We start from the raw sequence: 144,179 nt of genomic DNA on the forward strand, positions 1-144,179 counted from the left end.
AAAGAGGCAAAATGAGGAAAGGTTGCATCATTTGGGGCTTTTTAGTTTAGAGAAAAGGCAAGTAAGAGGTGATAAGATAGAAGTGTATAAAATTATGCATGGCATGGAGAGAGTGCATAAAGATATTTTTTTCTCCCCCTCTCATAACACCAGAACTTGTGGACATCCAATGAAATTGAATGCTGGAAGATTCAGGACAGATAAAAGAATGTACTTCTTCACACAGCACACAGTTAAGCTATGAAACTTGCTCCCAAAGGAGGCCGTGATAGCCACCAACTTGGATGGCTTTAAAAGAGGATTAGACAAAGACACAGAGAATAAAGGTATGAAAGGCTACTAGCCACAATGGCTGTGCTCTGCCTCCATAGTTGGAGGCAGTATGCTTCTGAATATCAATTGCTGGAAACCGCAGTGGGAGAGAGTGCTTTTGTACTCAGGTCCTGCTGGCAGGCTTCCCATGGGCATCTGGATGGCCACTGTGAGAACAGGATGCTGGACTACATGGGCCACTGGCCTGATCCAGTGGGCTCTTCTTATGTTCTTATAATAGATTTATTTTCACAAATATATGCATTTCTATATACACTTTCACCAAATATAGGCAGTTGTCTAGACATTTTTTGAGAACTCCATAGCAAAATTTGAAGGATAGCTGGGCTTATTGTTTCAGGAGATGCGAATTAGGTAGGTTTACATTGTAGTGGTTAAGGGGTTGGACTACTACCTGGGATACCAGGGTTCAAATCCCCACACAGCCATGAAGCTCACTGGGTGACCTTGGGCCAGTCACTGCCTCTCAGCCTCAGAGGAAGGCAATGGTAAACCCCCTCTGAATACCGCTTACCATGAAAACCCTATTCATTGGGTCGCCATAAGTCGGGATTGACTTGAACGCAGTACATTTACATTTCTAATACAAACCAAACCAAATTTTGCCTCCATCCCTACCGATTACAGCTATAATGAGTTAGGGAATAAGAATTGTTGGACAAAGAGCTGTCATTTTGATCTTTTCAGGTGAGTGAGTGAGTGAGTCAGACAGACAGACAGACAGACAGAATGCTTCTATATATAGTCTAGGAGCATTGTTTTCCTGAGAAATGATAAATGTGTACCAGAATTTCTGCCAACTAAGGGGGGGGAGAAGTTTCTTCAGTTATTTAAGGGTGTGTGTGTGTGTCATAATCATGTGGAAGAAACAGAGCTTGGAAAAGTTACTTTTTTGACCTAAACTCCCATCAGCCCAATCCAGTGGCCATGCTGGCTGGGGCTGATGGGAGTTGTAGTTGAAAAAAGGAACTTTTCCAAGCTCTGGGAAGAAATGCCAGAACTTCCACTCCTGCCTACTAGCCATAAAGGTTATGTTCTCCCTCTACTGTCAGAGGCAATATGCCTCTGAGTACCAGTTGCTGGGAATCACAAGTGGAAAGAGTGCAGTTGCACTTAGAACCTGATTGGCGTCTTCTCATACGCATCTGGTTAGCTGTTGTGAAAACAGGATGCTGGTCTGATCCAGCAGGGCTCTGCTTCGTATGATTATTTCCTCCACTAAAAAATTAAAGACCATGCTCACGTTTTGGTTAAATTTTCTCTTTTTTTTTTTTACTTACAAAGTAAGAATGCTTGCCAGCATTTGACAGGACTCATTACTTTGTAAGGCCCACTGGGATAGCTTGTATATAAATTATTCTAGGCAAACCCATGCTCGGATCAAGCATCTTTCTGCTGCAGATTGTTCCAAATGATACAATGAATAAGCCAATGTGTTTAGGATTATTTAATGAGGTCTCTATTATGTAATATGTTTGTAATGCATTGATAAATACCAAGCTAGGCTTGGTTGTTCTTCCTGCCCAAACATTTACTGGGAGCAGTTCTTATGAAGCATACTTAACATTTTCTCACTGAGATGTAGAGTAAAAAAACACAATGATAAACGGTATATGTGGTGATTCAGCGTGTAAACCAGGAGAGGCAGAAAGAAGAATGGAATCTACTGGTAAATCTCTGATTCACAGTAAATCATGAAGGATCTCCGATTCCCAATTTTTTAACCATAGCAACAACTTTCCCCCCCACACACACACACTGACAAATTAGCTGCAGAAAGAAGAAAGCCTAAGGGGAAGCTGTGAACTCAGTTCTGGTACACAAAACAAATTCCTGGGCTGAATTGCACCCCACACTTGCACAGTTCCTTAATTCTATGATAGTCTCTCTTTCTGTGTTAGTCCCTCTTTCTAGACAGTTATGTTGCACTTGGCTCCAGCTGGTGGACGTCAGAGTTCTAAGAAGAAACAAAGCAGATCCCACTCACTTGAAATCTGCCCACTTATGGTTTAAACAATGCCCCCGAGCCATTGTTGCCCATGGAAGAGCCACCACTTGCTTATTCCTGCCGCTGCTACTAATGGGAGAGCTCATTGCTACATCACTATATCCTAGGTGAAGCATCCTGTGTGGTACAGGTCATTCTTGGCAAGAATGATTTCTTTATGTAAACTGATAATAAATAATCTCAGCCACAAATGAATAGAGATGTTCTTCAGGATTTTATTTATTTTGTTGCTGAAAGTGTGGTCCATTTCCTGTTTGCATTTATCTGCATTTGTCTCTTGCAAAATCAAAATCTGTTCCAGAGGGTTGACAGACACTACAGAGCAGATGTATTTTTTTAATGGGGACTGGGAGACAAGAAGAAGGGGAAGCCCCTTCGGGTAAGAGGAACTCTGCTTGCACAGTGTTGAATACAATCCTGTGGTATCAGTGGAGAATCTCCTGATACAGGAACATTCTGAAACATTTTGATGACAAGCAGTAATTGCAAAATAAAATAAATAAATAAAATTAGTGCCAGTGGGAGACTTTGAGTTGTATCCAACTAAATTCTACACCAAGTAGATCCACTGCAATGATTGAACCTAAGTCACACCCATTAACTTTGATAGGTCTTCCCTGAGTAGGACTAGCACTGGATGTAACCCACTATTTTTTATGGGGACCATGATTCCTTTTCACCTCAATGCTCAAGAATTATGCTGTATCAAGGCATTAAGGGAAAAGAAAATGGCAGCCACCAGAAGTGGCCATTGTCTACTCCTGCTGATGACATCAACAGCTAATTTTACTCACAGATATGTTCTACCCAGAATGCCATGAATTGGTATGCAGGAGAATCCTGAACAGACTTTCATTCACGCCTATTCATTCCTGTCTACATTTGTTGCAGAATGATTAAAAATTGAATCCAATGGTCCCATTTGGTTTCATGCTGTGCCAAAGTCCCTCATTCAATCTCTTTAACACTTTCTTCTGTCACAGAAAAGGGCTTTTGTTTTTCTCCCTCATTTGCAAGGGGCTTCAGGATTTCTTTAGGATTTCAGTGAGTGTGCACATGAGCTTATCTTATTGTTTCAGGGTGACTGAGGGTGGTGTGTGTATTTTTCATTCCAGAGCTCTGCATTCTGCAGCTGTCTGAAGTTCCTGATTAGAAAAGCCTCAGGGCAGGAGTTATCTCATGATGTCTTCCCCTAAGCTAGGAATGGGGAACCTCAGGACTGCAGGCCAAATGTGGTCCTCTAAGCCTCTCTGTTTTGCCTTTGGGACGTTCCACAGTCAACCCCCTCTCCCCAGGCCACTGCTTTGCATCCCCTTTGCCTGTTTTTCCCCAGCTGAAATATTTCCTTGAACTCTGATAATGTTTCTTGGGAGATAGAGGGGAATGTGTGTGTATGTAGAAACTAACCTAGTGTACAAAGATAAAATATTTGTTGTACACTTTTGTCTCTATCCCTATACACTGCTGGCATGTGGCCCTGGAAGGTTGCCCAGAATGGATTGTGGCCCTTGGACCAAAAATGTTTCCTTGCCCCTGCCCTTGGCTACAATCAAAGCATGTGAAGCTGGAAACGATAGCTACAAAGCACTTGCAATTAGTATACTCACTGAATTTGTTTTTAAGTCAACTCCTTACTTTCACCTTTAAAAAAAAAAAAGTTTTCCCACACTGATTTCTTTAAAAGCAACAAGACCTCACTTTCTAAAAATTACCTGCTGTCAGGAGCATGGTAGACAGCTTCCCCAACTTATAGCAAATCCCAGCCAAGAACATCTTGAGGTTTTCATGAAGTGCAGGCACCCGAGAAAGTTGCAGAATGCAGACCACTGAAGGGATTATTTGTAGAATGAAAGGGAGGACACACAAACACCATTGGCCACCTTGAAAATTAGGTAACCACAACAAATTCCCTCCCCCCCACCACCACCACTACCTGTGAGAATTTCACAAAAAAAAAAATTCTTCCATTTGCTAATTTTTTTAATGCAATTTATTTTCTCATTAATTGACGGTCAAAAACACGGGGAAGAAATATAAAGCAGAGCACTAGCCTAGGCTATTTATGGTCAGTCTATGATGGGGGCCTGGGTGACAAGCAGAGCCCTTTTGGGTCCTTAAATTAGCATATTTGGCTGAAGGCTTGGAGGAGGAGCACTGCCAAGCTTTTTTGCTCCCTTGGAGCCTAACTAAACCCTACTACAAAAAAAATAAACACAGAGGTGGGAGAAAAACTCTGGGCAGCAGGATAAGGAGGATGTCAAGGCTAACTAGTGAAAGGGCTGGAGCAGTCTTGAGTTGTCTTTACAGCTGAACTTCTTAATTCCTGCTGAAAACTGCATATTGACAGTTTCCAAATTCTCTTATAAGTTTAGTTACACGAGGGACTTTTGTTTCCAAAACAGGGGAGGCATCTGTAGAATTAAATGGACCAAAGCTTCCTTGCCATGGCTAATGGAGGACTGATACAAGACATTGCATTGAAATAGCCTCCACCTATGCTCCTCCCACCCTGGTTGCACCTGCCCACCTGTGCTCACTCTCAGCCAACAAAGTGGTGATAGCATTGTGAAGCTCTGTGAGAAAGTCACTTGGAGATTACTGTTTCATCTCCCTGTAAATTTACCTTAGTCAGATTTACCTTAAAACTTACTTAAAAGTATGTGGCAATGTGGCAGGCACTCTCCAGGCAATCTTGACCACAGTGCCTTCCTCTGAGGAAAGAGGCACAGAGTGCTTGTGCTGCTTGCCACTAGTTTGTCATCATCAAGTGGGCAGAAGAGTGGGAGAAAGGTGCATTCGGAGGTAGAGATGAATAAAAGCTCATTGGGATGGAGGAGCAGTCAGCCAGACATGGTTCAATATGGATCATGACAGGACTGGTCCCAAATATGGGTGTAAATAGTGTTCCATGTGCAAAACGTTGGTGAAGTTCCAAATCTTGATGAGTGCTAGCAGGTGCTGATGGCTAAGTACCTACAACTTGTTGACTTCCCAGTGCTGCAGGCATGGAACCCTCTGTCAGGGCTGTAGATAAGGTAAAGGGGCATGTGTTAGATGACTTCATTGTGAGCCTTTCCACACTTACCATTTATAGTGGTATAGTTGTGTGTTTTTCCTGATTTTTTGGCATGCTGCCAAATGACATCGTCATTATTCAGCCAGCATTCTGGAATAATGTACTCAACTCAACCGCTTTTTCTTCCACAACAAAAAAAAGCTGGACTGGTGTGAAGGATCCAGAATGGATCCTCATTCCTCAATATTTTCATTTGTGTGGCATGTGTACAACCATTGTCCCGGTTTCTGTGGATGTGGTTTTGGAGATGTCTGTTGTGTGCCACTTCCCTCTGACCAGTTCAAACAGTCACTTTGTAAGCTCATATATGAAAGGGAGTTCAGGGTTGAGCCTTGGTGGCCAAGGGGTTTCATAATGCCTCTTGTCTAACTTCTTTGAGTCTTCTATATTCCCACAATTCTGGAATACTAGGCATTATATATACATATATTAAAAACTGTGAAAGAACTGTCCCCATGTGCATATTCATAACTGCAACATTTATTGGCTGGAGGAACACAAGGATATATAAGGAGGGTAACTACAGCCACAGAACTTTTCTCAGTTCAGGCACAACCTGCCATTAGTGTGGAAAGGAAAACCCCACACTTGCTCTCTAACAACAGTGACATGTGGCCAAAGGTGCAAACAATCAGCTACAAACTCACTCTTAAACATGTTGGATCAAATGGCAACTATACCACTATAAATGGTAAGTGCAAAGAGGCCTTAGGATTAGGCAGAGAGGAAGGCATCTGCTGCCCTGGGATCCTACTGGGAGTAAGGGTGATATACATTTAATAAATAAATAATTTTGCAGTTTTCTAGCACTCTTGTATCTCTTTACCTAACTGGCAAGAGTCACTCCTGAAGCTTAAGGATAATCTTGTCCTTGTTCCCTAAGCTTCAACTCACTTGCCCAGACAAAATGGAGTTCCTTAGAGTCGAGGTACTAGAGTAATATTTAAGATGGCAGCAAGACTGAGTTCCTTGGTAGCACATGAATCTGCTACCATCATGTGTAGTTTGGGCCTAAACTGACATGCTTTGCAGGTTGAGAATGATGATGATGCTACACTACGCTTGCAGGTCTGTGTGGTGCTCAGTGAAGGCCTAAATAGTGATCGTTTAATTATAAGATAAGCCACAGGCTGGGAAGTTCAGGAAAATCAAGCAGTGTAGGAAATAGCAAAAGTGCTCACCAACATATTCTCCAGCAATACAATTGCTGAAATATCCTTAAAAAGGTGGTCTAAATGACTGTATACTGTGGTGGATGGTTAGCCTTGTCCAAATTACTGTGGTATAAAATGGAATGAAATAGGGTTCTAACTCTGTTAATTAACCAGCCTATCCACAGGTGATTGCTATATATTCAATGAGAAACTTCTGCTCATGCAGAGAGTGCATACACCTCAAAATGGCAAGGCTGCATATTACAGCTAATTGTGCAGTTTACAGAAGTCTCCAAGTCCTTTGATTTCTAAACAAGGAAATTAGAACAAAAAAGGGAAGTGGGGAAAGCAAGAATGCTGCATACATAAGGAGACATTGTTTACATAGCACTTTCCTTGAGTTTGTTCATGTTAAAAAAAGAACAAAGATGTTTCTGAGGGGGGTGTCACCAACTAGGAAGGATTTCAGCCAGGATGCCGTAAGTGCCTCACTCCAGGTTTGTAACACTAGGCAGTTTCAATTAGTAATAGCATTTACAAAATGAGTAACACAGATACTTTGCCATGAAACCTGACTCCAAAGCAATGAAACATACTTGACCTGCTCGATGATGGGTGGACAAATATTCAAGGAAGTAGAACTTTCTTGACCATTTGTCATAATGGAATCATTTTGAGATCTAGGGATCTCTTTACCATTTTGCCTCCTTGTCTGTAATTTGCTCTCTATTGTTTTTTTTAATTTGACTATTTTTTTCATTATAAGGGTTGCCATCTTTTTCACCAGCCACTGTAGCTGGAACTTTAACAGTGGTCTGATCAGCACCCATGTTTGGCAGATGATACTAGCCCTGCTGAGTTATTTGGAATCCATGTATGTCCATTCAAAATGGAACAACAGGAGCAGGAGTCAACTTAGAGTATTTTATTTGATTTTTAAATGTTGGTTTTTTCAAAACAAAACAAAACAAAAACTCTTGGCTGAATGGCTTGGCTTGATGGGGGGCGTGATTCCCCTCTCCCCAGATGTCTGAGAACAAACTGGTAGGCTTCTGTATGTGTATACCACACTAAAGTCAGTCAGAAATTACTTAACACTTGTTTTGCAGAACAGTAGCTGCATTAGGGTGCAATATAAAAGGTGCGCTGGCTGAAGGGAGTTAGGACCTGGTGGATTTATGCCAGTGTAAATCCCTCATCCCGGATCAGCCAGGGCTCAGCCAAGACTGGAATAAATTAAGCCTGCATAGGTCCCCCAAATGGGGCATTCTGGGGGTGTGATGGGGATGCAACTGAGGGGAGAGGGACTTGTGCCATTTCCTACATTCACTCAGCTCGGTCATGTGACCTCCATTCCCAGCACAAATTAAGCCGGGAAAAAGGGTGGTCTAAATAAAACACACACAATACCTCTGGTTTTTGTTGCTTTTATTTTCTTTCCACTGGGCTCTGCCGGCTAAGCCAGCATTCTCTCCTCCCAAGGGCTCCTGAATGGAGTTGGGATTTGGCATACTTTAAGGCGGCATAACTTCAGCCAGCTTGAGTTACACTGACTTCCTCAATGAAGGATCACTCTGCCTATCTGTTGTTGTTTTTAAAATCCTCTATATCCTCTATATACTTTTTTGTGAGTAACCACACCAAAGGCAGTGGACAATTCTGAGCAGACCTGCATAGAATTGGGAATTCTGATCCGAGGTAGCCATGGTGAAAACTAAAGCAGAGGGGTTTTTACTCCAGATTAGATAAACTTGAACAATTTTAGTCTCTGGCTCTGCCCATCATTGGCTCTGCCTCCACATACTGCCAGCATGCAGCCCCTGACAGATTAACCCCTGAAGGAATGTGGCTTTTGACAGAGAAAAAAGGTTGCTCACTCCTGCTGGAGAGAAGGGTTTCAGGGGAAAATAAGCTGGGAGGGGCAGGTTAAGCACCCCTTTCTCCTCTGTTCTGTTCTTTCATACTTCAGAGCATCCCCCAACTTGTGTTACACACGGCTACTGTGTAATATGCAGTTTGCACAAGAGATGCAAAAATTCAGCAGATGGGGTAACCCTCCCCCTGTACCAAAGCAGATCATCCTTTTTACAGTATGAAATCCAGCCACATCTACAAAATGCATTTTAAACATTTCTCCCTGTGGTCCATGTGAATGGATAATCCTAATGGAATCCCAGCAGTGCTTTTACAACTTTATTTCCTAAGTTAATCAGGCTAAAAGACAGTTTTCCAAACAACTGAGTTTCCCCACAGGGGGACATCTTTACTTTTTATTTAAAAGAAGAAGAAGAAGCTGCCATGATTGTTCACCATCCTTATGAATCTTGACCATTGGCAATATATAGTCTTTCAGGTGGGGAAAGGGCAGAGGTTTTCTTTTTCTTTTTCTTTTAGTGGATGCTTTCTTTCTTTTTTTAAAAAAAAGTATATTTCATAAACAAAAGAGCCACACAAGCCCCCTCCCCTCTTTTTTGATCTTTAATCCCGCTTTCCCTGCTAGAATAGTAATACCCCCCCATCTTTCTAATAAATAGCTAGGAAGGGATTCAGTGCCATGTCCCTTTGATCAACACAAGGCTGTCAGCTCCTGTTGCTTTCCCCTCCTTCCTGCTCTTGTTCCTGGCTAAGAGTGGAAGTAATACCCCCTGAAAGAAATACCCTAGGTGTCCTGCGAACCATCAATCACTTTTTCTCCCCCCCACCCCACGGTGGCCCACCCTCCCTGCTGGTTCACTACCACTGTCTCCCTCCCCCTCACACCTCCTTTTCCTCATCTCTTCTCTCCAACCCTGATCCCATCTGATAGCACATAAATTCAACATGCAAGCCAGCTTGACCTACTGAGACCTAGAGTAGTCTGAAGGCTCTACCACTATGGGCGGACAGGGGAACCCGCTGCTCCAGCATTAAACACAGAAACACTCACTGTGACCCTCTGATCTGGTTTTAAGAATGACAGGGGCAATCTTTACACAGTCAAGGGAGATCATGTCTGATAAAAATTAGGCTTTAATGACATTGTGCAAGATTTTTTTAACATCATCAGTGCAGCAAAAGATTGAAATTGTTGTGCTTAGGGGTGCTGGAAATGTAATAATAATAATAATAATAATAATAATAATAATAATAATAATAATAATAATAATAATAATAATAATAATAATAATAATAATAATAATAATAATAATTTCCAGCATGCCTAATCACAACAATTTCAATCTTTTGCTGCACTGATCCTTTAAGATTTCAGCTTTTATGGTGGTCTTCCAAAGGCTGGGTTTAAGAGACAACAGTCTTGCAAATGCTGCGGCTTCTAGACATGTCGCTCAGCACATTTTAAAGCTGGCTTTTTGTTTACTGCTGAGATTATAAGCAATCTGTGTCCCCTCTTATCATAGTGTCAGGACACTGACGTACAGTTGGTGCATGCTATGGAAAGGATATAATTCACAAAGGCAAGCAATTACCCTGGTTACAGAACACGAGAATTGCCTTTAATACATGCCAAAGAAAGCAAGCCACAAAAGAGGGGGCTTGCTTGTGTATTTATGTCTGAGGCGGTAGGAGCTAAGGAAAAGTGCTATAAAAGATCATTACTATTTGACAATGCTATCCACAAAATCTTGTTCAAATATCTTCTACTCTGGGAAGGCAGAGACAGTGCTTGCATTACATCTTCTGCGTTGGTGTGGTGGGGTGTGTGTGTTTAAAAAATCTGCAGTGACTGAATACAGCTTATTGTGCTGGCTGCAAAATGTCAAACTGCAGCGGAAAGAAATACAGCATTGCAGTGGCGGTGCGCTGAGGCCCCCGGTAGGAAAGCACAAGCTATTAAGTGGAAAATTCCTGCAGAGGACGTGTTTCCATTTCTAATATGAAGAAAGAGGGTGTTGTTTGAGGCTTGCATGCCGGTGGAAAATACAGAAAACAGGAGAAGATGAGAAAAATGACCTCACTGAACTCAAGGAACTTAAGCAAAGATGCCGTTTTGGCCAACCCACTGCAGTGCTTGCACCAAAACAATAAGCTGAGCTCCATGCTATATAATGGGTTGCCAGCTCCGCTATTTAACATGCCCTGTAGAAGAATGAGGGAGAAAAGGAGAGGGGGACAGTTGTGATGGAAGGGGAGGGGAAACCCAAGAGTCTAATAACAGTGAAGGCGAGGCCCAGGGAAAAGGCCTGCCGCAAACACCCTTGCATGGGGTTCAGGTTTAATTGCAGTCTAAATACCAGGAGAATGGTGGCACTAGCTCTTTTCTTATAACAACTATTTCAGGAGAGCGTAAATTTTCCATTTCAAAGGCTCCTGGGTGCCTGCAAGAGAAGAACCAGGTTTTGTGAGCAAAGTGTGTGTGTGTGTGTGTGTGAGTGAGTGAGTGAGTGTGAGTGCGCATGCGCGCACAGGGGATGGGGAGAAGCCATGTGTAAAAGTTGACAGGGGGTCTTCTAAAGGTAGTTTAAATGGCATTGTCTGAAACTAGTTAAGGGGGGCAAGCAGCGCATGTTGAAAAAGCAACCCTTTTCTCCCTTTGAGAGGCCTCCTATAGCGTTGACTCTGAATGCCCGATTTGCCATTTGATGTCAGCTAAACTAATCAAAGGCTATGGGGTTTTGTTGCTGTTGTCACCGTCCTTCCACATAGACTCAACCCTGGTAAAAAAAAGCGAAAGGAAAAGCATACGCCTCCTATAGAATTTGTGGACTGGTTTCATTCACTTCACTGATGGCTGTCAGGGTATATTTCCATTGAACTGAATATAGCAGGGGGGTGATGTTATGAATTGTAGGGATGTAAAAGGCATCGGCATTCGTGGCTTATAATTGCTTTATTTAAAAATGGCGAGGGAAAATGTTATTAATTGTGAAAATAATGACCCCAGTTTCGTATGAGAACTGCCAAGGAAGCATTTCCTTAGTTACTGAGATGGAAGGATATGATGGTTTTAATGTAAGTGCAGGACTTTTTAAGCAGTTAAAATAAATCATGTATCTTTGTGATCATAGAGGGTTTCAGCAGTTTTCAAATGTTGTTCTGAATATGCCGTACTGTCTAGCATCAAGGCTTAGGCTGCATCAAACTTGTCAGTATTAACATGTTCTGACAACTATATAAATACTGCATCATATGTGGGGAAGAAATATACATGCATTCAGAAATTATTCTGACCTGATAGATGAGCCCCCACCCCATCAAAAATTATACACTAGAGATGGTGAACCTGTGGGTCTTCCAATGTTGTTGCACTACAATTCCCATCAGCCCCAGCCAGCATGGCAAATGGTCAGGGTCAGGGATGATGGGAGTTGTAATCCCACAACATCTAAAGGTAGTCACAGCTTCCTCATCCCTGTCATAACCCATGTCTGTAAAGAATGATGATAGAATAGGGTACTATATGGCGAGAAGAGTCACCACCCTTCTCAAAGGCTCCACTGTCAGAGGCAGTATGGTTCTGAATGCCAGTTGTTGGGCATCACAAGTGGAGAAAGCACTGTTGAACTCAGGTCCTGCTTTCAGGCTTCCTAGGCATCTGGTTGACCACTGTGAAAATAAGATGCTAGACTAGATGGGTCATTAGCTTGATCCAGCAGGCTCTTCTTAAGGCTCACTGAATCCTTCAACAAAAGGGAACTACAAGGAGTATAGCATGGATCTCCAGGTAAATAGTTCCTGTTGCCTGGCTTGTACCACTTCAGACTGCAGGTGGAGGACTGCATGACTGAACACACCCCTATATTAGAAGAGAAATAAAAATATCCGAATATGGAAAACTAGAAGTTAACCTATTTCTCAGAGCTCGGAAGTAACTAGTTACAAGTAACGAATTACTTGTAATTCATTACTATTTTGAGTAACGAGTGGCTAATTCCTTTACATTTTGATTGTAATAGAACTAGAAGTAATTTTACTACTTTTGTGGAGTAATTGTAACGTTTCCAGAATTACTTTTGGGCATTACTCGGGGGGGGGAGCAGGGGAAGTCTTCTGCTCCTCTGATTTGTGGATGAAAATCATGTGTCTCAAACTGTGTTTCTGTACAGCGTCGCTCTTCCCTCATGGTCTGTGGGTGGGTAGGAGGCAACGAGGGAGGAGGCGGAGAGTGAGATGCGGTGGAGTGGAGAAAACAATTATTTAAAAAAACAGATAGTGGTGGTGAAGAATGGAGTGGAGGGGGAAAGGATCCGGAGGTCAATAACATGGATGAAGAAGGAGAAGGAGGCAGCAGCAGAATGGAGATAAAGAACTGTGGAGGTGAAAGATGACAACATGTTTTGGCACACAAAGTGGCCTCCACCACCCTCTCTGGCTACTGTGCTGCATTTGTAGTATTTTAACTTTTTTGCATCTCAGGGGAAAATGTTTGCTTGAGTGAGTGTCCCTTAGTTGGTGGCAGGGCAGGGTCCGGGATGTGGTTAAGTGAGAGAGATTATGCTGCTGGCTGGGCGGGGGGGGTTGCAATTGATTTGACATACAAAGATCTGAGTAGTGGCCTCAGCCTCCCTCCCCACCTCCCTTACCAGCGGAGAGACCACCATTGCTATCTTATGAATAAAAATAATTATTCTACTACCTCTGTATGTGTTTGTTCATTTTTAATGTTGTTTTAGGCTACTTAGATGTGCAGCAGCCAAGGCCAGCACCTTGTAGGTAGTTTTTTTAAAAGTAACTGAAATGTAATTGTAGTGATTACTTTGGAGAAAAAGTAAAGTAATCAGTTACTTTCAAAACAATTGTAATTGTAATGGTAATTACTACTTTTTGGGCCATGTAATAACTGTAATTTATTACTTTTTAAAAGTAATCTTCCAAGCTCTGCTATTTCTTAACATGCCAGGTTTCTATATGGAAAAATGTTTGTTTGTGTCAATCATACAAACCTCCACCTAGTGGATAAAATGCTGGATTAGGACCAGAGAGACCTGAGTTCAAATCCCCACTCAGCTATTATCATGCCCCCCCCGGAGAGTTCTTGGTGGAGTGATCAGGAGGAAGAGAAGGAGTAGGACTGGGATCTTGGGAAGGGATCCAGTGGGCTGCAGTGAGAGAGGTGTGAAAAGGCTTCAACAGCTTAGACAGTGACACAGTGCAGGAACAAGCCAAGGAGGCCATGGCTTAGGGCCTCACATAATGAGAGGCTTCTAAATATGGTGGAGATAACTAAGACATTTTATTATAATTGAAATTGCTTTGGCTTACATAACCTTTCATATAAAATCCACCACCAAGATTCTGAACCCTGACATCCCCATCCCAATCCACACCCAATCCCATCAACTTCCCTTTCAGGGCTGCTAGACTACTTGCATCATCCACATGTTGCCCAGCCTCACCACAGGCCTCAAGAGGAGACAATGGGAGCCAGCCTACCAACATATTCTAAAGTCTCGTTCCACACCAGGGTTCATTTCTGCTCATCCCCTCCTCACCACTTTTCCACCAGTTTTTTCTCTTTATTTTTGTTTGTTTGTTTGTTTATGGTATGGGACCTCTGAATCTTGTCACGGCTTAGGGCCTCAGCATGTCTTCATCTGGCTCTACAGTGACAGCTTCACCCCCCTAGCTCCTGTTACAACTGTAGAAACTCTGCCTGACAATGAGCCAGCCCCTGTTCAGCCTCTCAGCCCTGCCTTGTAACTTGAGCCATCCACTTGTGCCTCTTCCAAAGGAGGAGGCAGTAGTTAAGTGGCAAATTTTAAGTCCCTTCATGATAGTCACAGCCATGCCCCTTCTACGATTATACAACCTTCTAAGACAATAGAATAATCTGGCCAGGTTTCAATACTGATTTCTGCTTCTCCATCCTTGTTAATCTCTTCTCCCACAGGAGCCAATCAGCATGAAAGGGGAGAGTGTTAGCTACTGAAAAGAGTATTTTCAGTGGCTGACTCACCTCCTTTCACTCTGATTGCCTCCAATCAGTAGGAAAGGACAAGGACACATGGTAGAAGACTCTTTTCAGTGGCCAACACACTCCTTTTTCATGCTGATTAGCTCATACAATGCTGGAGACATAGGGACCCTGTTGGGACCTCCCAAGTAAATAAGGGGTCTAAGACCCTCTGAGACCCTGGACACTACACCCCTGGGAGGAGGAATCAGAGGCTCGGCCAGAGACAGCATCAGAGGAGGATCTAGCTGAAGTGTCTCCATCCCCATCGCCACAGATGCACCAGCAGATGCGCAGGCATGAACAGATAGCACCTGCTTTTCAGCTGTTTGTAGGAGTGCTTGCTTGCTAACCCAACCCAGTTCAGTAAAATCTTCCCCACACAAATAGAAAGCCTGCTCCAAGCCTACATGAAGGGTCTCAAAGGGTATGTCCAACTGCTGTGACAACATCTTAGTTTGAGTAGGCATCCTAATTATGCTGTGTAGAGATGCTGTGTAGAGACCTGTGTAACCTGTAGGTTGATCTATAAAATGCTCTAAGCTGAGATTCCACATTAACATAATGCAGAAAAACATACCAGTGAGTCCGAGTCTGAATCCAATGGCATTGGGCAAGATAGCCAAGATGTTCATTGGGTGATCTGGGGCTATTCATTACTTCTCAGCATAACCTATCTCACAGGGTGGTTGTGAAATGAAAACAAGGGGGGCAGACAGAAACATGTATGCCGCCCTGAGTTCTCTGGGTGAAGGGTGGGATAAAAATACAATTAAAAATAAATAATACAGTTCCAGAACTGTTTGCCTAAATTTTGTCCTGTCAGTCTTTCAGTTAAATATTTGTTCTTACAACCTGATTCTGATAATGTTCTCACAAAAGTAAGTTTCATTGATTGATATTATTGCAACTTTTATTCATTTATTAAAATAACTTGTTAGCGGCCTTTCTAAATTCTTGAGGTGGTATGCAAAAACAAATATTCAACACCCCCGCACCCCTGCAAAAATGAACAAAATACCCACGCACAATAACCTTGGCTTGCACATTTTTGTCCATCTCCGAAGGATATCCATCCTTTTTGTTTGTTTCCTAATGGAACTGGTCAAGAGGGAAGTGGCAAGTCCTATGAGGAAAGGTTGAAGGAGCTAGACCTGGAAAAGAAGTGATAAAATATGATGATGAAGAGGTGATGTGATACAGGGCATTGTCAAATCTTTGAAGGGCAGGCAGTTTGGATGGACCAAATTAATTTTCTGTTGCTCCAGAAGGCAGGACCCAAACAAATGAGTTCAAAGGAGAAGAAAAAAGGCTTTAGACATAACAGAACTTCCTGATGGTGCACACTGACAGTGGAACAGACTGCTTTGGAAGGTGATGCACTCTCTTCCATTAGTGGTTTTTAAACAGAGGTTGGATGGCCGCCTAGTTGGATCTTGCATCAGCAGGAGGGTTGGAATAGATAACATTTTGAGGTCCCTTCCCACTCTGTGTATCTATGTCTCCTACTGCTAAAATTCTTGTCCATGTTCTGATCATCTTTTTCATATATATCTTGTTTAGGATGCCTAAAAGGTCATTTCAGCCTTTATATGGCTGCGTAACTAATCAACCAACTACTATGCTCTGAAGGAGAGGGCCTCCTCCAGATACCATCTCACGAGGACTCTTCCGTATGATACAGGAATTGGGCCTTTAGCATGGTGGCACCTACTCTCTGGAACAACTTTATCACACAGGCATAATCTCTGTTGCCTTTTTGTATCTACTGAAGACCTTTCCTTTTTCACCAAGCCTTTTAAATGGAAATCATTATCCCAGTCTGTATCTGTATCAGGTTTGAAATTGTTTTCACATGTGAACGTGCTTGTGATTGTTATAATGAAGCTTTTATGTATATGAAATTGTGTCATTGTTTTTATTGTGAAATTGCTTCAAGATATTTTATGGGAAGCGATTCATAAATGGAATTCAATAAATAGAGTCTACACAAAGATTAGTTTAACCTTCAGGTTTGGGGGGGTGTTTGCGGGCACTGAACTTCTGGCTCATCAGTGATCGTATATGCTTGGGAAAATGTGAGGAATGACACTAGATGTCCATATGCATGTCATTATTTCTTTCCTGAAAACATTTGTTGGAAGACCTAATGGAACATCTGCATATCTTAGTATAATATAGATTCTATGGCAATTTTCTCATCTGTCTATGGAATATATTTTTTAGATTGACAAATTAAAAGTTAAGATTTTGGGGGAGGGGTGTGAGCCTTTAAAAAGGAGAAAGATGGAATTATCCATGAAGAAAGTTTATGAAAAACTGTCCATAGTGATAATTAAAAAGAAAGAATCTGCACTTCCTTTTTCTTAGTGCTCTGCTGGCAATTGAAAACATTTGTTTTTGAACAAGCTTTGGGTTCTGTTGCTGCTTAATATATTGATTGTGAATGCTGCTCTTCCTGTTCTTGTTCTTTTTCTTTTGCAGCTGTTTTTGGTTTGATAACATGTTTTAATGGTTGGATTACTGTTGTTTTTCTCTTTGCTTTTATATTTGTATGTTGCTTTGAGCAACTCCGAGGGGAAAAACTGGTTTTTCTTCTTCAAATAAATAAATAATAAATCAATTCATGTGGGCATAAGGGATCCAATCCAAACCATACTAACTTATTTTGACAATCGTCATGAGTGGCCCTTCTCTTGCTTTGGGTGGATCCTTGACAATGTCAACAAACATAGAGGGAGTAACAAACCTTCAGAAAAGGTTATATCCATTCTGTTCTTCAAAACAAAATGCATCTAATTTGCTTTCTTTCCTTGTTTCTTTTAGACAGCAAAGAAAAACTACAGTACAACAAAGTGTAAACAAAATTATATCATGAATTGGTACTGGTGACTTGAGCTGCATCAAGTATTCTCCAGCTTTGATTTTCAGGCAGGAATAAGCAATTTTGGTGGGGTAGCAATCTACCCTTTCTCTCTCTCTCTCTCACACACACACACACGAGTTATATTCTGTGTATATTCATCTTTCACAAACAAACAAACCTTAGCCTGCAAACTCCCAGATCTAACTAGATGTGATGGCTTTGCAACCCATGTGCTGGAACACTGATAATACCAAATGAGAATAAAAGGGCTGCAGGTTGTGATTAAAAGTGAAGGGCAGGCAAGAAAGGCATGCTAAACCTTTCTCATTTATGCCCCCCACCCAACTTAGGAACACAGGAAGCTGCTTTATACTGAGTCAGACCAGTATACTACATTGTTTGGTACACTGGTCTGCAATAGCTTTCTGGGTTTTAACAGGGGTCTTTCCCAGCTCTACCTGGAGATGCCAGGGATTGAACCTGGAACCTTCTGCATGCAAAGCAGGCAGTCTTCTATTGTGTCACAGGCCTTTCCAACAAACATCCTTAGGTGCTTTTGTCACAGCAGGGCTTATTTCTGTACTTAGAGATCAACTGGGAGAAAAGCAGATGAAGGATGTGTAGAACTGTGGGGAAAATGTAGGGGAGAATGACCACAGTTTAGTGGTAGAGCATATGTGTTGCCTGCAGAAGGCCCCAAGTTCAATCCCTGGCATCTCCAGGTAGGGCTGTGGTTTCAAACAGAGATCTTTCCCACCTTACCTGGAAATGCTAGGGATTGAATCTGGGACTTTTTGCATGCAAAGCATGTGCTCTACTTACCCCTGAGTGCTCACACACAGGTCCATGTCCACAATCTCCACACTTTGAGAAAAGAGTGTAAAGATCATGAGAATTGGACTTACACATATATTTCTTTTAAAAAAATTATAAGACACATTTCGGTGCCATACAAAATAACAGCATTTTTTTAAAAAAACAGAGAAATAATAAAGATAAAAGTTTATATGTTGTCTAAATGCAAGTTCAATTTCACGCATTACATAATTTGTGCAGTGTATGTAAGCCTTATACTTAGGAGATCACTGTCAGAAACCTTTCAGCTCTTGTGAACTAGGACGTATATTCACAATTTTACCTATTGGTAAAAACCCCATGCATTTGGAGAACGTACCTACAGCCAACAGATATTTCTATCAACTTCTAAAAAGCAGGGAAATTGGGCAGCTATAGTGAATGCAGTAGGGGAGCAGAAGACCTGACTTCTCTGAGATATTGTACTGCCTTGCAAATTTGTAAAAATGCAAACACAATTAGGGTTGTCATGTGTTATCAAATTCTTCCAAGCTACACAGGAAGTGGATTGGGCTGTGAAAGACCATCCCAAATTCTGTTTGCATTTTTACAGATTTCATTCTCAAAACTGCAAGGGTTTTTTACCTATTAGTGAATTTCTCTGCTTTTTAATCTGAGAGGTAAGTAATGAGATACTGTGCAAGTTTGCTGAGAATGGATTGATTTTTGCATACTTATTGAGTTCAATGGGATCTACTTCCGTGCAATCATAGAATAGATGAAACTGAACATGGGGGAGGATGAGAGAGGGCAGAGGAGAAGAGGGGGGATGGGAGCAGGTGGGAAGGGGGGAGAAGGAGAGCAGGATTGATCATTTGCATGCTTATTTAGTTAAATTGAATTTACTTCCATGCAGTCATGCTTAGGATAGATGAAACTGACCACAGGGGAAGGAGGGAGGACTGGAGTGAGCAGGGGAGGAGGAAGATGGAAGAGGGAGCGGGAAGGAGAAAGGGAGAATGAGGGGAGAGGGGGAGGAGGGGAGAGGAAGGCAGGGGAAGGGAGGATAGAGAGGGACAGGTAGGAGGAAGGAGGGGGAGAGAGGAGAAAGGCAGGTTTGATCATTTGCATGCTTAGTGAGTTCAATGGAATTTACTTCCATGCAATCATGCTGAGCATGGGGAAGGAGAAGGGGGAGGAAGGGCTTGAGATGGGAGGAGGAAGGGGAGAGGGGAGAAGAGAGGGGGAGAAGAGAGGGGGAGGAGGAAGAGGGAGGAGGGAGGAGGGGAGAGGAGAGGGAGAGGAGGAAGGGAGAGGAGATGGGAGGGGAAGGGGGAAGAGAAAGGAGGGGAGGGAAAGGAGGAAGGGGATAGGAGGGAGGAGGAGGGGAGGGCAGGTTCAATCATTTGCATGCTTATTGAGTTCAATGGGATTTACTCCCCTGCAATCATGCTTGGGATAGGCGAAACTGACCTAGGGGAGGGGGAGGGGAGAGAAATAAGGGAGGCGGAGAAGAGATTTGATGAGTGGGCACTGGGCAGAGGGAAAACCCCTTTCCTTCTCAAAAGAAAAATTATTGGGGGGGGGGGTTCCACCACCTTTTCATTCTACAGCATGTAGAATAATCTTCCACCCAAATTTAAACCAAAACTGTCCCTGGCCACATCCATACCAGACCTATATGCCACTTTCAACAGTCATGGCTTCCCCGAAAGGATCCTGGGAAGTGCAATTTGTGAAGGGTGTTGAGAGTTGCTAGGAGACACCCTATTCTGCTCACAGAGCTATAATCCCCAGGAGAGGGGCTGACTGTTAAACCACTCTGGCCACCAGAGCTCTGTCAGGGGAATAGGAGACTGCTAACAATTCTCAGCCCCCTTCACAAACTACATTTCCCAGGATTCTTTTGGGGAAGCCACAACTTTTTAAAGTGGAATAAAGGTCTGGCATGGGTTTGGCCCCCTGTTCAGCCAAACCAAACAGCTGTTAGTCTGGCTTTTCGAACACTGACAGTTGGTTCTTACTGAGCATGCCTGCATAGACTCCAATGTTAAATTTCTTAAATTAATTAAAAATTGGCCAGGAATTTTTTTTTACTTTTAAACTGCTCAGAGTATGGGGCAAGGTCAATAATAGGATTACAGGTACTCTGTGAATATGGCTGATTTTTTTTTATTAATTTCAACAAATTATGAGACCGCCGACAGAAAAAGTCAAACAGGGGTCTGGATTTTTTTCCTCTTGTTTTACATTCTGAATTCTTGATTCTCTCTGAGCATTTTGTGTATTGCCATGAAAACTAAACACTCAAGCGTTTCTGAGTTCAGGACTATAAGTTTTGTAAGATTTTGTTTTGAAATGAGTTTATAGGAAGCAGCAGAATGACATGGGGGTATTTTCAATTTAACATTGTGGAATGTGAAAAATCCATGCTGGCTATAGTACACAGCCACTCTCGTGGCTGTATAATCTGACTGGAATGCATAGACCATCCATAGTCTAGTACACTGTTCTTCAACCTGGGGTCCCCACATGTTGTTGGACTACAACTCCCATCATCCTTGGTCATTGGCTAAGCTGGTTGGGGCTGATGGGAGTTGTAGTCCAACAACATGTGAGGACCCAAGGTTGAAGAACAGTGAAACTAGTACACACCGTCATCCCTGATCTAGGAAAATATTTGCCATGCAAGAGCAGTTTCCCCTTGCCAAACACGGAGGATGATGGGTAGAGCCTGCCTAAACCTGATCACCAAAGTATCTTTTTAAAAAAAGATTGTGGGGAAATTGCTTCACTGTTCATGAAACTGTGTTTAGCAGCCCCATATAAGGAGCCAGTTTCAGGCTTGTCTGAGAATTTGCCTGGCAACAATATCCAAAGGTCCTTTCCTTTTAAGTTTGATGTGCTTTCCCTTTAAATGCATACAATCTGTGGTGTCAGAGAATCCCTTCCGACAGAAAGGCAACATTTTAGAACACGAATATTATGCTACATTAAATAAACTGGACCAGAACATTGAGAATGTTACCTAGCACCACTGAGAGGCATCTAGTCTGATCAAACCCAACATGAGCCCCACCAAACAGCATCTAATTGCAAAGCGTTAAAGCACACCCAGGCAGGCACTCAAGCTGCCTTCTTATGGGTTTGGGGGGAAAGAACACATTTCAACATTCCATCTATTGGTTCCCTTGGCAACATACATAACAACAACCCAATAAAACTCTGGGTTCCTGTTTGTTTAACCCTCCAAGACATTGTCTGAATTGAATGCTTCCCTATGGAAATATTTCAGGCAGGCAGATATATGCTAAGAGTTTGGGAGGTGCTAGCCACTCTTTTCTTCTTTTAGCTTTGCCTTTAAGGGATTTCCAAATTGCATAGCATTGTAGCAGATTAATACAGACATTTGATATTAATTTCACTCTGAAGTTATGTCAAAGGCAAATCTTAACTTGCAATCTTCTAGCTTCCTTGGTATGTGCAAATCCAGACAGTGATGTTCTTTCCATTTTCTTTCTGGGGCTCTGGAGCATTCAACTTGGAGCATGGGAAATGCTGAGAGAAAAGGCATTTTCTGTGTTGACCAGCACATTGACTGTAGCCAAGAAGGCCTCACAGTCTGCACTGAACATAAACTAAAATCTGACAGCCATGTGGATTAGGGCTGTGCAACTTGCTTCCCTCCAGACGTTTGTGCAATGGGGCTGGTACTGACTGGATGCCATTACTCCTAGTCCCAGATAGATCTATCCATTTAAAAGATTGAATTTTACATAGAGTGAGCTGTCTACTTTGGGCAGCCAATATGGGGTATGATATTGGAAAAAGCAGCAAATGGTTAGTTATTTAGAATGGTATTCAACTAAGTCCTGCTCAGAGTAAACCCATTAAAATTAATGGACCTGTTAGTCATGACGCTTAATTTAAATGGATCTACTTTGAGTAGGACTAGAGTTGAATACCACCCTTAATTTATGATTGTCGCTGTTTTATCATTGGGGTGGGAAACACTTGTAGGATTTTCTGTCTCGGGTGCCAAAACACCAGCTTTGGCTGCTATGCAGTGTGACTTGGATCGTAGGGAGCTGCTTTATGCCAAGTCAGGCCATTGATCTGTCTAACTCAGTATTGTCTGCACTGACTGGGAGTGGCTCATAGGTAGTGTTGCACTGAACATTTCTCCTGCTTTTTTTTAACCAACCATCAAGAATTACATTCCAAAGGGAGAAAAAATCCAGTGAAATTCTCATGAGTTGGGTGATAGTTTTATGATGTGAGGGGTGTTTGTGTGTCCTTTCATTCTACCATTCGTCTCATCAGTCGTCTGCACTCTGCAGCCTTTCCAGGTGCCTATGCTTCAAAGTCGGTGTACTCTACAAATCAGGTCAGGCCAGCATGAATGTTTCTTAGGCCCCAACTGACATGCTTGATACTAGAAATGAGTGGGAGAACATCTTAGAAGACATTTTTCTAAGAAACTTTCTGAGATTTTTCTTTTCCTAACTTTGCTAAAAAAAGAAGGGCACTTCACAAGATTTTAACCAAATATTCTCCACCATTTTTTCCTATTCCTCCCACCTTACCCCATAACCATGCTCCAAACTGATGCTAAATCCAGGGTGTGACAAATGCAGAATAGTGCCCAGACTACCAAGAGGGCTCCTGCTGTTGCCACTTGCGGTAGCAGCAAAACCAAAATGAAACAAAAAGCTGCTATTACTAGTGGTAAGGGTGAGCCCTGGCCCCAAGAAATGGTTGAAGAATTTCTGCCCCCCCCGAGAAATTTGTCCATTCCTCCCCCTCCCAAATTTCTCTGCCCACAAATAGGGTGGAGAATTTTAAGAGAACATTTGCATACAGCTTGATTTGATACCAACATTATGCTATAAAACTCTGCTATATTACTGCTATATATTCTGCTTAAACCATTTCTCTGTGATCCCCCCCCCTTCCCGGTCTCTGAAGAATGTCCTATTTGTGGGCTTCTCATAGGCATTTGAGTGGCCACTGTGAGACCAGGATGCTGGACTAGATGGGCCTTTGATCTGATCTAGCAAGGTTCTTGTTATATTCTTGCATTCTAATCTTACACATGCTACAGTCATCACTTTAGCCTTTCTGATTATGGGAAGAAAATACCCATTTGGTGTAGGAATTCACTGAAACACTGGATGAACAAGGCACCACTGAATATAGTCTGTAAGAGGAGGAGACAAATAGCAATCACTTCTAATAACATACATAATTTACATTTATCTAGATGTTAGAAAAATTGCTGTACCTGTTTTTAAATGCTGCTATGTTAATAAGGTACAAATATATAAAATCACATTGCCAGACTCAGGCTATTATACACCACTGTAACTTTGTAAGGAACGTGCAAAACGTTTTTAAACCATTTTTTCTCCCCTGTGTTCCTCCTCCCCCCCCCCCAGGTCTCTGAAGAATGTCCTATTTGTGGGATTTTCCTTTTGCTAATTTCTGTAAAGGCACATTTCATCTTCTTTCCTCAGAAGTTCATGTTTTCCTCCATCCTGTAGTTTCAAGCAGAACTAAACAAGACCACTTCTCTGCCTTCAAACGCTTAAATGCATCTCTCTCTCTGAAGCAAGAATGTTTTTTTTTTAACCAGCAGGTCTCCCTGCTTACCTCAGCAAGATCCTCTTCTCTGCAGCTGCAGCAGTAATAGCAGGAGCATCTTTGCATGCATAGAAGTACAGACACTGAGCATGCTCTAGAATTTAAATATTTGGTGATTATGCAGCATCCCTGCCAGCGTGTGGTTGCTAGGGAATCCTTGTTCCTTAGCCACTCCCTATTCTAAGTTTTAGTTCACATCTCTATACCTGAGCTCACTAGTGTAGCAGAAAGGGAGGGAATGCCCTTCCTGGCATGACAGGTCATCTCTCCCCCTCCCACACACACACATGCACACTTCCAGCAAAAACCCCAAGGGATTCTAGATTTCATAATCCACAGCAGTGTTGGGACAACACAGCATTAATTGATCTGTAGTTATGAGTAGACACCAGAATAATCCAACAAGAATCAGATATATAGCGTAATGAGGATCTAGCGATGGGCAACGAGTTTGATTCAGTTCAAATTTCAAGCCAAATCTATCAAATTCAAACTTTCTGAAAACATCCTTCAAAATTCACACTTATTTGAATTTTGCAATGCAGTTTGCCAATCAAACCATGTTTACAAATCAAACCATGTTTACAAAAATGCCAATATCAGGGAAAGTGTGCATAAAATTAATGTACGAGTGAAAATAGCATGCAAAAATGCATTATATGATGATAAATTTGTTGCAAAAATGTGTACATTAGTCAAAACTGCCTAGAAAACTGTGTTTATTAGTAAAAATTCAACCTAAAGTACTGGAACATTTTCAGGAGGATTTTTTTAAAAAATAGCAAATTGCTGCAGAAATGTGAAAAACTGAAGTTAAGATTGTAAAAATAAGAAACTGAGAGAACTGAAACTGACAGATATTTCCATCCCTGTTAGGGACCCGATTTTATTATATTAATTACATACAAGATCTGCTACAGCTAATCTATCTAGGAAGTTGTACTAAATTCTAAAGCTTCTAAGGACTTGAACTTGCTAATAAACAGAGCAAAGTTAACCAGGCTCGGGGGGGCAGGTGAGGAGGAGTCCAAGCCACTACCCCTTCAGTAGCTACACCTGTTGAGGTATTGGAGAAGCCTTCCTGAATCACTCCCCTCCCAGGCCCCAAAGCACCATGACCCCAAAGGAAATCTGTACCCTGCTTCCCACTACCCCATAATATCCCACAGCCCTGAGTAGTGTTGCCAGATCAGAAGCATCCCAAAGCCTGAGATTTTAGGGGCATGCCCAAGTGATGTCACGGGGTGGGCCTGATGTCACAGGGCGGGTCTGAGTGATGTCACGGGATGGGCCCAAGTGATGTCATTAAGCATGATACATTAAGCATCAATCACACTTGCTTGGAGCATACAATTAAAAAAAATATCTGACTGGAAATTAAGACATCTTAGCTAAAAAATGGAGCCTGGGTAGGGAACATTTAATCTAGCCTACTTGCTTTCGGCAAGAAGGGTTTAAGTGCCTTCAGGCAAGGCCAGTCACCAGAAGGTCACTGTAGGAAGAAAGGAGCCTAATGTTGTGGAGATGTTAGATGGGAGCATTCGGGAGTAAAGATGGATGCCCCTGAAGGCTGCAATTCTAAACACACATACTAAGGGACTAAGCCCCCATAGAACTCAACAGGACTTACTTCTGGGTAGATATATAATTTGGATTGTGCTGTTGGTAAAGCTTGACTAGGGATCCTCTGCAAAGACATCCATATCCAAGCAGGGTTGGCAACACCCTGCCTGAAATGCCCTGCCCTTATCTTTTAATGTGGCTGCTCCAAACTTCTTTACAGATTTGACCCTTCACTTCAGAAAGAGGTCTGAGAAATGAGTAAGAGTAAGAAGATTCTCTACCCTTTCTGTCTGCATAGATGCCCTCATCCTTCCCCTGCACCCAGCAGAAGCCCTGGGACAGGCAGGATGCAGTGGCATCTCATAGAGGACACCCTCCCCTTTCATGGGGTGTATGATTTGTCCTGTCCCAGAGCAGATTTTGGGGTGGGCACCCCCAATTACTTATTTTTCCTGTATGTCTTTTTCGGCTTTGATTTTGTATAGATGCCCTCTTCTGTGCCCTGTGCCCAGCAGAAGCTCTGGGCCAGGCAGGACACAGTGGCATCTTGTAGAGGACACCCTCCACTTTCATGGGTGTATGATTTGTCCTGTCCCAGAGCAGATTTTGGGGTGGGCACCCCCAGTTACTTATTTTTTTCTACATGTTTTTGTCCATTTTGATTTTGCATAGATGCCTCCTCCATGCCCTGCGCCCAGCAGAAGCTCTGGGCCAGGTGGGATGCAGTGGCATCTCATAGAGGACACCCTCCCCTTTCCTGGGGTATATGATTTGTCCTGTCCCAGAGCAGAGTTTGGGGTGGGCACCCCCAGTTACTTATTTTTTATGATTTTATGACATCATTATGTATTTATGATAATATCAGAAGCTTGATGATTTTGATTGCATAAATGTATAGTTATTTGTGACGGGGAGAGTCCCCCGATCACAGTGATATATCATACAGGGTACCCCAACATATATTTTGGGGTTCAGAGACATGTTAAGTTTGATTTGAAGTTGCTGTAGTTGTCAACTCTTCTTTTTTAGTGTTTTGAACTTTCCAGCAAATAAGGAACTGGGAACTAGGAACCAACTTCAGGGTCATATCAGTTAAATACATTAAAAAGTCACGGGGGGGCTGACGTTTGGTTGTATATCTTGGGAACCAGGTCACCTAGAAACTTAATGTTTTTTTTAATTGAAGCTGAGAGTCCGGAGATTAAGGGGTGCTAGCTGGAAAGCTGGAGGGCCCCCCAAAAAACCAGAGACTCTGGCCAAAATCCGGAGATCTGGTAACTCTAGCCCTGAGTAACATGTCTGGGGATTTCCCAATCACCTTCTTTCCCAATCAAATTTTTATCTCTCCCTATCTTTTCTTGCAAAGCCTTGCCTATAGCGAACAAACAAATGTCCAATGTTAAGCACTAATTGATAACAACTCAGCCTGGTTAACAGTGCAGAGTAGATGGGAAAAACTGTAATCTCAGGCCAATCTGTTTTTTAATAGGCCAAACATTCCTATTAGGCCCAGAAGCCGCTTGTAGATGCATACTACATGTGACATGATTTTCAGGAAGTGATGTTATCTGAAGAAGCAGCCCTAGCTCTTAAAAATGATGCGCATTAGGAACATAGGAAGCTGCCTTATACCGTCAGACCATTGGTCCATCAAGCTTGATATTGTCTACACTGACTGGCCGTGGCTCTGTCCCTCTCTGACAGGGATCTTTCCCAGCCCTACCTGGAGATGCCAGGGATTCAAACTGACAACTTCTTCATGCATGGCAGTTGCTCTGCAATTGAGCTATGACCCTTCCCCCTATATTCCCCATTAGTCTATATATCATTTGATAGGATCTGCTGGGTACTCTGAACCGCATAGAACCCTTTAGGAGCATGTAGAGAAAGCTCTATCTTTCCATGCAGATTTATGAATGAATAAATAAAGCACTCCTCTGGAATCTGAACACTGTGGTTAGCAAACTATCAGCTTCTTCTCGTCATGCTCCCTGCAGTGCTGCTGTGTGTGCAGATGAATGGAAAGTGTCTGCGACTAACCTAGATTCAAAGCTTCCAGATCACTGCACACATTATGCCTTTCCCAACACATGATGATAATGTGGGGTATAGGAGAGGACTCCACAGAGGAATCTTAAAGGGCCATTGAGAAGAAATGTTCAGCCCTGTCTATGTTACACTTATTACACATTAGCTTGTAGAAGGGGGGGATCTTGCATCTTCTGCACATCTGTTTGAGACTACAATTTAGCTTTGAGTACCACCAGATACTTTGCACATTCATATAAAGCAACATTTTCAGGGAAATCATTTTATAAACACCTAATGGGATAAATCAGATTCAAGGGGGGAGAGGGTTACAAGTATATTAACAGTCCAGGGAGGAACAGCTCTTCAATGGACCATCTCTACCCTCATGGCAACCTTTACAGACAGACCCATGTTATCATTCACTTCCATCAATATCTCCCAAAGGCACCTATACTTGGGTTTTTATGACAAACAAATATTACTATAACTTTAATCTATAATTAAGGGGCTAATCAATTAAAAGTCATTTAACAGTCACATTTAAGTCATTCACAAGTGCTGCACAATTACTCCGAAGTAAGTGTGTTCCATCAGGATTACTCCTACAAAAGCTTGTATAGAACTGCAGCCATGCAGCACAATCCCATGCATGTTTACTCAGAAGGAGGCATAGATAAAACCGTCCCATTTCTGCATTCATTTGCATTTTTTTCTTTTAAAAAGTCTGCACAAAAATTCACATGCATTTTTGTGCCCATTTTCCCTCATATTTGCATTTTTGCATGCAGGTTTGCCTAGTATACCCATTTTTGCAAGCAATTTCCCCCCATATTATCAGGGAAGGAAACAAAAACACTAAAAGCATTTTAAAACATTTTAAGAACAAAAGACTTCAAAACATATTAAAACCAAACCTTAAAAAAAAAAACCTTCTAAAACATCTAAAAAATAATTCCAACATAGATGCAGACTGGGATAAGGTCTCTACTTAAAAGGCTTGTTGAAAGAGTAAGGTCTTCAATGGGTGGCAAAAAGACAACAGAGATGGTGCCTGTCTAACATTTAAGGGAGGGAATTCCAAAGTGTCGGTACCACAACACTAAAGGTCCACTTCCTATGTTCTGATAAGATGGTGTGCGGCCTGAATCTAAATGCAGGTGGCTAATGATCTAAGTTATTTAACAAGCTGGCAGACCCTAATTATTAATAAAGTAGAAGGGAGCTAGGAAGGAGCAGACTCAAGTTTTGATTACTAATTAAAATAACTGAGTAAAGATCTTTTATGAAATCCTACCTTTTTACAAATAAATCCCAGATTGACTTGCTCAGTAAGAAATGGTATAGCAGATTAAAAGTGGACATATCATTCCTTTATCATTCTCCTCCTCACTGGTGAAGTGAGTGCATGGCAAGGCCTAACATTCTATAAGAGTGGAGCACAAGTCCTGCCCCATTTTTCAATGTCAGGAAATATGCACAGCATGGACAACTAGGAGTCCACATTGTGTCAGTAGCACCACATGTGGAGGGACAGAGCCACAAAGCCACCCTCCTGACACAGGCATAGTTGCTGCATACCTGGATGAGGCTGGAGCAGAGCAGTGATAAGGTCAAGGCCATGTGATTTCATCCAATAGAAATGCCATTGTCAAGCTGGCAATGCAACCCACAATCCCCTCTATCCCTGTGGCCCCAACCTCACTGCCACCCAGCCTCACTCAGGTAACTCACCACCACCATATGCACCATTATTGCATTGCATACACGGTGCACATTCATAGAAGAGATTATCCAGTTTGTATGCAAGGGATTCTATTTGCCCAGTCGAGCATCATATCTACTGAAACCCACCAAGAATTTTTTCATTGTAAATTGTTGAAATAGACTATTTATATGGGTAATTTCAACCCATTCCAGTGCTGCAGTAATTCAGAATTCCTCGATGGGAAAAAGTAATGTTTTTTCTTGGTGGAGACATGCTTCCCAACCTTACTAAAGTCAACACTAGGGCACCGCTATTGAGAAAAGCTATGATCAGCCCTAAGCCATAGCCCTGTTATCAACTACTCACCTATTCAATTTTGTCACTGTGTGAAAGACTCTGTAAGAACATGAATAATGCTGTTTGGCACAGATGTGAAATTCACAGTGAACAGAATGTGATGGTGACCCACAAAGTGCTTCCATGTCCATTCATCTACAGATTTCAGAATCTGTCATCTGATGTAAAAAAAACCTGACAGCAGCAATACTATTAAAAAAAAGAACCTGAGTAGGTAAAAAAAAGAGAGCCAGTGTAGTGGTTAGAGTGTTGAACTACAACCTGGGAGACCAGGGTTCAAATCCCCCAATGGCCATGAAGCTCACTGGGTGACCTTGGGCCAGTCACTGCCTCTCAGCCTCAGAGGGAGGCAATGGTAAACCACCTCTGAATACCGTTTACCATGAAAACCCTATTCATAAGGTCACCATAAGTCAGAATCGACTTGAAGGCAGTCCATTTCCATTTTTCAGGTGAAAAAAATCAGTTGGACTATTTGTTCTTTTTTTTCTCTCCCCCTCCCGCTTATCTGAGCTTTGGAGAACTAGCTAATGGAGGAGTTTTCTTCTTCCTAACATTGCAATTGATGTCAGTGTAAGGCAACCTTTGCCACCACACCAAAGAAGACTCGGGACACAGATATGGTATAATGTTATATTTATTAAAATATAACAAATATTAAGCCAAAATCCAATTCAATCAAATTAATCCAATTTAACTCCTTCGGGCAGGTGAGGTGCAGACTAACTAGTAGGGAATACTCCCTCAATCTTAAAATAGGTCAATCACCTTGGACTGTAACTCCCCACCAAGGATGTGGGAAAGTCATCCCTCCTTGCTATTGGAGTCAGGTATGTGGTTCCAACTTCTGCATCCTGGCCCCACAGTACAGGCGTTCACCATGATGCGCAAGCCGGTCCCACTAGGACACTCCCCAGATCCGCACCAGACATTAAGCACTGATGGTTCCCTAGGGACTGCCCTTTACCAAAATGCCTCTGCCTCCTTACTATTCCCCCAAATACCTCACCTGCCCAAATTCCATGCCACAAGAGGGGATCAGCTGAAGCTTGGTCCCCTCAACCCAAAGAAAACAAAGCCCCCAAATCCAACCTAAGATTCTCCAGTAAGAAATCACACCCACACTCCGAGAGATGAACGCCATCACCTCAAAACAAATGTGGGGAAAGAAACTGGATCCTGTCGTGGGGAATGAAAGCCCCACCCAGAGACAAAACCAGATACCTAATCTTTCTATTAACCCAACTTTTAGACCTATCAATCCTGTTGGGGTGAATCACACCCCTCCACACTCTTCTCACCAGCATATCTGACCATACTAGAATGAGATCTGGATAAGAATGCATGAGCCAGGTGAAATCATGAGTGACCTTGAGCAGCAAATCCATACCTGGCCACTGCACCAAGTCATTCTCCCCCAAATGAACTAACAAGACGTGGGGCCGGTTAGCCGAAGACATGATTTGGCATACCAAAGGCATCAATGCATCCCACAGCATGCCCCTCTGAGCCTCCCAGCTAACTGTTGCACGAGCAGAAAGCTGCAGCTGCGTTCCAGCAAGAGAAGAGAAGGCCCTCCGGTGGGCCCAAAACAGAATAGAATGGCCACACAGGACAATCCTGTCAGGAACTGGAAGGCTCCGCGCACCTAAGGAAAACAGAAAAAGAGGCTTTAGAATTAATACCTGACATATGACTTGAAAGCTGAAGATCACCACCTGCCAAGCGCCTGGATACCATCAACACTCATGCCCATGAGGGCTGCGGCCGTGGCCACCCCAATACGAATGAATGTAACCCATAGACTCCAGGATCACGACCACTGGCCAACAAGGCCCGCCGAACAATGACACAAAACTGAAACTGAGTCAGGGCGGAACCATCCACATGTATGTAGAGATAACGCTGGCCCGTTGGCCTGATAGACTGAAATTGACGCATAGCAGAAACCGGGCATAATTCAGTTGCAGGGCAGCTGCATAGAGATACAATACTGCCACAGCCCTTTGATCAGTCTTAGAGACTCTTAGGGAGAACCTCACTATATCAGCACCTAACGTGCAATCGTGAGAGCATAAGGCTCGATAGGACACATCACACTTTGAGGAGACTAATACTTCACTAGGGCAAAAGGCACCATAAAACATCGTCAGACCTACTGTGGTGAAAGGTGCGGCTCATACTGAGATGAGCATATAGAACGAAACAAAGGTAGGATCTGGAAGAGGACATTGGGCGTGATTGGCCTCCTCCAGTCAGTGGGCCTGTGAGCGGAATGCAACCAACCCTGAAGGACCTTTCTGACCCTAAAAACTACAGAATGATCCTGCCCTCCTCTTGCCTTGGAAATAAAGCCCAGTGCAGAGAGGTGTCCAGCGACAGTTGTGGCAGAAATATTTGCCCTTTTAAACATAACATAAACAGCAGCAAATGAGGAAAGGAAGGTAACGCTGGCTCGTATGGCCTGAATACAATCTGAACGCATGCCCACGAGCGGCCGCTCAAATTTGAAAGGAATGCAACTCATACTCTCCTGCATCTCGCCACAGACCTGTAAGAGCCCCCCAAGCGTGAGACCAGCATTGCAATTGGGTTAGGGCAGACACATTTAGACATATGAACAGGTAAAGCTGGCTTGTATGACCAGAATGCATCCAGAACGCATGCCCACAAGGGCAGCAGTAGCAACAGCTCCTGTATGAAGAAAATGTAACCTTTACACTCAGAGATCTCACCCACAGGCCCTCGGAACATACCAAAAATTAAAATCGAATCACTTCGTATCCATCAATGCATAAGAAAAAACAGCGCTGGCTCCCTGGCCTGACAGAAGGAAAGCTCCTTTAGAGCAAAACCAGGCACCAAGTGGGCAATGGGTAGACCCTCAGCTTCACCACCCAGCTACTACTCCCCTGGTCTGTATTGACCATATGCACTGAAAACATCACAGAAATGTAAGCACAGGGCTCAACATGACGTGACTTGCCTTGAAAGCTAATACATTACCAGGCAAAAGGCTCCCTAAACTGTTAAGGCCCCTGCCTGGAATAACTTTCCCTCACCAGGAGGGAAGCACGAAGTGCTAATCGAAGGCAGGAGCATCATGAGTACCTCAGGGGTGAATAGTCACATAGGACTAGGCGGCCTTAGGGTGGAATGTGACTAACCCCCTTCGATTTTCATAGTGGGTTCCTGAATGCACTTGGTCTGGGAATTAAAGGCCAGAGCATAAAGGCAGCCAGATATATTTTCTAAAGTAACACCCTGACCACTTTAGGAGAGCAGGAACTGCAAAGGTGTAAAACTGATATTGGCCACGCCCGAGGGAGGGCATGTGGAAAAGGCATCAGCAATGTCGTTCTGCACACCCGGAAGATGCCGAGCGATGAACATAGTATTGAAATGTACATTGCAGAGCAAACACACACACAAGGCGCATCACTCCAGAGTTGGAGTTCTAGGGATTTACCACAACCATAGCCGGATGCGCTCAGATATATGCTTAATATGTGTATTATATAAATTGCATATGCGATTAATGTATGATTAATACTCCCAATTTTACATAAAACTCATTCTATTATTTTATTTTATTTTAAACTGTTGAGAAATTTGTGCAACCTTTAGATACCCGTATATACAAATATATATAAATACATCAATATAAAAGAAAATAGGCCACAAAAAGCCAAAAGGAGGGGGGATTGGAAGGGTTAAAGCAGTGGGGAGGATTATCTGAAAGCAATTGATAATAAAAATAATTAAATATTTATGATATATTTATTTATCTATATATGTATTTATTTATTTATCTGCATATGTATATATTAATATATTAATCAATTAATAATTATAACAAAAAATCTTAAACTTAAGGCCAAAAAGATAAATTCACCCATTGAATCGCCTTACTGAACCCTCTACAATGAACTGTGCACTAACCAAAAGAAAGAGAGGGAGCAAAACACACAGCAAAACCCGAGGAAACGATTGCGGAGAGGCACAGAGCAAGTGGCAGGATTAAAACGCCTGTTTGCAGTTGTAAAAGGGGTGTGGTATCCACCCGCTTAACAGCTAACAGGCAGGGAGAGAAAGGGAAGGAAACCACCCCCAAAAGTATATATAACTCGCCGGAGCCGGCAGGGAGCAAAAACAAGCGAAGGAAAATTCAAAGCAAGCGGTGAATTTTAAACACCTGCCTGCTATTACCCTGTGAAACTATTCATCCGCAGCACAGCTGATGCGTGTGGACGGGGAGAAAGAAAGAACCACCCCCCAAACACACACATACTCCTTAACACGCCGGGGGTGGCGTCTGTGAGGGAGCAGATGAAGGGAATGTTAGCATGTGTACGAATTGCGTGTCAGGCTCTTTACAGGTGAACAGCAAGAGGAGTAAGAGATCCAAGCACAAACAGATAACTTGAATAAGAGTCCTTTACTATGGACATTAGGGACAGCAAAAACACAGAGCTCACAAGACTTTTCTCTTCACAGCTACAAAACATTCGTACAAGAACTTCTCTCCCCACAGAGCCTCTTTCGGTTTCTCTCCAGCCTTTTGTAGATAAGGATGGCCTCGCTGGGCACAGCTGCCTGCCAACGTCCTTGGTGCTCACCCTGGCTGGATTAACCCCATAATTACAGTTTTGCTCATCTACTCATGTGAGGCACACACACACATATCCAACAGCCCCCACCTGTGTCTCACATGCACATTATCAATACATTCATTAGTGCAGCTCTACAGTCCTTTGCCACATCACAACATTACATTCTTCAGTACAGCTTTACAGTCTGGTTTACATTGGTCATTGGTTCCTTTGGGTTTTATTCACAGAATTTGGGTTTTACACAAGTCAAATACAACGTTTCTGCATCCATTTCATATTCATTGTATGCACCCGGGCCGCTGACTATTCCTACTGTAAATCTGTCTGGCGGCTTCCCTATGTTAGCTCTCTCGGAGCGCCTCAAGGGAACTGGAGCTTCGGCTCCACCTGTACTACTATCATCTGTACTTGTACCTGGCATAGCTTGTTCAGGTGATGTCAGATCATCAGCTTTTCTTTTTCTTGTTCTACATTTGCCCCATATTAATTCATTTAGAGCATCTTTCAATGGTATTTGAGTTTCTTCTGCTTTCACCTCTTGTGTGGGTGCATTGTTTGACCCATTTAGAACAACTGTCTGGTTTTGGTCCCAAGGCTTGTCTGAGATCTTTATGCTCCTACTCAGCACGACTTGCTGTGTCTTAGGAACCCAAACCCTGTAAAAAGCATGTTGAAATCCCAGCAAAAAACCCTCTTGTGCTCTGGGAGCCAGTTTTCCGTGCCTTTTTCCCTTTGGAATATGTACCCAGCACCTAGCCCCGAACCGCTCAATGTGCTGCAACCTTGGCTTTCTTCCCGTGAGTTTCTCATAGAGTGACATCCCAATGGCACTGTGTAACACCCTATTGTGTGTGTATGTTGCATACAAGATGCACTCTCTCCAAAATGAGCCTGCTAGGCTGGAATCTCCCAACATGGCTCCCATCGCTTCCTGAAGAGATCTATTTTTCCTCTCAGCAATTCCGTTAGAAAACGGGGAAAAGGGAGCAGTGAAGTTTTGTTCTATTCCTTTGTTTTCCAGGAATTCATGCAAAGCTTTGCCCATGAATTCCCCCCCCTGATCTGAGCGTATGCGTTTCACTGTAACCCCATGTTGTGTTTCAATTCTCCTGATAAACAGGCGTAGCTTCTGTTCTGCCTCATCTTTTCTTTTCAGTAAGTAAACATGACAGTATCTTGTAAAGTCATCAACCACGACCATAAAGTATTTAGCACCCCCTCGTGAACTTTGTATCGGCCCTGACAGATCGACATGGATCAGTTGATAGGGAGCGGTTGTGGTGCATTCTGCCTCTTTATTTATGGGTGCAACTGTAGCCTTATCTTTACAACATGCATCACAATCCATCAGTTGCCCACACTCTGTCAGTTTCATGTTTTCGCTATGTGTAGGGGTTTTCTTAATGGTCTCATAGTTGGCATGCCCCAACCTCCTGTGCCAATCATGCACACAGTTGTTATGTGTCTGTTTCTCAGCATGCAACACAGCACACCCTGCAGGATTGCTCTGTATGATGAAATGTGAATCTGTTAGGCACCCTTGCATGCAGACCTCACCCCCCTTTTGTATAATACATTTCTCTTTGTCAAAGATTACAGTATATCCAATATCAACTAACTTCTTTACAGACAGAATACTGCTAGCTAACTGCGGCACATACAAAACGTCTGTCAGAATTCCCAGCTTACTTATTTTCACCGTGCCTCACGCCAGAACGTCCCTCCTGGATCCGTCAGCCAACAAAACAGAGTCTTTTACTGCTCTCGACATGTGAAACAGGCTTAGGTCCTTTAAAAGACAATGAGAAGCACCACTGTCACACACCCAGTGAGTACTGATGGTTTGAGGCTTCTCTGCGCTGACAAAGTTCACACTCGACTGCTTCCAGCCTCCATCTCTGCTTTTCCGCTTGGCTGCACAGTTCCTTTGTATATGCCCCCGTGCTCCACAAAAATAGCAGGATTTCAGCCCCTGCTGCTCCTTGAAGTTGGATTGCTTGCTTTTGACAGCTTCCTTCGGCTCGGTTCTTTTCATCTCCTGTCTTCTTTGCCATTCTTGATTCAGTTTTTCCTCCACAAAGTCCAGGTTCAGGCCTCCATCTGGCATAGCTTCCATTGACATCACGAGGTTATTCCAGGTTTCGTCAAGCAAAGACAAAACTATATACACCTTTTGTAGATTGCTATGCTCAATTCCTCTGTCCTCCAATTCTGCAAACAAACGTCTGTACTCTGTTAGATGCTCGAGCATGGTGCTTTCCTCCGTGAGACGCATCTGGTACAGCCTTCTTGCCAAACAAAGTTTGCTCCCCGCTGTCTGTTGCACATGTACAGTTTGCAACACATCCCACATCCGTTTCGCTGTGGGTTCGTCTCTCACATAGAGCAATTGAGAGTCAGAGAGTGCCAAAGTAATAAAAGCCTGTGCCTTCTCATCCTTACGCATCCAGGCCGCTTGAGGAACTGCCGGTGGGGTGGTGTCGATAACTTAAAACAAGTCTTCTTTAATTAGGAACGCTCTCATCCTTAGCTTCCAGCTGCCATAGTTGGTCTCCGTAAGCCGTTCCATTGGCATGCCCGTAGACATATTCACTGCCATTTCCGCTCACCTCTCCGAGGCACAATCAAGCTGCTGCCTGGATCAGAACTGTCTTCACTACGCTGTAAAGTGCACCAGATCTGGGCCCATAACCTGTTAGCGTGTGTAGGAATTGCGTGTCAGGCTCTTTACAGGTGAACAGCAAGAGGAGTAAGAGATCCAAGCACAAACAGATAACTTGAATAAGAGTCCTTTACTATGGACATTAGGGACAGCAAAAACACAGAGCTCACAAGACTTTTCTCTTCACAGCTATAAAACATTCGTACAAGAACTTCTCCCCCCACAGAGCCTCTTTCGGTTTCTCTCCAGCCTTTTGTAGATAAGGATGGCCTCGCTGGGCACAGCTGCCTGCCAACGTCCTTGGTGCTCACCCTGGCTGGATTAACCCCATAATTACAGTTTTGCTCATCTACTCATGTGAGGCACACACACACATATCCAACAGGGAACACGCTGCGAGGAAGGCAGGAAAACGGCCACAAACAGGCACCATCTCTGTAACAGCCAAGCTGCGTTTCTACACTGCAACACTGCAAACAAAAATGTACTTATTGGGAGACATTTGCACTAAAATGCTGAAGATTTTTTTTAAAAAAATACCCACATTGCTCCAGATATGAATTTAAGATTAGAAAAAGCTGAGATAACCGAAACAGACACATTATTCCATCCCTAAACTGGGCCTATATAAGATTGATTCCTGCCTTTCATGGGCATGAGTTGGGGCAGGCAACAAGTGCAGGAAGGAAAGCCAAAGGGGAGGAGAAAGGGACAATTATCTGGATTGGGCCCTAGTAATCCTCTACATCTTCTGGAGTGTCATACTCCTTTTGCAGTAATGCCTTCCCTTGGTGGCATTTCTGAGGAAATTTCTGGCCATTAGTCATAGTGGTATAACTGACCTTCCCTGTTTGGGGTCTCCATACCTCTTCAATAGTTAGAGATTTTGTGGGAATGTGATAAGGTAGTCTCACAAGCTAATAAGGTCTGAGTCTGGTCAAAACATGATTGGGAAATTGCTTGGGGACTCTGTGTGCCATATTGGATCCCAGGCTTCTTTTGAGAGCTGTGATAGCGCAGGCAGTCTCTGCTGCAGTTCTAATGGGATATATTTGCACTTACGAGAGTACTGGGCAATGGGTTTTCTGTTGTTCTGGTAAGGGCTGGGGTATATGAAAAAACATGCTTCAGTGCTCACTGCTTCTTCCACTTTCAAAGGGATTAGTGACAGGTGTCAGCATTTGCCTGAGATGATGGATAGCTGAACATGCACAGGACTGGGTAGTACCACTGGGCTGCTGCTAAAGTCAGCAAAGATACCCTTCATCCAGCAATGCTTTGCCTTACCAAGCAAAGAGAGCAAGTTACCACTCTCTATCTGTTGCTCAAACTTCAGTTTTGTTGTACCAGGAGGACAATGCATCTAGGTATTCTTGAGGAATTCTGTTATGAATATTTTAGATTGTTCTAGGTAAACTGCTTAGAGGTTTTTGTAGACTAAGAAGCGTATACATTTTGTTAAATAAGATAAATGTCCTGACATCCAATGGAAGCCTGTGAATTACTCAGCAAAGGCACATATGTCCACATGTGGTGGATCTGCCCAAACTCAGCAGCACTTTGGGAAAAAGTCTTTGAGAAAGTGCAGCAGACCCAAAGTATGTCTTGGTTGCCATATTTGAACGAGGTAATAAAAACTTGCATTTCAAAGAACTAATTGTATTTATGATAGTAACAGCATGGTTAGTTTTTTTTGGGGGGGGGGGACTGGAATTCTACCATGGAACCAATTCCAGGGAAAGGAAAACGGAACACTTTGCCTTTGGTTGCATATTTATTTCTAAATTGTGATTTAACCAATTGATTGAAATTTTGATTAAAAATACTTGTTCTGAGAAGATTTTTAAAATTCTCAGATTAAAGCTGAAGGAGTACAGAGTGGAAAATGTACAGAACTGACACAGACTGAAAATAGACACATTAGCCCATCTTTAAATAAGAACATGAGAAGAGCCTGCTGGATCACTCCAGTGGCCCATCTAGCCCAGCATCCTATACTCACAGTGACCCAACAGCTGCTGATGGGAAGCCTGCTAGCTGGACCTGACTGCAAAAGCACTCTCCCCTTCCGTGGTTTCCAGCAACTGGTATTCAGAAGAATACCACCTCTGACTATGGAGGCAGAGCACAGCCATCATGGCTAGTAGACACTGACAGCCTTATCCTCCACAAATTTGTCTAATCTTCTTTTCAAGCCATCCAAGTTGGTGGCTATCATTGCCTCTTGTGGGAGCAAGTTCCATAATTTAACTTTGTGCTCTGTGAAGAAGTACTTTCTTTTGTCTGTCCTGAATCTTCCAGCATTCAGCTTCATTGGATGTCCAGGAGTTCTAGTGTTACAAGAGAGGGAGAAAAACCTCTCTATCCACAATCTCCATGCCATGCATAATTTTATACACATCTACCATGTCACCACTTACTCACATTTTCTCTAAACTAAAAAGGCCCAAATGCTGCATCCTTTCCTCATAGGGGAATCACTCCATCCCTTTGATCATTTTGGTTGCCCTTTTCTGAACCTTTTCTAGCTCTACGATATCCTTTTTGAACTGACTCTTCATGCAAGTCTCGCTGTGATAGTGTGATCGCTTTCTTAGTTCTGTCCCCCCCATGAGTCTTTAGTTGATGTCTCTCTCTCTCTCTAGAATATATCCATGTTCCTTTAACAAGGTTGTGGCTTGTTTAATCACAGTAATGCATCCAATGAATGGCCTTGTTGTACTGAAATAATTTCAGTTTAGGATATGTGCATTAGTGTCAGAAGAAAGCAAAATGTGAAGAAATTTCCAGGGAATCTTTTTCATAGAGAGCAGTGGTGCCAACAGGATTTTCTGGGTCTAATGTACACTGTATGTGGATTGGGTCTCTGACCCACTCACAAAAGAGGGTACAGATTTGCACAATATTTGCATATACTTTGCATCATATGAAAATTTGTGTCCTCTTTTGCCAGAGGAGCAAAGGACCCAAAAATAAATCAGTGGCCACTTGTGTAATACAATCTTTGACAGAAAGAGTGTGATCAAGGGAATTTATTTCCATAATTGTATTTTCATACTAGCAAAGGGTAGCCTGTTAAGTTTCTCCCTTGCACACCACTGTTAAAGGCACAAGAACCCTGCTTTCCTCCAAAGTCAGTCCTAAACCAAAGCCTCATCTGAATTCCTATACTTGGGAGTAAGCCCCATTAAACAAAAAGAGACCTATTTGTGAGTGGACATGTATACCATTGTAACATAACTATACAGTGAATTCTTAATGAGTGCCTGGTCTTTAGATCATACACAACAGAAAACATTCCTAAGCCTCTGCCAAGTTTTTGCATTTGAGAGGGGGGAGATTCTTTAACATCCACCTGTACTCATTGTGTACTACTATTTGCAGAAAATAACAACTAGGGAGTACTTACGATTGCCAGGTTCAGAAGATGGAGGCCTCCAAGAGGTCTTCTGTATCTTTAAAAGTTGTGCCGGGGGGGGGGGGAGGGAGAATTCCACCTTGTGGTTTTTCCCATTACAGGGTTGCAAAAACACCTGCACTTAGCTGACTTTCTCTTCTTCTAAAGATACAGGATCAATCTCAGGCCCTGAATCTGGCAACCCTAGGAGTACTTGATCTCAGACAAACTCACAACAGAAAAAGTGAATCCTGTTTGAAAGGCAAACAATGGAGAAAAGAAAGTGCTAACTATGAAGATTCCAAGGATTAGAAAATGAGACAGAAGCAGGAAAAGTGCACTAAAGGGGAAGGAAAAACAAAAGCCCTTCAGGACCTCAGGGATTCCTATCACCTGGTGTCCAAACAAGTCACTCATCAGTCATAACTCTGACCCATGCATTGGCTAAAAATACTGAAAACCGGTAGCAGCCAAGTTGGCTCATCTCACAGAAATTGCTTAGAAGGTACCTGCATATTTTGTTTCATAACTTTCTTTCTAGAAGGGCTAGAGGCTTTCTTTTCTTTTTTTTTCTTTGTTAAAAAGGTTCTCAGAGTCTGGAGCCCCTGCTGGCTGTAGACCTGATAATCAGTACCCCCTGTGTAGTAGGACAGCTCCCCCTGGAAGATGTCATTATTTCAAAGAGATAGTGTGATGTATGCAATTATTCCCTTATGTGCCTGTCCTTCCCTTGAGTGTCTCATGTGCTTGAACTTTCCCATGGGAAAGTCAAGGGAGCACAGAATAGCCAGATGCTTTGAACAAGCTAATCAAGGATGGCCAGCCACATGCAGCCAGGTATAACCAATAAGCTGACTGAAGATGGTCAGCGGCATCTGTGAGAACACCACTAAGACACATCTGTGGTTGATAGATCGTTAGATGATGTCAGCAGGAGGCAGCAGATTTTATTGAGACTAATGGTGGGCAAATAGTATAAAAAGCCCCAGGGGAAGAGCAGTCATTTGAACCTCTCTGTGGGGAAGGTTTGTGATATGTGCCATGACTGACTGACTGGCCGGTTGGCCAGCCCTTGAAGCATGTCTTTTACTGAAATGGGGTGCAACTGAAGGGATATAAGTTGTTGTGCATCTGCCTGTTCTTTTCCATTTTGTCTTTACTGTTAACATCTTGCCTTTCCCTCTAAATAAAATCTGGGCAAGGAATCAGCCTAGTGTCCCTCATTGCTTCATTTGAATCCTGAAGAACCTCTGCTTCTGGCAGAACACCATGTACTCACCTCTCAGCAGCTTTAATAGGGAGTCCTACATCATTCTCCATCTGTAATTTTTCCATAGATATACAATGATATAGATTTCCTCTATTATAGAAGAAATAAAAGGCATAGAGCATGATGTTCAGGACCACCCATTTCTTTGTTTAGTGCTTTGAGCCATTGTGTTAATTTTATACCAGCACAGTGCCAGATCCTCCTGTCGTATTTCAGGAATGCATTTCTCCTTGTTAGTTTTTCAGATGCCTTGTTAATTTGATAGCAATCTGATTATTTATGTTTTTTTAAAAAAGGCACCCTCTAACCAAGGGCCTCTGGGCACATGAAGATAACTAAAACACATTTTAATGAGTAATTAAACTGTAGTAATAGTAAATAAGAAAGTGAAGAGTGCAATCCTTAACTGGATTTGTCACATTCCTGGCCAGGAGCTTTTGAGATTGCAAAACCAGTTGCAAAAAACCCCAGATAGAAAGGGGGCAGTGCTTAGCTTAGTGTCCAATTCCCAGGCTTGACTCTACACTGGTGTGGGGTCATGGCTGTTTGCATCAGCACAATTTTGTGAACTACATTTTAGAACTAGAGTTGCTTCTGAAATTCTTTATCCAAATTTCTCCCTGTATGTTGCAGCTCTAAATTAACCAGCCATTTTTCCAATATTCAACCAGGGCATTCAATTTTTTTTTAAAAAAAAATCCAAACTTTTTGGACACCACTTTGCGTGTACAGTTTGATAGTTGTAGCTTTTCAGTGCATTTGTTACTCTTCTCCCCTGCCCCACAATAATCATGCATACATGCACACCCAAGCACATACATGCATGACTAGGGGGAGGGGAAGCAAGCTTGATGGGTTTTTATACAATCAGTTTTATGTCAAGCTTCTTTCGCCCCATGATATTTTACCAATGCTCAGGAGCACATGTGCAGATCAGAAAAACAATGCACAAATAGAATCATCATGCTACAATTTGCATTTTTGCAGTGTTTAATCAATGCATCCAAAGGAGAGAAAAAAACATGCAAATGAATGAATGAACTGAAAATTGCAGCAAATTGGGCAAGCTTTCATTCCAGAATTCATTTCAGAAATCCCAGGGGCACATTTCATGTGGTTTGCCCTGGAGCGCCCTAGCCTGACTAGGCCCTTGGGCACCAGCCTGCCCTGGGTCCGCAGTGCCCAACCATCCCACCTACCTCTCCCATCATTGTGAACATTGTGTGCACTGCACGTGCATGCCTACTGTCAACTAAGATGGTGGCAGGGGCGCCAGCCCCTTAGGGAAGCTCCTGCCACCATATTAGTTGATGGCATGCATGCATGTGTAGTGCACATGACATTCACAGTGACAGAAGAGGGGCTGCCTGGGAGCTCCCTCTCCTCGATCCACATCAAGATTGGGAGTCGCTGCTGCTGCATATTGCAGAATGGGAGAACTACCTTCCCACCCTAAGGAGGGGCCCTTGGCCAGGGCCCAACCTGGCCACCCTCTGGTCCCAGCCCTATATCTGGTTCACAAGCTGCAGCTGGTGCTAAATGAAGCAGCAGCAAGACTGCTCACAGGAGCAGGCTACTGGCAACATGTTTCTCCACTGCTGAAGAAACTGCACTGGTTACTAGTCTGCTACTGGGCCAGGTTAAAGGTTCTTGTGTTAATTCATAAAGCCTTAAATAACTTGGGCCCAAGGTACCTTAAGGATCGCCTGGTTTCTTACACTCCGCCTTGATCCCAGAGGTCTTTTGATGAAGAACTGTTGGTGGTCCCACATGTTCCTTAGGCTCAGCTGGCCTTAACAGAGGCCGAGCCTTTAGTGTGGATGACCCTGCCCCGAGGAACTCCCTGCCAATGGAGGCTCGGCAGGAGTAATAACTGCTTGTTTTTAGGCATCTTTTTAAAATATTATTCAGATGGGCCTTTCAAATCTGAGATTCTTTGCCAACTGTCTCTTATTGATGTGGTTGATTTTTTATTGTGATGTTTTTAGTCTGTGTACTGCTTTGTGATATTTTATACGAAAGTGTGGTATATAAATATTTTAAATAAATAGATAAATTAATATATAAACAGATAGAATAAACTTCCAGCGGTTACAGGAAGGTCTTTCAATGGTTCTATAAAATAGAGTTGAGATTTTGTCAGGGCCACTTGGAACATGGATTAATTCCCTCCACATATATTATACATTCCCACTTAGGAAGCTTCCTATGCTCAGCATATGGTGGTACTTCATGTAGTGGGTGTAACATTAGAAAAGTGTAATCAGTGCTTATGTTTAGAAATTCTGCTCCATCACTAGTCCCTAGGAGTGTGAGGATCTGCTGTTTGGAGTCCTCCACAAGGGAGTGCCATATTTATACTGGACCTTATGACTCCGGCAAATTTCCAAGGAAAGGAATTTCCATGTGGGGAAGCTTCTATGATCTACAGGCTCCATATGTTTGAATGTGGAGAATAAATGGAATGCTGACAGAACATCATTCACTGATCTCATCTTATAACCAGATTTTTAGAAGCACTCAGAAAGCATCACACACTTTTGATTTCTTATTTAATACATTTTACTTTATTATTTTAAATTGTATAGTTCCTTTTCATGCATACATTGGAAATAACCTGTCTGGGCAAAAATATCTCTGGATCTAGATCCTGAGATCTTATGATTCACACTGGATGTTAACTATGCAGTCTGAAAATAAATTCCACTCAAGACAACACCTTATCTGCCTGCAGAACAACTTGCTGTTCTTTAAAAAGAAGCGAACTGTTGTTATTAAGAACAGAATAAAATGCATTTCTCATTTGCTTTTGCTTTCCTTTTTGCATCAGTCTTTACTTTATAGCTTTTGCCTTTAGGTGGAACTGAGTCTGTTGCAAGCAGCTCATTAATTTCCTGGGTATCGCCCTGTAGCTGGTGTCTTTCTGATATTGGCTCCATCAGGTTGTATCACTGTCCTAGTTCTCTAGATGTCAAAAAACATCTTCATTCAAGTTTAGTTACCAGTATAATGTTGAGCAGCTCTTCATAGTTCCAAGATTAATCTTCCACAGTGTGGTTTGCTTATCAGAATATGATTGTATTTTCTGATTATAATGAGTAAATTCTGTATCACTAAGATGCTAGGACTACATTGCAGGAGGTTAGGTTCTTGACTCCATTTGTGGGGGACTATGAAGGGGTTCCATCCTAGCATCCACTCCCAGAAGAGCCTACTGTCGCTGTAAAGCTTCAGGGACTGTTGGAGAGAATATAATACAGGTTGGCTATGGCGGTGCCCTTTCGAGAGACAAAGTGCATGCCTGCACTGTTGCATAAGAACCGTCAAGAATTAATATTTATTTAATGTATTCAAAATATTTCTATACAGCTTTTTAGGACAATCGCCTCACAAAGCAATGTACAGTCCATAAAACTTATCAAAAACAGTCAATATAAAAATAATAGGAAGAAAATGCATACACTGCTGTGTTTCATATTATACATGCTGCTACAATAGCAATGCATTAAGAACATAGCTGCCTTATACTGAGTCAGACTATTGGTCCATCTAGCTCACGAATGTCTACACTGACTTGCAGCAGCTCTCCAGGGTATCAGGCAGAGGGCATTCCCAGCCAGGAACTGAAGCAGTGGCCTTCTGATTGCAAGGCAGATGCTCTACTACTAAGCTATGGCCCTTCCCCATATGGATTAATGGCTCCCATTTCAATTTTTTTTATGGCTTGCCATTTCACCATATACAGGGCTGATCCAAGACATTTTGCTGCTGCGGTCAAGGACTAGATGGTGCCTCTCATTCTTTGTACAGACACTGATCAGATCAGATGCCGGCAGTTGAATCATTTCAGTGCTGGTGATGGGACATCATCCTCTTCAGGGCAATAGTCCAGCTTAAGGGGCACAAGGCAGACATGACTCACAAAGCTCTGTCTTACAACACCCCACCACCATACCTCACCCCACAGCATCCACCAACAGACACACTCTCCACACTCCTGCTAATGAATTGGCAGGCCCTTCAGCTACAAGCTATTAGTCAAGGAATAATATTTCTTTTTTTAACATATGATAGGTCCACCCACCCACTCCTGATTTTGCTGTGAGGTTTCAAATATGTACAACACATATGCTGAGTATCTGAGAGAACCCCTTCTCTCATATCAACCTGCCCATTCATTAAGATAAATGGAGAAAGCTTTCCTGGTGGTCCCTGCATTATTTATTTATTTATTTAAATTTATATCCCACCCTTCCTCCCAGAAGAAGCCCATACATAAGGTATGTCGTGCAGGGGCTCATGGAAGAGCCTTTTCAGTGATGGCTCTGCATCTGTGGAATGCCTCCCTACCAAGGCTATCTTGCCCCAACTTTATATTCTTTTAGACACTTCTGTTATTTTGTGGTAAGGCCTTCAGAGGCTGATGTGTTAAGTCATTTTTAATGATGCTGCCAATTATGTAATTTATAAGCATTGTTTTAATGTTTTGCTTATTAACAATTTATTATGTTTTACATTGTCTTATTTCTGTATACCATCCCGTGAACATGTTTGCTGAGGGCAGGTATAGCAACCTCTTAAATGAAAAAATAAAAGAGCAATTGAGCTTCATGTGAGGGGTTTATTGACTTGTTCTACTTGCTGATCCCCATGCCCTGGTATGGCCAACTTCTTCCATCTGTCCTGTGGGTCACCACTTTACATTTCCCACAATGCCCTGGAGCAATGCTACGTCAGGTTCTCCAGGGTAATGTGGGAATTCTAATGTGATAACTCATATCTGTTAGCCGAGGGGCACTCAAACCTGGTACCAGCCATGTACAAACTGTTTTTTGAAACTGCACTCAGTTTCTGTCTTACATTTTCAAATTCTACTGATGTAACAGCCATCACATGTCAAGAGCACAGACCTTTAAAACATTTCAAAACTATTCCGGAGATTGCTGTTAGAAGCTACATTCAATCACAATCCTTAATCCCTCAGACAAGGAAACAGTTCTACAGTAAATGTGCTCACATGCAAAACAACACACCCTTGTCTGCCCACATTCCTCCTGACTGAATTCTTCAAAAACTTGTTAACGACTGGAACTTGATCTTCACATAATACAGGAAATGTGCAATTGCTATAACTCTGACCTTCCTAAAATGCATGCTGTGAATAGGTCTCATGAAACTGGGCAACTTTTACAAGCACCAGCTGTGTAATTTTTTTCTCCCTCAAGTGATTTTTATATTGCAAAAAAATATTTATATACAATTCCAGACATTCTTATATGTTTGCATTATTATATATGCAACTATGTTCACAGCACTATGCATGCGATGGTTACATGGCTGTGCAAGGCCCTCTGCAAGCCCCAATAGTCACAGAATCATAGAATATTAGAGTTGGAAGGGGCCTGTAACGCCATCAGTCCAACCCCCTGCACAATGCAGGAATCCAAATTAAACCATACCCAACAAGTGGCTGTCCAGATGCTTTCTGAATGTCTCCAGTGTAGGAGAGCCCACCACCTCCCTAGGTGATTTGTTCCATTGCCGTACTGCTCTAACAGTTAGGAAGTTTTTCCTCATGTTCAGCTGAAATCTGGCTATACCTTGAGCCCATTATTCTGTGTCCTGCATTCTGGGATGACTGAGAAGAGATCCTGGCCCTCCTGTGTGTGGCAACCTTTTGGGTACTTGAAGAATGCTATCATATCTCCCCTCAGTCTTCTCTTCTCTGGGCTAAACATGTCAGTCTCTCCTCACAGGGCTTGTTTCTAGTCCCCTGATCATTCTTGTTGCTCTCCTATAGGGATGGAATTCGCTGCATGGTGCTGATCTGCATGCATTTCGATTGTCCGTTGTTTCTTTACCGGTCTGTCCTTTCCCCCCGTTTTCTCTGGTGCTTGCCGATTCGATCTGCTGCACGCGTTTTTGGGTGATTCGATCCGCAGGTATTTTTTTCTTTCAGGCTGAAAAAATTACATAATTGTTTTCATAGACACTTATGTAAATGACAGCATTCCACGTATTTTTTTGGCAGCGGAGAAAAACATTGCATAATTTTTAGGTAGTTGCCATGCATGAATGATCAGATCACAGTGTTCCACACGGTTTTTTGGCAGTGGGAAAAACATTGCGTAATATTTAGGTTGCTGACATGAATGGATGATCACAGTGTTGCATGTGGTTTTTTGGTTTTTTTCAATCACATAGTGACACACATACACACACACACTTAGCACAGAGAGAGAGAGAGAGAGAGACCTTGGTTAGCTCAGGACAGCAGCAATAAAAGAGGGGCGGGGAGAGGTGGGTAGCATGGGTCAGTCTCAACATCATAATGTTTCCCACATAAGAGATTCAAAATGCTCTGAGATATCTTGTTTAAAAAAACATGACATTGCAGGATGATTTGACAATTAACATTGAAGACATATGTAGCCATTTGTTTTGCATTATATTGTGATAATGATTTTTTTTCATAATATATAATGGACAAATGGAAATCCTATGGTTGACACAACATCTTAATTATGAAAAAAATACGTAAAATAGGGGGAGGATTTCGGGGGGGAATTCTTGCCGATTGCAGTAGCAGCTGCACAATCTGTGCCGATTACAGCCACGGCCCGTCGCAAGAGATTGGTGTCACTCCAAAGGGATAGCGAACTAGTGAATTCAGTTGGAATCCAGTACCAGGTTTGATTTTGTCAGATATTCTCCCCCATCCCTACCTTCCTCTGAACCTGTTCCACTTGTCTGCATCCTTCTTAAAGTGTTGTGTCCAGAACTGTATGCAGTACTCAAGATGAGGCCTAACCAGTGCTGAAGAGAGGGGAACTAGTACTTCACAAGATTTGGAAGCTATACTTCTGTTAATGCAGCCTAAAATAGCATTTGCCTTATTTACAGCTACATCACCCTGTTTATTCATATTCAGCTTGTGATCAACAACAATTCCAAGATCCTTCTGGCATTTAGTATTCCTGAGCCAAGAATCCCCCATCTTATAACTGTGCATTTAGTTTCTTTTTCTTAGGTGTAGAACTTTGCACTTATCCCTGTTAAATTTCATTCTCTTGTTTTCAGCCCAGTGCTCCAGCCTATCAAGATCCCTTTGAATTTTGTTTCTGTCTTCCAATGTATTAGCTATCCCTCTCAATTTTGTATCATCTGCAAATTTGATAAGCATTCCCAGTCATTAATAAAAATGTTGAAGAGCACTGGGCCCAGGACCAAGTCCTGCAGTACCCACTCGTTACCTCCCCCCAGTTTGAGAAGGAACTATTGCTAAGCACTCTTTGTGTATGGTTCTGTAGCCAACTGTGGATCCACCTGAAAGTTGTTCCATTCAGCCCACAGTTAGCTAGCTGGCTAATTAGAATATCATGGGGCACTTTGTCAAAAGCTTTGCTGAAGTCAGGATATATTACATCCGCAACATTCCCACAGTCTACCAGGGAGGTTACCTGATCAAAAAAGGAGATAAGATTAGTCTGGCAGGATGTGTTCTTGATAAATCCATGTTGCCTTCTAGTAATCACTGCTTTGTTTTCAAGGTGCTTACAGACTAACTGCTTTGTTCCAGAATTTTCCCAGGACACCTCTGCTTTTCTCACTCACTTCTATGTAAGGATAGAAGAGAAATTTGACCCAGTTTGCATTTAAAGGCGAATCTACCTAATTCACACTTTCTGAAACAATATGCGAACCAAAACACACCCATTGTTTGAATTTCACACATCTATGAATTTTGCAGTACAATTCTCCAGCCAAATAATGTGCACAAAAATGCATATACTGGGGTAAAGTGTGGATAAACATGCATATGTTAGTGAAAATAACATACAAGATGCATTATATTAGGGGAAATTGCTTTGCAGAAATATGTAAGGTAAAATTGCATACAAACATGCTTATGGTTGTATTCATTCATATTATTGAATTTTCAGGAGGACTTTTTTTTTAAGCAATGATGTGGAAAACTGGACACCTTCATTCAAGATGAAAAAATAAATAAACTGAGAGAAACCAAAATTAACAAATTCATCCATCCCTACTGGTGTGAAGCGGGCTTCACTTACCCTCCCATCAGGAGGACATCAGAGCTGATTCAAATGACTCTGAAAGTACACTAAGACATGTGCCAAATTTGCCTGACCTGAATGTAGATATGCTGTGACAGGAGGGTTTGTTTTGTTTTAACTGTGCCCACTCTTACTGTTATCTCGATTTAGAGCAGAGGTGTTTGGCTCCTTGGATAGGCCTCACAGGCCAAATTTGACAGGTAGACACTGCCTGCCCACTTGTCAAAATCCCTTGCAGGGTTCCTCAGCATCCTCTGTTGCTATGCGAAAAAGAAGCTCTTCTTTCTGGTGTTCTTGCACAGCAGCAACAGTCTTCCTTCTCTCCCTTCCCCCATTGCCTAAAGGGAGACAAGGAATGGATTTTTTAAGTCTTCCTCCTTCCCCCATTAAATTCCCAACATCTGTGACTTGAAGGAGGAGGGGGGACTTGGAAAAGACTTTACGAGTCTCCCCCCCCTTTCCACTTTAAATTCCTGACATGGGAAAACTGAAGGAGAAGGGGAGGAGACTCACAAAGGCTTTTCCAAGTCTCCCCCTCCCCCATCGGGAAATTTAAGGCAAACCCTTATGAGGTTCTCAAGCACCGTTGCTGCCATGTGAGGAAGGACCTCTTCTTTCTGGTGATTTGCACAGCATTTGCAGGCATTTAGGAACCTCACTTTGAGCAAATGGCAGCACAGGAGCTGTCTTAAAGCCCTTGGAAAGGCCTATTTGAAGTAGTTCATGTGCACGCATGAGCTGCTTCAAAGGGTGGTTTTGCACAGGGCTTTAATCACCGCTGAGCTGATGAGCAGGGATTGAATCCTGCTGCCTTGATTGCACACTCTTGTTCCCTGCTGGGAGAAGGATCTTGCAGCCAGTGCAGGATAAATCCCTGTCCTCCTGCCCATCAGCTGACATCACTAGTGACATCAGCTAGTAGGTGGGTAGGTGTGGTTTGGGTAAAATGGCCTCATGGGCCAAATGGGAGCCCTTGGGAGGCCATGACTAGCCCAGAGGCCAGAGGTTCTCCACCTCTGATCTAGACAGCGAAGGTTACAGCTGTTTGTAGTGCAAAATTTGCTGTGAATGTCAGGGCTCCTTCTAACATAAAGGATGTGAGTAATTTCAAGAGAAGCAAGAAGTTTTGATAAGACTATCTGAAAAGGGTTTCACATACTCCTAGTTTACATACTCTCAGTTCCTGTACTTTCCTGTGCTTGTGCTTTTCCTACTTGTTTATTACTACATTTTTATGCTTTTCATACAATTTGCTATCATGGTTATATGCTCTTACATCCAGACAAAACTTTTTCAAGTCTTACCCTATATACTTATTACTAAAAGGCTACTCTCTCTAGCCAACTTCTCTTTCTAGATTTGATTACCAGGGGGAAGAAATGCAAAGACAGATAAACCAGAGTATATTTATGTATGAATATGGCTTTCTTAGCTAAAGAGAGGGCCCTTTCATGCAAAAAATTAAGATTGCTGACTTATGGATCAGCGTTTACGTAATTTTCCAGAAACACATTATTTGCTCAGTGTACTTCAAAGCATCATTGTTTTATTTTATGGTGGACTGACATTCAGTATGTCTATAAAATGTATGATTATTGGCACATCTTACAAATGTTAGTTTTTATCACTGAGTTTTAAGTATTTCCCTATATTTACCTCCATCTTCAGAGAAAGTATACCTTTGCACTACAGAGGAGTTCTGTACCTTTTGGACCCAAAGGAACATTTGGAAATCTGGGAGGAATAAAATGCTAGACTAGATGGACCCTTTATCTGATCCACCAAGCTGCTTCTGATATTCATAGGTATTTCTGTTAACTAGATAATCATTTTATAAAAGCAAACTATTTTGATCTTCCCCAAAGTTTCAGCCAACCTGGTGCCCTCCAGGTGACTGTGTTGGCTGGGGCTGGTGGAAGTTGCAGTTGAAAACTTCTGCAGAGCACCAGTTTGGGAAAGGCTCATCTATTTCATTGCAAGTATTAAAAAAAAATCTAATAGCTATTAGCATGGCTTCTGGAACATTGTCAAATTCCATATATATGTTCTGAACCCACATTACAGGCAAGTGCAATATCATTTAAAAATATATTTTTCCGGAACAGGAGAAGAAAATATATATTTTCCAGTCTCAGAACTTGTTTGCCAAGTTTCAGGCCAGAGCAAATTTTTATGGCTGAGTTACAAACCTCTGAAAATAGGGGTTTATAATGGAAACACTGACACAACGTTAACTATAGTGGCACAAACAAGCAGCTATAATATACACTAGAAATAGAAAATAAGATTAGAGATGTCATTTTGGACATGGGGCCTTCTTTGAGCTGTGGGAAAAATAGCTTGTGTTCTATTTTTTCCACAGCCTGAAAAAGGCCCCCTGGAAGAGGTATCACCTCTAATTTCATTTTCCATTTCTACCATGTATTTAATTAACCCCTTTTTATTATTTAGGTTTAAACTTACTTTTAGGGGCAACCTCATGGTTTCCCCTATTTGAGATCTTTGAGGATGGAGGGTTCATATCCAAAATAATGTGTTTCCTCATTGGTAAAGCAGCCAGCCAGCCAGCATAGTTAATGAATGTCAAGAATGATGGAAGTTGTAGTCCAACAATGGCCACATTCACACCAGACATTTATTCCACTATTATTCCACTTTTAACAGTCATGGCTTCCCCCAAAGAATCCTGGGAAGTATCATTTGTGAAGGATATTGAGAGTTGTTAGAAGACCCCTCATAGCGCTACAATTTTCAGAGTGGTTTAACACTCAGTCCTTCTTCCCAGAGAATTCTGGGAATTGTAGCTCTATGAGATTGCATAAAATGTGTAAATTAGGATCAATTCACATTAAAATGCTGGTAAATTTTCATGAGGACTTTAAAAAAAATTCACACATCCATGTGGAAATGTAGAAAATGAAACTTAAGACTGGAAAAATGAGAAACTGAAACTGACAGATTCACCCATTCCTAGCTCTTCCTTCTCATGGTTAACTTTAAACTAGACCTGAAACAGAAGACTATCCTCTGTCAGCCCTTTAAAACACAGGACTGTCCTCTATAAAGGACACAATGGCCATTGTATACCATCGCTTTTGAAGTTATACAGGCTCAGGAATGGCCAATTGGCGACCTATCTATAGGTCAAATTTGGTCCCTGTGACAATTTACACGTCCTTCCTGCCCTACCAAATAATGCCCACCTGTGAAACCCTTTTTGCTAGATAGAGCCAACTTTGTCATGGGTCCTCAATCACTCATGAGGGGGTTAGTTTGTACAGCAAAACGTTCAGCTCTGCTCTGCTGTCAGATTTCGATGTTCTAACTAGGACTAAATAAGTGTGGGTGCGTGACTGTATAGAGGAGGGCTGGCATTGCTCTGACAGGCTCCTCCTTAACTGACACACAGAATATTTTGTAGGTTGGAGGAGGAGCCTGCCACTGCAGTTTTGCTCTCCCTCTCATACACTTATTTAGGCTAATTGCAACATCTGTAAAGGACCCAATTTTCCAACAGCTGGGCACTGCCAGTCTCCTTTTATAGATACTGGGCCCAAATACTAGTGCTCCATGATAGCCCTAGCAGGTGTCCTTTGATGATCCTTTATTCTGACACACTGCAATGGCAATTTAGAACAGCAATTGGCAGGGGAAAAAATCAGTTGGTTTCCTAGAACACCACTGACAGAGTTGCATGGTAAATTTCTGATGTATTGCTAAAGAGGCTCCCAGCTCAGTCAAGCACTTGTGGATGTGTAAGCCCTGAAACTCAGAAGCATTTATACAAACAGGATATTGAGTTATCCAATTCAAAATCTGATTTTCTATGTTTTCTAAAATCAAATGAGGAAAACAGATTCAATAAGAAGTGGAATTTTCAAGGAATGCTCAAGCTATAGCTTTGTATTTGGATTTCACTTTAAATTTATATTCTCTTCATTGAAAGTTGTGGCTCCAGCTTAAACCACAAAAGAACAGAACATCAAAGTTAAGGATCCGGGTCCCAATGCGTTCACAATGCATCTCAACTGGGTGGAGCTAAGCATTGAATCCTGCGGTGATAAAACACTGGGAAGGCTTTATCTTTGACTCCATTTTTTTAAAAAAAGGAGTTAAATCCTTGAAAATGATGTGAATTTTCTATTATTATTATTATTAATAATAATAATCATTATCATTATTATTGTCAGTGCAATTACTCTTTCATTCCACTGTCATTTCAAGTATTTGACAAACAATGAAATACACTGTAGATTTTAAAAGCTCTCTCCATAATTCAATCATTTCCTTTTTGGTTGATACCCAGTGGTACTTAACACAATAATACCTTGAGAAAATTACTTTCTTTTGGCTATTCTCAGCTTGGTGTGCCATGAAATGTATCCTGACTTGATGCTGGAGTATTGCTTTTGTGAGTGGGGAGGAGATTAAATAAAAGCCCTCCAGAGACAAGAGAAACTACTTAGACCTGTATGAAGTACAGTAGTCTTGTCAGTAGTGCAAAACTGAGACTTAGCTTTGTTTGGAATGGTCATTAACTAATGGGATAAAATGTATCATGAAGAGGACACTTGACCTAACTAATGTGTGACCTGTCATTAACAGAGTGCTATAATAACTGAACATACAAGCTCAGAAAGCATAAAAATACACAGGAATATTTCTGCATATTTACAAAACAAGCAAAGGCCAGGGGAATCTGATGACAAAAGAGAGAAATTCAAAATACCTTCAACCCATTACTTTATTTTAAATTTTATTGGACATTAACACTGATAAAACAAAAGGATATATCAGGAGTCTGAACATTTGACATTGTCGGAAGGCAGAGCTGGGGTCCCAATCCCGGGGAGCTGGATCCCGGAGAGTTGGGAGAAGAGTATTCGGATGGATGGCAGAGGGAAGGGGGAGGAACTTCCCCCTTTGGAGCGAAGACGAAACAGAGGAACTGCCAGTGATAAGGTCGCTTAGCGACGGGGAGCCTAAGCCCTCCCTGGACATTCTCACGCCTTCCCCTCTTTCAGGCTCAGAGCAAGAGGGGAAAGAGGGAGGGCTGCTCACAGCCGAAAAGCGGGGAGGCAGTTTACCATCAGCCCCTCCCCTATCCCCCATCCTGGAATCGGAAACTTCAGAAGAGGAGGGGGTGATGCTTCCCCCCTCACCGCGCACACACAGACAGCTGAAAAGACAGGAGAGAAGGGGGGGAAGGCGGGCAGTACCTGAGGGGCAGTTAAGGAGGAGCGAAAGATTGCGCGCCCGTTTGGCCCTTTCTTAAAGAACAGGCGGGAAGAAGTCCCTTGCTCTGTCAACTTTCTCCCAATGCCTCAGGACCTGTATCCCTGTATTGCTTCATGAGAAAACGCAGTCTTTGTTTGGACATTACCCTAATAAAACACGAATTAACTACAGCTGGTTCCTGAGTCACATCCTGGGCCTGACAGCTTGACAGAGCCACCTAAATCACCCTCAACGCTCTCTTCACTTGACTGGGACAAGATGTCAAAGGGAGCAGCGGGGGGGACGAACCCCACTTCTGAGACGGAAGAAGTGGAATTCTTGAGGACTAAGGTAGCTGATTTGCAGATGGATGTTCAAGCCCTGCTAGCAGCAGTCAAGGCGCTGAAGACGGATAATCAAACCTTGAAGGCCACGATAGACCAGATGCGAACAGCCCCTCCAGCTGCCGTAGTAAAGGTTCCCATTGGATTGCCCCCAAAATACGTGAGACAAAGTGATCAGTTGGCAACCTTCGTGGCTCAATGTGAGTTATATCTGGATGTCAGGCACACGGAATTTCCAGACGATGGGGCTAAAGTAGCTTTCGTGATTAGCCTCCTGGAGGGAGAAGCTGCAAAATGGGTGACTCCGTATCTCGTGAGAAAGGATACTGTCTTAGGAAGGTACAGAGGATTTATACAGGAGATGACTGAGATGTTTCAAGACCCGCAAAGGGCTGAAACAGTAGCGCGGCAACTAGGCACTCTGAAGCAAGCTAAAGGGACTGTTTCCGAGTACACTAATGCTTTTAAAATTCTGTCCCAGGAAACTGGTTACAATGACGCCGCCCTGATGTTTATGTACCGGGGTGGATTAAATGCTGAAATCCTGGATGAGTTGGCCAGGACCTCCCCCCCCCGCTGACCTACCAGGGCTCATCCGGCTATGCCTACAGATAGATCAGCGGATGGAAGGAAGGCACCTGGAAAGGAAGCAGGAGGTCCCGAGATACTCAGCCTCGGCATCCCGCAACAAGACCCTTCCCACCGCAGGGATGGCAGGTAATGCAACTGAGGGACAGGGAGGGGCTAGGCCAAGACTGTCGGAAGAAGAAAAGGAAAGACGACACCGGGAACGTTTATGCTTTTATTGTTCAAAGCCGGGCCATGTGGCCAGAGACTGTGGACTGAAAGGGGGGAAAGCCGAGCCGTCGGGAAACTAGAACACCCAGTCCACGTGCAGGCCGGTGGACTGGGGGCAGCATTGTATAAAGGCCCCCCAACGATCCAACCTCCCTCAAAGGGGGTGTTGGTCTTGCCTATTCGGATTACAACTTCCAGAGGAGTGGTGTTTAATTCCACTGCCTTAATTGACAGTGGAGCCTCCACAAATTTTATTGATGCAAAGTTAGTCAAGCGTCATGGAATTTCCCGGTGGAAACTGGACGCTCCCCTAGCTGTGGAGACTATTGATGGGAGACCCCTGAAGTCAGGAGGGGTGACACAAGCCACGGAGGAAGTGAAACTTCAAATCCCTGGGCACGAAGAGTTCATTTCGCTATACGTGTCAGATCTCTCGAACTTTGAGGTGATTCTGGGAATGCCCTGGCTAGCAAAGCATGAACCCAAAATAAGTTGGAAGGAGGCGGTGGTGTGGTTCACCTCACAGTATTGCCAGGAGAACTGTCAACCTGAAGGAATCAAGAACACCTTAGTGGGGGCAGTGCAAGAGATCGAGCAAGTGACCCTGCCGCCAAAGTATGAAGAATTCAAAGATGTGTTTGATGAAAAAGAGGCAGAGACTTTACCCCCCACCGCCCTTACAACTGTGCGATTGACCTAGTGCCAGGAGCCAGCATCCCATCAGGGAGAATCTACTCTCTCACAGAGAATGAGAGGGAGGCCCTGAAGGAATTCCTGGATAAAAACCTGAGGCGAGGATTCATACGCCCCTCACAATCCCCTGCTGGAGCGCCACTATTGTTTGTGAAAAAGAAGGGGGGAACTCAGACCCTGTAACGACTATCGCGCATTGAACCAGATCACCATCCCCAACAGCTACCCGCTGCCCCTGATCTCAGAGTTGCTGGACCGACTGCGCTCTGCAAAAATCTTCACGAAGTTGGATTTGAGAGGAGCGTACAATCTGATCAGAATGAAGGAGGGAGATGAATGGAAAACAGGATTCTTGACTGCTTACGGACAGTATGAATACCTGGTCATGCCGTTCGGGCTTTGTGGAAGTCCAGGAATTTTTCAAAAATTCATGAACGACGTGTTTAGAGACTTGTTGGACACGTATGTAATCTGTTACTTAGATGATATCCTGGTGTTCTCAAAGAACCAGGAAGACCACGACCAGCATGTGAAGATGGTGTTGAAGAGACTGAGAGAAAATCACCTGTATGCTAAATTAGAGAAATGTGGATTTGACCTCAAGTCTCTAGACTTCCTTGGATATCGAATCTCAGCGGAAGGCGTGGAGATGGACCCAGGGAAAGTAAGCTGCATATTGGACTGGGGCCAACCTGTCACCAAAAAGGATGTACAACGGTTTTTGGGGTTTGCCAATTATTACAGAAAGTTCATTCCAGGGTTTTCCAAATTAACAGCTCCTCTGACTGACTGTTTAAGGGAGAAGAAGAAGTTTCAATGGACAGTGAACGCCACCGAGGCCTTTGAGGAGCTGAAGAGAAGGTTTGCTACTGAGCCCATTCTGCGCTTTGCTGATCCAAACCGCCCTTTCGTAGTGGAAGCAGATGCTTCAGATTTTGCCATTGGGGGGGTCCTGCTACAATTAGACCAAGAAGGGAAGGAGCTGCACCCCTGTGCGTACTTCTCTCGGAAGTTAAAGCCTGCAGAGAAGAACTACACAGTTTGGGAGAAGGAGCTGCTGGCCATCAAGGACTCTTTTGAAAACTGGAGACAATACCTAGAGGGGACCTCTCATCGAATTGAAGTGCGCTCCGACCACAAGAATCTTGAAAGCCTCCAAACAGCCAGAAAGCTGAACCAGAGACAGATAAGATGGTCCCAGTTCTTCACTAGGTTTAACTTCCAGATTACTTACCATGCCCAAGCCAAAAACGAGAGAGCGGATGCCTTATCCAGACAGCCACAATACAAAGAAAGTGAATCCGAGGACCAGCCTCAGTACGTAATCCCGCCAGAGAAATTAACGTTGGGAGTATGCCAGCCTTCATGGGAAGAGGAACTCAAAAAGACACAACAAGAAGATGCAGACATGTTAAAATATCAGCAGGAGACGGGACAAGGTCAAGACTCAGAAGTAACCTTTCACTGGAGAAATAGACTGTTATGGTTCAAAACCGCCAGATATGTGCCAGAAGGGGAATTAAGGCTCAGAATCCTACGCCAGTGTCATGATTCCATCACAGCGGGACACTTTGGGATTTACAAGACCATTCAGAACGTGGCCAAGGACTTCTGGTGGCCTAAAATGCGTCAGGATATTGAGAGTTATGTAAAGTCCTGCTCTGTCTGTCTGCGGACAAAAACACAAACAGGGACACCAGCAGGACTGTTACAACCGTTGCCTGTCCCACACGAACCCTGGAAGGACCTCTCCATGGATTTTATAACTGATCTACCCAAGTCCCAAGGAATGACAGCCATCTTAGTAGTGGTGGATCTACTTACCAAAATGGCACACTTTCTTCCTTGTGCAGGGGCCTTAGAGGCTAAAGAAACGGCCAAGTTATTCATAAAAGAAGTCTACCGGCTGCATGGATTGCCAAACAGCGTAGTCTCAGACCGAGGAACTCAGTTCACAGCCAAATTTTGGAGAGCAATGTGGAAACAGTTGCAGACGGAATTAAAACTCTCCTCCGCCCATCACCCCCAGACAGATGGGCAGATGGAACGCTTGAACGCCGTTTTGGAAAGATATTTACGAAGTTATGTGTCCTATCAACAGACTGACTGGGTATCATATTTGCATTTTGCAGAGTTCGCCTACAACAATTCTCTGCACTCCAGCACTCAACAAACCCCGTTCTTCGCTAATTATGGATTCCATCCTAAAGTCTTTCCAAGCAGCTCAGAAGGAATGCTGGTACCGGCAGCTGAGAACGTCCTTAAGGAATTGCAAGCGGCGCAACAGACACTGAAACAGCAGTTAAACGAAGCCAAAATGGAGTACAAGCGAGTTGCTGACCTGCACAGGAAGGAGGCCGCCCCCCTTCAACCGGGAGACCAGGTATGGCTGTCCACCCGCTTCCTCCAGATGCCGGGCAAATGTAGAAAATTACAAGACAAGAGGGTGGGTCCTTTCGAAATAGAAACTCAAATCAATCCCGTGGCGTACCGACTGAAGCTGCCTGACACGTTTAAATACATCCTGTGTTCCATCGATCCCTCTTAACGAAAGCCGCCCCTCCCAGTGAGTTACGGCCGGAGGAACCTCCCGGAGCTCCACTCCTGGTAAATGAGCAGCTTGAGTTTGAAGTTGAGGAGATCTTAGATTCCAGGATCAGACGCCACAAGCTGCAGTACTTGATTCACTGGAAAGGCTATGGGGTGGCTGACAGATCATGGGAAGATGCAGCTGATGTGCATGCTCCAGAATTGGTAAAACTTTTCCATCAACGTTTTCCCCACCGTCCCAAGCCAGACAAGGGGAGGGGGGCACAGCCTGGGAGGGGGGATGGTGTCGGAAGGCAGAGCTGGGGTCCCAATCCCGGGGAGCTGGATCCCGGAGAGTTGGGAGAAGAGTATTCGGATGGATGGCAGAGGGAAGGGGGAGGAACTTCCCCCCTTTGGAGCGAAGACGAAACAGAGGAACTGCCAGTGATAAGGTTGCTTAGCAACGGGGAGCCTGAGCCCTCCCTGGACACTCTCACGCCTCCCCCTCTTTCAGGCTCAGAGCAAGAGGGGAAAGAGGGAGGGCTGCTCACAGCCGAAAAGCGGGGAGGCAGTTTACCATCAGCCCCTCCCCTATCCCCCATCCTGGAATCGGAAACTTCAGAAGAGGAGGGGGTGATGCTTCCCCCCTCACCGCGCACACGCAGACAGCTGAAAAGACAGGAGAGAAGGGGGGGAAGGCGGGCAGTACCTGAGGGGCAGTTAAGGAGGAGCGAAAGATTGCGCGCCCGTTTGGCCCCTTCTTAAAGAACAGGCGGGAAGAAGTCCCTTGCTCTGTCAACTTTCTCCCAATGCCGCAGGACCTGTATCCCTGTATTGCTTCATGAGAAAACGCAGTCTTTGTTTGGACATTACCCTAATAAAACACGAATTAACTACAGCCGTTGGTCTGGTTCCTGAGTCACATCCTGGGCCTGACAGACATGTATGTGATGAGAAAGGGTCACTTACTTTATAAACATGCTATGTATAAAACTAAACAGCATTCCACTTAATGATATATAAGCTATGTAATATGTAAAACATTGATAATGACAAAGAAAGCAGAGATGAATTATTTTCTTACATGGGTGCAAACTTGGGAATGTTATCTCTGCAGATTATTGTCTGCAAGCAGAACAGACTTCCAGTCATGCAGTGGGGCTTCACTTTCCTCTCCAACCTCCTGCAGCCCTTCATGTGGCCTCAAAATCTGCTCTGAAGTATTAGGGATGGAGCAGATTTCAGGGGCACGCAGGTGACTTTGGGGGGGAGGAAAGTAAAACCAAGTGCCATTGCACAACCTTGAGGTTTTCTTCATTCTGGCTTAATGATAACATTCCAAATTCGATTTTTTTTCTGTTTGTTTTATAATTATTCAGTTTTAATTATCCAGATGAAGCTTTATAATGAGAAGATTTGAACATATATGTTTAGGTAGGATGGAAGGAGAGCATATTTCACTGAAAAGATGGTGGACTATCTAAAAGTGCACAACTATTCAGTCAATACTACTCATTTTAAAAAAAGATTTTAGACTGCATCTGACGTTGTCCATGCACAGCCAGAACATACTTCTGCTTGTGCAAGAGGACTTCACCTTACTCTCCTCCCTCCTGTAGCCCATCACACACAGCAAAAATCTGATCTGGAGGGCTGGGGGACCCTTTGGAGTGGATTTTGGTTTGCATACGGGTGCTGCAGGGGAGGAGAGGAAGGTGAAATCTCACTGTGTAAGGTTAGATTACACCTCTAAAAACACACAAAAATAATGATATAATATATGTAGTTGTAGCACTACGGGTCATTCTACAACTCTTATTAATTAATTAGAATACTTTTCACATATTAGCATCATGTATCCTAACAGGGCTCTGCAGGGATCAGATTTATTTATTTTATTTATTATTTATTTAAAAACATTCATAGACCTCTTTATAATTTAAAAAACTCTAAATGGTATAGAATATAAAAAACAAACAATGTCATCTAAACAAAAATACAATCTAAAGCAGTATAAAAACAAGTAAAAGCAAATGAAGTAAAAGTTCAGGGGCCTCAAGCACATAGAACAGACTCCAAACGTATGGGTCAGGGCAAGCCTGGGCAAAAAGTTAATTCTTTACAAGACATCCAAAGCAAATGCTGCGTCATGTATGGCAGAGGGAAGGGCATTCTATAGTACAGGGGCAACAACAGAAAATGCCCATTTTTGGATCACTGCCCCCCCTCATGATATTCTATAAGGTGTGGTGTGGTGCCACAAGTAGAATTTCACTACGTGATATAAGTTACCTTACAGGTCAGTACAGGGGCAGGTAATCCTTCACATTTGAAATGTATGTGTACCTCCTCTATTCCTAAGCCCTTCTTGTCACCTGGGTGCACATTGCTCAACATTCAAAGGAGGACAGGTGTGCATCATCCAGATCTAGTGATAGGGATGGGATGGGATGGGATGGAGAGGCCCTTGGCTTAATGCCTGGCAGTGGAACTCCTCCTATGCCGGTGGGCTTCCCCTGGCTAGTTTACCAGGCAGTGGCATTCCTGTGATTGATACCTGTACTAGCTGCCATTATAATGTCTCACTGTACCTTCATGTAGTGTTGCTGTGGGGCATTTTGTGCTTCCCAGCACTAAACACTGACAATAAAAAAATTAAGAAAGGGAGCCTAGGGCAGGTGTTAGCAGTGAGCCATACAGAGGCATTTGAGCCATGGCAGCTGCCTGAGGATGCTGCCTGAGGATGCCAGGCCTGTCTAGTGATTTGTTCTGTGTTTGTGAACTCCAGTGATTGCATGGAACTTCTCACCTGGAATGACTTCCCCATTCGACTGCTGGCAATCTGTATCCTTTTTGTATGTTGAACAGGTTTAAATTAATATGGATCCTTGCATATGCCAGAGATCTATGCACACATCAGAACACAACACATCTCTGGATTTCACTACATTATTTGCTAGAGCTGAGTCCAAACAAGCCTTTCCAGTTTCAGCTTTGCTTTCATGATTATCAACAATGTTCCTGTGTTCAACTGTACCATTGATATTTCATCTTAGCCATCCAATGACAGGTTTTCTCTCATCCAAATATGCAAACTTTTGAGTTAAAATACGCCACTTTGAATAAAATGGCAGGCTGTACATTTTTAAAATGAAATAAAATGATGAGGAGTAAAGACTCAAGTGTAGTCTTTATGTATATTCAGTCCATACAACCAGCTGAATGACCATAAAATTGGGGCAGGGATTGCCACTGCTCCAGTTCTAGCTCCAGGTTTTAAAGGGCCTTTGGGCAAGATACCCTCAGTGGGCCTTCTCCAGAAGAGGGCAGGCCTTCTCCTTACCACATTCCAGGTATGTGGAATTAGCATTGCAGCTTTACTCCCAGAAAAGCTTCATATTGGGAAGGTTTTCAAACAGGTTATGAATAAGACAAACTGTCCTCTTCAACAATCCACTAAAATTTAAATGTGTTTGACTCCTTAATTAGAAAAGTATAATACTTCACAGCATGCACACTTTTTAAAACTTCTGTTCAAAAATTAATTGAAAGATAAAATGTATATGTCATTTTTGCAAGTAATTAAAAAATCCTGCATGCATACTTTTATTATAACTAAAATTGTTTACTGTGTATGCCCACCAAGATCCTGCTGTGATCTTCTCTTGTAGTGCAACCCTATGCATGTTTACTCAGAAGCAAGTTTCAATCCAGTACAGAGAAAGTACTCTTTATGCTGCTGAAAGCTATATAATAATAATTTGATAATAATAATTTAATTTTTAGGCCGCCTATCTGGCCGAAGCCACTCTAGGCGGCGTACATAACAAATTCAATAAAATACAATAATACAGTAATTACAGTAAATACAATAAAATGCAAATAATCAACAGTGACAGAATAGCAGCAAATGTAATACATAGCAACGGGCATTGAGTATATAATTAGCCCATCCCAATAATCCCAAAGGCCTGACCAAACAGCCAAGTTTTTAAGGCTCGGCGGAAGGTATCCAGGGAAGGGGCATGTCGAAGGTTCAACGGGAGGGAATTCCAGAGAGTGGGGGCCGCCACTGAAAAAGCCCTCTCTCTAGTCCCCACCAACCTAGCCACTTTTGTTGGTGGGATTGAGAGAAGGCCCTGCGTGGCTGATCTTGTCGGGCGGCATAGTTGGTGACGCTGGAGGTGCTCCTTCAGATAAACCGGACCGAAACCGTATAGGGATTTAAAGGTTAACACCAACACCTTGAATTGGGCCCGGAAAACTACTGGAAGCCAGTGTAGATTAAATAATATTGGTGTAATATGATCACGGCGACAGCTGTTTGTAAGTAAACGAGCCGCCGCATTCTGTACCAGTTGAAGTTTCCGGACTGTTTTCAAGGGTAACCCCACGTAGAGCGCATTGCAGTAGTCTAATCGAGAGGTGACCAGGGCATGTACTACCAGTGGGAGCTGATGAACAGGGAGGTAGGGTTGCAGCCTGCATATGAGGTGTAGTTGGTACCAGGCTGCCCGGCTCACTGCCGAAATCTGAGCCTCCATGGACAGCCTGGAATCAAGAACAACACCAAGACTGCGGACCTGGTCCTTCAGGGGTAATTGTACCCCATTAAACCTCAGGTCAACAGGACCCAGCCTACCCCTGTCTCCCACAAGCAGTACCTCGGTCTTGTCAGGATTTAGCTTCAGCCTGTTCCTTCCCATCCATCCACTCACAGATTCCAGGCACTTGGACATGGTCTCCACAGCCAACTCTGGTGAAGACTTAAACGAGATATAGAGCTGTGTGTCATCCGCATATTGGTGACACCGCAGCCCAAATCTCCTGATGATAGATCCCAGTGGCTTCATATAGATGTTAAATAGCATGGGAGAGAGGATAGAACCCTGTGGCACTCCACAAGTGAGGGGCCAAGGGTCTGAAACCTCATCTCCCAATGCTACCTGTTGGTGCCTGTCAGAGAGAAAGGAACGGAACCACTGTAAAACAGTGCCTCCAATTCCCAGTCCTTCCAGGCGATCCATCAAGATACCATGGTCAACGGTATCAAAAGCCGCTGAAAGATCTAGGAGGACAAGAAAGGTGAATTCTCCCCTATCTAATGCCCTCCTCATATCATCCACCAGAGCGACCAAGGCTGTTTCAGTTCCATGTCCAGTCCTGAAACCTGATTGGTATGGATCCAGATAATCCGTTTCATCCAAGTGTGCTGACAATTGGTTAGCCACCACTCGCTCAATGATCTTGCCCAAAAATGGTAAATTCGAAACAGGGCGGAAGTTGTTCAGAACTTGGGGATCCAAGGAGGACTTCTTTAAGATAGGTTTTATAATTGCCTCCTTGAGGGCCAGTGGCATCACACCCTCCACTAAGGATGCGTTTACCACCGCCCTAATCCCTTCGCCCAGTTTCTCCTTGCAATTCACAAGGAGCCATGATGGGCATGGATCAATCAGACAAGTGGTAGGCTTCACAGATGAAAGCACCTTGTCCACTTCCTCAGAAGGGAGAGGCCGAAACCGATCCCACTGGACCGGATTGCAAATGGTCAACTCTGGTTCATTCACTGCATCCACGGCGTACGGAATCGAGCTCCTTAGGTGTTCGATTTTATCAGCAAAGTGTTTTGCCAATTTGTCACAGGAGGTCTTAGAATGTTCCAGGGGTACCTGAGCAACTGGACCGACCAGGCTTCGGACCACCTGGAATAACCTCCTGGGACAACACTCTGCGGATGCAATAGAGGCAGCAAAGAAATCCTTCTTTGCCGCCTTCACTGCCACCTGGTAGGCAGCTACTGCTGCTCTGACCTGTGTCCGAGCACCTTCGGAGCGAGATTTCCGCCACCGGCGTTCTAGTCGTCTCACCTCCCGCCTCAGATTGCGCAACCGTGGTGTATACCATGGCGCTATCTGAGTTCTGTTCAGGGGGAGAGGACGTTTCGGGGCAACTCGGTCCAATGCCCTGGTGATCCCCTCATTCCACTCCATCACCAGGGTTTCGACCGAGCGACCTTCAGCAGGTTCCAATTCCCCAAGCGCAGTCAGGAATCCATCTGGATCCATCAAGCGCCTTGGGCGGACCATTCTAATAGGTCCTTTGCCCCTGCGGAGGGCGTGTGGCAACGAGAAATCTATATTCACCAGATAGTGATCTGACCATGACACAGGGGTATAAGAAATAGCCCCCACTTTCAGAACACTTCCCTCCTCTCCCAGGACAAATACAAGGTCGAGAGCATGACCGGCTACATGGGTGGGCTCAGTATTATTAAGGTGCAGTTCCCAGGAAGCCATGGTTTCCAGGAAATCCCGAGGGGCTCCAACGAGAGTGGTCTCAGCATGCACGTTGAAGTTCCCGAGAATTAATAGCTCTGGGGACAACACTCGTACATCTGAGATCACCTCGAGCACCTCGGCCAGGGAGTCTGCTGTGTTGCGGGGCGGGCGGTACACAAGCAGAATCCCTAAACTGCCCTTCGGGCTCAACCTCCAATACATGCAATCAAAAAACTTGGTCCTCGGGAGGGGAGGTCTGGTAAAAACCAAAGATTCCCGATAGATGACTGCCACTCCCCCTCACCGCCTTCCCACCCTCGGCTGCTGGGCGTAGCGGAAACCCGGAGGACACATGGCCTCAAGAATGGGGGCTGAGGCCTCGTCCAGCCAAGTTTCCGTAACACACACCAGGTCTGCGCATTCATCCAAAATCATATCATGGATGATAGATGTTTTTTGTGACACAGACCTGGCATTACACAACAACAGTCGAAGGTCGGTAGGAATCCTGCGTCTCCCAGTTGTCTTCTGGATTTGGGCAGACCCGGAACAAGGGATGGATATTATACATCTATCTCTTGTTCCTCTAAACTGACATGGTCTGCCCCCAGCATCGACCCAGCGTCTGCCGCCCAGTCTTGATATAGGTTGGCCCCCCTCCCTCTCCATCAGAACTCCCCCGGATCTATACATGCCCCTGACCCTGTCCGCTTAATGGACAGGCCACCCACCCTAAACAATATACAAAACGGAGGCCCACCTCCGTAATACACGCTGACAACAATCAGCTAATCCCTCAATTAATGGGAGGGTACATCCAACTGCAAAAACACTACTAAAATATAAGAGTTACAATCAGTACACCTTCATACATTCCCACATACAATTCCTGTCACACCTATCTCACATTCCACACCTTACATACATTCATGCACACACCCACTCCTCCAAATTAAATCAACATAACAATCACAGTCCGAACCTCTGTGCACATAAATAAAAATAAAATAAAAATAAAAATATAAATACAAAAAACTGATAGACACAATATACACACACCCACTCATCCAATCAAACCAACATGACAAACATAGTCCCGCACTCTGTGCGCATAGGCGCCAACTTCTGGATCTCTCTCCTTCTCACGAGAAACGCTACCTCCGGAGGATCCAGATGGCGATGATGACAAAAAATACAAGGCACAAAGGGCCACAGCGACATCGGAGCCCAGGTCACGACAAAGCGCAGCCACAGCAACAACAGCAAAGGGCACAGTCACGGCAGAGATGGTGGAGCACAAACCGCGGCGAGAAGCGCCACAGCCGCCCGACGGCAGAAGAGAAGGAACAAACCGCCCCTCAGCGACCAGCCACAGCTCCAACGCGTAGAAAGGTGGCCCAAGGCACTCGGAAGAGACGACAGAGTCCGGCACGGCAACAGCGACGACAGAAAACACAGTGACAGCAGCGAGGGCAAAAAGAAGCGCCCAACAATGACGACAGCAAAGGGCACAGCAACAGCGGCAGCCGAACGGCAACAGGAGCACAACAATGGAGGCCGCAGGGACGGCCCAGCAATGGCCGCAGACCGAACCCACCCAAGCCCCAGCGAGAAGCAGTGACAGCAGCAGCAGACACAGCTGCTGAATTCCTGATGTGAGACAAGCAGGAAAAGGAAACTGTTCTCAGAACTTGAAATAGGATTTAGGTATTACATGGGGGTCAACAAATCATGTTAATCACAACCCTGACTTCACTTATTGGCTAAAAACCTGAAAGGGTGGGAATTAGAACAGCCAGTAATAACAGAAGTTGTGGGGGCGGCAGCTAAGAGTCCAGAGATTAAGGTGACTCACCCAGAGACCCGGAACACTGGACTCTCCAGACAAAATCTGGAGACTTGACAACCCTAAAGGCTATTTACATAGTTGAGAGGGAACCTCAATGGCATTAACTGTCGTTACTGTGAGTGTAACACAAAGCCACAGTTAAGGCTCAGGAGGGAGGGGAGGAGATGGCCCAGGGAGATGGACTGTGTGATTCTGTGGTCCCCTCTCATAACCATGGCTGTAACTTGTAACTGTGGTTAAGATATCCGGAGTGTTTCCTAGTAAATAATTTTATCCTGGTTGTAATGTGATAAATGTTAATATGCTATTTATATGGTTATTATATATAATGTGAGTTTCTAATTTTTGTCTGAACTCAAGCCCCTAAGAATCATAAATTCACCCCTGAGTGTAGAGAGGCCTTATATGACCGATTTAATTCTAACAGCACACTCACACAGGGAAGAGCTGGGGCTTGTCCTGATGGTTAAGGATAGTGGTTAATTTCTTGGATGGGTTCCTATGGTCCCCAGGAATGCAGTTTCATGACACAATTGTGCAATTGGCAGTTTAGATGACTAGGGTTGTGGTATACTTTGTTCATAGTAATGAACATTGCCGAGTGCATTGTCTCAGAGTCCCTCGAGCAGCTTTGAACTGTGCTATTGTGATTGCTCCGTGACTTTTCATTAAGCTACTGTTTCTCTCCAGCCATTCCCTGAAGTGGTGATGGACAGCAGGATTGAGCCAGTAATATATTGTCATCTGTCAAGGGACCTTCCATTTTATGGCCTCTTTGAAATCACAAGCTTGTGTAGAGTGCAGCTGAGAAAAGGGGAGAGAACAATTATTTCTTGTTTATTTTGGATTCCTCACAAACACAGCGCGCAAAACAAAACAAAAGTCATGACATTTGCTTTCTTTGGATTAGCTACTTTCTAATGGTTAAGTGAAAATGTTTACTTCTCAGATCTTTACATGTGTACTGTTTGTAAAAGTGGTCCAGTGGCATACCCCCTTCCCTACTTTCTGATGGAAAAGTTATTTTGGAAAGAGGTAATTGAAAGCAGTGAAGGAGAGTTGGTTTTCATTCTACCAGTTGTCAGTACCTAACTGTCCCCATTGAGGCAGATTTTTCAGCAAAAAAGAAGAAGCCATCAGGCTATCCTTGCATATGCTCGTGTGTAATATGTAGTTTAGCTCTCAATCATTATGACAGCCTGACTCAAGAAAGATTTATCTTAAAAACACATTGGAAATAAAGATTGCTATTTTTTTTTTACACAGCTGTTGTTCTCCACTACCACCACCCTGCAAGGGTTGTTTGTTTGTTTGTTTGCTGGTTGAGATGTATAACCTACTTTTCAGTTCAAACTGGAGAACACTATTAAACATTATATATTAAAAAACATTAAAACATCCCTGGCAGGTTGAAGGGGGGCAGAAGTACACTAAATCAGACCCACAACCCCCTAACAGACCTCAGGAGTGGGGCAAGGGGTCAATGGCAGTAACGGGGAGATTTCTGGAGAGATGGGAAGGGGGACACTGGATGCCTAAAAGGGCAATTTTGTACTTGAAAATCCTCCATTCCTGAATTCTTCCTTCAGTGGAGCTGTTGTTCTTTGGTGCTTTGATGTGTTCTCAAAAAGCTGGTGCTGCTGATAAAGTGTAACTTTCAGTTAGCACAACAGTCCCCACTTTGGAAATGTTCCCTCTGAATTATATCAAAAAGAATTTCAGTTTCTTTAATCTAACTCATCCGTATCATCAGGACCAATAAACTAAACTACTTCAGACTCCAGACTTCTGTCTTGCCAAGAGCTGGCATTATGCTTGGCGCCAAGTAACTTATTATAAACAATGAGTAGTTCAGGTCTACGTGTGTGCATATTCTTGAAGGCAGTGTGTGAATGTGTGCACTTGGCACCAGCATTTTAGATCCTGCTGTTACATTCTGCATGATGAACTAAGAAAGCTGCACTATGAAATAACATAATAATGTGTTTATTAGTGCCTTGGCAAGGCATGAATTATTGGAGAACATTCTAAATTGGCTTTTGAACTTCAAGGGTATGGAAAGCTTGACTTGCCTCAGTATAACTTGTGGCACCACAGTGGAGCTTTAGAGAACCATCCTCACTTCATTATTTTATTTATTTATTTTATAAATAAATTTTATTTTATTTGCACATTGTACTTCTAACAATCTCAGTCTGAGAATCATGGTGCAAAGATCTTAGCTGTGCCTTGGAGTCATTTTAGAATCTTGGAATGCTGCCATTTGGTGAGGAGCCAAAGGTTATGCATGCAAGATCTATAAAATCTACCTACATATAGAGTAGTTTATAAGAAGTACTAGTTTACTCAATATTTTCCATAACAGAAGCTAGCCTTATTGATGAGCAAGACCTCCCTGGCTCACTTTGGACTGGCTCAGTTTTTCTGAGCTTTCTTGACAAAAGCTCAGTTTTTTCCCCATGAGCTCTCTTCTGGCTCAGATTCCTAATAGAGATCTGGGGGAGTTCTCCCACTAGTTCTACCCAACTAAAATTTTGAAGCAGCAGCAACAGCTGCAGACAACAAAACCAAACCAAGCCCACACACTTAAGGGAAAGGAGAATTTGTCTTCCCCCTGGAGAATATTTGAAGAAATGCCCCCTTCCCAAAATCACTGCCTACAAATTGAGGGGAGGAATTCTGAAAGCTATTTCTCTTCTGCTCTAGCTCTAGCTATCCACCATGACCCCCAGATTTCTTTCCTAGTTAGCTACCATCAGTTCAAACCTTGTCATTACCTATATGAAGATAGGAATTATTTTTGCCCCTGTGTGCATCATGTCACACTTCCTTACATAGGACCTCATTTGTAATTTTGTCACCCTCTCAATTTGGAGAGATCCTGTGGGACCTCTTCATAGATTGGGGCTGGGTATTGAAAATCCCAAATTTTTGTCCATAATTCTAGATAGTTCATGAAATTATAAATAACACCATTCCCAATACAGATCCTTGGGCAACTCCACTTCTTACTTCCCTCCATTGTGAGAATGGTCCAATTACTCTGCTTCCTGTTCTTTAACCAGTTTTAACCAGTTTTTAACCCATAAAATAACCTGTTCTCTTATCCCATGTTTGCTATATTTATTCAGGAGCCTTTGATGAGAGGGACATTGTCAAAAGCTTTTTGGGAGCTTTTCTCTATTGGGGGTGTGCATTGGCTTGGTGTGTTCCCTGAATTACGAGGCAAACTGGGGTGATTCAAGGAAGGTCCTCACATTTCCGAGTCAGATTGCACCATTAACAAGGCATATTGAGGCAGATCAGGGACTCCCTCAGCTTCTGGTTTGCTCCATGGCCTCTGCTATAAAAATACACATTTTAAAAATGTATGGTCATTCCCCTTCCCCAGGAACAAAATCCAACTGAGTGGAGAAATGATCTGAGCTCAAGTGGGAAGGCGGTGGAGAGGTGGGAAGGTCTAGTGAGTGGTGGGCTTAAGATGGGACGGGACGGGGCTGGGCATGTAAGCTCTGTTCACAACATCTCTGCACATGCAGGCTCTCTTTTGGGACTTTTACACAATTAGCGCCAATATTGAAAGTCGGCTTCTGTATGTGTTATATCTCCCTGCAGCTGGAATCCCTGCATTATTAGGGTTCCCTGATAGGAGCAGGAAGTCTTCTAAGTGCATTCAGTCAAGCATGCTGCTCTATACACCTTAGTGCTGAATGCACAAAGGGTTGAAGTGGAGCCAGCATGTGCAGGGACATTGTTGGCAGAGCTTGTGAGCATGCTTTTATCGCCGCACCCCCAGTTTAAACCCACATGTGTTTGCTCAAGTACCTGAATAGGGCTAAATGCATCAACAAAACAGGTAATTTAGTATAACAACACAAGATTGGTGCTTTTACAGAGCTGACCCAAAAATGTTATTACTACTCTAAAAGGCAGCATAGATGCAACTGGGTTAGACTTTGGACAGACAGCATCTTTCCTAGATATACAGTTCATGACTCCCTATTCTCACATGCAGGAGGCCCCCTCCCTACCCCCACAAAGGACACTTTGGGTGGTTGTATCTTCCTTGAGCCCCATGGTCATTCAGAGCATAAAGGGGAGTGGGATTGCAGTGACAATTCCCACCCCACATGGATTCACTTGATGGAGTCCAGTCCTTCACAAGCACAAACTTTACATGCTTGGGCTGCAACCCAAACCTCCTTTACACCAGGCTGTGTGGGGTGTTTTATTGAGCAGGGGCCTCCCTACACTTGCTTCTGTTGGCTCAGCTGTCTGCTCAATGGAGTGATGCTTGCAGCATTTCGTCAGTGCAGATCCCCCACCTCCCACCTGCTGAATGTGCAGTTGGGTGGAAAGAGTATAAGGCCCACTGGCAGAGACCCCTGAAATGAGGACTTCTAAGGGCAGGGCAGGACATGGCTGAACTGACCTGGGATCCATTCAAACCTGAGCTGCTCTCATAGCCATCCCTAGCCAGCATTGGGCCTGATCTGGGCCTGATTGTTCTGCTAGCCGGAAGCTGGCACAGGGATCAGGCCCAATGTGCCTGCTCCCTCACCTTCCCCTGCCATTACTGTGAGTGGCTGGGTATCGATGCAGTGGTAGTTCTGCCAGTCCACAGAGCCTTGGTGGCAACAGAGACAGGTTTGGATTGCTTTTCTTAGGCTCTGTACATAATCAGGAATCTATATACAAAGTCTGCATGAATGTAGGGATCTTACAGACACTTGAATGAATCTGTATTGATTGCAAGTGGATCAGGGCTTATGGCCATGTGATACCAATGCCATCTTCCCATGTTTGCTGCATGTGTGATTATGTGAAGAGAGTTTTGGTGTCACTTGTAAGCTAGAATCATCTGAAAAAGCCTTAGTCACTCCTGATGACTTTGATGGCTGTTGGGTCAGGCTCATAAAGCAGTTTTTTAAAAAATAGAATGAATGGGTTATGCCCAGAATACTGTTATTCCCTCCTCACAGGTTCTTGCTTGTATAGTATTACTTCAGGAAATTCTTTCAAAAATGTGTTCATTTCCTTTACTTAAGCTCCAGGACCTCCTGGGAAGTCACTACAGGCATTACAAGCCAACTCCAAAATAGTTTTGCAGTAAAATCTGAGCCCTTAGCTCACTAGTCTGATTGATTGAGGATGGATTGATCTAACTTTAATAAACATGTTGAGAAAACTGAGCAGCCTGCAACTTATGTGAAAAAATCACTTAAAAAACCACTTTGTAAATATATGAACTATAGTGTTAAGATGCAAACAATGTTGTCAACCTTACTGCTAGCTGGACAGGAGCCAGGGAGCCCTCCTCTCCATCACAAAAAAAAATCTTAGCATTACCTCTCAGCATCTAAGCAAATCAAAAATTCAAACTTTTCTGTCCTTCTAATTGGTTTCAGTCCAGCCAAAATTTAAACATTCTAATAGAAGCAACTGAAGCACATGCCTAACCATTGTATCAAAACAAATCATTCTTTAAAAGTGCTTAACTTTCTTGGCTGGATCATACCTATGGTCTTTTTTATCCTGTCTATTTCCTTTCTTTCTTATAAAATTGAAATCATTTACTGGTTTGCTTTAAGAGATTTAACTGAGTCCACAACTGTTCATGATAGCATGCATTAGACAAACATTGTGCTGATTATAAAGACATAATTCTGAACTTTATTCCACTGTGCTTATGAGTGAGAAGAAAGGAAAGGATTTTCTCCTAAGCTTGGGATAGTGACACTCATTTCCTGCCTGATTTTAAGCTTCTGTGTCCCATTATCTGAAAGCAAAATCTCACTCTCTCCTGCTCATTATTGCAGTATGTCCATCTGAAACATGTGTCAGGAAGAAGCAAGATTCTTAGTGACCAACATCCCCCACTCCCAGTTTCTGGCAAGACAAATTTCGAAGTAAAGAGGAGGAAAAAAGAACCAAAACAAAAACTGCTTTCAATGAAATGAATGACGTATTATCCTACTATGACTGTAGAAACCAGGAAACATTTGGATTTAATTCTCATTTGGATGCAGTCCACTAAAGTTCAGCTGAATGTAAGTCCTCAAACAAATGAAACTAATTTCCTATCCACTGGCCTGGCAAAATGGACTGCAGGTTTTCAAAATTCTTTAGCATTGCATCTTCCTCAGCGATGTTAAGCTTTCCCTTTCAACTGTTCTCTAGACTTTTTAGTTTAATTATGTGGATGTCAATTAAATGACAAATTCTACATCTATCTATCTGTCTATCTACCTGTCTATCTATCTAATCACTACAATGAATATCTGGTGAATCATCTTGACTGAACACAGGAGCCTATGAGCCAGAAACGGGTGAATCTTCCAAAGCTTTCCTTAATGTGGTTCGGTTCTAAAATTGACCCTGAGCCAAAAAGAGGACTTGGAAAGTGTTTCCTCCACCCTCTCCAGCCCCATGTGACCCCCAAAGCCATTCCTGCCACCTCTCAGCTTACAAACACACGCCTTCCCTTCATAGAGGTGCAGCAGCAGAGTGGTAATGTGAAAACTGCAAAAGGGATCCTCCACATCCCCCCATTCTCTCCATTATCACCCAGAGTTACATGGGGTGTGGTGGAATCTGGGAGAGATACTTTGTTCAAGGACTCATTCAAGCGCTCCCTTGGAGAAGGAAAACCAAATGCCCGTTTTATGCAGCATGTAAAAGACAAGCACCTATGCGTTCTTTCTTCTGGAAACCACACTGTTTCTGTCGCCTTTACTGAATCTACATCACTACTTAATACTCTGTTTATATGATTACTCCAACACAGATTAGCTTTACTCCCATTCATTGACACCATCTGCTTGGGTGTGTTAAGCAAGCTGCCAAACAGGGAGGAATGGAGAGAGCAAGAGAGAGCAGGTGCTCTTTTGAGACCTATCACAGGATAAGAAGCCTGGGTGCAAGTTATCTGAAGGACTGTCTCCTTTTGTATGAACCTGCCTGTTCACTTAGATCATCATCATCAGAATCAAACATGGTATTGCTTCTCTTTTTAAGCAATTATTGGAGCCAGAGTGGTGTGCTCCAATCAGGACCATTACTGGGATGGTGGTGGTGAGGTTAATCCTTTCCCACCTGTGCATTGGCCCTGGGGATCCCCTCTTCAATCTGCTATTTTTCCTGGTATGCAGTTGCTATTGGTGCATATAGCAAATGTATTCCTGGGGCAAATAACACCTTGAGGAAGGATTTTCATTGAGACAACAGCGCAGCATGACGAGAAACCCCTTCCCACACAAGTCTGATCTGAATAGCCTCTCCCCCTTGTGGCTCTTCTGAAAGACAGAAGTGCAAACATAACGTGTAGTTTGGCCCTTAGATATCATACACAGAAGAGGTTTGTCTGGTAACAACTGAGGACAGGATGTTCTTTCTCTGTGTGGTGTCCCACTTCTGGAACACTTTCCACATAAATGTCTTGATATCAATTATTTTATTGTTTAGCTGGTAGGTAATAACAATGTTATTTTCCCTAGCCTTCAATGATTTTACGAAATGCTTGCTATCCTTTTGCATTTGACAATTGCTTGGTGTTGTATTGTTAGTTGTATTGATTGCTGTAGATGAAATACTGGATTATTTAAATATGTTTATATATAGTTATAGTTACATTATATTATATATATATATCATATTAGTTATATGATAGTTTCTATGAGCACATGGGTGAAGTTAAACATCTTCCAAATAAATAAAATATATCAATAATTGCATTTGCAGCCAAGGGTTGAAATAATACATGGACTCAATAAACTGGGTTGAACAAAGGGCCACTTTATTAAACTATAACCAAAAACTAACCTGCAGAGGAAAACATAAGTGTGGGAACTGTCTATAAGCAAGCATTTGGAGTACAGCTCTCGGGCAACTAGCCCGTACTGGGGCAATTGTAAGCCATTTTGCTTACCCCTTACCCCCGCCATAACTGTAGGTGAGCAGGGGGGCCTTCCCATGTCACCACCCTCCAGGGCCCCCAGGGTGGATGAGGTAAGCAGGCCCCAGAAGCAGTCCATATCCTGCCCTAGGGCCATAAAGCCCTTCCTGCAGGCCTCTGGAACCACCAATCACCTCCAAAGGTGCCTAAGCAGGCCACCTAGCTGTCCTTACCTACTTCCCTTCCCACACCTAGCTGCCACCAAAAGGAGGACAAATCTTTACTTAGTCCCTCTTCACCCCACTGCCGAGAAGCACCTCTCACAGACACCTCTGCAGGTCCTCTAGAAAGGTGTTCCTTGCATCAGTCAGGTGAACCCCATCTGCTCTGCCCTGTAAAGTTCAGCCCGTGTGTGCCGTATATCGGGGTGATGCAGAGCCAGCCCCCCATGTGCAAGAAGGGCCAGCCAAAGCTGCCGGTTGACCTTCTTACGTGCCCTACCAATCCCCTTCGGATCCCCAAAGCAACACCAAACCCTATGAGGGAGTATGTCTGACCATATCAGCCAAACCAGAAGCCAGTGTTGCCTCACCAACTGCATGCCCTCACATGCTTGCAAACTAAGGCCCTTGCCCTTAAGTAAACCAAGGTCATTCCCACCCAAATGAATGACCACCACGTGCGGAACCGTCTGCACTGAACCATGGTGAAACAACATGGGTAGGAGCCCATCCCAGCACATCCCTCGCTGGCCCAGCCATTGCACCATGGCCCACTGACCGAGGCCCAGCTACACACCAAAACATGACTTTGAGGCCCTATGGCCCACCCAGAAGGCCATGCTATGGCCACAGATTAGGATGTGCATCTGCTCCGTCCCCTTCCAGCAACTGGCCAAAACAAAAACCGCAATGGTCAGGCCACAGGCCCTCCTGTCCCTTCCAAGGGTTGAATATAACCTTTGTATGGCCTTGATTTCCATCTTCCAATGGACTGTACACACATTGCCAAAACTCCAATACTAGCTGCCATAGAAGCAGCCCCAATCCTGAACAAGTGGATCCCAAACCTCACAGGGTCCAACCCCAAACCCTGCAGTGCTAGTTTGGTAAGGGCCCAGAATGGAAACTTAGTGAAGGGGGACCTCCCTCATGAACAAACAAACCAGCTCTGTTCCCCCTCATCTCCAGAGAATAGTCTAATGCCCTCACTGGGCAGATGTCTGGCACTGGGGATGACGGCAGCACTACCCTGCGCCCCCTATGCCCTTGATCTCTCTTAGACCATCGCAACTTAAGCATGACCCCCATACAAATGGACATCCAACCAGAGGAGGGTGCATAGAGATGAGTCCGACTTGGACCCATCCACCACTTCACCAATTCTGAATGCCCCCCAAAATAACATGAGGGCCGCTGCGCGAAACAGCTGGAGCTCATAGCGGGAAGAACAGATACTGCCCCACCATCCTAACAGCCCCACTAGCAAATTAGGTGAAAAAGGATGATGGGAATCAGGGGCAGCTGGGCGCTCCCTGGCCCAGCCCACCAGCATACGATGGACTCAGAAATCCTCCGAATGATCCGTAAAAACCCCTGCCTTGGCTACAAATGAAAGCCCCACCAGCTTATCTCTCAGAGTCCTGACAGTAAGGTCCCACTTCCGGCCTTCCACCAGGAATTCCAGCAGGTGGTCCACAGGGATAGCTACCTCTGTGCATAGTCCCTGCTGCCCCTGAACTCCTGGAGCTCCCTACCTGCTCTCTGATAGCTGGCAAGTGTGCTAGGTACGATGGATAGGCTTATCTACCATTCCTGGGCAAGATCATTGAGCGACTGGTGGCTAATCAGTTGTCGACACACTTGGATGAAACGGATTATTTGAATCCATACCAATCGGGTTTCAGGACTGGACATGGAACTGAAACAGCATTGGTCGCTCTGGTTGATGATATGAGGAGGGCATTAGATAGGGGAGAATTCACCTTTCTTGTCCTCCTCGATCTCTCAGCGGCTTTTGATACTGTCAACCACAGTATCCTTTTACATCGCCTGGAGGAATCAGGAATAGGAGGCACTGTACTACGGTGGTTCCATTCCTTTCTTTCCGACAGGCATCAACAGGTAGCATTGGGGGAGGAGGTTTCAGACCCTTGGCCTCTCAATTGTGGTGTGCCACAGGGCTCTATCCTCTCTCCCATGCTATTTAATATCTATATGAAGCCGCTGGGGACAATCATCAGGAGATTTGGGCTGCAGTGTCACCAATATGCGGATGACACTCAGCTCTATCTCTCGTTTAAATCTTCACCAGAGTCTGCTGTGGAGACCATGTCCAAGTGCCTGGAATCTGTGAGTGGATGGATGGGAAGGAACAGGCTGAAGTTGAATCCTGATAAGACTGAGGTGCTACTCGTGGGAGACAAGGGAGGTTGGGAGATGTTGACCTGGTGTTCGATGGGGTGAAATTGCCCCTGAAGGACCAGGTCCGCAGCTTTGGGGTTGTTCTTGATTCCAAGCTGTCCATGATGGCTCAGATTTCGGCAGTGAGCCGGGCAGCTTGGTATCAATTGCACCTCATTCGTAGACTGCAGCCCTACCTTCCTGCTCATCAGCTCCCACTGGTGGTACATGCCCTGGTCACCTCTCGGTTGGATTACTGTAATGCGCTCTACGTGGGGTTACCCTTGAAAACGGTCTGGAAATTACAACTTATACAGAATGCTGCGGCTCGACTGCTTACAAACTGTTGCCGCCGGGAACACATCACCCCAGTGTTGTTCGACCTACACTGGCTTCCAGTTATTTTCTGGGCCCAATTCAAGGTGTTGGTATTAACCTTTAAATCCCTGTACGGTCTCGGCCCAGTTTATCTGATGGAGCGCCTCCAGCGCCACCAACCATGCCGCCCAACAAGATCAGCCACACAGGACCTTCTCTCAATCCCGCCAACTAAAACAGCTAGGTTGGCGGGGACAAGAGAGAGGGCATTTTCAGTGGCGGCCCCCACTCTCTGGAACTCCCTCCCGTATGACCTTCGACATGCCCCTTCCCTGAATGTATTCCGCCAAGCTTTGAAGACCTGGCTCTTCAGCCAGGCCTTTGGGACTTACGGGGAGGGTTAAATTTTTACGACGAATAGCCTACTACTCTGTACTGGAACTGTTTTATTGTTTTATTGTTATATTGTATTTTATGATGTATTTTATTATGATGTAATGTATTGTTGTTAAATTGTACGTCACCTAGAGTGGCCATTGGCCAGATAGGCGACCCACAAATTAAATTATTATTTTTATTATTATAGCCCTCTCCAACTCCACTCTCCAATCTCCCAAATCTCAGGTGGCATGGCCTCTGGCTGCGCCGTGGCCAGCGGAGCCAGCTGTCAAAACCTCTCCATCTGGTTCCGTGACAGAGCATTAGCAACACCATTATCAATACTAGGAACATGCCACACCCGAAATAGGACATTAAAACGTTGGCATTGGAGAATGAAGGAACAGATGAGACCCATCACCTTCATATTCCTAGTTGTGAGTTGATAACCTGGACTGTGGCCATGTTATTGCACCAGAAATGGACAGTAGAGTTCTGTGGCCTCTCTGCCCACAAGTAGGCTGCGACTATGATGGGAAAGTACTCAAGAAAAGTCAAATCCCTGGTTAGCCCATCCTGAATCCATGTCTCTGGCCAACCCGCATTACACCAGGAATTTCCTAACACTGCCCCAAAACGAAATGTCCCTGAGGTGTTCATTGCACTTGTAGATCCGCTTCAAGAAGCAGGTCATCCCTCCAAAATGAAACCCCATTGAAATCCCGCAAAAAAGATGACCACACCCCCAGGTCAGCGCATAAGGCTGCCATGACCCTGTATCTGTGGTAATGCTGGGAAAGTCTCACCATGGCATCATACACCAGCCTAATGAATGCCCGGCCCAGTGTGACGACCCTACATGTGGAGTTCAAGCGTCCAGCCAGCTCCTGCAGGGCTGACAGGGAAACCTTCCTAGTCCCTGACACCTCTTGGATCTTGGCCTGTAATAGGTCGAGCTTATCCCTGGGCAGTCGACAGCACTGCTCCTCAGAGTCAATCTCGATGCCTAGGAAGGTCAACACTGAGGCCAGGCCTTCCATCTTTTCCATGGCTAGGGGAACCCCCAACTCCCTAGTCAGGTCATAAAATTGGGACATTAAGTGCTGGCATTCACTGGAACTTGCAGCACCTGCAAACAAGAAGTCATCCAGATAGTGCACTACCGCATCAGAACCTACCCACCTCTTGATCAACCACTCCAGGAATGAGCTGAAGCATTCAAATACTGTGAAGGAAATAAGAGCAGCCCATAGGTAATGCCCTATCTACATAGAATTGGCCTAAAAAGGCAAATCCCAGCAGCTCAAAATCCCCCAGGTGGACAGGCAAGAGATGAAAGGCAGACTTGATGTCACATTTGCCCATAAGGGCACTTCTGCCGCATGCACGCACCAGAGGGGGCTGCTTGTACCTTGCTGCATGTTCCTGCCCCCCTAAAGGATCTGTCCTGAGGGCAATTAGTGCAGGAGTGCAATCCACCACAGATGGGAGCACTTGTGCTGGAAACAACAAGGATTATAGGCACAGACCCCCTGGAGCTGAACTCCCAGCAGAGCAGCCTGTGTTGAACCCCTTGCCCCACGTTAAAGCGGGGAAGGGTAGTCACTGACTGCTTGCTCAGCAAATGTCCGCTATCACTCCTGTCCCCAACCAGAGCCCGAGTGGCTACTATGAACTGCGGCCATAAATCAGGCTCCTTCCTGTCCCACAGCAAAGCTTTATCAAAAGCCGCCCACATCCGAAAGACTTCAACGTATGATAGCCGCACAAGGCCTGAAAACTCAGAATAGCCCCTGTAAATTATATCAAGATATTTAAACAGCAGCAGACCCCTCCACAGCTGCTTCTGCAATATAACCCCTGCATAAATCAGGTAGGCTGGCAGCCAGCGTGCCCATGTCCTGTCCACCTTCCTACACCTCGATCTGTCCTGGTCCCGGTCCTCACCTTTTTCCTTGTCCTTCTTAGGAGGCTCCTGGTATAATAGGGAGAACAAGTCCACATACTTCCCCTGCAAAATTCCTTTGTGGTGGGGAGCAGGTGGAAACCAAACAGTGCTGACATTTCCCCAATGGGAATAGCATCTTCAGCAATAGTCCCCAACAAATCCTCAGCAACCTCCTTGGCTGGCTGTTCAGGCACCTTAGAAAGCACCACCAGCTGCACAGGCTGGCTCACTCTCTCCACTGAGGCAGCCTCAGCCTCCAGATTTGGCACAGATGGCTGCCATACCTGGTCACAAGCTGCCATGATCGGTGCTTGCTGGTTCTGACCAGAAATCTCAACTCCCAAACCGGCCCCAGCTGCTGGGATTGGTTCCACTCTGCCAGGTGGGGCAGCCAGCCATCTCTGGCCTTGAGCCCAAGGCCCCCACGGTGGCATTCCCCAACCAGGCCAACCAGGCCATTAAGCCTGCATGGCTGACTCAGCTTCCACGGTTGCTGTTGATGAAACCTCAGCCAACTGGCGCTCCGGGACAGGCCTCAACATCGCTCCCCCTCTAGATGTTGCCATGGGGGCCGTGCTAGGCCCAGACTCTAGTGCATCCAGCCATGTTAAAATTAAATTGACAGCATTCACATTAGAGGCCTTACTATTCTTCCCCAATTGCTTCTTAGCTAACTTAGGTCTCGCCCCCACCAGCCCGGGAAGATCAGGACCTGACTGATCCTGCCTCCCTAACTGCCCCCCTGCCTCTCCAGTGCATCCAAGCAGGCCAGGATAGCCACCCATGGGGGCACCTCATCCTCATCCGACAACACTTCCATCATGGGCAGATGCTTGGGTGGTGCCTTAGGGGCCTTACCTTTACCCTTTGCCCCCCCATACCTTTCTTAGGAGGCATAATCAACTCAGTTAATTAATCAAATGAATTAACCACATTCAGTGAAACTATAAGAATCAGTTGAGTTCCAAATTTGATAGGGTGAGTGAATTACCAGCCCCCACAGCTTAAACAACCACCTCCCTATAAACCATCCTGTGTGCGGGGGGGGCTTTGGAATGCCCACAAGGCCTGTGCTGCCTCCTCCCTTATATTTCCTCTCCTATCCCAATGACCACCCTGTGTGTGTGGGAAGGCTTGAAGGCCAGCAAGGCCTGTGGGGGTGACTTGCTTTAAAAGCCTACACAGCCTGAGCCATCCCCACTTCTATAAACCACCCTGAGCAGGGGGGGGGTAGAAGTTTTCTCCTACTCCCCTTTAATCCACTCCACGTGTGGGTGGGGGTGTGGCAGCTAGAAAGAGGCCTTAAGAAAGGCCTGCTCCAAGCACCACACAAAAGTAGCACCACCCACGCTGTTGCAGTTGAGGGGGGGCAAAACTCAGGTCTGCCCCCAATCCCCAGGGCGCTCTGGAGCCCCAGATCACCCAGCTGCCAAACAACTCCCTGCCGCCAAAGACCACGGCGCCAAACAAAATGGCACCAACCACATACAGCACACTCTGTTCGGTCCTCTTTCATCCCGTTGCGCACCAAGAGGAGGACTGGGCGGGTGCCCCAGGCTTAAATAGGCTTGCTGCCACCCCGCCCACTTATGCAGCGCACCACGCATGCACTCTCTGCACAACAGGTGATGGCTGCCCTTTCTTCCCATGGCAACTCGGGCTTCAACCCCAGCCGCAAATACGCACTGCCCGTCCAGGCTTCACTCAGGTGGGCGGAGCAGGACTTGCCACATGAAATATGTGGTTGTGTGAATCCCCTCTTTAACACTTTGAAACTGAAGTCTGCTCTTTTGCTGTGCAATCTTTCACCTCTTCGTCAATATATATTTTGGACATTAACATCTATGTGCATGGTACATTTTTAATACGTATCGCTAGTCGGGCGGTATATAAATTTAATAAATAAATAAATAAATAAAATCCATCACTGATGGATTAATGAGTCTGAAGCTTGTTGCCTCCAATCAGAACATTGCTCTAGACCAGAGGTAGCCAATGTGGTGCCATCCAGTTGTTATTGGACTCCAACTCCCATAATTCCCAGTGAGCAGGGCCAACAGTCAGGGATCCAACATCATCTGAAGAGCACCATGTTGGCTGTCACTGGTGCAGAAAATGTAGGGCAGCTCTATCAGTGTATGATGGAGATATTGTTTCCTATTTTAGCATGTCTTAAGTCCTATAGCCACATGAGTGAGAACAGTTACAGCACATGTACTTGTCCTACCCTCACCATTGTATTCCATGCTGGCTCCTCTCAAAGGATTAATTTTTCCATGGATTAAAAATATGTCTGCAGTGGGCAAGCCCACAGAATGTGCATAGGTTTTGCCTTTGAAATAGAGCTCTGAGCACTCAGGGTTCCTGCTCATCTGCAGACATCCCTGCAACCCATGTTGACCCTTAGAGAGAATTTGGCATGTGGGATGTGATGATGGGAGCATAGAAGCATAGAATTGTAGAGTTGGATGGGGCCTATAAGGCCACTGAGTCCAACCCCCAACTCAATACAGGAATCCAAATTAAAGCATACCTGAAAGGTACCTGTCCAGCTGCCTCATGAATTCCTCCAGTGCTGGAGAGCCTACCATCTCACTAGGAAATTGGTTCTATTGTCATACCGCTCTAACAGTTAGGAAATTTTTCCTGATGTTCAGCTGAAATCTGGCTTCCTATAACTTAAGCCAATCACTAAGATGAAGAGTTCTTAGACAGAACTCTGGAACAACAACAGCAAAGAGAAGTATAAGAGGTAGAAGAACAGCAGCATGCTGAACCAGATGAGGAACAACAAAGCGGAGGAAACTCCATGGAAGTGTGAAATTATATTATATTTTTATTAATTTTATATTATTATGTGTTGTGTTTTTCATTTTTGTTCAACTTTTTGGTATTTTTATTTATTTATTTTTATTTATTTATTGCACTTGTATACCGCCCCATAGCCAAAGCTCTCTGGGCGGTTTACAGCAATCAAAAACTTAAAACAAATATACAATTTAAAACACATATTTTAAAAACAATTTAAAACACAATTTTAAAATTTAAAACTATATAGAAACAATTTAAAACACATGCTAAAATGCCTAGGAGAAGAGGAAAGTCTTGACCTGGCACTGAAAAGATAACAGTGTTGGCGCTAGGCGCACCTCGTCAAAGTGATCATTCCATAATTTGGGGGCCACCACTGAGAAGGCCCTCTCCCTTGTTACCACCCTCCGAGCTTCCCTTTTTAATGTTACACAGTCTATAAATCTTTTAAAACAAAATAAAAATAAATGTCAAAATATGCAGAAGATTTGCAAAGTTTAGTCAAGATAAAAAGTTCTTAATTTAAAGGTTAGAACATGGAAAATCAGGAGAAAGATTGCTATGTATGATCTAAATGCATGAAAATATAATATGCATCTAACAAATATAAAGAAATGTCAAGCTTATTCAAAAATAATATCTAATTCTGATCTATGGAAACAATCCATTTTAAATCATACATAGGCTATATCTGGGGATCTCCAAACCAACACCCATAGGTTCTACAACACTTGCAAAGGCCTTCAGTGGGGGCCCCAGCAGGTAACACAGATCCTGAGCTTTCATTAAAAATATATATAGTAAATCTCAAGCCCTCCCAGAAAGAAAGATATCGAGCAAAATATGCAGGTATCTTTCTAAGACATTTCTGTCAAATTAGTCACCCTGGCTGCTCCTACCTGTCAGTGCTATTAGCCAATGAATGAAGTCACAGCTGTGACTGGTAAGGTTGTTGTTTGAACACCAGGGAATAGGAATCCCTGGGTCCTGAAGAGCTGCTATTTTGCGCTCCCTTTTAGTGTACTTTTCCAGCTTCTGTCTCTTTTCCTTGCAATCTCCATGGTTTGCCCTTTCTTCTTCACTAGCAACCAGGATACATCTTTCCTGTGCTGGGTTTGTCTGAGATCAGGTAGTACCTACAAATTATTTTCTGCGAATGCTGCTCCACAATAAGTGCAGGTTAATGTTAAAGAATCCTCCTCCCCACAAAAGGCAAATGTGAAAACTTTGCAAAGAGACTTAGGCATGTTTCCCGCTTTGCAGGACCTAAAGACCAGAGACTCATTAAGAATTCACTGTATAGTTAACTTACAGTACAGTGGTATACATCCCTACTCAGAAGTAAGTCTCTTTATGTTTAATGGGGCTTACTTAGCCTTTGTTTTAGGGTTGGCATTGGGGATAAATATGGTTCTTGTGCATTTAACAGTTGTATGGCAGCAGAAATTCAACAGGTCAAGCCTTTTCTAGTATGGAAACACAATTATGGAACAATTTCACCATGTTGTTGTTATGTGCCTTCAAGCTGATTTCGACTTATGGCGCCCCTATGAATCAGTGACCTCCAATGGAATCTGTGATAAACCACCTTGTTCAGATCTTGTAAGTTCAGGTCTGTGGCTTCGTTTATGGAATCAATCCATCTCTTGTTTGGTCTTCCTCTTTTTCTACTCCCTTCTGTTTTCCCCAGCATTATTGTCTCTTCTAATGAATCATGTCTTCTCATTCTGTGTCCAAAGTATGATAACCTCAGTTTCATCATTTTAGCTTCTAGTGATAGTTCTGGTTTAATTTGTTCTAACACCCAATTATTTGTCTTTTTCGCAGTCCATGGTATCTACAAAACTCTCCTCCAACACCACATTTCAAATGAGTGGATTTTTCTCTTATCCACTTTTTTCACTGTCCAACTTTCACATCCATACATAGCGATCGCGAATACCATGGTCTGAATGATCCTGACTTTAGTGTTCAGTGATACATCTTCGCATTTGAGGACCTTTTCTGTTTCTCTTATAGCTGCCCTCCCCACTACTGTCTTCATTTTGGTTAATGTATTAATGTAATGCCAAGGTATTGATAATCCTTGACAAGTTCAATGTCCTCATTGTCAACTTTCAAGTTACATAAATCTTCTGTTGTCATTACTTTAGTCTTTTTGACATTCAGCTGTAGTCCTGCTTTTGTGCTTTCCTCTTTAACTTTCATCAGCATTCGTTTCAAATCATTACTTGTTTCTGCTAAGAGTATGGTATATCGTCTGCATATCTTAAATTATTGATATTTCTCCCTCCAATTTTCACACCTCCTTCATCTTGGTCCAGTTCCACTTTCTGTATGATATGTTCTGCATATAGATTAAACAAATAGGGTAATAAAATACACCCCTGTCTCACATCATTTCCGATTGGGAACCAATCAGTTTCTCCATATTCTGTCCTTACAGTAGCCTCTTGTCCAGAGTATAGGTCGTGTATCAGGAGAATCAGATGCTGTGGCACCCCCATTTCTTTTAAAGCATTCCATAGTTTTTCATGATCTACACAATCAAAGGCTTTGCTGTAATCTATAAAGCACAAGGTGGTTTCTTCTGAAATTCCTTGGTCCGTTCCATTATCCAATGTATGTTTACGATATGATCTCTGGTACTTCTTCCCTTTCTAAATCCAGCTTGGACATCTGGCATTTCTCATGCCATATATGGTAAGTGCCTTTGTTGTAGAATCTTGAGCATTACATTACTTGCATGGGATATTAAGGCAATAGTTTGATAATTACTGCATTGCCTGGGATCCCCTTTCTTGGAATTGGGTTGTATATTGAACGCTTCCAGTCTGTTGACCATTGTTTAGTTTTCCATATTTCTTGACAATTTTTTGTCAAAATTTGGACAGATTCAGTCTCAGTAGCTTATAGCAACTCTATTGGTATGCCATCTGTTCGTGATTTGTTTCTTCTAAGAATTTTAAGAGCAGATTCCACCTCACATTCTAAAATTTCTGGTTCTTCATCATACGGATTCTTCATGAATGAATATGTCATCCTGTCATCTCTTTTCTATAGTTCTTCAGTGTATTGCTTCCATCTTCCTTTGATTTTATCTCTGTCAGTCAGTGTGTTTCCCCTGTTGATTATTCAACATCCCTACTCATGGTTTAAATGTCCCTTTCATTTCTCTAATCTTTTGGGATAGGGCTCTTGTTCTACCTTTTTTGTTGTGCTCTTCTATTTCTATACACCCTATCATCCTTTCGGCGCCAAGTTAAAACCTTTCTCTTCTCCAAGGCATTTTAATTTTTTGTTTAATGATGGTAATGTTTGTAATTTGATCTTAGTTATGCAGTTTTTAGATTGTGAAATTTGATTTTAGATTGTGATGCTTTTGTATTTTCCTGTATTTTATTGTATTTTTGTTCACCGCCCAGAGAGCTATTGCTAGTCGGTCGGTATATAAGTTTTAAAAATAAATAAATAAATAATAAATATACAATAACTATTGTAATAGTTCTCTTTGTCCCTACATACTAGTTGCTGTATTATTGCATTTAGGGTTCTGACTGTTTCTATTTCCTTTCGCTTTTAATTTCCTTCTTTCTTTAACCATTTTAAGAGTTTCATCAGTCATCCATTGAGGTCTATCTTTTTAATTAGAGGTATTGTCTTTTGGTTCTCTATTTACTAAGTTTAAAGTCTCAAATCTGTTCCTTATTTGATCTTTATATTCTTCTGGGATGTTACTTAAATTATATTTTGGCATTATGATTGCTTTCTTGTTCTTCTTTAGCTTTACTCTGATCTTCAATGTTATCAGTTCATGATCTGTACCGCAGTCTGCTCCTGGTCTTGTTTTCACAGAAAGTATGGAACTTCTCCATCTTCTGCTACCAATTATATAATCAATTTGATCCCTATATTGACCATTTGGTGATGTCCACGTGTACAGTCGTCTTTTCGGTTGCTCAAAAAATGTGTTTGCATAAAACAAATTATTGGCTTCACAGAATTCAATAAGTTTTTTTCCTGCTTCTTTTCTGTCTCCTAATCCCCATTTCCCCGCAATTTCTAGTTCTTCTCTGTTCCCTACTTTTGCATTCCAGTCTCCCATGATTATCAGAACATCTTATTTTGGCATGTGATCAATTTCTTCCTGTACTTCTGCAAAAAATCTTTCCAATTCCTCTTCTTCTGTGTTTGCTGTTGGAGCATAGACTTGGATGATGGTTATGTTAATAGGTTTCCCATTTAATCTCATTGATACCACTCACTCAGACCTTGCATTATAGCTCCTAATTGCTTTTGCTACATCATTTCTCACTATTAAAGCAACCCTGTTTCTTCTTAATTTCTCATTTCCTGCATAAAATATTTTGTAGTTGCCTGATTGAAAATGTCCCATTCCTGTCCATTTTAATTCACTCATGCCAAGTATTGTAATGTTGATACGTTCTATTTCTTGCTTGATAACTTTCCCTGGTTCATGCTTCTCGCATTCCGTGATCCTATTGTGTGCGTTGTACAACTCTGGACTCTCCTTTCGCATCTGTACACATCAGCCTCGCGGCTTTCATTCGGCTTTAACTCAGTGGCATTATTAGTCACAGTGCTACTCATGCTTCTCTTTTGTTCTTTCCCAGTAGCTCGTTGAGTGCCATTTGACCTGGGCGGTCTCATCTCATGTTGCATTTTGGATACTCTGTTCATAGGGTTGTCATGGCAAAAGGTATTTATTTATTATTATTTATTTATTATTTGATTTATATCCCACCCTTCCTCTCAGCAGGAGCCCAGGGTGGCAAACAAAAGCACCAAAAACACTTTAAAACATAATAAAAACAGACTTTAAAATACATTAAAACAAAACATCTTTAAAAACATTTTTAAAAAGCTTTCAAGACATCTTTAAAAGAAAAAAAGGTTGAAAACATTTTTTTTAAAGGTTTAAGAACATTAAAAAGCAGTTCCAACACAGACGCAGACTGGGATAACATCTCAACTTAAAAAGCTTGTTGAATGAGGAAGGTCTTCAATAGGTGCCAAAAAGATAACAGAGATGGTGCCTGTCTAATGTTTAAGGGTAGGGAATTCCACAGGGTAGGTGCTGCCACACTAAAGGTCCATTTCCTATTTTGTGCGGAATGGACCTCCTGATAAGATGGCACCTTCAGGAGGCCCTCACCTGCAGAGCACAGTGATCAACTGGGTATATAAGATAAGACAGTCTTCCAGGTATCCTGGTCCCAAGCTGTATAAGGCTTTGTACACCAAGACTAGAACCTTGAACTTGGCCCAGTAGCAAATGAGCAGCCAGTGTAATTATTTCAGCAGTGGGGTGACATGTTGGTGATACCCTGCGCCAGTGAGCAGCCTTGCTGCGGTATTTTGCACCAGCTGCAGCTTCCAGACCAACCTCAAGGGCAGCTCCACATAGAGTGCATTACAGTAATCCAGCCTAGAGGTTACCAGTGTGTGGACAACAGTGGATCCAGGAGCAACCCCAGACTACAGATCTGCTCTTTCAGAGGGAGTAAGACCCCATCCAAAGCAGGCAACTAACCAATTATCTGAATGGAAACCACCAACCCACAACGCCTCCATCTTGTAGGATTCAGACTCAGTTTATTGGTCCTCATCCAGCCCACCACCAAGTCCAGGCAGCAGTCAAGGGCTTGCACAGCCTCTCCTGATTCAGATGTTACAGAGAAATAGAGCTGGGTATCTTCAGCATACTGCTGACACCTCACCCCAAATCTCCTGATGACCACTCCCAAGGGCTTCATATAGATGTTAAACATCATGGGGGACAAGATGGTACCCTGTGGCACTCCACAGTACAACTGCCAGGGGGCCAAAATACCATCACCCAATGCTAGTCTCTGAAAATGATCTTGGAGATAGGATTGGAACCACTGTAAAAAAGCGCCTCCAATACCCATCTCACCAAGTCAGCCCAGAAGGATACCATGGTCAGTGGTATCAAAAGCCACTGACAGATAAAGTAAGAGTAACAGGGATGCACTCTCCCTGTCCTTCTCCCAATAAAGGTCATCCATCAGGGTGACCAAGGCTGATTCAGTCCCATCACCAGGCCTTAATCCAGACTGGAATGGGTCAAGATAATCTGTTTCATCCAAGAGTACTTGCAATTGCTACACCACAACCCTCTCAATCGCCTTCCCTTAGAAGGGGGTATTTGTGACCAGTTGGTAATTGTCACCGACTGATGGGTCCAGGGTGAGCTTTTTCAGGAGCGGTTGGATCACCTCCTTTTTCAGGGCGGCTGGAACCACTCCCTCCTACAATGACATGTTGACCACACCCTGGATCCACTCGGTCAAATTCCCTAGGCAAGCTTTAAAGGGCAAGGGTGAAGAGTTGGTTTACCAATGCCTTCCTCTGAATCTGGATGCATCTTAGTCTGGTGTCTCAGCTTTGACCATTCTACCCTGGGTGACCCTGCTAGGAGTCTAGCCTCTTGGTCTAGACTCCTGACGGCATTGCTCTCAGCTTCTTCGATACTCTCAATCTCAAAAGGAGGAATTTCACCATAACTACTCTCTAATTTTGTGTTATGCCACACACCCCATGGGAAGCATTTTGTATATGAAACCTCCCATGGCACTCATTTTGTGACTGGTGCCCCCAGCACTCTCTCAAAATTTTAAGTGTGCCCTTTAGTCCAAAAAGGTTGGCAACCCCTGGGCTACATAATTTACATGGATTCCTTTACTATAATATAGTTTACCTTACGTTACATCAGAAAGATATTTTAGTTTTCACTTATGAGTGTCATACATAACACTCATATTACCCTGAATAGATTTTTTCTTTCACATGTGATTAATAAGTAGTGCATATAATAATTATATCCCTTCACATCCTATAATAATCTCTCCACATATTTAGCCCATATTAGTGACACTATATTTCATGGGATGCGAAATTGCATAAGCTAACACTTCTATAATTAGCAACTAAAAAGAATAAATTCCAAAGCTGTCAACACATCTGCCTCTGGATCATACCAAAGAATGATGTGATATAACTTGAGAAATGCTATTTTCATCTTGGAATTTTGAGTAAGTGATTACACTGTAGGATGGGAGGATGAGAAAACAACAGATGTTAGTACCTTGGGAATAAAAATCTATACCCTGCATTCACTGAGACGATGAGTCTAGAATCCCTATTTTCCACGTTGTAAAATCCCGACTGTTATTCTTGCAAATATGATGTACGGCTGATAAAAAGAAACTGATATATAATGAGTGTTTTCCCCAAAAAATGGTTTCACATAAGTCAGGGGTGGAGAACCTGTGGCCCTCCAGCTACTGTTGGAGTCCAACTCCCATCAGTCCCAGCCAGTATGCCCACTGACCAGGGATGATGGGATTTGTCATCTACCAAAATCTGGAGGGCCACAGGTTCCACACCCAGGACATATGTGGCTCTTCAGAACTGGAGTCATATGAGCTCACCTAGACAACCAGTAGAGTTACCAGGTCTCCAGTTTTTGGGCAGAGTTTCTGGTTTTTGGGGGGGCCCTCTGGCTCTCCGGCAAGCACCCCTTAATCTCCCGACTCTCAGCTTCAATCTTTTTAAAAAAATTAAGTTTCTAGGTGGTCTGGTTCCCAAGATATACACCAAAACGTCAGCCGCCCCCCGCAACTGTTTAATCTATTTAACTGATATGACGCTGAAGTTGGTTCCAAGTTCCCAGTTCCTTATTTGCTGGAAAGTTCAAAACACTAAAAAAGAAGAGTTGACAACTACAGCAACTTCAAACCAAACTTAATATGTCTCTGAGCCCCAAAATATATGTAGGGGTACCCTGTATGATATATCACTGTGATCGGGGGACTCTCCCCGTCAAGAATAACAATACAATTATACAATCAAAATCATCAGGCTTCTGATATTATCATAAATACATAACGATGTCATAAAATCATAAAAGATAAGTAACTGGGGGTGCCCACCCCAAACTCTGCTCTGGGACAGGACAAATCATATACCCCAGGAAAGGGGAGGGTGTCATCTATGAGATGCCACTGCATCCCGCCTGGCCCAGAGCTTCTGCTGGGCGCAGGGGAAGGATGAGGGCATCTATACAGACAGAAAGGGTAGAGAATCTTCTTACTCTTACTCATTTCTCAGACCTCTTTCTGAAGTGAAGGGTCAAATCTGTAAAGGAGTTTGGAGCAGCCACATTAAAAGATAGGGCAGGGCATTCCAGGCAGGGGGTTGCCAACCCTGCTTGGATATGGATGTCTTTGCAGAGGATCCCTAGTCAAGCTTTACCAACAGCACAATCCAAACTATATCTACTCAGAAGTAAGTCCTGTTGAGTTCTATGGGGGCTTAGTCCCTTAGTATGTGTGTTTAGAATTGCAGCCTTCAGGGGCATCCATCTTTACTCCCGAATGCTCCCATCTAACATCTCCACAACATTAGGCTCCTTTCTTCCTACAGTGGCCTTCTGGTGACTGGCCTGGCCTGAAGGCACTTAAACCCGTCTTGCCGAAAGCAAGTAGGCTAGATTAAATGTTCCCTACCCAGGCTCCATTTTTTAGCTAAGATGTCTAGCTTAATTTCCAGTCAGATTTTTTTAAATTGTATGCTCCAAGCAACAGTGGTTGATGCTTAATGTATCATGCTTAATGACATCACTCAGGCACGCCCCGTGACATCACTCAGGTCCGCCCCATGACATCACTCAGGCCTGCCCCTCAAATCTCAGGTTTTGGGATGCTTCTGACCTGGCAACCCTAACCAGTCAATATTCTTGCTACAGTAGTCTGCACCAGTGTGCAGTAAGTGGTCTTTCCAATTATTTCCCACAGCTTAGCAGTTTCTTTGGATTAACATACATACAATATTCCCCAACCTAAATCCTTTCTATTTGCAATTTGTCTACTTGCAAAACACCACAGTTATTCTTGCCAAGAGTTGCTTATGTTTTTTTTAAATGTAGTGCAAGTTGAATAATTATTGTTTTTGTCTCATTCCCTCAGCAGTACGCTTTAATTCTATTTCTCTCTTTGGGGAAGAAACAGAGCAACTGTTTTGCATCCAGATTGTCCCAGTTTCAATTCCCAGTATCTCCAGGTAGGGCTGGGAGAAATCCCTGTCTGAAATTCTGGAGACCATTTGCCAGTCAGCATAGACAGCACTGAGTGAGATGGGCCAATTCAATATATGCATGCCCATGTAACACTAGCTGGCTGAAAAGTCCCCTTCACACCAAGATCTGCCATGTAGATAGCAATTCCCAATTTCTTCCCCAAGGCTCTCCTGCAGATGCTCCATTTATATAGTTGTTAATCCAGTTCTACCTGAAAATGGAACAGGTGAGCTGCTGTAGCTGCTGCTGAAAAAATTGTAAGGGACACTCTAGAGAAGGACTGTGTAAACAATCTTTCTAAACACTGACTATATCATGCTGAAAGCCTATGTGAAACCCATATGCTACAATTTGCACCATCCCAAGGGTCAGACTACCAGTACTGTAGTGGCAAATTCAGAAATGCAGGTTCCTTTCATACTAGCCACACCACACACTCTCACAGCCATGCCTCCTTTTCCGCTTTTCCTCATCTCCAGTGCTCTCCCTGTCATCCACACTCCACTGCAACAGACATCCCTAGGAGCCAGTCAGCATGAAATTGGAGCCTGTGTGTTAGCTACTGCCAAGAGTCTTCTCAGTGGCTGACTCACCTCCTTTCACTCTCACTGGATTCAATCAGCACAAAAGGACAAGTACTCTTCTCAGTGGCTAATATACTCCCATCATGCTGACTGGCTTGTACAAGGGACCTGGCTGAGGCCCTGCTCCCAAAAAAATACTGGGTCAGCAACCCCCTGCAACCCCAGACAACTGCACCCCTGCATACTACATCAGTTTGGCTCACAATCTTATTGCCACCTAATCTGTAGACTGAATCTAGCCAAAAAAGTGAGGTCAAAGCATCAACACCCTCACATTTTAGAACAGTTTGGCTATCATCCATATCCAAATTCATCTGCCCTCCTTTCAGCAGAGCAAGATCCTTGATCTTCAGAGATATAGCATACAAGTAGCCTACATAGCTGAACTGTGAATGGTGTATGGGCGTGGCAGAGAAATTATGGTGCTTGAGAGGAGGATATGAACAGGTACAGTTACAATAAAGTTTTTTAAAAAAACAACAATATTATCTGAATTAAAGCATTTCTTACGCTGATAAAGTCCACCCATTTCCTTCAGTGCCTCACAGCGTTGTTAGAGAACCCATCTGCAAACATAAAGGGAGGAAAGTAAAGGAGAATAACACCTGTCTCTGCAGCTGGTCTCCATGAAGATCTTTAACTTGCTGCCTGCTGGGAAATGGAGCTAGTCTCATGTTACACTGGGTCCTTTGCAAACAGCAAGGTTTGCAGAAAGGAATCCTGCAATGCAAAGATATGAAGCTTGAGTTTCAGCCAGGAACAGGGGAGAACAGCCCAAAATGAAATGTTCCATGAGTACAACAGTATTCAGTCACTGAGCAGCACACAGCTTGTGGCTTGAAAGAATGAAAACACAACAGAACACCCCATCCTAAATAATTGCTGTAGAGCTACCAGTTGTTTCTCATTCTGTGCAATAATCCATTTGACTCCTAGATGCCTTCAAAGTGATTCCTCTATAATGTGTGCTTCTAGCATGCAAGCTACTCTCTTCGCTGATTAAGAAGTCTGATGGGAATAGTTATATTACATAGGAATCATGTTCACACCTACAATTAGTTTAACAAATCCGTAATCCATACTTGTATATATGCTGCTTTTTCTCCCCACTGCAAGAACTGGAAACAGAATTGGGAAACTTAAACCAGGTCTGGCTACTTGTCCATCTAGTAGTACCTCTTCAGGGTCTCAGACAGAGGTCTTCTCCATCACCTGCTCTCTGGCCTTGTTACCTGCATGGGCAAGGAGTTGAACCTGGAACCCTCCTGCATGCAAATACAAGATAAGCCTTCTTGCATCAGGCCAACGGCCCACCTAATGCAGTATCCTGTTTTCATAGTAGCCAGCCAGATGCCCAAGAGAAGCCTGCATGCAGGACGAGTGCAACAGCTCTCTCCCCAATTTCCCTCAACTGGTATTCAGAAGCATACTGTCACCAACAGCAGAGGTAGAAAATAGACATCATGGTTAGTAGCTAGCCTTATCCTCCATTAATCTGTAATCCTCTTTTAAAGCCATCCAGGTTGGCAGCCATCACTGCCTCTTGTGGGAGCAAATCCCATAGTTTAACTATGTGCTATGTGAAAAAGTACTTTCTCTTGTCTGTCTTGAATCTTTCAACATTCATGTTGTGTATGCACCACGTTGACCTCTCCAACACATTGTAGTAGTAGTAGTAATAGTATTTTCATGTATTTGTAGTTTTCCATAAAAACAGTCTCCAAGCAACTTACAAATCCATGAAATATGCAAAGCTTTGAAACATTTAAAAAACAAATAAATTTTAAAAAATATAATAAAAGGTCACTTTTATCTAAAAAGTGCCCAACCAGCAATTTTAAAGAAAGGACAAAGTCTACCCTGTCCAAGATGAACAGCACAAATAGTATGATCCCTGCTGCTCAACCAAAAGCCTTGGTCCACAGAACTGTCTTAGCCTGGCGTCTGAAAGCTGGCACTGATAGCACCAGATGTGTTTCCCTGGGGAGACCATTCCACAAATGGGGATGACTGGAAAAACCTGTTCTCGTGCTACCATCCTTTGGCTGTTATTTTTGGAAAAAACTAGACACATTCAGTAGTGGATGGCATGATGGACTGGTAGCACTCACCTTCCCTCCTGACAGTTGACTCCCTGCTGCTAACTGGGAAGAAGAGGGGGACAAGTTGGATGGGGAAGTCAGCACAGTGCAAATGCCCTGGCAAGAGTGCTAGATTGGCTCCATCAATGTGTATGCACCACGCTGACCTCTCCGACACCTCACCACTCCTCATCTCCCAGTGAGCAGCTGCAACTCAGTTGTCAGGAAGTCAAGTGAGCACCATTGCCCCGTCCCACCATCCACTACAGGACACATTCAATGTAATCACACATTTAACATCACATCTGGTTTGAGTTGCATGTTGTGAGGTCAAGCCTGACCTCACTTCACAAATTACATCCAGCTAAATGCATCACATTACTATGAAACTGCATTTCTAAAAACCTTGACACTTATCAACATCAAACTACTTAGCAGAGTAATTCCTATGAGAAGATTGCATAAACAACTGATTGGAGAGACAGAAATGTAAAAGTCAGTGATATGTGGGATGTGACAGAAGGTAGGACAATGAAAATAATGTATTAAAGTGTTTGACAGAGCAATCCTATAATGTCTACTCTGAAGTAAGGAGAGGGGAGACATTCAATTTAGTTTGCATTTAAAATTTGTATTTTCTGAAACAATATGTGAACAAAGACAGTCATCCTTGGAAATGTGCACTTCTCTGAATTTTGCAGTTCTCCAGCCAAGTAATGTGTACAAAAATGCATATATTGGGGTAGTGTCCATAAAAATGCAAATATTCATGGGAAAAAAACATACAAAAAGGCTTTATTTTAAGGAAAATTCCTTATTCTAAATGTGAATATTAGGCAAATGTGCATACAAACATATATATATATTAGGAGAAATTTGCATTAAAATGCTGATGAATTTTCATATGGCCTTTTTTTAAAAAAATCACAAACTGATACAGAAATATGAAGCACAGAATTTAAGACTGGAAAAATGAGAAACTAAAATTGACAGATTTGTCCATTCCAACTCAGAAGTAAACCCCACTGGAATAATTGGAATTTACTCCTAGGTAGGTACATTTAGGATTGCAGCCTAATTTGCTATCTGCAGAGAAAAGGGTGTCAGTGAAGACTGAGTAATTATGCAGCTGCCTCTGAAATTGATGGAATTGATGGAAGCCATAGAATAACTGGAACATCTGGATTGCTTTATTAAACAACCCCTTGCCTGCAGACTCTTCTGGTGTGGTAGGCTTCACCATGTTGCCACTTTACTCAGAGTGAATTCTTACAAACACATGTGGCTATTCCCACAATAAATGTAGTTATTGCCACATTTCCCAAGTTCCCATAATTATGTATCAAAGATTTCCTTGATTTTCTTCCAAGGACATAAAAGCATAGGTTTTTAAAATGAAGTTCACAATTCATTTAAGACCCAAGGGTCTCAAAGGAGTGTACTAGTCAGCTGATCAACAGTCTGACAACCATCCTGTATAATAATTACAGGGAAAATCAACCTCAGATTTAGGCAGATTCATATCCACTGGAAGCTGGAATCTAAGTATAAAACCAAGAACTAACAAACTGGACATCTGTCATATTTAAAGTGACAGCTATCATTTGCTTCATAAACTTGTTGTTCATTAGACATAGCACCCAGTGCCTCCTGGCATGATGGTTTGTGATCCACACAAGGAAATAAAAGGTGGATAATCTCATGTTAAAGGAATGAACTGAGCCTTGACAAAGTCACAACTTACACATGCAGTTGCTAACTGCAATATTTATTATTACAATTTTTATGTTCATTTTCATTTTTAACAACCCTTCCTCCCATAGGATCACAAGGCAGTTCAAAAGAAACTTTAAAACATTAGAACAATGTGGTGCCCACCGATTATTTTAGACTACAACTTGCATCAGCCCCAGCCAGCATAGCCAATGGTCAGGGATAGGAGCTGTAATCCAAAACATCTGGAGGGTACCATGTGGGCTACACTTGCTCTAGAACATCAGCATATAGACCATAAAATATATCACATCACATTACAGCAGCAGACATAATAGCTGTCTCCCAAAGGCCTGAGGAAAATATGTGTCTTCACACTATGCTGAGAGTGGCTACATACCATAGCCAGCATAGATTCTGCAATGTTAAATTGTAAATACCTCCCATGCCATTCTGCTGCTTCCCAATTTCAAAACAAAACCTTACAAAACTTGTAGTCAACTCAGAAACACTTCCTTAATAACCCTTTACATTTTCACAGCAATACACAAAACAATCAGAGGGAATCAAGGGTTCAAAGCGTAAAACAAGAGAGAAAAAACCAGACCCCTGTTGGACTATGTTCTATTAGTGGTCTCATAATTTGCTGAAATTAATTAAAAATCAGCCATGTTCACAGAGCACCTGTAATCCTATTACTGACCTTGCCCCATACTCTGATCTTCATCTTCTGCAGTTTAAAAGTTAAAATAAATTCCTGGCTGATTTTTAATTAATTTAAGAAATTTAACATTGGAGTCAATGATAATGTTGGGCATGTTCAGTAAGAACCAACTGTCAGTGTTCTAAAAGCCAGACTAACAGTTGTTTGGCTTGCCTAATCAGGTGGCCACACCCATGCAAGACCTTTATTTCACCTTAGACAGTCATGGCTTCCCCCAGAGAATCCTGGGAAGTGTAGGTTGTGAAGGGTGCTGAGAGTTGTGAGAAGACTCCTATTCCCCTGACAGAGCTCCAGTGGCGAGAGTGGTTTAACAGTCAGCACCTCTTCTAGGGATTGTAGCTCTGTGAGGGGAACAGGACATCTCCTAGCAACTTTCAGCACCCTTCACAAACTACACTTCCCTGTAGTTCTTTGGGGGAAGCCCTGACTTTGGGGGAAGCCATGACTGTCTAAAGTGAAATAAAGGCCTGGTGTGGATGTGGCCAGGGACAGCTTTGGTTTAAATTTGGGTGGGAAGCTACATGTGCCTGCTGTAGAATAAACAGGTGGGGGAAAACTAAAAAATAAAGATACTGTTAACAATGTTTTCCTTTTGGAAAGGAAAAGGGCTTTCCCTCTGCCCAGTGCCCACCCACCAAATCTTCTCCCCTCTCTCCCCTCCCTCTTCTCCTCCTCCTCCTCCATGGTCAGTTTTACCTATCCTATGCATGATTGCACAGGAGTAAATCCCATTAAACTCAATAAGCATGCAAATGATCAGAACTGCCTTTTCCCTCCCCCTCTCCTTTCCCACCCTCCTCTCCTTCCCCTCCCCTGTCTCCTCCATTCTTCCTCCCCTCCCCTCCCCTCCCCTCTTCCTTCTTCCTCCTCCCCTGCCCACTCCAGCCCTTCCTCCCTCTTTCTCCTCCTCCATTGTGGTCAGTTTCACCTATCTGAAACATGATTGCACAGGAGTAAATCCCACTGAACTCAATAAGCATGCAAATGATCAAACCTGCCCCCTCCTCCTCTCCCCCTACCCCCTGCTCCCATCCTCCCTCTCCCCATCCTCCTCCTTCCCTCTGCCTTTCCTCCTCCTCCCCTCCCCCTGCCTTTCCTCCTCCTCCCCTCCCCCATAGTCACTTTTAACTATCCTAAGCATGATTGCAGGGAAGTAAATCCCATTGAACTCAATAAGCATGCAAATGATCAACCCATTCTTAGCAAACTCGCACAGGATTCCATTTCTTACCTCTCAAATTAAAAAGCAGAGAATTTCACTAATACAGAAAAAAAACGCTTGCAGTTTAAGAACACACCTGTAGCCAACAGATATTTCTATCAAACTTTAAAAAGCAGGGAAATGGGGCAGCTATAGGGAATGCACCAGGGGAGAAGGAGACCTGACCTCATCTCTGAGATATTGTACTGCCGTACAAATCTGTAAGCATGCAAACACAATTTGGGTTGTTCTTTCACAGTCCAATCCACTTCCTGTGTAGCTTTATTTGATAACATGTGCCTTTGGACATATGGTGAGTGGTGACAACACCTGCAATCAGCCCAAATAATGGAAACAAGACATGCTGTGCTGATCTTGTTTTAGCAGAGAGGAAGCAACAATATTAAGACAGATCATATAGTTCAGATAGTCACTAAATATGTTAGATTTACTTTCCAATTTTAGTGAAGTTTCCTCTAGTAAATCATTCTCTTTTGCTTCTGTTTCTGTGAATATGTGAAGTACAGCAACACTTTGCATAATTTATACTAAAAAAAAATCCAAAAACAATTGTGGAATAATGGCACTGACTATTCTGCAATGGACATTGCAGTTTGCACAAGATAAAACAGTGGGAGTTAAATATATTCTAGCAAATTTCTAAGTGTGCTCTATGTTTTTATTTGAGAATGCCCACCCTTCCTTAAGTGGGACGGATTAAGAATAGCAGGCAGAAAACATGCATCTTGGGCAGGCCAAGTTTGTTTTTTTCCAACAGCTTAAGTAGGGTCATTGCTTAAGTAGCAACAGATTGAAATCTGTCTGATTTTACATCTAACTGCAGTTTCTGATTAACTGTTAATGCACCCAAAATAGAAATAGAACATAACCTCCAGTTTGAAACACAAAAGGCGTCTTCACCATCATATGACATTGACCAATAAAAAGGCTTTGAAATTAATAAAAATAAATTTGACACAGATTTCTAGGATGAATAACAAGAGAAATATATTTTTCTAGGTTAGATTCTCTGTAGAAACAGTAGTAACTCAGGAAAGAAGCCAAGTAAGAAGAACACCAACAAACATACAAACATGTAATTCTCCATCTTTGGAGATGTAGTCTTGTTTGCAGGTGTTGCCACCGCTCACCATATGTCCAAAGGCACATGTTACTAAATTCTTCCAAGCTACACAGGAAGTAAACCGGACTGTGAAAGGACAACCCAAATTGTGTTTGCATGTTTACAAATTTGTACGGCAGTACAATATCTCGGAGAGGACTGCTCCCTTGGTGCATTCCTATAGCTGCCCATTTCCCTGCTTTTTAAAGTTTGATAGAAATATTTGTTGACTATAGGTACGTTCTTAAGCCGAAAGTTTTTTTTATTATTAGTGAATATCAATGAGGGTGACAGACACATCTCTAAAGGAAGAGAGTTCCATAACTGGGGCACCAGCACAGAGAAGGCCCTAAGAACATAAACATAGAAGATGAGTCTTCTGGATCAGGTCAATGTCCCATCTGGATCAGCATCCTGTTCTTACAATGGCCAACCTGAATTATCTATAGGAAACCAGCAAGCAGGGCCTGAGCAAAAGAGCACTCTGCACTCCTACAGTTCCCAGCAACTGGTATTCAGAAGCATGCTGCCTCTGACTTTGGGGTCAGAGTATAGCCATTATGGCTAGTAGCCACTGAGAGCCTTATCTTCCATGTATTTGTCTAATCCTCTTTTAAAGCCATCCAAGCTTGTGGCCATCACTGCCTCTTTGTGGGAGTGAATTCCATAATAACTATGAGCTGCATGAAGAAGTACCATCTTTTGTATGTCCTTCCAACATTCCGCTTCATTGGATGTCTACTAGTTTTATTATTATGTGAGAGAAAGAAAAACATTTCTCTGTCCACTTTCTCCATGCCATGCATAATTTTATATACCTCTATTATGTCACGTCTTACCCTCCTTTTCTCTAAACTAAAAAGTCCTAAATGTTATAACCTTTCCATCCCCTTGATCATTTTGGTAGCCCTTCTCTGGGTAACAAGATAAAAGTGTGAAGCATTCACTGGAAGCACAAATAGGAGGTCAAAAACCAGAATGCTGGAAAGATGTAGCTTTATTCTGTGCACAGAGGCACCATTGATTTCTTGTATATAAAAAATTTCTGTGTAAAATATGCTAAAGCCCAACGCGTTTCAGCTTGTGCAGTCAAGCCTTCATCAGGGGCTAAAATACAAAATATTGAAAATTTTTTTAAAAAAACATACTAACAACTTAAACACACACATTTTCATTTCTGGAAGGACACAGTTACAGAAATGTTGCAGCCAAATGTTGCTTTCATTAATCTTAGAATATAGTTGCAAAACTCTAACTTAAATACATATCTAATTCTAAAACAACAACAACAACAACACACAATTACAGAAATAATATTGCAGTCAATATTGCTTCAATATTTTCTTATTAATAAAGTATCTTATTAATAAAGTCAGCAGAATCTCTAATATAGGAAGGATTCCCAGAATTCCTGTATTTTATGTTCTGCCAAAAATACATAAAGAAATAAGACCCCCCACAGGATGCCCCATTGTATCTGGATGTGGGTCAGTCCTAGAACCTTTATCTCAGTTTGTTGATTTCTTTCTAAAACCTTTTATACCTTGTATTCCTTCCTATATTAGAGATTCTGCTGACTTTATTAATAAGAGACATGTTCATATAGATGATGCGGACCTTCTAGTTACTATGGACATTAGATCATTATACACTAATATTCCTCAGAATGAAGCCCTTGATATCATACGTGCTACGTTGGATTTAAGAACAGAGATTTATCCTCCTACCCATTTCCTTTATGATTTAGCAGAAATAGCTATGCATAACAATTACTTTAAATTTGATAATCATTATTATTGGCAAATTAAAGGAGTAGCAATGGGATGCCCCATGGCTCCAGAAATAGCAAACCTTTATATGGAAGATTTTGAAAAAGATATCAATAATGAATCTCATGTTGAACAATTAATAGGGTGGTGGAGATATATTGATGATGTTTTTTTGATTTGGAGAGGCACCCCAGAATCTCTCAATGACTTTGTAAGATGGGTTAACAACAAAAACACCAATATTCAATTTGATTATCAATACAATTTGGATCAAATAAATTTTTTGGATTTAGATATTAAGAAACTAAACAATAGTTTACATACAAAAATTTATAAAAAACCTACAGATAAAAATACTTATTTAAAATATGATAGTTCACACCCAAAAGTATTAAGAGATAATTTACCCCATGGACAGTGTCTTAGAATAAAATGTAACTGCACTACAGAGGAAGATTTCTTAACGCAATCTTCGTTTTTAAAAAAACAGCTATGGAATAGAGGATATCCATCCCCTATTATTGAGAATAACTTTTAAAAAGCAGCTAATAAGAAACGGGAGGAACTCTTCATAAAATCATCACAAAAAGATTCTATCTGTGTAAACTGCATATTAACGTTTGATCATATCACTAATAAGTTAGAGAATAGTATAAGAAAACACTGGCATATAGTGGAACATCTTAAGGGCTGTCAGGAACCTCCAAGGATCTCTTATAAAAGAACGAAGAATCTTAAGGACATTCTAGTACATAGTGATTTAAAAGACGTCACTCAACATAGACAGAGCTTACTCCCAGGTACAACCTCTCCCCTGGGTCATCATCCCTGTGGCCACTGCATTTTTTGTAAAAACACCAGCAGAATGACAGTTTTTGTCAATCCTGCCAATCAGAAGAAATATCATTTGAGGCACTTTTCCACTTGTAATACAGATAGGGTCATCTACATTATACAATGTGGATGTAAAAAACTGTACATAGGACAAACCTCAAGAATGGTGAAAATAAGGATAGGGGAACATTGGAGTAATTTAAGGAATAACAGAAGAGGGGCGCCTCTTGTAGAACATCATAATCAGTGCCCTCATTCTATAACAGAATACAAGTTTTGGGTTTTGGAAAAGGTTTTTGGAAAAAACATAGACAATTTATTGCGTAGAGAACTATATTGGATTTTGGAATTAGATACTATGATTCCTAATGGGTTAAATGAGGAATTCAACCTGTTACCTCTACTCTAATTCAGAACAAACACAGTCAACTTAAGTCAGGTGTGGTGAAGTAATTATCAAGCAGGTTCAACTCATTGCATGCTGCAGAGTTCTATATTTCTTTGAATTTGGTTTCAGTTTGCTTTACATGACAACAGCGATAAGGAAGATACCAGAAAAAGTTTGTCTTAATATTTTCCTGAAGAGTTTAATTTTGTAAGTATATATTGAAAATATTGAAGCAATATTGACTGCAATATTATTTCTGTAATTGTGTTTTGTTTTTTTTTAGAATTAGATATGTATTTAAGTTGTTAGAGTTTTGCAACTATATTCTGAGATTAATGAAAGCAACATTTGGCTGCAACATTTCTGTAACTGTGTCCTTCCAGAAATGAATGTGTGTGTTTAAGTTAAGTTGTTAGTATGTTTTTTTTAAAAAAAATATTCAATATTTTGTATTTTAGCCCCTGATGAAGGCTTGACTGCACAAGCTGAAACGCGTTGGGCTTTAGCATATTTTACACAGAAATAGCCCTTCTCTGGACCTTGTCCAGCTCTACAATATTTTTTTTGAGGTGAGGTGACCAGAACTGTACACAATATTTCAAATGCAGTCGCACCATAGATTAGTTTTATGGCATTATGATATCAGCAGCTTTATTTCTATCCTTTTTCTGATAATCTCTAGCGTGGAGTTTGCCTTTTTCATAGCTGCAGCACATTGGGTCAACATTTTCATTGACCTATCCAAGATGACCCCAAGGTCTCATTCCTGGCCAGTCACCACCACTTCAGACCCCAGCAGCATATATGTGAAATTAAGATTTTTTTGCCCTCACTTTATGTTTGTGTACATTGCATTGCATTTGCCATTTTTCCACCCATTCACTCAGTTTGGACGGGTCCTTTTGTATCGCTGTCTAAAGAGCCTTACTTCTTGGAGGACTACAAGCAGGCTTCACCCATAAATCGCAGCCGCATGGGTCAAGGAGCTCCTCTAAGTATCTGGGTCCTGTCATTCAGGGTTTCAATAACCCAAGGTCATCACCTTGAATTGGATCTGGTAGCATACAGGCAGCCAATGGACTTTGAGAATTAGTGTAATGGGACCCAATGTTGCTTAACCTCTCAAGAGCTTGGTAGCCACATTCTGCACAAGTTGCAGCTTCCAGACCATCTTCAAGGGTAGCCCTACACAGAGCATAATTTACTATGGCTAGGCTATCTCTTTACAGGAAGGTCAATAGCTGAAGAACCAACTGAAGTTAGGCACCTGGGCCTCAAGTGACAATGCTGGATCCAGTAATATCCTCAAGCTGTGTACCAACCAGAACAGATTGTCTTCCCAATTTCCAGATATGAAACCCACTTGTCATCAGCACCTCCACCTTGTCAGGATTCAGTCTTTGCTTTGTTGACTCTCATTCATCCCATTGCTGCCTCTGGACACTGGTTTATGCTGTCCCACTCAAAATGTGTGGGAAATACAGGTAGTGACTATCGACAAAGGCGATGGCTGCCTGGGATTTGCTGTCGTAAAAGGCAAGCCAGAAAAACTATTCAAAGTTCAGCCCAGAAAATGGCTGTGGCCTCTTGCTGCTAGCATGAACCAGAGGGAAAGGGAAAGAGACTTGATGTAGCACTAAGCTGGGCACCCCTGCTTGAACAAAAGCAGAGAGAAATTGATGTGATATCTGAACTGGAAAGCGGAATGTCAAGAGGCACGATAATTCAATCTGCTACTCTCTGAGCTTCAGTGATCACAACACAGTCTCACTCTGTGCCTGTCATGGAGAGCTGTACATTGCCCATGCTTGATTTGAGTTACTCTCCAGCTCACTTAATTACTCACTCACAAAACCCACATTATACTAGACAAATAGCTCTTACATTACATAAAAAAAGGAATGCCTCGCCACCTTCCAATAGGCATGTTTTGTGTTTGCATGTTTTCACTCTACTATGCTTGCAGAAGTGTCATCATCGCACTGCCACCAGGAGTATTTTATATTTATTATGATACAATCATGAATCTTAAGCCACTCAGAGTCTCTCAGCCCTCCTCTGCACATAAATGCTTACACCATTTGCAGCTAATCTTGTTTAGCAATTGGGAGAAGTCCATACGTATCTCAAGGATGCAGCCATAAACTGTCTAGTGTCTAAGGTTGCATGGCCAATATGCTTGTTGTATGCCAGTTGTCAAGGCAACAAGTAGTATGCATATTTTAGAAGCATCAGAACAGAGAAGAAGTGTCATTTAAGGTAATGTGCAGGTCTACATGAATTCTTTGTGAATACATGCGCTAGCAGCAACACTTTTGCCACTTGCAAATTTGTTTGCAAATAGATTTTCTGCTGTTTACTCTTGCATATGTAAACTGTACAGAAAATAATTTAGTAGACTGATCCAGTGCCCAGTTAGCTGATGCAAATTGGCTTGAGATCCACACAACGTTAACACATTTTAACTGGCAAACTCATAAATGTATTTCCTGGAACTATTTACTATTTGTTATTTTTGGTGCTTTTGGCCACCTGGGTCACATACCATCAGTCTGGCTCCCTACCTTGATGGTTGAGAATTTTTAAATAATTTGGACTAATATATTGCCAGAAATAAAGTTTCTCTTTCTTTCTCTGCCCTCCTCTTACACACATACAAACACAGATTCTGTTAAAAAAAAACAGTAGTCCACACATTCACTACTGTTTGATGAATGTTACAGAACATAGGTTTTTTAAAAACTGGCAAGTCAGCAAAGGTGATTTTTAGTTTTTTTAAAAAATGAATGGCAGAGTGTAATTGACACAGATAGGTAAGTTGGGTAGATCTGTGTAGATTTTAAGTTTTTAAAAACTATGATTGCAATGATTGCACCTAGCTCTCAGTGCAGCCTCCAGTTACTGTACCACCATAAAGCTGGCAAAAGCATGTTGAGGTTACATGAGTTCAGATTGTACAGCAGATGTGATGGCTCTAAGCCCAGTGAGGTGCTGACCAGTTTGGAACAGAGATGACATGGTACTGCTGCATCATGTATCATTTTGTGGCACAGATACATCAACTGTCCTCTGGGTGTTCTATTAGCGCTAAGTGAATGCAATAGTACAGAATTAACAAGAGAGTGAAATGAGGAAATGAAGTGACTTAGTAACCCTCCTGAGCAATGAATAAAGTTAGATTGATTGCAATAGTTGATTTATTTCTAAAACAGAAAAGGCACCATAGTCTCACTGGCTTCTGCTTTCAGGGATATGAATTTTCAGGGATATGAATTTAAAGAAGCTGCTTTCGCCTTACATTTATTTTACTTATTTACATTTATATCCCACCTTTCCTTCAAGGAGCTCAAGGCGTACATGGTTCTCTCCTCTCCATTTGATCTTCACAACAACCCTACGAGGTAGGTTAAGCTGAAAGGCAGTGACTGGCCCAGAGTGAGCTTCATGACTGAGTGGGAATTCAAACCCTGGTCTCACAGATCATAGTCCAGCACCCTAACCATTACACCACATTGGCTCTCTCTTGTAATGGTCCTCTCATCAGACTTGTCTTTTGGCATACCCTGTCCAGAGCTTGGAAAAGTTACTTTTTTGAACTACAACTCCCATCAGCCCAATCCAGTGGCCATGCTGTCTGGGGCTGATGGGAGTTGTAGTTTTAAAAAGTAACTTTTCCAAGCTCTGACCCTGTCCCACTTTTATCTCAGCACTACCTCTCCAGTCAAGAACAGGGGTGTCACTAGGGCGGTGCGGCAGGTGCGGGCCGCACCGGGTGACACCACGAGACAGGGGTGACACCACGAGCTGCCCCCCCACCCTGGGCACTGCCGCTGGGAAGCGGCAGGCACGGCCAAAGAGGAGAGAGAGAGAGAGATCAGGAGCGAGCGTGGCGACTGCCCTCTTCCCTCAGCGCCCGCCCTGCCACCTCATAGGCTGGCTCCTTCACACTCCCTCAAGCTAGATTTGCTCTCAAATTGAGTGATGAATGTAACAGCAAGCAGCTCCTCCGTTGGAGGAAAAGGTCAACAGAACTCTAATGGTTAATGGGCCAAAGGGGAAGGGTGGTCCTTAGACTCCGAAACACTTCTGGTTCCCAAACGAGAGCAGCAATGCGGAAGGGTGCCAGTCCAAAGAAACACAAGGAGGGGGGATGAAAGAGGTATGACGGCAATGAAACCAGTTCCAGCCTCCAAATGAGGACTGGAAGGCTGCATGTCTTCCATCGCTTTTCTGAGTCTCTGGTCATTGCACCTCCCTGTTCCGCCCTGGTCAGTTTCCTTTGCAAAGAAGGTGGGGAAAGCGGGGATGGAGGAGGGGGGAAATAAACTCCCAGGCTCCACCCCTTTTAAGAACCTGAGGACTTATCCATGCAATCAACTTCAAGCCAATGTCTTGCAAAACAGAGCCCAAACTCCATTGCTTCCATTGCCTGGTTTTCTTGCAACCTCCAGATTTTGGGGGGGGGCTGTCCTGGTGCAGAGTAAGCCGCCTTGCATGGGGTGGGTGGGAACAGCGGCTGCACTTTGGGATGCCAAAGAGGGTTGGACTTGATGGCCTTATAGGCCCCTTCCAACTCTACTATTCTACTATTCTGAAGTTGGGAGTGATTCTTGCCACTCCTGTGTCATGGTCAGACCACTACCTGGTAAATATGGACCTCTCGTTGCCATGCCCCCTCCGCAGGGGTGAAGGACCTATTAAAATGGTCCGCCCCAGACGCCTGATGGATCCGGATGGATTCCTGACTGCGCTTGGGGAATTGGAACCTGCTGAAGGTCGCCCGGTCAAAACCCTAGTGAAGGAGTGGAACGTGGGGATCACCAGGGCATTAGACCGGGTGGCTCCGAAACGTCCTCTCCCCCTGAATAGAACTCAGCTAGCACCATGGTACACACCACAGTTGCGTAGTCTGAGACAGGAGGTGAGACGACTAGAGCGCCGGTGGCGGAAATCCCGCTCCGAAGATGTCCGGACACAGGTTAGAGTAGCAGTAGCTGCCTACCAAGTGGCAATAAGGGTAGGAAAGAAGGCTTTCTTTGCTGCCTCTATTGCGTCTGTGGAATGCTGTCCCAGGAGGCTGTTCCAGGTGGTCCGAAGCCTGGTCGGTCCAGTTGCTCAGGAACCCTTGGAACAGTCAAAGGCCTCCTGTGACTTATTAGCAAAACACTTCGCCGATAAAATCAAACACTTACGGAGCTCGATCCCGTGCGCCGTGGACACAGTGGATGAACCAGAGTTGGCCAGTTGCATGCCAGTAAATTGGGATCGGTTTCGGCTTCTCCCTTCTGAGGAAGTGGACAAGGTGCTTTCATCTGTGAAGCCAACCACTTGTCTTACTGATCCTTGCCCTTTGTGGCTCCTTGTGAGCTGCAGAGAGAAATTGGGCGAGGGGATCAAAGCGATGGTAAACGCATGCTTGAAAGAGGGTGTGATGCCATCAGCCTTCAAGGAGGCAATTGTAAAGCCCATCTTAAAGAAGCCCTCCTTGGATCCCCAAGTATTCGATAACTTCTGCCCAATTTCGAATCTGCCATTTCTGGGCAAGGTCATTGAGCGAGTGGTGGCCAACCAGTTGTCAGCACACTTGGATGAAACGGATTATTTGGATCCATACCAATCGGGTTTCAGGACTGGTCACGGAACTGAAACAGCCTTGGTCACTCTGGTAGATGATTTGAGGAGGGCATTAGATAGGGGACAATCCACCTTTCTTGTCCTCCTCGATCTCTCAGCGGCTTTTGATACTGTCGACCACAGTATCCTTCTGCTTCGCCTGGAGGGATTGGGAATTGGAGGCACTGTATTACAGTGGTTCCATTCCTTTCTCTCCAATAGGTACCAACAGGTAGCGTTGGGGGAGGAGGTATCAGACCCTTGGCCTCTCAATTGTGGTGTGCCACAGGGCTCTATCCTCTCTCCCATGCTATTTAACATCTATATGAAGCCGCTGGGGGCAATCATCAGGAGATTTGGGCTGCAGTGTCATCAATATGCGGATGACACTCAGCTCTATCTCTCGTTTAAATCTTCACCAGAGTTGGCTGTGGAGACCTTGTCCAAGTGCCTGGAATCCGTGAGTGGATGGATGGGAAGGAACAAGCTGAAGTTGAACCCTGATAAGACCGAGGTACTACTTGTGGGGGACAAGAGAAGGTTGGGCGACATTGACCTGAAGTTCAACGGGGTGAGTTTACCCCTAAAGGACCAGGTCCGCAGCCTTGGGGTTGTGCTTGATTTCAGGCTGTCCATGGAGGCTCAGATTTCGGCAGTGAGCCGGGCAGCCTGGTACCAACTACACCTCATACGAAGGCTGCAACCCTACCTTCCTGTTCACCAGCTCCCACTAGGGGTACACGCCCTGGTCACCTCTCGTTTGGACTACTGCAATGCGCTCTATGTGGGGTTACCCTTGAAAACGGTCCGGAAATTACAACTGATACAAAATGCAGCGGCTCGACTACTTACGAATAGTCGCCGCCGAGATCACATCACACCAGTGTTGTTCGACCTACACTGGCTACCAGTTGTTTTCCGAGCCCAATTCAAGGTGTTGGTATTGACCTTTAAATCCCTACACGGTTCCGGCCCAGTTTATCTTACGGAGCGCCTTCAACGCCACCAATTATGCCGCCCGACAAGATCGGCCACACAGGGCCTTCTCTCAATCCCGCCAACAAAAACAGCCAGATTGGCGGGTACAAGAGAGAGGGCGTTCTCAGTGGTGGCCCCCACTCTTTGGAACTCCCTCCCACAAGATCTCCGGCACGCCTCTTTCCTAAATGTGTTTCGGAAAGCCTTAAAGACCTGGCTCTTTCAGCAGGCCTTCGGGGTATCCGGGGAGGGTTAATTGTTATAACTGAAATGCCTCCTGCCCAGTTTTAATATTGTTGCTGCAGATGTGTTGTTTTTTATGTTGTATTACTGTATTTTATCAATTGTATTTTAACAATTTTGTAAGTCGCCTAGAGTGGCCATTGGCCAGATAGGCGACGAAGAAATTAAATTTATTATTATTATTATTATTATGATATTATTATTATTATTATATTATTATTATTATTATTATATGATGATGATGATGATGATGATGATGATGATTCTATGCCCGCCAACTTGGATGGCTTTCAAAGCGGGTTGCACACATTTCTAGAGGCTCAATGGCTGCTGACCATGATGGCTCTGTTGCTCCCTCTGCTGTCGGAGGCAGGAAATGTCTCTGAATACCAGTTGCTGGGAATGTCATTTGGGGGTGAGTGTTGCTGTTGCCCTCGAGGCCTGCTTTCAGGCTTCCCAGTGGGGCCTCTGGTTGGCCACTGAGGGCATGATGCTGGGCTCTTGGCCTGACCCAGCAGCCAGGCTCCTCTGATGTTATGAGAGGGGTTGGTCTAGGGCTGGCACCAGACTTTTGGAGGGCTGTGAGCCCAGGGCCAGTAATGGCCCCCACGAACACCTGCCTCCAACAAGGCCAAGGCCCGCCTTTTCTCTGCCCCTGCTTTGACGTCGTGGCTGCTACCACCTTCCACCCCCTGGATACACTTCAGCAGTTGACAGGTGGTGGCTCTTTTGAATGGGGGCTCACCATTTGGGGAACGAAACAAAGCTCATTAGAAGAGCACCTCCTTGGATACAGAAGGGCCCAGGTTCGATCGCCGACATTTCTGGGAAAGACCCCCTGCCTGAAATCTTGGAGAGCTGCTGCCAATCAGGGCAGACAATACTGAACTAGATGAACCAATGGTCCTCAGTCTAAAGCAGCTTCCTGCGTTTCAAGGTTTTTGTTGTTATGTGCCTTCAAGTCGATTATGACTTATGGCAACCCTATGAATAAGCAACCTCCAGTAACATCTGTTGTAAACCGCCCTGTTCAGATCTTGTAAGTTCAGGTCTGCGGCTTCCTTTATGGAATCAATCCATCTCCTGTTTGTTCTTCCTCTTTTTCTACTCCCTTCTGTTTTTCCCAGCATTATTGTCTTTTCTAGTGAATCATGTCTTCTCATTATGCGTCCAAAGTATGATAACCTCAGTTTCATCATTTTAGCTTCTAGTGATAGTTCTGGTTTAATTTGTTCTAACACCCGATTATTTGTCTTTTTCACAGTCCATGGTATGCGCAAAGTTCTCCAACACCACATTTCAAATAAGCTGATTTTTCTCTTATCCATTTTTTTCACTGTTCAACTTTCACATCCATTCATAGAGATGGGGAATACCATGGTCTGAATGATCCTGACTTTAGTGTTCAGTGATACATATTTGCATGTGAGTTCTCCAATAGCTGCCCTCCCCAGTCCTAGCCCAATTTCTTGACTATTGTCTCCATTTTGATTAATGACTGTGCCAAGGTATTAATAATGACAAGTTCAGTGTCCTCATTGACAACTTTAAAGTAGGGAAGGGCTAAGCTGGGGGTGAGGGAGGGGGGATTTGCTGCTCCCCCCACCTTGCAATCCTGTGCATGTTTACTCAGAAGTAAATCCCACCCTGTTGAATGGGGGTGTCAGTTTTGCTGAGATGGCACCTCGGCATTGCACCTGCACTCTTTGCCCACTCACTTCTCCCTGGCTCCCATCACATCTGTGGTTCCCACTGGCCCTCAGAGTTATCCCCAGGCCAGCAGAACAGTGAGTGCTTTTCTACCCTATATCTCAGTGGAAGGCTGAGCATGTGCTTTGCATGCAGAAGGTCCTGGGTTCAATCTTTTGCATGTCCTTGTGAAAGGGAAAAAATGTTCTAGGTTGTTTGTGTGACGATCCCACAGCTGGCTCTGTGTGTGCGTGTGCTATTACATTCAGTGATACACGGGAATTACAATTTACGAGTAACATTAGTACAAAAAACATTACTAAGGATTCTGTACGGTCTGGTACGGGAGGAGGTCCATGGGGGTGACACCATGAGTTACCGCACCGGGTGACACCAACCCTAGTGATGCCACTGGTCAAGAACTAGACATCATGGTACAATGCCCTATCTATATACGTGAGGGTGGATCCTTATGTAGCCAAAACAGCATAATCCACACTCAAGGGGGATGTATCTGCAGGTGTTGAGGAACCCAAAGGTTTTCAGAATTACAAGAAATCATCAGAAAACAATGGGGTTTGAGGGGGGAAACAGCTCATTGAGGACTAGGCATGCTCAGTGGGCATAGAATGCTCACTACCTGATGAGGGGGAAATGGGGCACCAGAGGAGAGGACTGGAATGGGATATCCTTGGAAAGGGCATGGCTGGCTAGAATACGGTTGGGGGGGCTGAGTGGGAAACAGATGGGAATGGACAAATGTGTCTATTTTGGCTTTCTCAGTTAGTCATTTGTCTAATCTTAAATTCAGTTCTTCACACTCCTGCAGATCCCCCTTCTCTATAATAATTTAGTGTATTATGTTTGTGTTCACATTATAATTGTTTTATTCTCTCCCCCTTTTTTGGTAAACCACCCTTGACAAAAAAAATAATATTTTATTTTTCTTCTACAATATTAACACCAGCAATAGAAATCATAAACATCTATGGTATGACTTACGATGTGAATTTGTGATACATGAGAAATGAGAAAATATTTTTCTTTCTGCTGTAACAGGTAAAGGGTGTAAGTTCAAGATTTTTTCTTTTTTATTCTTTTGTATGTCTCAACCCAGCAAGTCTCTCCATAAAGTTCTATGAATAGAAGATCTGTTGGTTCAGTTCTGGCCCACTGCATAAACACATGCCGTTTTCCATAAATGTCATCCTCTATGTTTTTGTCTTGATTCTTTGCTTTGCTTTGACAGCGTCTCCAATAAAGCACATTGCCATATTAAGTGGAACCATTCTTGGATTGTGCCTTCATCTTTTGAATTCCAGTTTCTTGGTATTATCAGTCTAGCAGCAGCTAAGAGGGAAGACGGTATTTTTCTGTAGAGAATGTCAGTGTTTTGTCCATCATATATGGTCAGAAGTGTGAGTGAAGACGTTACATCAATATGATGATTTATAATATTACTACATTCTGTGAAGATTTTTTCCAGAATTCTTTAATCACCTCACAATTCTACCGTATACCACCTTTGAAATATGATTGGACAGTGTAAAAATGCATATCCTAACAAACAAAACAAATAAAATTATAAAAGCAATAGAAAAGGTTTGTCTTCAAAATTGCCTGCTTCAGAGTAAACCCTAGAGTTATACATATTATGAAGGGCTTAAAGCAAAGGCATATTTATATTTTCAGGTAAAAAAATAGCCTTTGATCAAGTGGAGTTTTTTTAAAAAAAAACCAGAAAAACAGATCCATGGGAAAGCAAGTTCAGGAATCACTTTCATGGTAAACTTGGCAAACAAATGCTTAAAAAACTATCTTCGCTCTGTATTTGTATGAGCTTGTCTCCTGGACATCAGAGAAAGAAAATGTTGTCCAGTGGACAGAGAACTGGGCCAAAGCCCTGACAACAGTCAACCCTTGGGAATGTAATTAGTGGATAGCCTTAGGCAAAACTCTTTCACAGGTCCCTTATTTCACAGAGTTATTAAAGGATAAATAAGAATTAATAGGCAAAGAACCCTTGCGGTTTAAGAATGGACGTATTGCCAACAGATATTTCTATCAAACTTTAAAAAGCAGGGAAATTGGGCAGCTATAGGGAATGCACCAGGGGAGCCGGAGACCTGACCTCCTCTCTAAGATATTGTATTGTTGTACAAATTTGTAAAAATGCAAACACAATTTGGGTTGTTCTTTCACAGTCCAATCCACTTCCTGTGTAGCTTGGAATAATTTGGTAACATGTGCTTCTGAGCATATGGTGAGTGGTGGCAACACCTGCCATCTCCAAAGATGGAGAACTACATTTTTGTATGTTTGTTGCTGTTCTTCTTACTTGGCTTCTTTCCTGTGTTACTACTGTTTCTACAGAGAATCTAACCTAGACAATTATAGTTCTGTCATTATTCATCCTAGAAATCTGTGTCAAATTTATTAATTTCAAAGCCTTTTTATTGGTCAATGTCATATGATGGTGAAGACAGCCTTTTGTGTCTCAAACTGGATGTTACACTCTCTTTCTATTTTGGGTGCATTAACAGTTGGGCCTGTAACTGCACTTTGATGTAAAATCAGACTGATTTCAATATGTTGCTACTTAAGCAATGAATCTTGCTGTTGGAAAAATCAAATGTGGTCTGCCCAAGATGCATGTTTTCAGCCTACTATGTTTAAACCACTCCACTTAAGGAAGGGTGGACCTAATCAATTAAAAACTGCAAACTGAGACACTCCTCATGTCCATTGGAAGCTGTTCTGCAGAATAGTCAGTGCCATTATTCCACAACTGTTTTTGGAGGTTTTTTTAGTGTTGCAAAGTGCTGCTGTTCGTATTTAAAGTGACTATCTGAACTAGATTGACTGTTACTTCCTCCTTGCTAAGATAATATCAGCACAGCACAAGTCTTGTTTCTGTTATTTGGGCTGATTGCAGGTGTTGCCACCACTCACCATATGCTCAGAGGCACATGTTACCAAATTCTTCCAAGGCAACAGGCAGGAGGGGGAGGGGAGGAGGAGGGGGAGAAGGGGGCAGGTTTGATCATTTGCATGCTTTATGAGTTCAGTGGGATTTACTCCTGTGCAATCATGCTTAGGAAAGATAGAACTGACCTGGAGGAGGGGCAGGGAGGGGGAGGAGGGGCAGGGAGGGGGAGGAGGGGCAGGGAGGGGGAGGAGGGGCAGGGAGGGGGAGGAGGGGAAAGGGAAGGAAGGGTAGGGAGGAAGGGGGAGTGGAGAGGGAGGGGGAGGAAGAGGAGGAGGGAGGGAGGGAAGGAGGGAAATTGGGTGGGTGGGAACTGGGCAGAGGGAAAGCCCCTTTCCTTTCCAAAAGGAAAACATTGTGAACAGTATCATTGTTTTTCCCCACTTTTTTATTCTACAGCAGGCACATGTTGTCTCCCACCCAGATTTAAACCAAGGCTGTCCCTGGCCACATCCACACCAGGCCTTTATTTCACTTTAGTGAAGGGTGCTGAGAGTTGGTAGGAGAGCTTCAGTCACAGCGGCTGACTGTTAAACCACTATAGCCACTGCAGCTGTGTCAGGGGAATAGGAGTCTGCACTCAGCACCCTTCACAAACTACACTTCCCAGCATTCTATGGGGGAAGCCATAACAGCTTAAAGAGAAATAAAGGTCTGGTGTGGGTGTGGCCCCCGGATTAGCCAAGCACAGACTCTGTGAGTCTGCCTTTTAGAACGCTGACAGTTGGTTCTTACTGAGCATGTCTGGGCTTATCATTGGCTGTAATGCTATATTTCTTAAATTAATTAAAATTTATTTATTTATTTATTTATTATTTTATTTATATCCCGCCCTTCCTCCCAGCAGTTGGTTCTTACTGAGCATTCCTGACACATTCAGTTCAATGCAAAATTTATTAAATTAATTAAAAATCAGCCAGGCATTTTTTTAACTTCTGAACTGCAAACGATGAAGGTCAGAGTACGCGGCAAGGTCAGTAATAGGATTACAGGTACTCTGTAAACATGGCTGATTTTTAATTAATTTCAACAAATTATGAGAACTCTGACAGAAAAAAGTCCAACAGGGGTCTGTTTTCTCTCTCTCTTTTTCTTACACTTTGAACTCTTGATTCTTTCTGACTGTTTCGTATATCACCATGAAAATTGAGAGGGTTGTTAAGCAAGAGTTTCTGAGTTCAGGACTATAAGTTTAGTAAGGTTTTGTTTTGAAATGAGCTTATGAGAAGCCACAGAATGGCATGTGGCGGTTATTTTTGATTTAACATTGCGGAATGTGAAATATCCATGCTGGCTATAGTATACAGCCACTCTTGTGGCTGTATAATAACAGTGATTGTGCTATGGAAATGATTGATATCTTATTGGACGGAACGCGTCTCCACTGAGATGTGCTCATAAAGGTGCTAGAATTAAAGAACTGGTAAGTTGCCCTTATCAGCTGGTTCTAGGAATGGGCGAGAAATTCAATTCAGTTCTCATTTAAAGCCAAATCTATCAAATTCACACTTTCTGAAACAATATGAGAACCAAAACATAGCCATCCTTAAAAATCTGCACTCATCTGGATTTTGTGATGCAGTTCTCCAACCAAATAATGCTTACAAAAATGCATATGTTAGGAGAAAGTGTGGACGACATTAATATATTGGCGAAGATAACACCCAAAATGCATTACATTAGGATAAACTGCTTGGAGAAAATGTGTACAATAGTCAAAACGTCTTACAAAAAATGTATTTATTAGGAGAAATTCACACTAAAATGTAAAAAGTTTCATAAGGATTTTTTTAAAAAAAGAATCACAAATTGCTGCAGAAATGTGGAGTACCAAATTTAAGATTAGAAAAATGAGAAACTGAGAGAACAGAAATTCAGAGATCTTTCCATCCCTATCTGGTTCAGACATTATGGCCACAGCAGATGCCACAGTGACTACCTGGTAGCTATTCCTCTCTGGTTTTGCCATCATTATAATGTGCCACAGTTTGATGACTAATGTGGTAGCATTATGAGGCAGTATTGGTCAGTACTGCTTCATTAGCACTTGCTTCCTCAGCACTTGTATAGTTTCTGACTTTGCCATGGGTTGAGCACAGAATTCTGACTTTCTTCAGTCAGCATTACATCCTGCCTTGCTACTGAAGCAAAGGAAAGCTATGTCTCTAGGACAGGGGACTGGCCAAACGCTGGAAAGTTAAGCTCGTAGTCAGATATAAGGGCAATTCAGAAATGCAGAAGGAGTCAGAGTCCAGCATGGTGAGGCAGTCCAGAAGTGGGTATAGCTGAACAGCAGGAGTCATGAGGCAAAGAGGTCAAGCACAGCAAAGCAGTACAAAGGCACACAGGTTTCCATAGAGCAGAGTATTAGCAGAGGTCAGTAGCACAGAATCAGCCAAGGCAGGCCTGAGGAATGAGAAGCTTGTTCCATCAACAGTCTTCAACTGGGAACTTATGTAGCCTGGTCACACAGACCCTGTGCAGACCCAGCTCCAACTTGTTAGTCCCGCTGTCAAGGCTGCTGCTCCTAAGGATGCTCCTTGCTACTGATAGGCTGCTTCTCCTGGGTCTTGAGATGTGTACTCTATTGGCAGGTGGCTGCCTGCGCTTGCACCATTTGACACTGGCATTGGCTGGGACTGGAAGGTAATTTGACCTCTTCCTTTGATTCCACAGGTGAGAGAGCTGTTGCAGGTGAGTCAGAACCTTGCCCATAGGTCCCTCAAGGTCTTCTGCTTCAGAAGGGTCTGGTGTTGCTTCTCTGGAGAAGCTATCCCCAGTATCACAGGTCTCGAGTAGAGCAGGAGTCAAGAGATCTCATAAAATTTTGGACCTTGTGTCACCTGGCTCTTCATCTGAGGAGTCATCCTGGTTCAGATCTGTATCACGCATGATACATTAGCATAATGGCCACTAGAGCAGGATCATATGATTGCCCCACCTTATACTTAAATGCTAAGGGGAGTATTGAATATATTATACAGCCACAAGAGTGGCTATATACTATAGCCAGAGTGGATTTTTCACATTCCGCAATGTTAAATTGAAAATACCCCCATGCCATTCTGATGCTTCCCATAACCTCATTTCAAAACAAAACCTTACAAAATGTATAGACCTGGACTCAGAAATGCTTGCTTAACAACCCTCTAAATTTTCATGGCGATACACAAAACAGTCAGAGAGAATAGAGAGTTCAACGTTTAAAGAGACAGGGGGGGAAACCAAACCTCTTTTGGGCTTTTTTCTCTCAGAGTTCTCATAATCTGTTGAAATTAATTAAAAATCAGACATGTTCACAGAGGACCTGTAATCCTATTACTGACCTTGCCCCATACTCTGAACTTCATCTTCTGCAGTTTAAAAGTTAAAAAAAATGTCTGGCTGATTTTTAATTACTTTAATAAATTTTGCATTGAACTGAATGATAATGTCAGGCATGCTTAGTAAGAACCAACTGTCAGTGTTCTAAAAGCCAGACTCACAGCTGCTTGGCTTGCCTAATCAGGGGGCCACACCCACACTGGACTTTGATTTCATGTGAGACAGTCATGGCTTCCTTCAGAGAATCCTAGGAAATGTATTTTGTGAAGGGTGCATTCACTATAGCTGCCCAATTTCCCTGCTTTTTAAAGTTTGATAGAAATATCTGTCGGCTATAGATATATTCTTAAACTGCAATTTTTTTTGCCTGTTAGTGAATATCATTTAAAGCTATGAATGTCGACAGATTAAAAAGCTGGTTTCATATCCAGCCCATTAGGTTCTTCCACATTCTTCTGCAAGCCTTTAATAATATGCTACTTGGAACAAGAACAATGCAAATAATAAAACCATCCAGCTCTTTTATCCAGAACATAAATGTAAGCTATATAATGTTCCATTAGGCTGACATTGGGTGGTATTCAACACCAGTCCTACTCAGAGTAGACCCACTGAAGTTAATGGACATGGCTAACTCAGGTTCATTAATTTAAATGAGTCTACTCTGAGTAGGGTATAGTTGAATATAACCTATTATTTTACTTTCTTTCCTGATACCATCTTGATAGCTGCTAGCAGTGAGCATAAAGGAAATATTAACGTGTATGTTCAACATGACGTATATAAACACTTTAATAAACTAAGCTCAAGGAAAAGGGAACTTGGGGAAACTAATCTCTTTTTTAAAAATAGCAGTGCAGGTCCTATGAGTTGGGCTAAGAGTGTGATGTTTGGAATACTTCCATTGTGGTTTTCACTTCACAGTAATTAGTGTGACTTGGAAAGCTAGCAATATAACTCTGGATGGGGACGGGTTATTCAAGGTAATGTGTGTGTCACAAGGAAGGAGTATTTTTATAACTGTGGACCTAAAATAAGGTCACATGCAATGTAGGACCTGGAGTGACTGCAAAAAAACAGATAATCCCCTGTCTTTAATGTCTTACATTATCTTGTGCAGTACAGAGAACCTAATTTTGGCATTCCTAAAATATACAGCCATTAATATGCTAATATGATGGGCAGTGAAACTGCAGTATCTAATAAAATCAAATGTTCCTGTAGAAGACACATTAAATTTTCCTTTTCCTTAAGGTCAGCATTCATGTTTCCTATCCCAAGAAAAGCAATAAAATGAAATATAATTTGTTGAAATTTACTGAAGTCTTTAAGACATAAAATGGATGAGAATCAACCGGAGATTAATTTTCGTTCTGGGCAATGAGGCTTCTGCCACACTACCACACAGAGCATGTCCTGAACATTTTCAGGAATACATTTCACTAAGCTGTGGCCTGAAACTTTGAGCAACATTAGACCAAGGCAGCCAAAGTTATGGCCCTGTGCCCTTTTTTCCAAATCTATAGCACATCTATATTTTCAAATCTATAGAATGAAGAAGCAAGGTCTACGACAGAAATCTGATTCTTCTATGTCATTTTTTTCCCTAGCAGAACTATGAATCTAAAAAATAAAATGCACCATGAAGAGCATCTTATAGTGGTATCTCTCCATTTAAGCTATAGCCACGTATTCAGCTCTATGAAGCAATCCAATGCTTCCCCCCTGATTTATGATGGGCTGCAGGGGGAGGAGTGGATTGAGTGAAGGCATCCCTTTGCCCAGCTCTGCCAGCTCCTCCCTCTGCCCAAATGGCTTCCCACCAGCCATTGAACATTTGGGCAGGAAGGAGGCCCTCTGGCAGTATCCCTGCCGGTGGAAGACTGGGGAAACAAGGTGTTTTGAGTACAGGGCAGGGCTGAGCCACCCAGGATCTGCAGGATCCTGAGCCAGGCTCGTTGTCATTGCATGATGGCAATCAGCTTAATCCAGACCCAACTGTTGTTGCACTGTCCTGGAGATGGTGCAGGAATCACTACTTGCTCCACCACCATCTTCTACCGCAGCTGCCATGAACAGCCAGGCTGCAGATGAGGAAGCAGTTGGTGCTGCCACTCCACAGTGGGGGTGGGTGGGTTGGATTGCAGCATTAGCCTATATATGTATATATCACATGATCACATTTTCCTTGTTAATCCCACATCCTTCAACCTCTCCTCTCCTAGTAATGCTACATGATTTATATTGGACTGCATTTGGAAGCAAGTGTACCTGCTTCACACATCCTGGATTAACACAGAGAACAGAATGCAGTTATCCTTCAGGTTTCACACTCTTAATTCCCTCAAAAAATGTACCAAAATCGCATTTTAAAAATCCATATTTTTGGGTGAAATGTGTATTTTGGGTGTGGTGGGGAGATGTACAAAAATAATAGGAACTTTCATGAGTTTTTTTTTTTAAATCACAAATTGATATGGAAATGGGAAGGAATGGACTTCTGAATATGAAGTTGACACAGACTGGAAATAGACTGCTCTCTCTCCATCCCTCTCCTCTCCTCTCTGTCAGGGCTGGTGCCAGGGGGCAGCCAGGTCAGGTCCTGGCCAAGGACTCCTGTGGCCCAGAAGGACCCCTGGGGGGCCCCTCCTTAGGGTAGGAAGGTAGCACTCCTATTCTGTGAACTACAGCAGCGTTGGCTCCCGACCCTGACGTGGATCGTGGAAAGGGAGCTCCCAGGCACCTCCCCCCCATACAGTCAGTGCAGGCTTCAATAAGTCTGCATGCACACTCCACCTACCTCTCTCATCCCTGTGAATGCAGCATGCATGCCTGCCATCAACCAAGATGGCAGCAGAGGCTTCCCTAAGGGGCTGATGCCCCCGCTGCTATCTTAGTTGATGGCAGGCATGTGTGCACAGTGCGCATATCATTTACAGGGACTATAAAGGTAAGTTGGATGTGCGGGTGGGTTTATTAGCCCTATGCGGCTTGTATGGAGGGGTTGGGTATGGCGCTGTGGGCCTGGGACAGGTTAGTGTTCAAGGGCCCAGTCATGCCTGGCACTGGCCCTACTCTCTGCTAAAGCTGCTACTCTGACAATATATATGAATGGAAGCAGTGAGACAGAGCCTCCAGTATTACTGTCCAATATTACACGCACACATGCACTGTTCTGTATTCATTTCTGAAGGAAGCAGAAAAGACAAAACTAGAAATATAGACCCTGAATGGAAACCATCTCCTGTCACATGCTCATCTCCACAAGTCTGTCCAAAGTTTTCTGTGTTAAACATTTTTCTCAGCTCTTATATAATTGAAGCCACTCTCTTGCAGTGGGCTAGGTGAGGGGACAAAATAACAGATACGAGATATTTTTACTGCTTTCGCACACACATTTGCAGAATTTGCTGGGACTTTTAACGCTTTTCACAACAGTGTGTTTCCTATCACGCTGCTGTCAGCAGTGGAGGGAACCCTACAATAAAGCCTCCAATTAATCTGTACTGAGAGGCTTTGCATAACGATTTAGCATGCCTCTTCAAATTAATAAATCTGCTAAATGGGTTTCTGACAGGAGCTTGGAGTGATGTTATATCCATCAAATAACAGGGTTATTAAGAGTGGACATCATTAAGCTGCCAGTCCTACAAATACTTGTATTGCATATTGCCCAGGTTTCCTGCCATAGACACTTTCAGACTTAGCTTATCATAGAAATGCTTAAGCCACAGGTGATAAGGGAAAACAAGCAAGGACACAGCAGCTGGGTCAAACTTTTGATGCTCATTCCTCCCCCCCCCAACTATTCATGGGGGCAAACCAAACATGCCCTCAAGGAGACTAGGGATGGGCCAAAGTTTACTGATTTTTCCCTCTATCTTTGTGGGACAGGGGGCTACATCACTTAAGAGGGCTACATCACTTACTTTGTTTTAATGTACAGGGTGCTTGAGGGACCATGTTCTTCTTCTTCAAACACTTCATAAGCAAAAGAAGCATGCCAGGACCTCCTGGAACACCCACGTGGCTATGCAACTTGTGATGTTCCTTCCAGTTGATTCTGATGGTAAATTAGAAGGTCTCCTTGGACTGTAGAATACCAGGAGGGTCCTTGTTATCCTGCACTACTGATTTGCCCAAGTGGACCACAAGCATACCCCAGTCTAGTTGCTCCCTAGCATATCCTCCATATGGCCATGCATCCAAGACAGTGCCACCCACACATGGAGACCTTCGAGGAGCAATCAGCCCGCCCTGTTTGCTCACACAGAGAAACAGAGGCATTGGTGTTTACACACCCAAATCTGTGTGTCAAAACTTTCCAGATGTACAATCAGAGTTTCCAATTTGCATGGAAGACCCTAGGAACGTACAGCAGGACATGCTGACCTGTAACAGTGCCTTTTCCGTGGTGGCTCCCCATTTATGGCATGCGCTCCCCAGTGAGGTGTGTCTCTATCACTATTGACTTTTAAGAGGAATTTGAAAACATTTCTGTTTACCCAGGCATTTGATGGCTAAAGGGGACTGTTCCTGGCAACCCAAAGATCACAGATGAAATAATGTTTTTAACTGTGTTTTAGAATGTTTTTAATTGTAATTGTGTTTTGGAATCTTTTTAACTGTTTTTAGTATGCTTTTGTTTTTCTTGTTAAATCATTTATGTTTGCCACCCTGAGCTCCTTCAGGAGGAGTGGGATATGAATGAATGAATACTACCATATCAGAGGTTGCTTGTGCCTGAAGATAAGAAAATGGGAAGCTACCTTATATTGAGTCAGACTGCTGGACCATGTACTGTACCCAAGTATTATCTACTCTGACTGGCAGGAGGTTTTCCAGAGTTTCAGTTAGAGGACATGCCCAGCCCTAGCTAGTGATGCTGAGGCCTGAACTAAGGACCTTCTGCATGTACAATACATGCTTTAACATTGAACTACGGCTCTTCCCCAGTTTTCTCATTGTGGCAATCTTTTAAAAGTTACCTTTTCTTTTCCTTTTTCTTTCTTTCATACACTGTTTCCAACTTTTCTGGAGCTGACATGGGGCACAGAGGTTATCTCACTTTTTTGATCGGGTAACCTCCCTGGGAATGCTGTGGACATAATATAGCTAGACTTCAGCAAAGGTTTTGATAAAGTGCCCTAGCTAAATGTGGGCTGGATGGAACAACTAACAACTGTGGATCCACAATTGGCTACAGAATCATACTCAAACAGTGCTTATCAATGTTTTCTTCTCAAACTGGTGGGAGGTAACGAGCGGGGTACCACAGGGCTCAGTCTTGGGCCCAGTGCTCTTCAACATGTTTATTAATGACTTGGATGAGAAGGTGCTGGGAAGTCTTATCAAATTTACAGATGATCCAGAATTGGGAGGAATAGCTACTATCCTGGAAGACAGAAACAAAATTCAAAAGGGATCTAGATAGACTGGAGCATTGGTCTGAAAACAACAGAATGAAATTTAACAGGGATAAGTGCAAAGTTCTACACCTAGGAAAAAGAAACCTAATGCACAGTTATAAGATGGGGGATACTGGGCTCAGCAGTACTACATGTGAGAAGGAACTTGGGATTGTTGTTGATCACAAGCTGAATATGAGCCAACAGTCCAATATGGCTGCAAAAAAGGCAAATGCTATTTCCAAATTGTGTGAAGTATTAGTTCCCCTTTATTTGACACTGGTTAGGCCTCATCTTCAGTACTGTGTCGAGTTCTGAACACTTCACTTTAAGAAGGATGCAGACAAACTGGAACAGGTTCAGAGGAGGGCAACAAGGATGATTAGGGGACTAGAAACAAAGCCCTATGAGGAGGGAGTGAAAGAACTGGGCATGTAAAGCCTTGAGAAGAGAAGACTGAGCAGAGATATGATAGCACTCTTCAAGTACTTGAACGGTTGCCACACAGAGGCCAGGATCTCTTCTCAATCATCCCAGAATGCAACATGGGTTAATGGGCTCAAGTTGTGAGTTGTTGGGTATGCTCTAATTTGGATTCCTGCATCGAGCAAGGGGCTGAATTCGATGGCCTTATAGGTCCCTTCCAATGCTACGATTCTATGAAAGGAGGGGGATACACACATACATGCAGGCATACAGCAATACAAATGTGCATTTGTCCTTTTCTTTTCTTGTCAAAATGAAAGGCTTCTTTCTTTCTGTTCTTCACAATGCTTTCTATCGAATTTGTGCCATACACAGTATACATCTAATTTCCATTATGATTAATCAAATTCGGTACTCGCATCAAGAAGACAATGTGCCTGATGTTGTTAACTATACAAATTGGGCACCATATCTAAATGAAAAGATTGAGGAGAGATTTGAGACAATGGGAACTATTTGCAAAAAGTCTGTAGAGAATTATGAATATATTTAGCTCATGACACCTAAAGATATTTAATTTTGAGGGCAGAAAGCTGAACAAAATATACAGTCTTAATAAAATATTAACTTTTTAAAATTTAATTGCAAAAATAGAATGATAAAATTACATGTAAGGTTTCATTATGTTATGTATTTTTTTTAAAAAAAAAAATCCTGCTGATGCCTTTGTGGTTTTTTGAAAACAGTAGCATGGCAACTTTTTTCCTTTTACAAAAGGATTTACAACACTAATGCTGGGAAGAAAAAGAACTTGTGAAGAATAACAGACAGAGAATCTGAAAGTTGGTGATGTTGCGAAAGTTCATTACTTGGTTCAGAATACACTTTTGTCCAGTACTGTTTTCCCCAAAGTTCCAGTTTTGAAGATAAAACAAAGTTCAGGGCATATAAGACTCTTGAGTGGATGAAACTAGAGAGTAGGGACTGAACACTGTGCATCTGTGCAAGACCCATGAAAGGTGGCTTTAAACCTCCATCCTCTGATTTTGCCCACCCCATGGGAGCTAATGGAGCCATTAAGTATTAAAAGAAAACACCTGTGGAGGCAAAATAAGAGGATGGACTAAAGAACGCATTCTAGGTCATCCACAGAACAGGTGGCCTTCAGCCTGTTCCCTGATTTCACTCCACAAAGCTTCTTTTGCCCCCACTTCCACCTCTAGTAATTAATATACTATTGCAAGCCTCCTCCAATCTTCGAGCGGTGAGATTTCTGGGGTCCCTGCGCTCCTCCAGGGTTTGGTTTCCTTTGGGAAGAAGGTCAGCAGAGACTGCGGTGTCTTTATGAAATATGGTTTATTTATTTACACCCATTCCAACCTGAGTTTAGGATGGAGGGGGTTCAATGCATCAGCAGTCTAATAGCCAGCTTTTCCATCTGGGTTGCAGGAGGCACCCCAAAGGCCATGGTGCAGAGAGCCAGTCTCTCTCTGCCTGCCTTCCAGTTCCCAGCAATTCTCTAGACACAACTCTAACTACAAGCCTCTGCTGGGCTCCAGGAGGAGGGGTGTCCTCTCCTGAAGAGTTTCAATGACAAAAGGGTCTCCCTGGCCCATTGCTAGGCAACTGATCGGCCCATTATCTTACCTGGCCAATCTATTTGGTTAACAAAAGACTCATTTGACCAGCAGAGAGTTCCTCATTCCAAGGCACGGATTCCAAATCAGAGGCTGGAAAGGGGACCCACAGGAATCATCCATTCCAACCCCCATGCTCATAACAATACTAATCCATTAGTATATATGGGGATGGGGGGGAAAGGCCCTGATGGAGCAAAACTGGAGGGTGTGAACTGAAAGCCATCCAGCCCATGGATGATCCCATGGGAGATGGCCTTCAGTCTCCACCCTCTTGTCTTGCCAACACAAGGTGAGGTCAGCAGTTCCTATGTAATAGAAAGAGAAAAGCTTTGTGTGTGAAACCAGAGAAAGGGGCTGAAGAGTACCCTCATGGGTCATCCACAGAGAGATGAGTTTTGGTCCCCATCCTCAGATTTCTCCTCCACAGCAACTTGTATGCACTGGCAGACAGGGTGAGATCCAGTGTAATGCAAGGGGGATCCTCCAGACCAGATGGGGGGTGCATGTAGGGAGGTTTTCATTGCACTAGTGGGTCAACATCATTGGATGTCGCCCACTACATATTTTCCTTCAATATACTCCATTTAGGCTGGCCATCCACATGGAGCAGTCTTCAATCCCTGCTCCTCAGTTTTGTCCCTGATGCTTCATTTTCCCATCTCCATAGGACTGAATAGCTTCATTAGTTCCTGTGGGGTGGGGGTGGGGAACCCCTGCTTGTTTTCTGCTGGTGTGCTGGTCAATTTCCCTTCCTGACCAGTGTACCTCCTTCCCCTCTCCTCCTGGAGTATTCCTCTGTTCCCAGCAGCAGATGACAAAGTGCTTGGTCAGGTAAGGAAAGCTGCTGGAGTCCATCTCTGGGCAGCATGCCCTATGTGGGAATCAGTGACAGCCCAATCAAGGAGGGCCTGTTCAATGGACTGTCCCCACCTCCACTTGTCACGCCCTTTAACATTCAAACAGAATGCTAAGCGTCTTTGGTCAAATGCTTCCAACTTCCCTAGTTCATTTTCATCTCTTTTTTGTCTTCTTGGTTACCCATGTGCACTGATAAATGCGTTAAGTCCAGCTGATCCTTTCCCGGTTGCTTTTTAGGTGCATGAATGTTCCTTAATATGTGGTATTTCACCAAAGGGCAGTAGTGCATGTGAACTTCAGGGTAAAAAGTGCACATGTGTGCACAAACACACACACAGGCCTGAGATCATTGGGTGGCCAGGCTGTGCACTGGCTGAGGGCCTCTGTCAGCTGCAGGGACTGGGCAGTTGTTGCTCCTGATGTGCAGTCTGCACTACCATTGGGTCACAGAGCATGCACCCCATGTCCAATGCTGGCGCGAATTGTGGAGTGGGAACTATACACCCAGACAACACTCCTGCTGCTGCCGGCACGGACTGGCCATGCTACATCCTGCATTACTGCATCAGCGTGCTGCGTGAGCATGCTTGCCATCTTGGATGAAAGCAGGCATGCAAACTAACATGGCTGGGCATATTTAACCCCCCGGCAGTGGCAGCACTCCATGTCGCCGCCACCTTTGAAAGCCCACTGCAATCTGATGCCAGCCCTGAGATGTAATCTTAAAATGTTAAATCCCTTAACTCTTGGTGAAGCTCATTGATTGCAATGAACAACACAGCCAGCTGTTTTGTAGGCATATGCGCAGATGTTTGCTAAAGTTCACCTAACCTTTTACTGAAATGTTCATTGTTTGCTGTGAATTACATGAACAGGTACCCGACAAAAAAGCATTTGTTTAAGCAGGTAAATTTTGCTTAATTTATCTGATTAGCAGGCTTAATGTTGGACTAGATGGCCTGATTCCGCAAGTCAATTCTTATGTCCTTATGAATCAGAAAATGTTGATATTAGTGCTACATTAAAAGTTTCTTCCCCTTTTTAAAACCATTTCCCAACAATTAATGAGAGAAGAAGTTGCATTCAAAAGTTATCAAAGGGGAGAGAAATCTTCAATGAATTCTCGTGAGTAGTATTTGTATTTATTTTCTTACATTTTATATCTCACCTTTCTTTCATCAAGAAACTCAAGGCAGCATACATGCAGTTCTCAGGTGGTCTCCCTTCCAGGCACTGACCAAACCCTGATCTGCTTAGCTTCATCAAGGACTTCACATACCTTCAGACGATACCCTGGGATGTGTTTTTTGCTGTGCTTATCTTGTGTTCAATGTGGCAAAGGGATGTTTTTGAGTGGCCTGTCTTTTCTACAAGTCTCCAGTGGTCTGCATTCTGCATCCTTCCCAGGTTCCCGTGCTTCCTGAAACCCCCATGACATCTTCACCTGGTTTTTCTTGTAAGTCCAGGGAAGTGCCCTGTGATGCACCTGACAGCTGGCTGTTGTTATTTATTAAAAGACACATCTTTTTAATTCTAAAGAAATCACTACAGAAAAAAAAGTCTAAGGTAAAAGGAAGGCTGTTCCTTAAAAACAAAACAAGTGTGTGCACTGATCTCAGGTACTTAGCAGCCAGCCTCCCCAGCTCCCCATGCTTCAATTAAAAATCCGGGGGGAAAGCCATGAGGTAACTCCTCCCATGAGGCTTTTTTAGATGAAGAAGGCCAGGCAGCTGCTGGCACTGGATAAATTTTTTCACGGAAAGCAAAATACACACACACCTCACCTCAGCCATCTCATCATTACACGGTGTGGGACCGCAATACCTTGTGGAATGCCTCTCCCGCTATGAACCTACCCGTTCACTTCGTTCAGTATCTAAGGCCCTCCTCCGGGTACCAATTCACCAGGATGCCCGGAGGACTGTTACTAGATCTAGGGCCTTTTCTGTGGTGGCCCCCGAATTATGGAACAGCTTACCAGAGGAAATACGCCTGGCGCCTACGGTTCTTTCTTTTAGGCGCCAGGTTAAGACCTGGCTATACTCCCATGCATTTTAATGTTTAATGCTTTATGTTTAATGTTTTTAGTTTAATGTGTTCCTTTGTTACTGATTTTATTCTATATTGTATTTTAATCTCGTTTTGTACACCGCCCAGAGAGCTATTAGCTATGGGCGGTCTAGAAATGAAATTTAAAAAAAAAAAAAAAAAAAGGTAAACTTAAACCCGAGTCCAGCAAATTATAAAGAAATTCTAAAGCACTCTGGGAAAGCTTCAAGACAGAAAAATGGAAGTCTCTTTTGCAAGGCGGGGGAGACTTGAGAAATTAAAGAACATATTTCCACACAGCACTAGATGACACACGACGTTAAAGCATAAGTAACAAGGACTAGAGGGTAAAGATGAAATTGGTGCTCTTGCACTCACAAAGGAGCTTTTGATCCAATAGATGCCTCTGCTAATGGAAGAATAGAGGAGACCGTTTATGTCAATTTCCCCTGTAGTCCCCAGTTCCCAACAAAAATTGGCTCCAGAGAGTTGAGGGGTCCTCCAAAACGGGGTGGAAGGAGGCATAGGCGGCTGCAGGAGGAAGAGAGATTCATTGTTTATTGCTTCCACTTTTGTTAACAGAGGCATCTGCTAGATCAAAAGCACTTCCATGAGCAAAAGGGCACCAATTGGATTCCACCCTAAATATTTGCACATTTAGTCCCCTGACTATGTAAACCAATTCCAGCTTAGTTCTGTTATGGCATGTCTTTTTGGAGAGGATCTGACAAGGTATTTAATATGTGTTGCAAACATTTCCAGACATATAGTCGTGTTACTCTCTTGCAGCAAAAAAAACAAAGAGTCTGGTGGCACCTTAAAGACTCACTAATTTATTACACATAAGCATTCAGGGACTCAAGCCAATTTTGTCTGATACATGAAGTGAAATCCTAGCTGACATGTATATAGAAATGAAAAAATGGTAAGGTAGGAGCTGAATGGCAATAAGATACAAAAAATCAGTCAGTAATAATTAAACTTAAATGTATGTTAAATAGCCTCACCTTTTACCGCAACAGATTGGTGATAATTTACTCAGATTAAGCTGAGATTATTGTATTAACACTTGTAGCTAGGCAGGGAACCATTCACACAAAACAGTTATAGATACCATAGATACTGTAGCATTGGTAAGCTAATTTATTTAGTTATTATTTATTAATTTGTTACATTTATACCCCACCTTTCTTTCACCATGGAACCCAAGGAGGCATACATGTGGTTCCCAGGCAGTCTCCCATCCAGGCACTGACCAGACCCAGTCCTGCTGAGCTTCAGCAAGGTGATGGCCTCATGTGCCTTCAGGCCATACCCTGGGACTATGTATATACTGTGATAAAAATCCCTTGTCTCAGTTTATTTATTTATTATTTATTTATTTAAAATATTTCAATCCCGCCGTTCTACCCTGTAATAGGGCACTCAGGGCGGCTTACAAAAATAAAATCAAACACGTACATAATAAATTTAAAGTTAAGAACATAAGAATATAAGAAGAGCCTGCTGGATCAGGCCAGTGGCCCATCTGGTCCAGCATCCTGTTCTCACAGTGGCCAACCAGGCACCTGGGGGAATCCTGCAAGCAGGACCCAAGTGCAAGAACACTCTCCCCTCCTGACGCTTTCGGCAACTGGTTTTCAGAAGCATGCTGCCTCTGACTAGGGTGGCAGAGCACAGCCATCATGGCTAGTAGCCATTGATAGCCCTGTCCTCCATGAATTTGTCTAATCTTCTTTTAAAGCCATCCAAGCTGGTGGCCATTACTGCATCTTGTGGGAGCAAATTCCATAGTTTCACTATGCGCTGAGTAAAGAAGTACTTCCTTTTGTCTGTCCTGAATCTTCCAACATTCAGCTTCTTTGAATGTCCATGAGTTCTAGTATTATGAGAGAGGGAGAAGAACTTTTCTCTATCCACTTTCTCAATGCCATGCATAATTTTATACACTTCTATCATGTCTCCTCTGACCCTCCTTTTCTCTAAACTAAAAAGGCCCAAATGCTGCAACCTCTCCTCATAAGGGAGTCGCTCCATCCCCTTGATCATTCTGGTTGTCCTCTTCTGAACCTTTTCCAACTCTATAATATCCTTTTTGAGATGAGGCGACCAGAACTGTACACAGTATTCCAAATGCGGCCACACCATAGATTTATACAACGACATTATATCGGCTGTTTTATTTTCAATACCTTTCCTAATTATCCCTAGCATGGAATTTGCCTTTTTCACAGCTCCCGCACACTCGGTAGACATTTTCATCGTGCTGTCCACTACAATCCTGAGGTCTCTCTCCTGGTCGGTCACCGCCAGTTCAGACCCCATGAGCGTATATGTGAAATTAAGATTTTTTGCACCAATATGCATAATTTTACACTTGTTTATATTGAATTGCATTTGCCATTTTTCCGCCCATTCACTCAGTTTGGAGAGGTCTTTTTGGAGCTCTTCGCAATCCCTTTTTGTTTTAACAACCCTGAACAATTTAGTATCGTCAGCAAACCTGGCCACTTCACTGCTCACTCCTAATTCTAGGTCATTAATGAACAAGTTGAAAAGTACAGGTCCCAATACCGATCCTTGAGGGACTCCACTTTCTGCAGCCCTCCACTGGGAGAACTGTTCATTTATTCCTACTCTCTGCTTTCTGCTTCTTAACCAATTCCTTATCCACAAGAGGAGCTCTCCTCTTGTTCCATGACTGCTAAGCTTCCTCAGACGTCTTTGGTGAGGTACCCTGTCAAATGCTTTTTGAAAGTCTAAATACACTATGTCCACTGGATAACCTCTATCTATATGCTTGTTGACACTTTCAAAGAATTCTAATAGGTTACTGAGACAGCACTTTCCCTTGCAGCAGCCATGCTGGCTCTGCCTCAGCAAGGCTTGTTCTTCTATGTGCTTAGTTAATCTAGCTTTAATAATACTTTCTACCAGTTTTCCAGGGACAGAAGTTAAGCTAACTGGCCTGTAATTTCCGGGATCCCCTCTGGATCCCTTTTTTAAGGCTGGCGTTACATTTGCCACTTTCCAGTCCTCAGGCACGGAGGAGGACCCAAGGGACAAGTTACATATTTTAGTTAGCAGATCAGCAATTTCATATTTGAGTTCTTTGAGAATTCTTGGGTGGATGCCATCTGGGCCTGGTGGTTTGTCAGTTTTTATATTGTCCATTAAGCCTAGAGCTTCCTCTCTCGTTACCACTATTTGTCTCAGTTCCTCAGAATCCCTTCCTGCAAATGTTAGTTCAGGTTCAGGGATCTGCCCTATATCTTCCACTGTGAAGACGGATGCAAAGAATTCATTTAGCTTCTCTGCAATCTCCTTATCGTTCTTTAGTACACCTTTGACTCCCTTATCATCCCAAGGGTCCAATCGCCTCCCCAGATGGTCTCCTGCTTTGAATGTATTTATAGAATTTGTTGTTGTTGGTTTTTATGTTCTTAGCAATGTGCTCCTCAAATTCTTTTTTAGCATCCCTTATTGTCTTCTTGCATTTCTTTTGCCAGAGTTTGTGTTTCTTTTTATTTTCTTCATTCGGACAAGACTTCCATTTTCTGAAGGAAGACTTTTTGCCTCTAAGAGCTTCCTTGACTTTGCTCGTTAACCATGCTGGCATCTTCTTGGCCCTGGCGGTACCTTTTCTGATCTGTGGTATGCACTCCAGTTGAGCTTCTAATATAGTATTTTTAAACAACTTCCAAGCATTTTCGAGTGATGTGACCCTCTGGACTTTGTTTTTCAGCTTTCTTTTTACCAATCCCCTCATTTTTGTGAAGTTTCCTCTTTTGAAGTCAAATGTGACCATGTTGGATTTTCTTGACAATTGGCCATTTACATGTATGTTTAATTTAATAGCACTGTGGTCACTGCTCCCAATCGGTTCAACAACACTTACATCTCTCGCCAGGTCCCGGTCCCCACTGAGGATTAAGTCCAGGGTTACCGTCCCTCTGGTCGGTTCCATGACCAACTGGTCTAGGGCATAGTCATTTAGAATATCTAGAAATTTTGCTTCTTTGTCATGACTGGAACACATATGCGGCCAGTCTATGTCCAGGTAGTTGAAGTCACCCATTACTACCACATTTCCTAGTTTGGATGCTTCCTCAATTTCATATCTCATCTCAAGGTCTCCCTGAGCATTTTGATCAGGGGGACGATAGATCGTTCCCAGTATTAAATCCCTCCTGGGGTATGGTATCACCACCCACGATTCTGTGGAGGAGTCTGCCTCTTTTGGGGTTTCGAGCTTGCTGGATTCAATGCCTTCTTTCACATATAGAGCGACTCCGCCACCAATACGTCCTTCCCTGTCCTTCCGATATAGTTTATATCCAGGGATAACCGTATCCCACTGGTTTTCTCCATTCCACCAGGTCTCTGTGATGCTCACTATATCAATGCTCTCCTCTAAGACCAAGAACTCCAGTTCTCCCATCTTGGTTCGGAGGCTCCTAGCATTAGCGTACAGGCACTTGTAAGCAGCGTCTCTCTTCAAGTGTCTTTGGCACTTTTGGTTTGGCCTGTGGCAATTTTGCCCTTCTGAATTGATATCCTGTGCCCCTGCTCTCACAATGCCTACTTCTAGGCCTACCCCTTTTAAAATTTCATCATTTCTTTGGTCTTTATCCCGGGGGGAGGTTTATTCCAAACAGGACCTTCCTCAGCTCCTGTCAGGTTTCCCCCCTCAGTCAGTTTAAAAGCTGTTCTGCCACCTTTTTAATTTTAAGTGCCAGCAGTCTGGTTCCATTCTGGTTCAAGTGGAGCCCATCCCTTTTGTACAGGCCTGGCTTGTCCCAAAATGTTCCCCAGTGCCTAACAAATCCATACCCCCTCCTCCCGGCACCATCATGTCATCCACGCATTGAGACTGCAAAGCTGTGCCTGGCTGGCTGGTCCTGCGTGTGGAACTGGTAGCATTTCAGATAAGGCCACCTTGGAGGTCCTGGCTTTCAGCATCCGACCTAGCAACCTATCTTTTGCTTCCAGGACCTCACAGCTGCATTTCCCCATGTCATTGGTGCCAACGTGCACCACGACCACTGACTCCTCCCCAGCACTGTCTACCAAACTATCTAAACGACGGGCGATATCCGCAACCTTCGCACCAGGCAGGCAAATCACCTTGCGGTCTGCATGCCCATCACACATCCCACTGTCTATATTCCTAATGATCAAATCACCCACTACAAGGATCACTCCACCTCCCAGAGATATATCCTTGGCGTGAGAGGATAGCTGCTCATCCCCCAAGGAATGGGCCCCTTCTAATGGATCATTTCCCTCTTCCTCAGCTGGATGCTCTCCTTCCCCGAGACCATCGTTCTCCATGATAGCAGGAGAGCTATCATCCTTGGAGTGGGACACAGCTATAACATCCCTGAAGGCCTCCTCCACGCACCTCTCTGCCTCTCTCAGCTTTTCCAGGTCAGCCACCTTGGCCTCAAGGAAATGAAGTCATTCCCGGAGAGCCAGGAGCTCATTGCACCGAGAGCACACCCACGACTTCTGTCCAACAGGCCAAAGTTTAACCTACAAGTGATGGCATTGAATTTTTTCATGAATTGTTGTTCAGCTGTTTCACACTATATTGTTCTTTTGAAGTCCTTTTGTTCCAGGGTGCCATCTTGTCAGCTGTAGAGTGTCCTGGGAGGCTCAAAAGTTTCCCCCACTAGTTTATGACTATTGCCATTTCTTATGTTAGATTTGTGTTCATTCACCATTTTGCATTGAGAGTGACTTGCCTGTCCTTAGTAGAATGTGGAAGAGCATTGTTGGCAGATGATGGGACATCTCACATTGGAAGACAAGCAGGTGAATGAAACCCCAATGTTGTGTATGATATTACTAGGCCTTATTAACAATTTTGCCAGAGTAGATATGGGGACAGACTTGGCATCCTGATCTGCCACAGTCTCATCCCTGTTCCTTTGTATATCCATTGTATGTCCTGTAGCTAGTAGTGAGTAGCTGTTTTAGGTTGGGGGAGGGACTGTCTGTAAGTAAATAGAGGCCATCCACATACACGGGCAGATCAATCCAAATGATAGGAAGCCACTGTAATTAATACCAGAGTAAATTATCCCAGTGTAATTTACCCCTATTCCAGACTTGGTTCAGTGTGGCTGAACTGACCTGAGCGTGGCAGAGCCAAAACAAACCTTTAAAATAGAGTTTGTGATTTACACCACTGTTTTTGCCAGTGTAACTTCCACTGGGTCGGTAGGTCACGTGACCAAACTGGACAAAGTTCGGAATACGGATAAGTCTCCTCCTGCCCCGTCCTGCTCCCGCCACTCCTCCAGAACCCTTTTTGAGGGCTTACTCTAGCTTCAGCTCAGCCCGTTTCAGCTAAGCCAGCTGAGTCCCAGCCAAGCTGGCTGAGTCCATGCTGAGCTTGAATGAGGGCCTTCAGTTAGCTGAGAATCAGGCTCAGCCAGGTCAGCCAGAGATCCGCCTGTTCCAAACTCTGCTCATCCTGGCAGATCTTGGGATTGGAAAGCTACGTAATCCAGCAATCAAAGAATGTGCTTGACAAAAGAGTGGGCTTTATAATATAATTGCCTCAATGCACAGTATCGCTTATAAAGCTAGGAGTGGTGAACTAAAGAGGTTGCCTGATAATATTACCTATCTGTAAAACAAATAGAAATGTTATGGTATGAGCAGAAGCTAATATTTATGTTAAATTATTGAGCAATGACAGAGCAGAGCTTGGAAAAGTTACTTTTTTGAACTACAACTCCCATCAGCCCCAGCCAGCATGGCCACTGGATTGGGCTGATGGGAGTTGTAGTTCAAAAAAGTAACTTTTCCAAGCTCTGTGACAGAGTAGATATAAATGGTGAAAGACAAGAGCCACTGATGTGAATGCATAATCCCAACAGTAGTGTCCTTGCATGCCATCTGTGATTGACAAAGCTTGTAAGAAAACCCAAAACAAAAGCAAATCTCTCACAAACAGATGAGTCTAATGCACACTGACCTGTACGAGCGAACTCAGCAACTTCAGCAAATCAGCACTGAGGTGCAGACACTACACACAGATGGCCTCTTGAAATTATCCACTTTATTTGTGATTAGAGGAATTTAGGGAAGTATTTCATCAATTTTCTTCAGGGGGAGGAGAAATTCTTTAACAGTTTCTTCCCTTTGGAAGCTCAGTGGTAAAACATCTGCTTTGCATGCAGAAGGTTCAAGTTCCAATGCCCAGCATCTCCTGGTAGGCCTGGGAGAGACTCCTGCTTAGAGATGCCCACTGACAGTCAGTGTGGACAGCACTGATCTATATGGACCAATCATCTGACTCAGTACAAGGCAGTTTCTGATGTTCAAGGGACTGGAGCTCACCATTAGCAGAGGCAGTAGCTGTGGGAGCAGCCTCAACTGTGTTGACCACCATCTTTTATCCTCAACAGCCCAGTCCTAACATCAATCTGGGGCAATGAGGAGGGTATAAATGGTGGCTATCGCACACAGAGAGGAAAGCAATGGTAAACCACCTCTGAATCCCTCTTACCATGAAAACCCTATGAATATATAAAAAAAAGATTTATAGGGTCACCATAAGTCGTAATTGACTTGAAGGCATATAACAACAACCACCACCACACACATAAAAAGGTAGAATATATTAAAATAAAATTCTGCAAATTGCTGTTCTTTTTCTCTGCGGTGAGGGCAGGGGGCAATGAGTAAAGAAAATCTCAGAATTTCAGCTGAATTTTGGGGCTGGAGTTTCACATTACTTAACTCTGGTGGAGTCCCACTCAGGTTAGTGAGAATGTTCCTTAGGCTGAAATCCTAAGGCTTGGGGGTTGGGGGTCATTCAATGAAACTGAATGTTGGAAGATTCAAGACAAACAAGTACTTCTTCACACAACACAATAGACTGAACTCTGGAATTTGCTCCCATGGGAAATAGTAATGGACACCAATTTGTATGGCTTTAAAACAGTGTTCTTCAACCTTGGGTCCCCATATGTTGTTGGACTACAACTCCCATAACCCCAACCAGCTTAGCCAGCTTAGCCAATAGATGTGGATGATGGGAGTTGTAGTCCAATAACATCAAGGGATCTAAGGTTGAAGAATACTGTTTTTAAGGGAGGGTTAGATAACATCATGGAGGATGAGGCTTATCAATAGCTACTAGCCATAGTGGCTGTGTGCTACATCCACCATAGGAGGCAATATGCCTCGGAATACCAGTTGCTGGGAACCATACATGAGGGAGAGCTGTTGTGCTCACATCCTTCTTGTGAGCTTCTCATAGGCATTTGGTTGTCCACTGTGGGAACAGTGCTGGACACTTCTTATTTATCCATTTTATTTTTCCCTTCCCTTGGAAACAATAGTAGAGAAATAAATTGGATGGAGCTATGCCAGCTCCTAGGCTGGCACATTCGCTCCCCAATTTGGAGGCATGTTGGGAGAATGGGAAAGCACTGGATTCTTCAGAACTGAGCCTTTCCTAGTCCACCCTTGGCACACACACTGCACATGCCCAACATCTCCTATTTTGAGTCCTAGGGACATTAAATGTCCAGTGTCAGTAAGGTCAGGGCCATAAAAGCTGCATCTATGGGAAGGGGAATGTAACACTGGATCTCATCCTTTGATGTTGGAGCTTAATTTCTGACATTGAATAGGAAGGTCCTACGTATCCTATCTACAGCCATACTACCTTGAACAAGCCCGATCTCATCTGATCTCAGAAACTAAGCAGGGTCAGGCCTACTACTTGGATGGGAGACTGCCTGGGAATACCAGGTGCCATAGGCTTAGAGGAAGGCAATGGTAAACCACCTCTGAATACCTCTTACCCAGAGCTTGGAAGTAACTAGTTACAAGTAACAAATTACTTGTAATTTATTACTTTTTTGAGTAACGAGTGGGTAACTTCATTACATTTTGCTGGTAATAGAACGAGTAGTAACTTCATTACTTTTTAGGAGTAATTGTAATGTTTCCAGCATTACTCTTGCACATTACTTGGGGGAGAGCAGGGGAAGTCTTCTGCTCCTCTGATTTGTAAATAAAAATCATGTGCTTCAAATTGGGCTTCTGTGCAGCATTGTTCTTCCTTTATGCTCTGTGGGTGCTTAGGAGGCGACGAGGGAAGAGGTGGAGAGTGAGACAGGGTGGAGAAAACAATTGTTTAAAAATTGACAGTAGTGGAAGGAGAAAAGAGCTGGAGGCAATATATATATACAAAAAATATGTGTGTTGGGGTATCATCATTGCTGGGGGTGGGGTGAGGGGATGTGAGATTCTGTTTTGCCATTCTGTTAATCTTATGGATAAAAAAATATTCTACTACTCTCTCTGTGTGTGTGCTTATTTTTAATGTTGTTTTAGGCTACTTAGATGTGCAGAAGCCAAGGCCATCACCTTGTATGCAATTAAAAAAAAATAACTAAAATGTAATTGTAGCAATTACTTTAGAGTAAAAGTAAAGTAATCAGTTACCGTCAGAGCAACTGTAATTGTAACAGTAATTACTACTTTTGGGGGGCCATGTAACTGTAACTGTAATTTATTACTTTTTAAAAGTAATCTTCCAAGTGCTGCTCTTACCGTGAAAACCCTATGAATACATCCAAAAAGTTTCATAGGGTCGCCATAAGTTGCAATCGACTTGAAGGCATATAACAACAACAAATGTATCCTACAGCCCCTGAGGATGCCCCCTAAGTGCCATAGGACTGCAGCTTTGCAACCAAAAGAAATTAGATGACCAACATTTCCTAGGCCATGTTTAGCTTTTTTCACTGCATTCAGGAGGACTACTGCTGTGGGATTTTCTGATAGATTCCTAATGAGGTATCAACTAGTGACTTGCCCCATCTTAGTTCATTTGAAAACCTTACAGGGGAAAAACAAAACAAACAGCTTAATACCCTGTGAGAAGTATGTTTCCTTATCAAGGACAGCTGAAAGGTATTTCCTTTTGATGATTTATCTGAGCCAGAATTAAAAATTTATATCTCTGTGCTGTAGGGAGTCATTCAGGGAAGAATGTCATTAAGGGTAAATGTTTAATAAATTGTCAGAATCTTATTTTTCTATGTATTTCTTAGTTCAATTCCTAAATCTTTTAAGTTGAGACCTTATCCCAGTCTGCGTCTGTATTGGAATTGCTTTTTAATGTTTTTAAACTTTTTTTTAAAGATGTCTTGAAAGCTTTTTAAAGCATGTTTTTAAAGATGTTTTGTTTTAATGTATTTTAAAGTCTGTTTTTGTGATGTTTTAAAGAGTTTTTAGTGCTTTTTGTTTGCCACCCTGGGCTCCTGCTGGGAGGAAGGGTGGGATATAAATCAAATAAAGAAAATAAACCAGTCTTCATCAAGTTATGATCCCAGGGTAGTTTACAATCCAAACATCAATACAATAAACAATAAATAAATTTAAAAATAAAAATAAAACCATTATTAAAATACAACCTTAATATAATGCAGTAAGCAGACATCAATTCACAGTTGACCTCATCTAGATTACCATCTAGGAAAGCCAGTGTGATGTGACGGTTAGAGTGTTGGACTGGGACCTGGGAGACCAGGGTTCAAATTCCCACCCAGCCATGAAACTCACTGGGTGACCTTCGGCCAGTCACAGTCTCTCTGCCTAACCTACTTTAGAGGATTGTTGTGAGGATAAAGTGGACAGGGGGCAACCATGTATGCCACCTTGAGCTCCTTGGAGGAAAGGTGGGATATAAATGTAATAATAAATAAAAATAAAACAAAACATAAATAACCTCTTCCCAAGGCCAGGGTAAAAAAGTATGTCTTTAAGATGCCGAGGGAAGGGATTTCAATAAAGTTCCTATCTGGATCATCTGTCATCTGATAAATTCTTCGTCTTAAATATCTTAAGTCTACTGTTGGGTAATATTTTTATTAGGACCAAACAAAAAGCCACAGATGCAAGCTTTCCAGTTCTCGAAAACTCATAATCAAGCAAGATGTTTGGATGTTGGATGAGGAAAAGTCTGTGCTGGGAGGGACTTAACAGCACAATCCTAACCATGTCTACTTAGAAGTAAATCATGTTGAATTTAGTGCAGTTTATTCCCAGGGAAGTGAAATTTAGGTTATAGGCTTAGGCCACAATCTCCATTTTAAGGCTCAAATATGTAAGTAGACCTCATGGTTATAACATTCAGCCTAATTTTTTTTTTTACTTCTTTGTTTTAATACTTTTCCTCATCCAACATCCAAACATCTTGCTTGATTATGAGTTTTCGAGAACTGGAAAGCTTTCCTCCAAGGAGCTCAAGGTGGCATACATGACAGAGAACCAGAAGAACTATGGAATGAAGTCAGAGACGTTATCAGAGAAGAATGCAAAAAGACAATACCTCTAGTTAAAAAGAGAGAAAGACCCCAATAGATGACTGAAGAAACTCTTAAAATGGTTAAAGAGAGAAGGAAAGCAAAAGCAAAAGGAGATAGAAACACAGTCAGAACCCTAAATGCAACAATACAGCGACTAGTACGTAGGGACAAAGAGAACTATTACAATAGTTACTATATAGAAATAGAAGAGGACAACAAAAAGGGAAGAACAAGAGCCCTATTCCAAAAGATTAGAGAAACGAAAGGGAAATTTAAACCACAAGTAGGGATGTTGAATAATCAACGGGGGAACACACTGAATGACCGAGATGAAATAAAAGGAAGATGGAAGCAATACACTGAAGAACTCTATAAAAGAGATGCCAGGATGAGTGATTCATTCACAGAGGAACCATATGATGAAGAACCAGAAATTTTAGAATGTGAGGTGAAAGCTCTTAAAATACTTGGAAGAAACAAATCACCAGGAATAGATGGCATACCAATAGAGTTGCTACAAGCTACTGAGACTGAATCAGTCCAAATTTTGACTAAAATCTGTCAAGAAATATGGAAAACTAAACAATGGGCCACAGACTGGAAGCGTTCCATATACATCCCAATTCCAAAGAAAGGGGATCCCAGGGAATGCAGTAATTATCAAACTATTGCCTTAATATGCCATGCAAGTAAAGTGATGCTCAAGATTCTACAACAAAGGCTCTTACCATATATGGAGTGAGAAATGGCAGACGTCCAAGCTGGATTTACAAAGGAAAGTGGTACCAGAGATCATATCGCAAACATACGTTGGATAATGGAACGAACCAAGGAATTTCAGAAGAAAATCACCCTGTGCTTTATAGATTACAGCAAAGCCTTTGACTATGTAGATCATGAAAAACTATGGAATGCTTTAAAAGAAATGGGGGTGCCACAGCATCTGATTGTCCTGATGTGCAACCTATACTCTGCACAAGAGGCTACTGTAAGGACAGAATATGGAGAAACCAATTGGTTCCTCATCGGAAAGGGTGTGAGACAGGGGTGTATTTTATCACCCTATTTATTTAATCTATACGCAGAACATATCATACGGAAAGCAGGATTGCACCAAGAAGGAGGTGTGAAAATTGGAAGGAGAAATATCAATAAGATATGCAGATGATACCATACTACTAGCAGAAATCAGTAATGATTTGAAACGATGCTCAGAGCTTGGAAAAGTTACTTTTTTGAACTACAACTCCCATCAGCCCCAGCCCGCGGGCTGGGGCTGATGGGAGTTGTAGTTCAAAAAAGTAACTTTTCCAAGCTCTGCGAATGCTGATGAAAGTTTAAGAGGAAAGCACAAAAGCAGGACTACAGCTGAACGTCAAAAAGACTAAAGTAATGACAAAAGAAGATTTATGCAACTTTGCAGATGACAATGAGGACATTGAACTTGTCAAGGATTATCAATATCTTGGCACAATCATTAACCAAAATGGAAACAATAGTCAAGAAATCAGAAGAAGGCTAGGACTGGGGAGGGCAGCTGTGAGAGAACTAGAAAAGGTCCACGAATGCAAAGATGTATCACTGAACACTAAAGTCAGGATCATTCAGACCACGGTATTTCCGATCTCTATGTATGGATGTGAAAGTTGGACAGTGAAAAAAGTTGATAAGAGAAAAATCAACGCATTTGAAATGTGGTGTTGGAGAACTTTGCGCATACCATGGACTGCAAAAAAGACAAATAATTGGGTGTTAGAACAAATTAAACCAGAACTGTCACTAGAAGCTAAAATGATGAAACTGAGGTTAGCATACTTTGGACACATAATGAGAAGACATGATTCATTAGAAAAGATAATAATGCTTGGAAAAACAGAAGGAAGTAGAAAAAGAAGAAGGCCAAACAAGAGATGGATTGATTCCATAAAGGAAGCCACAGACCTGAAATTACAAGATCTGAACAGGGTGGTTCATGACAGATGCTCTTGGAGTTCACTGATTCATAGGGTCACCATAAGTCGTAGTCTACTTGGAGGCACATACCAACACAACAACAATTGGTAAGGGGAGTGCAAATTTTGTAATTTATTTTTAAAACATCGGTGCCACTCTTCAAAAATAAATATTGTCAGGGTGGCTTACTCAGTATGAAAAAAAAATAAAAGGGGGAGAGGAGTCCTCTGTAAGAAAATAAACCAGTGCTGTTCAGTCATTCTGGCTGAGCTTAACTACTCACGCATGTTCAAAATCTTTTTCAGCACAGTTGAAAACTGCCTGCCATTTTCTGCACTTATTTGACTTCAGTAAAACTTTGTCCATGCTATATCTGTATTTTAAATGAGGCAGTGGTCAAGATACTTCAGTGCAGTGATGTAACCACAGCATGCAGTTTGCTGTTCTGTTATGGTTTCTGTACTGATTCAGTGATGTTGTGATATCATGCATTATCATACAGTGGCATGCTGCTCCATACCTTTTTACGTTATTTTTATTTTATTTTATTGGAATGAATCCCATGAATCAGCTGCCATGGGGAAAGTGTTTTTTAAGACATGTAAAATTGATGAAAAGATGCATCACTGAACACCAAAGTCAGGATCATTCAGTCCATGGTATTCCCAATCTCTATGTATGGATGTGAAAGTTAGACAGTGAAAAAAAGCAGATAAGAGAAAAATGAAATGTGGTGTTGGAGGAGTGCTTTGCAGATACCATGGCCTGTGAAAAAGACAAATAATTGGGCATTGGAAAAAATTAAACCAGAACTATCACTAGAAGCTAAAATGATAAAACTGAGGTTATCATACTTTGGACACATAATGAGAAGACAACATTCACTAGAAAAGAAATAATTCTGGGGGGAAACAGAAGAGTAGAAAAAGAGGGAAACCAAACAAGAGATAAATTGATTCCATAAAGGAAGCCACAGACCTGAACTTACAAGATCTAAACAGGGTGGTTCATGACAGATGCTCTTGGAGGTCACTGATTCATAGGGTTGCCATAAGTCGTAATCAACACATCACACACACACACACACACAAATACCATGCAATGTTAGTGAAAAGTACTAAAAAGCCAACTTTGGGGAAAAACTGAATAAGAATAAATTTTTAGAAAAAGGGACAGCATATTTTGCTAAACATTCTGTTCCTTAAAAGCAGCCCCTTTTGCAACTTGAAAATCAAGCATAATGAAAATTTGCCTCAGCTTTAAGATGCAAGTTTTCAAGTGGACTTTCACCTTCCATTATACTGTAATCCCCGAGAACACATCAGTCTTTATTTTTAAACTGCATCAGTCTTTATTTTTAAAGTTGCAAAAGCAAAACGTGATGGACAGAGTTTCACATAACACAAGCACAGTCCCCTTTCTCTTAGTCTTTTGTTTATAGAGTTTAACGCAAAGACAAATGCAATTCTGATTTCACTCTTCAGGGCATGCACTAATCTTTGCTAAAGTTCAGGAAAGTATTTTACTCCCATACACAATGGTTGCCCACTTGGCCAAATGCATGACAGGCTCTGTGTGTTTGTTTTTGCCCATTTGCATGTGCATTAGCTTCATAGGGAGGGATAAGGTACTGATAGTCACTAGAGGCATGATGATACCAGAATAGAAAGAAAACTGGCACAGTTACAGAAAGAAAGACTCTGAGCCTATCTTGTGTGCATCCAGAAGCACAGCTGTGAAACTTAGCAAATGCTTTATATTCTGTATATGAAAGGGGTGCTCAGAATATGTCACTTTGAGTTTTCCTAAGTTAAGAAAGCCTCTGAGTGTGATTTGGAATGTGCATAGGTAATGGAAGATAATGTCCCAGTAACAGAAGTGACTTTTCAACTCTTTTAATCCCTTCAGTTCACTTCAGTTTTCACTGGTTCCCAGCTATTCCACAAGGCATCATGTGAGACTATTCAACCCAAGACACTATAGTGCCCAAGGCAGAAAATTCAAATGGCATTTTCACATGACAGTAAAAATCTAATAATGAATTAAAGGAACAAATATTTGCTCTCATTAAAACAGGAGTGGCTAATCCATGGCCCGTGGCCCATATCCCCCCCCCAATTTCTAGTGAACTTTCAAGCCACCCAACAATTCACCCAACAATCTGAAGCCACCTGAGGCATTCCACTTCATCGTATCTAACGGTAAGGCCAGCCCCAAGTTCCACATTTCAGATATACAAAGCAAACTTAACAATGAAATGCCACCTCATTTCAGACTCATTCTTGTTTTCATTCTGATCCAAACTGAATAGTCAGAAAACAAGAAGCAAGTATTCTCCAGCCAGTCATTCTAGACTTTGGGGAGAAAGTAAATGGGGCTGGTATGAAGGAGAAGTTACTATTAGAAGGGGCATCAATGAGCCCAAGGAAAAAATCCTGTTAGAGTGGTACGACAATGGAACCAATGACCTAGGGAGGTGGTGGGCTCTCCAGCGGTTGAGGCACCTGTTGGGTATGCTTTAAGTTGGATACCTGCATTGAGCAGGGGGTTGGATGTGATGGCCTTATGGGCCTCTTCCAACTCTACTATTCTATGATTCTAAGAAGCAATGGGGGAAACTGACAGAAGTTCAAAGGAGAAGAGCAGAAGCACATAACAGACAGTTTTCCAATGAGATCTTGGGCAACTGTGTATAGCTATGCTGACTGCCACCACCGCCCAAGAGTTGATGCTAGTATAACTGGCTGAGATTCTGTGCTCCCACAGCAATGAATTAAAAAGACCAGCAATAGTGGTGCAGAGGACAAAGAACTGCTGTAGCAATAACCCACAGGCACTCTCACAGGGACCTTGGCAACAACATCACTACTCATGCATAAAAGGCACCAAACGGCATACTGCAATGGCAGGAATACTGAGGTGATGTCATGAAACCAATTCCACACCCTCTTCCACACATGATGAACAAGCAAGTTGCCATCTATAGATAGCACCATGCCTCCCATGGCCTGTGGCTTGCAAGTACACCCACAGCTACCATGCTTCAAGGAGAAGAGCCAAACCCAGCTGTTGCAGCAATAATTATATAGTTAATGGATATAACAGTGAATGCAACCAGTTTGAATTGGTGTCTCTGTGTTGGAAACTAGCATTTTGGAAGGAAGGAGGGAGGGAGAACACAGGTATTACCCATCTGCCCTTCTTTGTTCTTATATTTGACTGTATGTT

General features: G+C 43.1%; 2 long non-coding RNA genes across 2 annotated transcripts; one reads left to right on the top strand and one right to left on the bottom strand.

The window, feature by feature from the left end:
- Positions 1-43,957: 43,957 nt before the first annotated feature.
- LOC133388497 (uncharacterized) lies at positions 43,958-93,196 on the bottom strand. The gene is made up of 3 exons (XR_009763833.1): positions 93,120-93,196; positions 47,226-47,324; positions 43,958-44,601 (listed from the first exon to the last, which is right to left on the bottom strand). It is a non-coding gene; the product is annotated as an uncharacterized LOC133388497 (long non-coding RNA).
- Positions 93,197-102,564: 9,368 nt separating this feature from the next.
- LOC133388498 (uncharacterized) lies at positions 102,565-104,903 on the top strand. Its single transcript, XR_009763834.1, has 2 exons — positions 102,565-102,649; positions 103,672-104,903. It is a non-coding gene; the product is annotated as an uncharacterized LOC133388498 (long non-coding RNA).
- The last annotated feature ends 39,276 nt before the right edge of the window (positions 104,904-144,179 follow it).

The sequence above is a fragment of the Rhineura floridana genome, chromosome 7 (assembly GCF_030035675.1).
Source record: "Rhineura floridana isolate rRhiFlo1 chromosome 7, rRhiFlo1.hap2, whole genome shotgun sequence".
Taxonomy (NCBI): Eukaryota; Metazoa; Chordata; class Lepidosauria; order Squamata; family Rhineuridae; genus Rhineura; species Rhineura floridana.